Below are 111,756 nucleotides of genomic sequence, written 5' to 3'. Positions count from 1 at the left end.
CATAACGTATTAGAACACCCTCATTAATATAAATCTGCACTACTATCAGAGCTGTTGTTTGAGAGAATGAATCAACACCTGACAACCAATCAGAGTCCAGAACTCGGCAGCGCCATTTTGTGTGTGTGTGTGTGTGTGTACATATATAACAATTAGAATATCATGAAAAAGTAATTTTTTTTCCATAATTTAATTCAAAAAGGTAAACATTCATATATTCTATATTTATTACACAAAGTTACATATTTCAAGCCTTTTTAGATTTAATTTTGATGATTACAGCTTATAGCTCATGAAAATCAGAAATCCAGTATCTCAGATTATCAGAGAGGACTGAGCGCCACCAGTGTTCAGATGTAAAAGTTATATTTTTCGTTATCTGCTTTGTAATTTCCTGTTGTTCTGAAACACCTGGAACTAAAACACTCATTTCTTTTGTTCTTTTTTCCAGATGGCTTCAGAGGGAAGAAAAACCTTGTGCTAGCCAAAGAGTAGTTATCCCATCAGTCGACTGTGAAAAACGCTTTGTGAACAGAGAGAACATTTTCCCAAAGAGCCAGAAAATGAGCATTCTGGCAGAGACAAGAAAAAAAATCCACCTGTCTAACTGCACCTGTGGGTCTGTCAGCAGGACGGAGAAGGGAGACAGAAAAATCTCCTTCACTTTACTATAAATTATGAGCTGAGAAAGAAAGAGAGAGGATAATGTCTCACACTTTACTGATCCATTCTGGTTTGGGTTTTGTTTCTTGTTGGAATTTTTCTGCTGGTTTAATGTTGGATATTTTTAACAATGTTGTAAATACGTGATTAATTTACTCTCCAGCTACATGAGTGTCAAAGTTAGTAGGTAGGAAATAGTTTAACATTTTAATCTTATTATTCATGTTTAACTGGAGCTTTAATTTTGGATTGAGTCCATTTGAGGTTTGGGGTGTAGTGGTATGAGGGTTTTAGGGTTTTGGTGTATTGGTATGAGGGTTTTCCTGTGGATCTCCACAGTAGGATCCAGTTGGTGGTGTCTCCTGTTGGTTGGATGAGGAGGAATATCGGGAACATGTCTTTGAGAGCTTTGGCAAACACACTCACTCCTTCCGGGTTGAAGTGCCATCCATCATACCGGTAGATGGAGGTGTGATGTACTAAGTGTACATTGGGGAGTTTGGCACAGCGTCTTGTGATCTCATCTCTGAGCTGCTGGATTTCCAGCTTTAAGGCGTTTTCTCTGAGAGTGGCTTCCTGCTTGATTAGAGTGATTTGGTCTTTGAGAACATGACTGTCTTCCTCAAGTTTCCTCACTGTTATGGTCTTGGCTTTATTGGTGCTCCTGCGCTGTCTAACATTAGTCTAGTCGTGATTTCATGAACCCGGAAATGTTGAGTACCCTAAAGTTTTATTGCAGAAATATCATCTATAGGCCAAATGGATAGAATTTAGCTTGGTTGCCCAAAGTTGCACTTTGAGCAATTTGCATAAATAGGCGATTAAACTGAGATTATTACAGGTGAATAGGCTAAAAAAAAATAATAATAGATATCACCATCAAACTTTCTCAGTTGATTACTTATGCTAACATGAGAAAAAAATGTATTGCATGTTTTTGTAATTTAATGTTTAAATATGCAAATGAGGCCATAAACCATCAAATATGGGCTCATTTGCATACACACAAAATCATATTCATTGATGAAGCCCGAGTCAAAATAATTTTACTTAGGGTAAAAATGTATATTTGGGGGTATGATTTGGTGAAAAACGTTTAAGGAATCTGATCAGGTGGCAGTGTTTGGACTACTGTGTGGATAGATTAAGGAGTGTTCCATGCAGAACAAGTATCCAGCATGCACAAACACACCCAAACTAACCCAAAAGAACAATAACTATGTACATGAACTGCAAAATAACTATATATAGTATGCATGAACAACCACACCATCCCACTTAATAGCCTTCACCATGTTCATAATTTGTTTGTTCATTCCCTTCAATCTCATCATCTTCATCTGTATGAACTGTGAATGGGTTGCAGCAGCCGACCTCATCCCCTTCACACTTGCAGTAGTCAGTGCAACTGAAACTTGCAGCATGGCAGCTACAGTTTCCTTTACTACAGGCCTTCAATGTGCTGCAGCTACAGCTGGTGACATCAAGCAGCTGTACTGGAGCCACTGCCTGGATGGCAAGAGCAGGCATGATAACCCTTCCACCAACCTCCCATGGCAAGGCAAGGCAAGTTTATTTATATAGCACATTTCATACACAGTGGCAGTTCAATGTGCTTTTCAGTTCAGTTCAGTTGGTCGGGTTCAATGCCCGATCACATCATCAGTTTTTCTTTGGCTAATCAGACACAAGGTATGCCACCACTCTTGCCGGAGCGGTTGGGGGTTAGGTGCCTTGCTCAAGGGCACTTAAGTCAATCCTGCTAGTCTGGGGAATCGAACCAGCAACCTTTTGGTCCCAAAGCTGTTTCTCTAACCATTAGGCCATGACTTCCCCATGCTTTACAGAAGTAAAAGCAAAACAGTAAATAATAGAAAATAAAATTACATAAAATAAATGGGGAAGAAAATTAATAAGAATTAAACAATAGTAGAAATAATAAAATGAGATAAAAGTTCAATAAAAAAAAGCAGAATAAAATAGAATAAAAGTTAAGTAAAATTTAAAACATGGAGAGACTGTAAAAGTAAAGAGTTTAAAACATGTAGAGATGGCAATATTAATAATTTAGCAGAAAGCATCTGAGAACAGCTTGGTCTTTAGATTTGAAGCTGCCAACAGCAGGAGCATTTTTGATGTCCTCTGGCAGTTGGTTCCATAGCTGTACTGCATAGTAGCTAAAAGCTGCTTCACCACACTTTGTTTTAACAACAGGTTTTACCAGTAAATTTTGCTGCTGCGATCTGGTAGATCTGATTGGGTTAGGCCGCTGCAACATATCAGAGAGGTAATTGGGCCCTGTACCATTTAGAGATTTGTACACCAGCAGCAATGCTTTAAAGTCAATTCTGTAGCTTACTGGAAGCCAGTGAAGGGACCTTAGAATTAGAGTAATGTGCTCTGTTCTTTTTGTTCGTGTGAGAACCCTCGCCGCTGCATTTTGAACCAGCTGAAGTCGTTTGATGGTCTTTTTTGGCAGGCCTGTGAAAAGGCCATTGCAGTAATCAACCCTACTAGAGATGAAGGCATGTATTAGTTTTTCCAGATCATTTTTTGACACAAGTCCTCTTAGTTTGGAAATGTTTTTAGGTGATAAAATGCCGATTTAGTGATTGCTTTCATGTGACTGTCAAAGTTTAGCTTACTGTCAATGAAAACACCAAGATTTTTAACCATTTCTTTTGTTTTAATCCCCTTTGTGTCAAGAATAGTGGTAATCCTGAGTCTTTCATCTTTTTTCCCAAATAGAATTACTTCTGTTTTATCTGTGTTCAGCTGAAGAAAATTTTGTGACATCCAGTTGTTGATTTGGTCGATACACTGGTAGAGACATTCAAGGGGGGCATAATCATTAGGTGATAGAGCAAAATAAATTTGGGTATCATCTGCATAGCAGTGATATAAAATTGAATTGTTCTTGATAATTTGCCCAAGTGGGAGCATATAAAGGTTGAATAGTAATGGTCCAAGAATCGACCCCTGGGGGACACCACAGGTCAAGGACATTGACGTTGAGGTACAATTTCCCATGGTAACAAAGAAGCTTCTATCTTTTAAGTATGATTTTAACCAATTGATAACTTTACCAGTCAACCCAACCCAGTGTTCAAGTCGATATAGCAGTATGTTGTGATCAACAGTATCAAAAGCTGCACTGAGGTCCAGTAATACCAGGACCGATGTTTTGCCTGCATCAGTATTAAGACGTATGTCATTTATAACTTTAATCAGCGTTGTTTCAGTGCTATGATTGGCACGAAATCCTGATTGAAAGTTATCAAAACAGCTGTTTGATATCAAGAAGGCAGTTAATTGATTGAAGACAATTTTTTCAAGGATTTTCCCGATGAATGGTAGATTTGATATTGGACTGTAGTTATTCAATACTGAAGCATCCAGATTATTCTTTTTAAGTAGGGGCTTTACAACGGCTTTTTTCAGGGACACAGGAACAATGCCAGTCTCTAGGGATGTATTTATGATTTGAAGCACATCTGTAATTATAAGATGTAGAACAGACTTAAAAAAGTTGGTGGGCAGAATGTCCAATTCAGATGTTGAGGAACTGAGATTTTGTACAGTTTTTTCAAGAGTCTCGTAATTAATCAAACAAAATTCTGACATTGTGTTGAAATTGTCTGTCTGTGTCACTGGTGATTGCAGTTTTTCAATTATTTGCAACTGAGATATATTATGAGGAATATTCTGCCGTATTTTATCAATTTTACCTGTGAAGAAGGATGCAAACTCATTGCATTTATTAACTGAGAGAAGTTCAGGTGCTAATTGTGGTGGGGGATTAGTTAGCTTCTCTACTGTTGAAAATAGCACACGGGCATTGTTCATATTCCTGCTGATGATGTTGGAGAAGAAAGACTGTCTTGCTTTACCAATTTCATAATTATATTTACAAAGCATCTCTTTATGGATTTGATAATGGATGTGAAGTTTAGTTCTGCACCATTTTCTTTCAGTCTTTCTACATTCTCTCTTTAGCAGTTTAACAGCCGGGTACTGCTTCCATGGTGCTTTCTGCTTGTCATTGACTCTTTTGATTTTGAATGGAGCAATATCATCCATAATTTGGGTCATATTTAAATTAAAAATTTCCAGTAAATCATCTACAGAGTCTGACATTTTGGTTGAGATCCAAGAGAGAGCTTGCTCAAGGAGAGCACATGTGTTGTCTTTTATGACTCTCCTACCCATAGTCATTGAGCTGTTCTGAATGTGAGGAGACATAGAAACTTCAGAGAAAACACAAAAATGATCAGATAAGGCCAGGTCAACAACAGTATTAGAAACAGTAAGACCCTTTGTGATGACGAGGTCAAGGGTATGACCACGAGAGTGGGTCGGCCCCTGTACATGTTGTACTAGGTTGAAGTTGTCAATAAGTGCAAGTAGTTCATTGGCATAAGTGTTTTCAGGATTATCTACATGCAAGTTAAAATCCCCAGATATAAGACAGTCAAACTCTAAGCAAATGACTGACAACAGTTCACCAAACTCTTCCAGAAAAACTTTGGCTGAATGTCTCGGAGGCCTGTAAATAGTTAATAATAATATGTTAGGAGAGCATGTAACAAGTGCACATAAGTGTTCAAAGGATGTAAAATCGCCAAGTGAGGACTGTTTACATTGAAAAGAGAATTTGAATATATTTGCGATCCCTCCACCTTTCCCCTGTCGGGTAACATTCATAAAATTAAAATTTGGGGGAGCTGCTTCAATAAGGGTGGTAGCACTATTTGCTTGATCCAGCCAAGTTTCAGTTAGAAGCAAAAAATCAAGATTATGTTTGCAGATAAGATCATTAATTAAAAATGACTTGTTTGAAAGTGATCTAACGTTCAGAAGAGCTAGCTTTACAGAAAGTCTAGAAGTAATATCCGCTTGGGCACTCTGATGTTGTTTTGAAACAGGAAGGAGACTAGACTGGTTTACCCCCTGGGTTAAATATGCTCTATGTTTTCTATTTCTTATCAACACAGGAATAGAGAATGGCATAGGCATACTGGGTCCCAGCTTGTTTTCAAAACTACACCCAATGCAGGGACCCCCAGCACATCATACTAGACTTTCTTTATGTTCCATTTTGTTTGAGATTGAGAGGATTGGAGATGTCATGTATCTTTTTAGATGGTGAAAAAGATTGGTAGCCAGCTGAAAGTCCTGGGCGAACACAGTTCAGTCTGTTGGTTGATTTTTGATAAACTGGGTACACAGCTTGTCGCGACAGATTTGGGCTGGAAAAAGAGAGTGTAGCCATTGGCAGCAGTCTTTGCATACTATTAGGGAAATCCATGCAAGGGGGAGACGGAGATGGTACGATAAAATCAGAAGAGCGAGACTTTGGTGAGGCCTTTGTAAGTGTCTCCATGACTGTCTCTGTGGTGACTGTCTCACTGATTGTCTCTGTGATAGTTGCATGGGGTCGAGAAGTGGACGAAGCAACCTTGACATGGTTATCTTTAGTCAGGTCCTTAATCTGGATGGAATCGCATGATAAAATCGCATGCTCACATTCTCCGTGTGATTGTTGTTGTCCTTGGCAGTCTGCCCCAGATGGTTCTTGGCAGTCTGCTCCAGATGGCTGTGTGTCCTTGGTGAAGACTTGCATAGATGATTGTTTTGGCATTGCAGAGGTATTGTTTATATTTGTAACTAGGTCAGTCTGCGACATCTTATCAACTGTTCTCTTCAATGTTGACTGAGAGAAAATTGCAAGTCTATAATGATCTACTAAAACTTTGGTCCCAATCCAGCTGAGTTCAGTGCTGTTTGGCTTGAATAATTCTCTGCGATTCCAGAAAAGGTTAAAATTGTCTATGAAGTTCATACCAGATGAAAAACAAGTTTTTCCAAGCCAGGTGTTAAGACTGAAGAGTCGACTAAATGCAAAGCTTCCCCTTGCAGGGAGTGGGCCACTGATAAAAGATTGTATTCCGGTCTTATAGAGATGAGAAAAGAGTTTTTTGAAGTCCTCTTGGACAAACAGCTGTTCTCTGAAAACATCATTTGCTCCCACATACACAACAATACGTTTGATAGTTTTATGCTCGGACATGAGTTTCAAAATGCTGTCTTTGGTGTGAGAGATGGATGCATTTGGAAGGCAGCAAATAATCATTCCATGTCCTTTTAAATGTCTTACAGTGGAATCACCAAGAACAAGGGTTGTGGGATCAGGTGGTGTTATGAGCTGCTTTTTGCCTCTTCCCACAGCTCTTCGGTTGTGATGCAATTTCTTTTTACGATGTGTTTGTCCGCCTGAAAATTCCGCTTCCACATCCCTGAGGCATTCAAATTTGTTCTGAAGCCTTATGGGCTGTGGATTTTCCATAGGATTGTAAATCCTATTGTAATTTGTAGACCTAGCTCTATTTCTGATAGCATGGCTGTGGAGCATGGGTCGCATAGTATCAGAACAAGCTGGTGTTGAGGTAATAAGTCTTCTGTTTTTATTTTCATCTGTATTCACATTTTGCCCTGTTAGATTGATGAATTCATCCACTCGATCTGCAATGTCATCAGCTTGTCGGGGTACATTCTCTGCATTCTCAGCCACTGTTTCTGTACTCCTTTCCTGAGATATTGCTCTTAATTCGTCAGTCTTTGGCAGAGCATCAATCTTTGATTCCAGGATAGAAATCCTCTGTCCTAGTTCTGTGCATTTTCTGCAGGATCTCCTGGATTTTTTGCCCCCTGGCATTTTGTTTTAAAAGCTAACTTATCTTATAAAGATGAAAAATAAAATGAAAAAATAGTGGAAATTAAATTAAAATTAAAAGCTTATAAAGATGAAAAATAAAATGAAAAAGTAGTGGAAATTAAATGAGAAAGTAAAGTAAAATAAAGATCAAGCAGGAGCAAAGCAGGAGCAAAGCAAAGAAGCGTCCTACTCGCTTGAGTAGGAGGAGCCATCCAAACTTAGTGATGTCTCTTGCTTCTACAGGTGGCTCTCTCTGACCTGCAGCCTTCCACAACATGACCTGAAGATGAGCACGCAGTATGTGTAGCATCAGGTTGGCATCAGTAGGAGGAAGCTTTTTAAGTTTAGGAGGCTTTTTGCTGCGACTGTAAATCTGGTAACGAGTGCTATTCATCTACTTGGCCTTCTTCTGCCCATACAGTGCGACAAAGAACTCAGTCCCAACATCTTTTAGGGCACTGTGAGTAGCATCAGGTTCACCAAGCACTGTATTGAGACCAGGGATAGAATTCCCTAGGAGTACTTTCAGGGCAGATGTCTTGCCCTTTCCACAGGGATAGGAAGCAGTGTCGCATCCCGATAGTGCATGCATCCCCAGGAGACCTTGACACCTGTCACCCAATTCTCTGACAGTGGCATTTATATCCAGGATGGTGCCATTCCACTTCTCCATCTGCACTGTTGATTTGACATTGGCCTTCCAAGCCCAGTACACCAACAGAACAAATACATCAGTGTCATCACTCAGGATGCGTATTATTGGAGCCCCTGCTTCAGCTGCATGGAGCATGGAGCTAACTAGGGTGATGTCAGCCTCTTCATGCTTCACAATGCAGTCTGTGTCGTTCACAAACAAGATGTTATTAGTGGTGAGGTCAAAAGTGCACAGAAGGCGTGATAGGTGTTATACCAACAAAATATGACCTTGCATCAGGGAAGTTAAAGATACTGCATGAATGACATTCATATTATCCATACAAGCAAATGATAAACAATTGCTTGCACTTTAATGAAACACTTACAGTATCCACTACAGTATATCTGGTAAGGCATTAATTTAGATTTTCCAACATACTGTAGATTCTTTTACACTTATTACTTTATCCAGTCCAGATGGAATTGTCGATGTTAGGGGTATAGTCATTCACCATGGGAGAGAAAAGTGATCAAGTAGAGAGTCAAGTAGCAAGTGAATGTGTCAGTGTCTGGACTAAATATTTTACTGTCAAGTAAAAGCTAATTATGTAATACCATAGAACAATAACTAAGTAAAAGCTAAATGTGTAATACCATAGCAGAAAATCAGGATTGAGAGTCTGGAGAGGTCAGTGAAATGAGACTTTTATTCTCTTTCTCAGCCCAGTCTCGGTTTTTAACATTTAATTAATGTCCTGAATTTGACAAGTCGGAGCTTTATTTTCCACTAGCAAGATCTAGGTGGATGCATGTGTATGGATGCTTATGATGACTGACACAAGCACAGAATGTAGGCTGTGGTAAAAAGTGTAGTTGGTGAACTCTGTTCTTCACAGATGTCTGGGAAAGTGGAGCTGAATTGTCAGAATCCTTTTTCTGGTGACTTTCGGCAGTTCTCTTGGTCTGACTTAGCCTTTATGGCTGTCTACTACTACTACTACTGTCTACTAGATTCCTCAAAAGGTTTTCACCAACTCAGACCCCCCAAGTACACATATTTACCCTTAGAAACCTTTTTTGACCCTGGCTTTATCAAACGAATTTAGTTTTGTTTGTATGCTAATTAGCATATTTTTGTTGATTTATGACCTCATTTGCATATTTAAACATCAAATTACAAAAACATGCAATACATTTTTTTTCTCATCTTAATATGAGTAATCAACAGAGTTTCATGGTGATATCTATTATTTAATTTTTTTTGCCTATTCACCTGTAATAATCTCACATTAATCGCCTATTTATGCTAATTATGCAAATTGCTCAAAGTGCAACTTTGGGCAACCAAGCTAAATTCCATCCAGTAGGCCTATAGATGACATTTATGCAATAAAACTTTAGGGTGCTCAACATTTCTGGGTTTACTATTGGGCCTATGGGGATCACGACTAGACTACATCGTTTACTAGCTGTTCAAACTTGTCATAATGAAGTCAGGATAGAATCTTTGCATTCAGTGAACTGCATCTCCAGCATGGCTCAGCTTTCTAGAGCATGTTGAGGGACCTCTGGGGATGGAACAGTCGCGGAACAACAGCTGTTTTGTCAAATTCTTGTGATTGTGATGACACATTTTTTTTCCCACATTAATTTTAGACTTCAGGTTGTTAAAATTGTTCTCAAACTGTTGTCGGTTTTCAGACTGTCTCATTGTTAAAGATGTTAATGGTTAGCATAGTGTTGTCCAGTTCTTCACTGGAGATGACGAGCCGGCAGCCGTTGGATTTTGAGAGAAAAACAGGGCTTCTTTCCAGGTGTTGGTGTGGAGTCATGAGGTTGGATTTTAATTTTCCACACTGCTCCTCTGTGTAGTCAGCAGAGAGGATTTCCAGGTTCTTCAGTGGAGCGTTCATTTTGTAGTTTTTCTTCGTCTTGGCATTGTTCAGATCTGATGAGTAGACGATCTCCTTTTCAAGTTCTGTTGACACTTAAAACATTTCTTTAATATATAGTCAGACAATATTTTATGAATCGTGTACAGCATATCTGGTGGTTTTTATGTAATAAAATTATTCGTAAATTACTCTTTAGTCGGGGTGATTTTTCCACCTTAACTAGCACTTCTGATTTCTCTTATTATCCTGTACATTTTCTATCCTGCAGTCTGTGTTAATTAATTCCCTTTCTAGGATGTATGTATGTATGCATGTATGTATGTACTGTACAGTGCTGAGCGTAAATGAGTACACCCCCTTTGAAAAGTAACATTTTAAATGATATCTCAATGAACACAAACAATTTCCAAAATATTGACAAGACAAAGTTTAATATAACATCTGTTTAACTTATAACGTGAAAGTAATAATTAATAATATAACTTAGATTACACATTTTTCAATTTTACTCAAATTAGGGTGGTGCAAAAATGAGTACACCCCACAACAACAACAACTACTACATCTAGTACTTTGTATGGCCTCCATGATTTTTAATGACAGCACCAAGTCTTCTAGGCATGGAATGAACAAGTTGGAGACGTTTTGCAACATCAATCTTTTTCCATTCACATCATTGCATTCCGTTTTTATTTACAATTTGTACTTTGTCCCAACTTTTTTGGAATCAGGGTTGTATATAATGTGAGATATATATTATATACACACACATTATATATGGCATGCTGTTCAGGAAATTAATCTTTGAATATATGGAATGAAACTTGGCTGACGTCATGAAGGCACTGCCGCCGTCCTGCAGCAAAAATGAGTCAGTCGGCTCGGGATTTGGTTGCGGCTATTTTAAACAATAAAGACATTGTTAACACACTGGCGAATGCTTGTGGTTTTATTAGCGTTTACTTCTTTTATGTGCAACGAAGCTACGGTGACAGTCATTTCCCTCGTGGATCATTAAAGTCTGTCTAAGTCTAAATCTATGCTTGTGCATTCGCCGATCACGGTGAATGTTAGCATTAGCATATACATTAATTTTGCCATTAACATTAGCCGGAAGCTAACGCATATTTGTATAACGGTATTTTCTGTATATAAAACTAATTTGTAAATTTTGTTTGTCGAGTTTTACAGCGTTTCTCAATATACTCTAATACTCTCCTCTGAGTCAGAGTTTTTCTTGGGACCTGTTGTCTATCTGCCAAGCTGTGAGAGCGGGGGCAGAATACAAAGTTTCATTCCATATATTCAAAGATTAATTTCCTGTACGGCATGCCATAATTATATAATGTGTGTGTGTGTGTGTGTGTATATATATATATATATATATATATATATATATATATATATATATATATATATATATTAATTACACACACACACATCACACATACATAATATATATATATATATATTTAATGTGTGTGTGTAATTAATATATATATATATATATATATATATATATATATACACACACACACACACACACACACACACACACACACACACACACACACTAGTGCATCTCAAAAAATTAGAATACCATGAAAAAGTTCTTTTTCATAATTTAATTAAAAAAGGTAAACTTTCATATATTCTATATTCATTACATGTAAAGTGAAATATTTAAAGCCTTTTTTGTTTTAATTTTGATGATTATGGCTTATAGCTCATGAAAATCAGAAATCCAGTATCTCAAATTATTAGAATATTCCCTAAGATCAATCAAAAAAAGGATTTACAAAACAGAAATGTCCAACTTCTGAAAAGTATATTCATTTATGCACTCAGTACTTGGTTGGGGCTCCTTTACCATGAATTACTGTATCAATGCGGTGTGGCATGGAGGTGATCAGTCTGTGGCACTGCTGAGGTGTTATTGAAGCCCAGGTTGCTTTGATAGTGGCCTTCAGCGTATCTGTATTTTTGGGTCGGGTGTTTCTCATCTTCCTCTTGACAATACCCCATAGATTCTCTATGGGGTTCAGGTCAGGCAAGTTGGCTGGCTAATCAAACACAGTAATATCATGGTCAGCAAACCATTTGGTAATAGTTTTGGCACTGTGGGTAGGTGCTAAGTCCTGCTGGAAAAGGAAATCAGCATCTCCAAAAAGCTCGTCAGCAGATGGAAGCATGAAGTGCTCTAAAATCTCCTGGTAGATGACTGTGTTGACTTTGGACTTGATAAAATACAGTGGACCAACACCAGCAGATGACATGGCACCCCAAATCATCACAGACTGTGGAAACTTCACACTGGGCTTCAAACACCTTGGATTCTGTGCCTCTCCACTCTTCCTCCAGACTCTAGAACCGTGATTTCCAAATTAAATGCAAAATGTACTTTTATCTGAAAAGAGGACTTTGGACCACTGAGCAACAGTCAATTTCTTTCTCTCCTTAGCCCAGATAAGACACTTCTGACATTGTCTCTGGCTCAGGAGTAGCTTGATATTAGGAATGCGAAAGTTGTATCCCCTTTCTTGAAGATGTCTGTTCGTGATGGGTCTTGATACACTGACACCAGCCTCAGTCCACTCCTTGTGAAGCTCTCCCAAGTTCTTGAATCAACTTTTCTTGACAATCCTCTCAAGACTGCGGCCATCCCTGTTGCTTGTGCACCTTTTCCAGCCACCCTTTTCAGCAATGACCTTTTGTGGCTTACCCTCCTTGTGGAGGGCATCAGTGATCATCTTCTGGACAACAGTCGAGTCAGCAGTCTTCCCCATGATTGTGGTTGTGTGTACTGAACTAGACCGAGAGATACACTGTGTTCATACTGTTTTACTCAAACTCGAAATGAAATATTCTAATATTTTGAGATGTTTTTTTTTAAATGTTTTTGTACTGTATGCCATACTGATTAAAATAGAAAAATGCTTGAAACATTTTAGTTTATGTGTAATGAGTCTATAATATATAACATTTTCACTTTCTTAAATAACTGATGGAAAATATTGAACTTTTTCACAATATTATAATTTTTTGAGATGCACTAGTGTGTGTGTGTGTGTGTGTGTGTGTGTATATATATATATATATATATATATATATATAAAATTTATTTTTATACCTTGCCTTGTGTTGTCTTCCTTGTCTGTTGTCAGCTTTTGTTCCTGTTTTCAGTGACTTGTATTGCTTTGCTGCTTCACTCAGTTCTTTTCTTATTGAAAAAAGATCAGATTTGTATCTGAAGTCAACATATAGTAAACAAAAACATGAATTTTCTTTTTTTTTTTTATGAAAATGAAAAGTAGTGCTCAAGATACCAATAATATATTCTCTCTCGCTCCTGAGGGTATCAGAGTTTCAGAACTGGAATAAAATTGTGTGTCTTGAGCAGTGGAAGCTCTCAGGAGTGTGTCCCCCCCCCCCCCCCCCCCCCTTTGTGGGGGGAGGGGGTTAGATGAGAGACAGACAGGAGGAATAAAGGCCATGAGAGAGCAGTGGCGAGCTGAATAAATGAATGTTAATGTAATCGGAGAGTGGCAGGCGTGATGATGAGGCTGATTGTGCATGTGGGGTAAAACTGGTGAGACAGAGTCCATCTGCACCCACAGGATGAAAAATGATAGAATAAATTTACTACATAGGAGAAGCGTACTGAATGGACCTGGAGGGGAAAAACTGTGGGCGTGTCTCAAACCACACACCCTATTCACTATAGAGTGCACATAAACATCTCATCAGTCCACTGTGTCCCAAACCAGACGTCACAGTCATCATACACCATCAAACCGGTAAAGAGCCGTGATGGTCCATATTCCCAAAGAACATCAGTCAGTTCAGGAGAATAACACGATGGAATGTTGAAGGGAAACTCTTCTTCTCCGTAATGGGGAGGAGGAGAAACACCTACCTAATGGATAATGACTAAAATTACACCAACTGCCAAAATACCAGAGCAGCAGGTTCCCTCAGGTGCATGGACTCTTAATCACAGCTCAGGAGGTGGTAGGGTGAGTTTGGTGCTGTGTAGATGATGTTATCTGCTTGCTAAAAATGGCCTCCAACATGGCCAGGCTCCTGAGAAAGCTGGATGAACAGAAAAGTGTTTGTGTAAAGTTTCTGGAAGGAGTCTCCAGTGTCAGTGCTGTGTATCAGTCAGAGGTGAAGCTGGAACTTACAGTTTTCTGACGTCTTCAGGACAGAGGAGTTTACGCTTCTCGACAGTTCCTCAGGAACACGACAAGCTGTGATTGTCTTATTAACTTCAAGAAAGAATAAAGAAAGTCTGGTGAGAGAACGACTGAGATGCTGTAAATGAAGTGACAACAGTAACTTGTTTCATGAACATTGTTTCCTATAAACAGATAAAAAGTAAGATGTCATTCTTTAAGAAATAGAAAAATTGCAATTGTTGGCAAATTGATTGCTTTTATTGTCTGTATTGTGCATTACATATCCATATAAACATTATTTTCTGTACCGCTACAGCGACACCGATGGTCCGATCCAAATTCTGTGTGTGAGAACAAACTTGGCCAATAAACCCGATTCTGAAATCACTGAGGCACAAACAAGAACAACAAGCTTCATCATCTGAATACATTTTATTTTTACTGAAATACGTCTTTCTGGTGAAGTTCATGAAGGATGTTAATTTAAATGATTTTACAGTGCTAATGATCAGAGTATTTTAACAGTTAAATTCAGTAAATTTATCAACAGTACACAGCGATTTACAGTGGAGGGGGAAAGCAGCAAAATCCCCAGCGGTTCATTAACACCTGGCTCAAAGACAAAACATTAAAGTTTCATTAAGTCCCTGGACACTGGTATCGAACAGTGAGCATGAAGTACAATATTTATTATTTTCATTCTAGTTGAGAATAAATTAAAAACTACTAACAATTTAATAATGATGTCAATGTCGTGGACTTTGTGACTCATTAACAGACAAAAACTTTGAGCACGTGGTTCTCAGGTTGACATTTTAACATCAAGTCACATGACTGTTATAATTCCATATGAATTGGAAAAAAGCATCTGGCCTGCGCTATTCGCAAAAGAATACGTCACAGAGAGCAATCTGGAGCGCTGCTGTGACATTGTTTATGGTTTGAGATTCAATATTTAATGTAGACTGATGTTTTATTGACAAGTCCAGGATTTTATTTTTCCTATTTATATACATCTGAACACAAGTATATTTCTCAGTAAAACACTTCTCACATTTTTCATACGAAATTCATGTTCACTTCTCATTCACTTCGCTCACTCGTCAATGTGTTCACCACTTGAAGATAAACTTCACATAACTATGTAATATCCTCATTTTATATATATATATAAAATGAGGATATTACACACAAAATCTTTGAACGTATTTGTAAATGCACATCTGATCTTTGACCCATTTACAGTGTGTGTTGAGCTGAAAATAAATGTATCCAATGCGGTAGGTGTTCAAGGCTACAAGAGTTTAGAATTACATTTATTTGTTTATCTGAAAAGAAATGAACAATTCAGCACAGTGTTTATTTAGGTTCATTTATAAACACACACGTATTTATATCGGCAGTAATCTACCGCTAAGGATTTTTGCACCTGAACCCTGCGTAATGAAAATCTGCTTACTCACAATCCCTTTCAGCAATTCAAAATGGCAGACAATGACACGAGCAGTCGAGCCTCATGGTCTAATGCATTTACATTTTACAATTTTCTTGAATGCATTCTGGAAGTCTTTATTGAAGTAGGCGTAGATGACGGGATTCAGGAGAGAGTTGGAATAGCCGAGCCAGTTGATGACGTCTCCGAGCCAGTTGGGCATCGAACATCGTGACTTGCAGAATGGCAGCACAAGCGCCACAGTGAAGAACGGCAGCCAGCACAGGATGAACGTTCCCATGATGATGCCGAGTGTCTTCACTGCCCTGCGTTCCCGTGCCAGCACCACTTTTCTCTTTGTTTCCATGCTCTTCCCGTTCTTTTTCTCCAACAGCGAGGTGTTAGCAAGTGGCAGGACGTGCCGTTTACAGTTTTCCGCTCTGAGTTCCATGAACTCTGTTTTGGGTTTTGTGGCTCCATTGGCACTGGGGCTCACTGTGATTTCCTCATGGCCAGGAATCCTAGCTGTCGCTCTCCGACGCTTCCCAACGTTTTTCCGGATGCGAAATCTGACAGCTCTAAAAATGCGTCCGTAAAGCACAAGCATGATGACAAGCGGGAGGTAGAAAGCCCCAAATGTGGAGTACACGGTGTACGCTGGGTCCTGGCTGATGGAACAGGCATTGGGGTCAGAGCGGTCCTCTGGTTTCCTCCATCCCAACATTGGAGGGATGGAGATGGAGAATCCGACGATCCACGTGAGGCTGATTAACATGGCGGCGCGTTTCGGGGTCCGTTTGTTCACATAGTCAATGGGGTCAGTGATGGTCCAATAACGATCCAGAGCAATGGCACAAAGGTGAAGGATGGAAGACGTGCAGCATAAAACATCCAGAGCGATGAACAGATCACAGACCTCCTGACCCAAAGTCCACTTGTCCAGAACCTGATAGAGAGCAGCCATGGGCAGAACCAGAACTGACACCATGAGGTCCGTGACTGCTAATGAGCCAATTAAGTAATTAGCCACATTCTGGAGAGATCGTTCCAAAGCAATGGCAGTGATGACACACGTGTTTCCCACAATGGCAAAGAGAATGAGAGCGCCGAGCAGCAGCGAGGTGACGAGCTGTGACCTGAGAGTGGAGCGAAGCTCTCCGACTCCCTCAGTGATGTTCACACTCGTGTTCACGTCCATCCTCTCCATGCTGCACTCACTCATCTGAACTCGTCTCTCTGGGTGTGTGTGGACACATGGCTGTGTGAGCACTCACACGCTGATGCTCTCGCCACTCTGTTCTGTGTGTGTGTGTGTGTGTGTGTGTGTGTGAGAGAGAGAGAAAGAGGTTTATAGGTGGAGAAGAGCATTTTACACCCCACAGTGTCAGAGCTGTACATCACCTCCATGTGGAACAGCTCTGATTGCAGAAATTATCATCAGTCATGTTTTACTCAGAGAGGCTTCACGTTTAACCTTCAAACTAAAATCTGTTCATGAATCTACAACATTTACACACTGTTCCATTGACATCTAAATTTTTACTCAGTGTGTGTAGATGTGCACAGATAATCTGATCATAATCTGAATTCAGCAATTATCCAATAAATCCTCTGGCTTTGAATCAAATAATCCAATTTTCAGACAAAGTAAGTTTATTTTTATGGCATATTACACACACAGTGCTTTATATGACTAAAGCTAAGAAGAGAAGGCGAGAATAAAAGACAAAATATAGATAAATATATAAATTAGATAAATATAAATTAGAAATGATCACCGTTTGGGCATGTTTATTTTTAATTAATTGATTAATTAATAATGTGTGTATGTGCATGAACTAAACTGCAAAGAAAAAAACAGATTAATTAACATAGGTTAATTTAACACATACCAAATGGCAGCACAGCAATGTTTCCTATTATTATTATTATTATTATTATTAGTAGTAGTAGTAGTAGTAGTAGTACCTAGTAGTAGTAGCACGGTGACTACAATTATCAACACCTTAACGATCTTTTGGTCGTTGCAAAAGTAGAAAAGACTTTCAATATGTAAATTGTGCATGAATAATTACTCAAACTTCCACTGGAAAAAAATGAGTTGATTCCCAATTACTTAGCGTATCAGATTACGTGATGCCATTCCACAAGTATTGACACTTTTCTCCACAATTATCGACATCCAGATGATTATTTATAAAAAATAAATGAATAATAATTGGTATGTGGTATTAAGTTAACAAAACATAGTTTTTATTTAAAATTTGTTTTAGATAGACTTGTATTTAGTACAAAATATGTTTTATATAAATATATGGATGTCAGTGTTTACATAAATGAGGAAGTAATTCTAACGTTTGTAAACAAATGAACTGATAATGTTTACCCTGTGTCAGAAAATCTTTTTGTTCCACTTTCTAAGTATTTTCGTAGATCACATTTTGTTAATCATTCGTTGTTGTTTGTATTAATTTCTAGTTTTGTAGTTTACCAATAAATGTCAACAGGAAATTGAGATTGTAACCACATGAACATCCAGGTCAAAGGTCGCACGTCATTCCTCAAACCAAAATATAAACTGTCTACTGATATTGTAATATGTGGTAGATATTTATAACAAACTGCAAAAAAATATATTTTCTGAATGGAATCGAAGAATCTGAATATTTCAAGCATGTAATTTTTTATGTTAGGAATTTAATTCTGCTCTAATTCTATTTATTGCTATCGGATTCCAAATACTCTAAACATTCCATTCTGTTATGAATCAGAAAAAAAATTATAAATCACAGCCCTTTAATTTTTTTAAAAGTACTTCATCTACTTCAACAACGTTACACAAAGATCGATCCATAACAGTTGTAAATGTCACTTAATCCCACAGGGTGTCGATCATGGTGGACACCGGTGAAAGTGATCTCTATTATTGACACCTCACGTGACTTCTCAAACGCGCGTTTAGATACAAAATGGCGACTGTCGAATGAAAGAGTAAGGGTAGTATCTCACTGGGCTGCAACAGCTTGTGACAAATTGCGAACATCGTTTGCGAGAGAGTTTCAAAAGTGTCTTGAAACATTCGCGGGGCTTCTCAATTTCCTCGCATGAGTCACAAAGTGTCTCTCCTTCTTTGCTGAAATTTTGAACATGTTCAAAAAATTTGCGCGACAAAATATCTCTCAAAATTATTATTATTATTATGTAATTTTATTTGTAGGGGACCATGTACAGTTTTTAACATAAATGTTTCCATCATTTAACTCTGGTACATTTAACATAAATGTACCAGAGTTAGCCTTTGGCTAATTTACATCTGCAGTCCCCCTGGCAGGGCACAATTACAAATAAACACAGGACAACATTCAAACATACAAACATAATAGACAATACAATATAGACAATACAAAATACAACAAGACACACATAACTCCACTATACACACAGTCAACACCATTGTGAGTAGATAAAACTACAGAAAGTATATGATGTGTATGAAAGTGTTTTGTCAGTCATCAGTGAGTGCAGTGTTGGGTGGTTTTCAATAGATGTTTTAATCGCAATTTAAAACTGCTAATAGAGCCAGAGCTCTTTATGTTGTCGGGTATGTCATTCCACTGTGTGGTGGCATTCACTGCAAATGCTGACTGACCAAAAGTAGAATAGCGAAAGGGTACTATGCAATTGTGTATGGATGCTATTCTGGTGGATCTTACAGAGTTTACAGGGCGACAATGGACAAATTCAAATAAACAAGTAGGAGCCAGACCATTTAAAATTCTATACACTATGCAGAGGTTTGAAAAGAAAGGAAAATTCTCAAAGCTCAAGAGATTATGTTTGTCTAAAATTTCACAGTGATGGTGCAGAAATGGCTTTTTATCAAACACCTTTAATTCTTGTTTATATAATGATTCAATTTGTTTGGTTGTGGTTTTTCCAGCCTGCCCCCAACAGGTCATACAGTATGAAATATGTGAGAAAATCAATGCATGCATAAATATCTTTGCTGCTTCCATAGAAAGAGAATGTCTAATCTGTCTAAAATTTGCTAGATTGTATTTAATAGTTTTGGTCATGTTTTTTATGTGTTTCTTAAAGTTTAGATTTACATCTAGTGTCACACCAATATATTTGAATTGGGTTACTATGTCAATCTGTTCACCCCGAATAAATATACCTGTGTTAGAAGTGTGAGTGTTGGTCTTAGAGAAAAACACACCTTTTGTCTTGCTGACATTTAGACTAAGACAAGATTGGTCAAGCCAATTAACTACACCCTCCATTGCTTTTGTTAATTTCTCAGCTGCCACCTGAGCGTTTTTTGCATGCGTGTATAATACTGTATCATCAGCATACATCTGTACATCCACGCCATGACAATTCTGAAGTAGGTTGTTGATATATAGACTGAACAGTAGTGGGCCTAACATTGAACCTTGAGGCACACCCATTTTACACTCTAGGTAACTGGAACACACATTTTTTACTTTAACACACTGCATTCTATTGGATAGATATGAGGACATCCATGCCAGAGTATTAGTTCAGAAGTTAAATTTTGCAAGTTTAGAAATGAGTACATCATGATTAACTGTATCAAATGCTTTCCGTAGATCTAAAAATACAGCACCAACAATCCCGCCTTTGGCCAGCTTAGATTTTACTTGTTCTATGAGGTGCAAGACTGCAGTTTCAATGGAATAATTTTTTCTGAAGCCAAACTGCATACTGTGTAAACTTGGGTTGCTTGAGTTAAGAAATGTTGTCAGCTGTTCAATGACAACCTTCTCAGCCACCTTTGATAATACAGGCGGTATGCTTATAGGTCTATAATTACTGGCTTCATACTGATCACCAGATTTATATACAGGAGTCACAATGGCATGTTTCCAATTTGAGGGAAAAAGACTTTGAATAATTGAGAGATTAATTAAATGAGCAATGGGGGGGTTAGACTATCAACATGCTTTTTAATAAGCATTGTGTCTCGATGAAGGGCATCTCTGCACTTTGAATTTCTAAGGGAGCAAATTATTTTGTGAACTTTCCCTTCATCAACTATATCAAGATCAAAAACCTGTCCTAACCTGTTAACGTGGACAGTATTCTTCAGATCCATCTTTTTAAAATGTTTACCTAGCTCCTGTACTGATTCAAAAAAAAATAATTAAAAGAGGCAGTAGTAGTATCATCCTCAACTAGCTTACCCTGAACTTTTAACTGAAGCCCCCCAGAGAAATATTGTTCCTTCCCTATGAGGTGATTTAATATTCTTCCAAATTTCTTTTGCTTCATTCATTACTTGGAGATAAAATTTTGATTTAGCAAATCGCAGTTCTCTAATAACTTTATTTCTCATACCTTTGTAAATCAACATATCTGTATCTCTTCTTGCTTTAATGGCTTTCCTTAATGCAGAGTCTCTACTCTTCATCAACTTCCATAGGGTTTCATTAAACCAGGGTAAATCAACTTTAGTCCTGGGTTTTTTTTTCCGAACTTCTGAGGTATACTAGCTCTTATGGAATTAATAGTTGCTGTAAATAAGTCACAGCCATGCCTCAAGTCTTCAGTAGACAGTAACTCATTCCAATTTACATTATTTACTTCATTATCAAATGCAGCTTATTTGCTTTTTGGTATAAAAGAATAATGTGTGATGTGATGAAGTATTTTGAAATCTCTTTTTTGTTAATTTCCTTGCCACTAAAATTAAATTATGATCAGTCAAACTAGTAATGAAATTATGTTTTTGTTATCCTTCCAGGTTTATTGGAGAAGACCAGATCTAGTTGTGTGCTTGAACTGTGCCCAATCCTTGTTGGACCTTTAATCAACTGATCAAAATGATATTTATCCATAATGGTTTTCAATTTTCTTCTCTTCACCTTATCCTCCCAGTTTATGTTAAAATCACCCATTAGGATGATCTCCTTGTTGTAATTACACTCTTTCAAGATACCAGCGAGCTGGTCATAAAAGGTGTCATTTGCATTTGGGGGTCTGTAAAAACCTATAATCATAAATGACATTTGTTGGGATAGTACCAGTTTTACAGCAACATATTCTAGAGTGACAGCAACTTTGAAAACAATGCATTCACATTTGATATAATTTTTCACGTATAGCAGCACTCCACCGCAAATGCATCGCTGGTGTCGCAAAGCCGCCGTGAACCCTTCTCAAGTCAGTTTCCGTGAGGCTTCCTCTACTTCTCTGCCTGCCGAGGGAAAGCCGGGCTGCGACAGCCTGCGACTAGTTGGAGACACAACAATTGCGGTAAAACATGCAAATATCAATTTAGTGTGATTCCAAGTGAAAATTGTCGCTAAGTCACATATTTTATCGCAATTGTTGTGTCTCCAACTAGTCATGGGCTGTTGCAGCCCAGTGAGATACTGGCTTAAGAAACAAAGTAGGTTTTGACTAGGAGATCATGAAATATCAGTGAATTTGATAAGTAAAAACATGTCTATGATCTTTCCACCATGCTTACCTGTGATGATAACATCTGGGTTTTCTGAAAAATTGCTGATCGTGCTAAAAAAAATTCCATCTCAGGTAATGAGCTGTGTCATCAGACGACAAGATCAAAAGGCGGGGCGGGGGTCTTCTGGTCGATGAATTAACCAATAATAACTGTTGTAACTGAAACTCACCTTTGTAAAACTTTTTTTTTTTATTGGTAAATCTGAAAAGGTGTTGATAATTATGGACTGTCGATAATTGTAGCCGCTGCTCTAGTAGTAATTAATTAATTAACAGGGAGTTTTTCCTCAACACTGTCACCTCTGGCTTACTCAATATAAATTAATATATTTATAATTCAACTTCAGAATTTATGTATTTCTGTAAAGCTGCTTTGTAACAATGTCAGTTATTAAAAGTGTGAAACAAATAAAATTGAACTGAATCAATCGGAGCAGTAAGAGCAGGAGTATTTGCACTAGTATTGACTGTAGTAGTATTGTTAGAAGTTGTCGTATTGGTTGGTGTTAAGACTACTTTGCTGAGTTTTAATCTTAAAGTTAAAATATATTGATAAATGCACATCAACAGTTCACTAAACATTTACATGATTACACTGACATCTGATTATTATCCAATGTCTCATCAGATTATTTAAATGTTCATGTAAATCACACATGAAGATATCTATTAATATCAGATTAAATCAGATTAAAATTTAGGCTTCAGCTTGAGGATCACATGCAAAATACATTCAGTAAAAAATAAACCAGATCAGTTTGATTTGCCAGATGTGTTACACATGTGAGCAACATGTAACTCACGAAACAAACACTAAAATATTTACACATGAACACTGAATGAATGAATGAATGAATAATACAAATAATACATACTAAGAAAGTATAATGTTTGGGCTCTGTGTGAGACGGCTGCCTCTCCAGTAGCTCTGTAGTTTTTAGCTCTTTAAACCTCTTTTTTCCACCTTTTTTTTTTTTACTTTTTTGCTCTTCTTATGAAGACATAGTGTGTTTAACTACTGTATATAACATGGATATATTTAAATTAACACGCAACCAGGAGCCAGTTTTCTTGCTTATTCGAGAGAGGAGCTGCTGGCCTGAAAACAATGGGACAAGCAGAGATATGACACCCCATCCCGGCGGAGCTGAGGAGGAAACCCAGGGGCTGCAAAGCCAGAGCTAAGCTAAAGGCTAGGCTAGCAGACAACCAGTGGCGCTACAAACCATCCATTCCCTCCGTTATCATGGGGAATGTGAACTCGCTGCTGAATAAAGTCGACGAGCTTTCCGCTCTGAACAACCAGCGGATTTACTGGGAGAGCAGCTTATTTATCTTTACGGAGACATGGCTAACACACCTCGTACTGGATGCTAACGTGGACCTGCGGGGATTCACTGCTGTGAGAGCCGACAGAGACACTAACACATGCAGGAAAAGCAAAGGTGGGGAACTCATCATTTATGTTAACAACCACTGGTGTAACCGAGGACATATCTCTGTAAAGACAGTTTTATGTTGCCTGGACTTGGAGCTGTTAGCCATTAGCCTGCGGCCATATTATCTGCCAAGGGAGTTCAGTCACGTGATGACCATCTGTGTTTACATCCCTCCGAAGGCAGACACAGCCACTGCATGTGAGAGGATTCACTCTGTCACAGCAAGGCTGCAGACACAGCACCCTGAGGCATTTATCTTCATTTCTGGGGACTTTAATCACGCTACTTTGGACTCTACTTTGGCTGCTTTTTACCAGGCTGTGGATTGTCCAACAAGGAACAACAGGACAATTGACTTGCTGTATGCTAATGTAAGGGATGCATACAGAGTCACACCCCTCCCCCCACTAGGGAAGTCTGACCAAAACCTGGTTCATCTACAGCCAAAGTACACCCCCCCTGGTTCAAAGGCAGCCTGCAACAACTAGCTCCATCAGGAGGTGGTCCCCTGAAATGGAAGATGCCCTCAGGGACTGCTATGACATCACAGACTGGGATGTGCTGCTGAGACCACACTGTGAGGACATAGAGGGGCTGACACACTGTCTGACAGATTACCTCAACTTCTGTGCAGACGTGGTCTCCCCCGCTAAGACTGTACGGTGTTACCCTAATAACAAGCCATGGGTAACACAGGAAGTCAAAGCTGTCCTCAACAGAAAGAAGGCCTCCTTCAGGAGCAGGGATAGGGAGGCGATGAAAGCAGCACAGCAGGAGGTGAAACTGAAGACCTGCGCTGCTGAACTGGGTGAACAACTCCAACGCATCTTCAACCTTAGCCTGCAGCTGGGGAGAGTGCCCACCCTCTGGAAGACATCATGTATCGTTCCAGTTCTCAAAAAGTATCGGCCCAGCGAGCTGAATAACTTCCGACCAGTGACACTCACTTCACATCTGATGATGTTGAAGCAGCTCTTCCTCAGCCTCCTCAGACCCCAGGTACAACATGTCCAGGACTGTCTGCAGTTTGCGTACCGGGCAGGTGTCAGTGTGGAAGACGCCATCCTCTACCTGCTACACCGAGCCCACTCGCATCTGAATAAGGGAAACGGCACAGTGAGGATCCTCTTCTTGGACTTCTCGAGTGCCTTCAACACCATCCAGCCCCTACTGCTTCAGGACAAACTGAACAGGATACGAGTGGACCCCTGCCTGGCCACCTGGATCTCCAGCTACCTCACTGACAGGCCGCAGTACGTCAGGCTGAAGGACATCACGTCTGACACTGTGATTAGCAGCACCGGAGCACCCCAGGGCACAGTGCTGGCCCCTCTTCTCTTCACCCTGTACACTGCGGACTTCTGCTACAACTCGGAGCTGTGTCACATTCAGAAGTTTGCCAATGACACAGACATTGTTGGGTGTATCAGTGACGACAGAGAGGAGGAGTATAGGAGCCTGGTGAGGGACTTTGCTGTGTGGTGCAACAGGAACCATCTGCAGCTCAACACCTCGAAAACCAAGGAGCTGGTCATTGACTTTGGGAGGTCCAGACCAAGGTCACGACCAGTTCTGATTAAGGGAGTCGAGGTGGAGGCTGTGGATTCTTACAAGTACCTCGGGCTGTGGCTGGACAGCAAGCTGGACTGGACTTGCAACACCAATCACACAGGAAGGGACAGAGCAGGCTATACTTCCTTAGGAGGCTGCGGTCCTTTAACATCTGCAGGAAACTCCTGTGGACGTTCCATCAGTCTGTGGTCGCCAGTGTCCTGTTTTACACTGTGGTGTGCTGGGGGGGCAGCACATCCAAGAAGGACACATCCAGGTTGGACAAACTGATCAGGCGGGCCAGCTCTGTGGTCGGCATGAAGCTGGACTCTCTGGTGACGGTGGCAGAGAAGAGGTTTATGGACAAACTACTGAACATCATGGATGATGCCAGTCACCCTCTGCACACCGTCATCAGCAACCAGAGGAGCCTGTTCAGTGACAGAATGCTCCTTCCCAAGTGCAGGACGAACAGACTCAAAAACTCCTTTGTCCCTCACACCATCAGACTGTACAACTCCTCTCTGGGGGGGAGGAGGGGTAACAGGAGGACAGAGGATGGGAAGGAGCAGTAGCCTAGCCTAGCCTGACAGTGTTTGTGAATGTTATCGGTTACAGCATCAGGATTTTTGTCTTTAGTCCCCACAAGGTCAGTGTGTGAAGAGGACACTGTCTACATGGTGTGTGTGTGTGTGTGTGTGTGTGTGTGTGTGTGTGTGTGTGTGTGTTTTCAGCAGTAGAATTGTGCTGCCATCTGCAGGTGTCACACACAGTAAAAAGCTGAATTCTGCTGCATCACTGTGTAATAATTTATTGTCTCTGTATGATGAACACGTGTTATTATAAGGATTCTCGTCCTACAGCTAAAACTGCTTACTCTGAGCACTTACTGAAGTCTGGCAAAGGGAACACCAGAGCATTACTTTCTACTGTAAATAACATTCTCTGACCCTCTGATACTCTTCTACCTCATCTGTAGGATAATGCTCAATATAATAGTTTCATGACCTTTTTTAATGCTAAAATTGAAAATAGCCACCAGCAATTGACTTCATCTGGTCATACAGCATACAGCTCACCATATCCAGATTTTTATGATCCCCCTCTTTCTTTTCTTTCTAGTTTTACACTCCCAACTGTGGCTGATCTCTCTGGTTTTACTCAAAAATCTAAATCTTCTACCTGCCTGTTAGAGCCCCTTCCTACTCATCTGGTAAAAGCTTGTTTACCCTCCATTTCCTCTGTAATAACTAACATCATTCATTCCTCCCTTATTAGTGCTCCTGTGCCTTCATCTCTCAAAACAGCTGCAATAATTCCAATTCTGAAAAAACTGGTGCTGATCCCAATAATCTAAATTATCGTCCAATCTCAAACCGACCTTTCCTCTCAAAACACAAACAAACCTATGAGAGTGTTTACATTCAGACTGTAAACACATTGTATCATGCAGACTCCACCCGGATGTCTGTAGAAACAAAAGCAGAACTGTGCAGTAAAATGAAACTGAAACTCGGCAGCTTGTGAGGAGAGCAGCGAGTGAAAACACAGTGCTGACTATCAGGTTATAATACGTGAACGCTATAAATTTACACTCTGAGAACTGTTCATATTTTTATTTACATGGTTTACTGTATACAATTAGTCTCATGTAAATATGCCCTTATTAATTAATTAATTCATTTTGCAGCTGTATCCTGTGGCCAAAATCATCTTAATAATTCCCTGGGAACAATATGACAACGACCAGTCAGAGGTAAGAGATTTTATATATATATATATATGAAGTATTCATCCCCCTTGGTGTTTGTCCTGTTTTGTCGCATTACAAGCTGGAATTAAAATGGATTTTTGGGGGGTTAGCACCATTTGATTTACACAACATGCCTACCACTTTAAAAGTCAAAATTGTTGTTTTATTGTGACACAAACAATAATTAAGATGAACAAACAGAAATCTGGAGTGTGCGTAGGTATTCACCCCTCTTTCGTATGAAACCCCTAAATAAGAGCTGCTCCAACCAATTCACTTCATAAGTCATATAATTAGTTGATTAAGATTCAACTGTGTGCAATCAAAGTGTCGCATGATCTGTCACATGATGTCTGTATAAATCAACCTGTTCTGGAAGGATCCTGACTCTGCAACACGACTAAGCAAGCATCATGAAACCAAGGAACCTCCAAACAGGTCAGAGACAAAGTTGTGGAGAAGTATAGATCAGGGTTTGATTATAAAAAAAAATCCCAAACTTTGAATATTCCAGGGAGCACCATTAAATCCATTATAGCAAGATGGAAAGAATATGGCACCACCACAAACCTGATGAGAAGGCCCCACCCACCAAAACTCACAGACCAGGCAAGGAGGGCATTAATCAGAGATGCAACAAAGACACCAAAGATAACACTGAAAGAGCTGCAAAGATCCACAGCGGAGATGGGAGTATCTGTGCATAAGATCACTTGAAGCCGTACACTCCACAGAGTGGGCGGGGCTTTATGGAAGAGTGGCCAGAAAAAAGGCATTGCTTAAGAAACCCCGTTTGGAGTTTGCCCAACAGGATGTGGCAGACTCCCCAAACACATGGAAGAAGATTCTCTGGTCAGATGAGACTAAAATTGATCTTTTTGGCCATCATGGGAAATGCCATGTGTGGCACAAACCCAACACCCTGAGAACACCATTCCTACAGTGAAGCATGGTGGTGGCAGCATCATGCTGTGGGGATGTTTTCCATCTGCAGGGACAGGAAAGCTGGTCAGGACTGAAGGAAAGATGGATGGCACTAAATACAAGGCAATTCTGGAGGAAAACCTGTTTGAGTTGGCCAGAGGTTTGAGACTGGGACGAAGGTTCATGTTCCAGCAGAACAATGACTCTAAACATACTGCTAAAGTTACACTGGAGTGGTTTGAAGGGAAACATTTAAGTGTCTTGGAATGGCCTAATCAAAGCTCAAATCTCAAGCCAATTGAGAATCTGTGGCATAACTTGAAGATTGCTGTACACCAACGCAACCCATCTAACTTGAAGGAGTTGGAGCAGTTTTGCCTTGAGGAATAGGCAAAAATCCCAGTGGCTAGATATGCTAAGCTAATGGAGACATACCCCAAGAGACTTACAGCTGTAAGTACAGCATAAGGTGGCTCTACAAAGTATTAACTTTAGGGGGGTGGGGTGTGTGTGAATACCTATGCACACTCCAGATTTCTGTTTTTTCGTCTTAATTATTGTTTGTGTCACAATAAAACAACAATTTTCACCTTTAAAGTGGTAGGCATGTTGTGTAAATCAAATGCTGCCAACTCCCCCAAAATCCATTTTAATTCCAGCTTGTAATGCAACAAAACAGGACAAACACCAAGGGGGATGAATACTTTAGCAAGACAGAGAGTGTGTGTGTGTGTGTATCTATAAATAAATTTTCAGTATAGAGTTCCTCATATCACAGAAAAAGTATATGTAAAGGATCACGGAGAAAAACTACTCTTCAAGCAGATCCCACAGAAAAGGACAAGTTTTACACTGATCTGCGCAATCTCGTACAGAACTGCCCTGCAGATGACAAGGTTATTATCCTTGGTGACTTTAACGCTAGAGTAGGCCAAAATTCAGAAGCCTGGAAAGGTGTACTCGGCAAACATGGTGTTGGAAACTGCAATGACAATGGGCACCTTCGGCTAGAGATTTGCACAGAGCACCAACTCACCATCACCAACACCATCTTCCAGCAGAAAAACAGTCTGGAGACAACCTGGATGTATCCTCGGTCTAAGCATTGGCACTTCATAGACTACATTTTGATGCACCAGAGTGATGTACAAGACATCCTACACACTCGAGTGATGCCCAGTGAAGAGTGTCATACTGACCATCATCTTGTCTGCTACAAACTCAGGCTGCACTTTAAACCCAAGCCAAAGAGAGGAGGTGCCCCAAGGAAGACATTCCACGTTGGCATCTTCCAGTCAGCCAAAGCGAAAGCTGAATTCCAGGAAAATCTTTAAGCTAAGCTTGAGGATCCTACTTTGTTTACTGATCCCTCCCCAGAAGTGTTTTGGGAACACCTGGAAAAGCACTATTCTACAAACCCCTGAGGAAGTCTTAGAGTTTTCTACAAAGAAGAACAGAGACTGGTTCGACAAAAACAACCAAGAGATCCAAGAATTGCTGGTGAAGAAGAGAGCCGCCCACCAAGCTCACCTTGCTCAACCATCCTGTCCTGTGAAAAAAAGCAACCTTCTGTCTTGCAAGCAGCAACCTCCAGCACAAGATTTGAGTGATCCAGAATGAGGGGTGGATCAACCTCGCAGAGAAAACTCAGCTTTGTGCAGATATGGGTGACTACAGGGGGTTTTACGAAGCCCTGAAGGCAGTCTTCGGCCCTTCATACCAGGTCCAGAGTCCCTTGCGTAATGTAGATGGCCAGGCACTCCTCACAGATGGGACATCGATCCTGAAGTGATGGTCAGAACATTTTCAGGCTCTCTTCAGCGCCAACCACACGGTCGCAGACTTGGCAATTCTTTGCATTCATCAACAACCAGTGGAAGCTGAGGTGGATGAGATTCCAACTTTAGAAGAAACAGTCAAGGCCATAGAACAGATAAAGAGTGGCAAGGCAGCAGGAGTAGACAGCATTCCACCAGAGATCTGGAAGCATGGGGGTCTAGCATTGCACATCAAACTTCATGAGCTCCTTGTCTGTTGCTGAGAGAAAGGAAAACTACCATAGGACCACCATGATGCAGTTATCATCACCCTGTACAAGAACAAAGGGGAAAAATCTGACTGCTCCAACTATTGGAGGGATAACCCTGCTCTCTATTGCAGGAAAAATCCTGGCAAGAGTTATTCTGAATAGACTGGTGCCCACCATTGCGGAAGCACACCTCCCTGAGAGCCAGTGTGGCTACAGAGCCAACTGAGGTATGACTGACATGGTTTTTGTTCTCAGGCAGCTTCAAGAGAAGTGCAGGGAGCAGAACAAGGGTCTGTATGTGATGTTCATCGATCTCACGAAAGCGTTTGACACTGAGCAGGAAAGGTCTGTGGCTGATCATGGAATGCCTAGGATGTCCCCCAAAGTTTCTCAGGATGGTCATCCAACTGCACGAAGATCAGTGTGGCCAGGTCAGACACAGCAATGACCTTTCAGAGCCATTTCCAATTGGCAATGGTGTCAAGCAGGGTTGCGTACTTGCACCGACACTTTTCACCATCTTTTTCAGCATGATGCTCCAGCAGGCTGCAGACGATCTTGAGGACAAAGATGGTGTTTACATCTGTTATTGACCTGAGGGCAGCCTCTTCAACCTGAGATGATTACAGGCCCATACCAAGACACTGGAGCAACTCATCCATGAGCTACTCTTCACTGATGCTGCTGCCCTTGTTGCTCATTCGGAGGCAGCCCTTCAGCATATTACATCCTGCTTCACTCAGGCTGCTCAACTCTTCAGCCTGGAAGTTAGCTTGAAGAAAACAGAAGTTCTCCATCAGCCTGCACCTCGGGAAGAGTACCGCCCTCCACACATCACCATTGGCAAGATAGAGCTGAAGACGGTCCATCGGTTCACCTATCTACAGTGCACCATTTCTTCAGATGCCAAGATCGACAAGATCAATCAATAGCAGACTAGCCAAGGCAAACAGCGCATTTGGCAGACTGTACAAAAGAGTCTGGAATAACAAGCACCTGAAGAAGAGCACAAAAGTCAGTGTGTACAGAGCCATTGTAGTGACGACCCTCACGTACGGCTCTGAGTCGTGTGCCACTTATCGATATCACCTGTGACTCCTAGAGTGCTTCCATCAGCACAGTCTCTGCATTATCCTCAACATCCACTGGAATAACTTTGTCACCAATGTTGAGGTCCTCCAGCAGGCGGAGGTCACCAGCATCGAGGTCATGCTGTTGAAGATGCAACTACTCTGGGCAGGGCACGTCTCCAGGATGGAGGATCACTGCCTGCCTAAGATAGTGCTGTATGGCAAACTCTCCACTGGACACCATGACAGAGGGGCACCAAAAAAGAGAGACAAGAACACTCTCAAGAAATCCTTTGCTGCCTGCCACATTGACCACTACCAGTGGTCTGACCTAGCCACTGACTGTGAGGCCTGGTGACACGTTGTCCACCAGGCTGTCTCCTCCTTTGAGAACTCCCGCTGGGCTAGCCTTGAGGATAAAAGGAGAATAAGTACCGTGTGAAGTAGCCGCTGCGGTCGGACCTGCCTGTCCTGCATCAGACTGATCAGCCACCAGCATGCCTGCAGTAGACGTGAACAACCCCCTTCATAATCTTCATTCATGAAGCCAATGTACAGTGGGGCAAAAAAGTATTTAGTCAGCCACCAATTGTGCAAGTTCTCCCACTTAAAAAGATGAGAGAGGCCTGTAATTTTCATCATATGTACACTTCAACTATGAGAGACAGAATGGGGGGAAAGAATCCAGGAAATCACATTGTAGGATTTTTAATGAATTAATTGGTAAATTCCTCGGTAAAATAAGTATTTGGTCACCTACAAACAAGCAAGATTTCTGGCTCTCACAGACCTGTAACAACTTCTTTAAGAGGCTCCTCTGTCCTCCACTCATTACCTGTATTAATGGCACCTGTTTGAACTCATCAGTATAAAAGACACCTGTCCACAACCTCAAACAGTCACACTCCAAACTCCACTATGGCCAAGACCAAAGAGCTGTCAAAGGACACCAGAAACAAAATTGTAGACCTGCACCAGGCTGGGAAGACTGAATCTGCAATAGGTAAGCAGCTTGGTGTGAAGAAATCAACAGTGGGAGCAATTATTAGAAAATGGAAGACATACAAGACCACTGATGATCTCCCTCGATATGGGGCTCCACGCAAGATCTCACCCCGTGGGGTCAAAATGATCACAAGAATGGTGAGCAAAAATCCCAGAACCACACGGGGGGACCTAGTGAATGACCTGCAGAGAGCTGGGACCAAAGTAACAAAGGCTACCATCAGTAACACACTACGCCGCCAGAGACTCAAATCCTGCAGTGCCAGACGTGTCCCCCTGCTTAAGCCAGTACATGTCCAGGCCCGTCTGAAGTTTGCTAGAGAGCATTTGGATGATCCAGAAGAGGATTGGGAGAATGTCATATGGTCAGATGAAACCAAAATAGAACTTTTTGGTAAAAACTCAACTTGTCGTGTTTGGAGGAGAAAGAATGCTGAGTTGCATCCAAAGAACACCATACCTACTGTGAAGCATGGGGGTGGAAACATCATGCTTCGGGGCTGTTTTTCTGCAAAGGGACCAGGACGACTGATCCGTGTAAAGGAAAGAATGAATGGGGCCATGTATCATGAGATTTTGAGTGAAAACCTCCTTCCATCAGCAAGGGCATTGAAGATGAAACGTGGCTGGGTCTTTCAGCATGACAATGATCCCAAACACACCACCCGGGCAACGAAGGAGTGGCTTTGTAAGAAGCATTTCAAGGTCCTGGAGTGGCCTAGCCAGTCTCCAGATCTCAACCCCATAGAAAATCTTTGGAGGGAGTTGAAAGTCCGTGTTGCCCAGCGACAGCCCCAAAACATCACTGCTCTAGAGGAGATCTGCATGGAGGAATGGGCCAAAATACCAGCAACAGTGTGTGAAAACCTTGTGAAGACTTACAGAAAACATTTGACCTCTGTCATTTCCAGCAAAGGGTATATAACAAAGTATTGAGATGAACTTTTGTTATTGACCAAATACTTATTTTCCACCATAATTTGCAAATAAATTCTTTAAAAATCAGACAATGTGATTTTCTGGATTTTTTTTTTCTCATTTTGTCTCTCATAGTTGAGGTATACCTATGATGAAAATTACAGGCCTCTCTCATCTTTTTAAGTGGTAGAACTTGCACAATTGGTGACTGACTAAATACTTTTTTGCCCCACTGTATGTGATATATATATATACACACATACAGGTAGTCATCGACTTACGACTGATCGACTTTACGACTGTCTGGTTATGACTGGCAAGTGTTTCCCAGCTGAGCATACGACAGTTTCCTCCCCAGCTCCTGGTTTATGAAACAAGCAAATGCTTCCGCCAGCCCGAGCGCTGCAACAGCTGATGATGACGTAGACGACCCACAGCCAAGCACCAGTGATGCCAGCAGTCACTAAATTTTGTATTTTGCTATGTTTTACATTTGTATTTTGGTATGTTTCAAACTAAAATGTTTTCTATTTTTCACACCAGTATTTCGTATTTTTTGTTTTGCACATATTAAACGAATTGTACTGTACGCAGTGTAGTATGCAATGTTTGACTTAAACCAAATAATGAGCCAAGGTAATGAAATAAGAAAAATGTTGATAAAATAAGACTTTAAGATGATTACAATATCATTACACATCATAATATACTTACGTTCATTTAACATAGGCCGACTTATGACCAGATCGGTTTACGACCAGTCAGTCGTAACCAAACGCAGTCGTAAGTCGACGACTACCTGTGTGTATGTATGTATGTGTGTATATATATATATATATATATATATATATATATATATATATATATATATAATTTTCAGTATAGCTTTTCTCATATCACAGAAAAAGTATGTGTAAGGATTATGGAGGAAAACTTATGAAACTGGCTCCAGAGTAGAATACGCATGGAGTCCAAAGTTTATCATGTTTTATGATAATGATTGGTGATCCTGGTATGCAGATGGAAATGAAGTGCACAGCTCCAAAAATGAACACCAGCTGATCTGATATGTGGTGTTGAGAATACAGAACTATTTTCCTCGGACCGCGGACTTCTGCTACAACTCGGAGCTGTGTCACATTCAGAAGTTTGACAATGACACAGCCATCATGGGGTGTATCAGGGATGACAGCGAGGAGGAGTATAGGAGCCTGGTGAGGGACTTTGCCATCTGGTGCAACAGGAACCATCTGCAGCTCAACACCTCGAAGACCAAGGAGCTGGTCATTGACTTTGGGAGGTCCAGACCAAGGTTGCTACCAGTTCTGATTGAGGGAGTCAAGGTGGAGGCTGTGGATTCCTACAAGTACCTCAGGCTGTGGCTGGACAGCAAGCTAGACTGGACTTGTAATACCAACCACTTGTACAGGAAGGGACAGAGCAGGCTATACTTCTTGAGGAGACTGCGGTCCTTTAACATCTGCAGGAAACTCCTGTGGATGTCCTATCAGTCCATGGTCACCAGTGTCCTGTTTTACACCATGGTGTGCTGGGGGGGCAGCACATCCAAGAAGGACACATCCAGGTTTGACAAATTGATCAGCTGGGCTGGCTCTGTGGTCAGCATGAAGCTGGACTCTCTGGTGACAGTGGCAGAGAAGAGGACAATGGACAAACTACTGAACATCATGGACGATGCCAGTCACCCTCTGCACACCGTCGTCAGCGACCAGAGGAGCCTGTTCAGTGACAGAATGCTCCTTCCCAAGTGCAGGACTAACAGACTTAAAAACTCCTTTGTCCCTCACACCATCAGACTGTACAACTCCTCTCTGGGGGGGAGGAGGAGTAACAGGAGGACAGAGGACGGGAAGGAGCAGTAGCCTAGCCTAGCCTGACAAAAAGCAATACTGGACAATGTGCAATATAATGTGCAATACCTCTCCTGCTGGACCTTGTTTTCTTTCTTCTTTTCCCATATCTTATTCTTTTTTATATTTGTATATGTAAATACTTAATTTATCTAGAAGTTTTCTCTATTTTCTATTCTCTGTTTATCCTGTAATGATGCTGCTGGAATTTTAATTTCCCTGAGGGAACCCTCCCAAAGGGATCAATAAAGTTCTATCTAATCTAATCCTCCTGTCTCATTTTGGACTGGTCAGTTTGGACTGTTCTTGGTTTATTCCAGATTCATGCACCCCAGGACATGTTCTTTGGAAACATGGCCACTGATTAAAAAAAAAATCCCTTTCATGTAACTGAGATATTGTACAATCATGATTCTATGATGGGATCAATACCACGTGATGAAGCATCATAAATCCAACACTGACGGTGTGCATCATTCTCTTAGCAGTTGTTTAAATACTCTGGATTCAAAAATACAAAACTTGGAAATTCTTCTCGCACAACCACCACCACACCAAAGCCAAGTCTAAATCTCACTGTTGTTTGTTACAATTTTGTAATTGTAACCTCTGTAGCCTTGACACTGGTCTCAGATGCAATCATCTCCATTGGTTTGGACATGTCCAATGCAGTAATTCTTGGAACAACACATGTAATACCTTGGAAGTTGAAGGAGCGAACAACCATGGCCGACCTCGAAAAAGTTGGAAAGAATCTGTCCATGCTGACTTGAAGCTATGGAATATCGCAGCGGAGGCAACTCAAGACCGTGCTGAATGGAGAGCTCTACTGAAGACTGCTAGTCACACACACGTCTGACATGTCAATTGACTCAAAACGGATAGTGAGTGAGTGAGTTGTAATCTGTGAAGTATAATGGTAACCATAGTTTATTTTGAGGCTCCAGTGTTCATTCCATTTTACTCATAACTGCTGTTGTTTTCCCAAAAAGGCTGTGCTTTAGCCTCATTGCACATGGGTTTAGTGTTTTATGGGGAAAAAAATATAGGTTGCATCCACCCATCCATTAGCTGTAGCCACTTTATCCTGTTCTACAGGGTCGCAGGCAAGATGGAGCCTATCCCAGCTGACTACGGGCGAGAGGCAGGGTACACCCTGGACAAGTCACCAGGTCATCACAGGGCTGACACACAGAGACACACAATCATTCACACTCACATTCACACCTATGGTCAATTTAGAGCCACCAATTATCCTAACCTGCATGTCTTTGGACTGTGGGGGAAACCGGAGCACCCGGAGGAAACCCACACAGACACGGGGAAAACATGCAAACCTCACACAGAAAGGCCCTCTCCAGCCGCTGGGCTCAAACCCAGGACCTTCTTGCTGTGAGGCGACAGTGCTAACCACTACACCACCGTGCCACCCTAGGTTGCATACATCTCATCTCATTATCTCTAGCCGCTTTATCCTGTTCTACAGGGTCGCAGGCGAGCTGGAGCCTATCCCAGCTGACTACGGGCGAAAGGCGGGGTACACCCTGGACAAGTCGCCAGGTCATCACAGGGCTGACACATAGACACAGACAACCATTCACACTCACATTCACACCTACGGTCAATTTAGAGTCACCAGTTAACCTAACCTGCATGTCTTTGGACTGTGGGGGAAACCGGAGCACCTGGAGGAAACCAACACAGACACGGGGAGAACATGCAAACTCCACACAGAAAGGCCCTCTCCATCTGCTGGGCTCAAACCCAGGACCTTCTTCCTGTGAGGCGACAGTGCTAACCACTACACCACCGTGCCGCCCTAGGTTGCATACAATGATTCATAAATCTCATTTAACCCTCAAAGGCAAGAAGTGAGTATTTGTGTACCATGTCTCTCATCACCTACCTGGGCAATCTTAATCCTCTTATCCACTGCCAACTTGGACACCAGACCCCTGGAACTTTTACCAGTACCACAGCTCAAGTCATACATCTCAGTGGACTTTGTTATAGACTTCCAATAGTTGTAATATAATCACAATTTTTCAATCTGCTGATTTCCATCACAAGTATTTGCCAGAATAAGTATAATAAATACACCTGCTATGTAAACCGCAGGGATGAGATGATGCAGAGATTTAGTTTGTCTGTGAGAACTGAATGAGGTTCTACAGCCAGGCTCAAGCCTTGTTTTCTCACATGGACTAATATCTTATTGGATCTTCATTTACCTCCTAGACTGCAGTGTTCTAATCTGACAGAGGAAAGCTGTAAAGTTCTATCCTCAGTTCTCAGCTCAAACTCCTCCAGTTTGAGAGAACTGGACCTGAGTTTCAATAACCTGCAGGATTCAGAGATGAAGCTGCTCTCTGCTGGACTGGAGAATCCACATTGTACACTGGAGAAACTGAGGTCAGGTCATCACTTTATCAGTGCACCATACAGAATCTAACTTCTGATTACAATACAATACGATAGTTTATTTCATACCACACACACAAAAATACAAAAGGAAAGAAAAGAAAGAAACTTTACATGTGTTGGGCATAATGCCACCTTGAAAATAACTACAAAGCTAATCTGGCTAGGTGGCATGGTCATGCAATATATTTATAACAAGCAATTAATTAATTTCTACATTGGGACATCCGAGAAAATAATTTATTAATTACATATGGAAAATAGTTGGGCCACTATCAATTATCAATTAGTTTATTTATTCCTTTTAGCAGTAAAGACTGAATTACAAGGAATGTCAGCAAGACACAAACAATCCTACATACAACAGCCTATAAACCAGAAACACTATAAACCACCAGCCATCTTTAGAAGACATTTAGAAGACATACGGTGCCCTTAGCGCTCTCTCTCTCTCTCTCTCTCTCTCTCTCTCTCTCTCTCTCTAATAATAATAATAATAATTTATTATCTCCAAGGTTGTGTTGGTGCAATCTCTTAGAACAAAGCTGCAGAGTTCTGTCTTTGGTTATCAGTTCAAACTCCTCCAGTCTGAGAGAACTGGACTTGAGTGGCAACAAACTGCAGGATTCAGAAATTAAACTGCTCTGTATTGGACTGGAGAATCCACAATGTAACCTGGAGACACTCAGGTAATGTAATTACTTTTTTAAATTAATTTTATCACTCAGGGAGTTTTTCACTTCCAACTTGCTGGGTTTTTTTTCTTTTCTTACTGGTTCCCTAGGTCAGGGACTGAGTATTATCAGTCTAAGAACTGTGTTGTGGAGGAAATACAGTATAGGGAAAAGAAACAAGATAAGATTTTTTTAAATAACAAACTGCTAATTTAAGTATTCTGTGAAGAGGTAGGTCTTCAGTTGTTGTCTGAAAACAGCCAGTGACTCAGTTGTTCAGACATCTAGAGGAAGTTCATTCCACCATGTAGTTGCCAGAATTGATACAGGTCTTCCTTGTACCCTGAGACATGATGGTACCAGTGCTAGAAGATCAAGTCAAGTCAGTTTATTTGTATAGCACTTTTAACATCAGATATTGTCACAAAACAGCTTTACAGAAAAATAAAGACTTTAAACACATGAGCTAATTTTATCCATAATAAATTAATTTTTCCCTGATGAGCAAACCTGAGGTGACCGTGATGAGCTAAATTTCCCTCAGACGACACGAGAAAGAAACCTTGAGAGGAACCGGACTCAAAAGGGAACCCATCCTCATCTGGGTGATAACAGATAGCATGATTATAAATAACTCACTTCTCCAGCTTTAAAGAGTCTGCCTCAATAAAAATGACAATCAAAGACCTTGACAACTGGTTCTCCAAGCTGGACAAGTCAGGCCTACCAGGAAGATTTAAGGCCTGTATTTACCAGCACACCACCCTGCCCAGGATTCTGTGGCAACTGCTAGTTTTACGAGGTCCCTATGACAACAGTCGAGTCCCTGGAGAGGAGAGTCAACTGCTACCTTCACAAATGGCTTAGTTTTCCCTGCGGTCTAAACAGCATGGCACTGCATTGCAGAAGCAACATCCTGCAAGTTCCAGTGAGCAGCCTTACTGAGGAGCTTATGATGTCATGAACAAGAAAGGTTTTCCAATATAGAGACTCTAAGGTCAGAATGGGCAGGAAGTGGAAAGCAGTCAAGGCACTGGAGTTTGCGGTGTCCAGGCTGAGGCACAAAGCTCTAGTGGGGAATATAGCTATGGACTGGGCTGGATGAGGCTACTTCCCCAGAATTCCAAAAGACAAAGCCTATGGCAAGGAGAAATACCCTCTGATCCAGGGTGAAGTTCAAGCAGGTGTGGAGGATTTAGACAGCAGGAAGCAAGGATTAAGTGAGAATCTACAGTACAGTGCAGAGTTACCTGGGCCAACATCCTGCAGGCAGACTACTAGTGTGTCCACTTCCTAATACAGGCTGTTTATGATAGTTTCCTAAGTCCTGCTAAAGCTAAGGTCACACATCGCTGGTTGGTATGTGAGAACCGTGGCTGGGGCTACCGTGACCATTCTAGTAGATTTTGGAGGTGATCTGTTGCATAAATTTGGACGGATTAAATATGCAAATTAAGTCATGGGAGCCATGATGGTAGCAATGAAAAACGCTGGTAAACCAATGGCAGCAGTGAAGTATAGTAATGTATAAGATAATAAAGTTTTACCTTGTCATCAAAACACAGTTTAGCAGCTCTCACTACTGACAGTGCAAAATGCAAAATAGACACATAAGAACAAAGAACACAAAAAGAAATGCAATAAATAGACATAAACGCAATAAATAGGCATTTTCCTTGGGGGAGGGTGTTTGTCGTCCCTCACTGGTGGAGTTGGGGCAGGGGAGGTGGGGTTGCGCATCCAACAGCTAGAGGGTAAAAACTGTTTTTTAGTCTGTTTGATGCAGCTCTGATGAGTCTGTATCTCCTTCCAGAGGGCAGTAGGGAGAACATGATGTCCAGCGAGGGTGTGGGCCTTTAAAATTTCAGCTGGCCTTCTTTTGTAGTCGGTCAGTGTAAATGTCTTTGAGGGGAGGTAGTGGTGTATCAATTATGCGCTCTGCTGCCCTCACCACCTGCTGCAGGTCCTTCCTGTCCTCCACAGTGCAGCTGGAAAACCACACCATATAACAGTAGGTCAGGAGGCTCTCTATTACAGATCGATAAAAGTTGATCAGCAGGTGGCGAGGGAGGCGAGCTTGCTTTAACTTCCTAAGGAAGTAAAGCCTCTTGTTGGGCTTTCCCCACCCAGTGGGAGATGTTAGTGGTCCAGGTGAGGTCAGCAGAGATGTGGATGCCGAGGAACTTGAAGGTCTCCACCTTCTCACTGTGTATGCAGAGGACAGAGTGTTCGGTGCACCTCGATCTCCTAAAGTCCACTATCATTTCCTTAGTTTTCAAAATGTTTAAGTCCAGGTTATTGTCCGAACACCATTTTGTCAAGTGCTGAACCTCCTTCCTGTAGGCTGTCTCATTGTTGTTAGTTATCATTCCCACTATCGTGGTATTGTTAGCAAATTTGACAATGGTGTTACTGGTGTGGATGGGGGAACAGTCATGGGTGAAGAGGGAGTAGTGGAGGGGGCTAAAGACACCCCTGTGGTGTGCCTGTGTTCAAGATGAGAGTGGGCGATGTGTAAAGTCCAATCCTGACATTCTGTGGTCTGCTACTTAGGAAATCCAATATCCAAGTGCACAGTGAACTGCCTAAGCCCAGGTCACTCAGTTTTTGAACTAGCCTGTGGGGAATAACTGTATTAAAGGCGGAGCTAAAATCCACGAACAGCATTCTCACATAGGTGTTTTTCTGATCCAAGTGTGTGAGAGCTGTGTGGAGAGCTGTGATTATTGCATCCTCTATCCACCTGTTCGCTCTATAAGTGCACTGATGTTGGTCGAGGTCAGCAGGGATGGCCATTTTAATGTGAGAGAGGATGAGTCTCTCGAAACATTTAGTGATGATGGGGGGTTAGGGCAACTGGACGATAGTCATTGGGGCAGTTCACTGTACTTTTCTTTGGTATTGGGATGATGGTAGCTGATTTCAAGCAAGTGGGGACTGTGGACTGTTGTAGTGATAGGTTGAAGATGGTTGTAAATACCTCTGCTAGCTGGTCTGCGCAGTATCTGAGGATCCTGCCAGTGACTCCATCCGGGCCGGCTGCTTTCCTTGCATTAACTCTCTGCAGGGTGGATCTGACCTGGTGTTGATGCAGCTGTATGGGGTCATCCTTCCCTGTTAGTGCTGGGTGGATGTTGGCCTCCCTGTTTCATAGAGCGAAGCAAGAAAAGAAGTGGTTCAGTGTGTCCGGCAGAGTGCGGTCCATGGGGTTTGTGAATATGTTGCTGTCCTTGTAGCTAGTCAGAGTTTTTATCCCCTGCTACATACCTTTTGGAGTTATTGCTGTTAAAGTGTTCCTCTGTGTGCTGCTTGTACCTGCGCTTGGCCTCTCTGATTCCCCTCTTCAGGTTTCTCCATGCTGTTTTGTAGGCCTGCAGATCCCCAGATTTAAATACAGAGTCACATGTTTTGAGCAGGGCCTGCACCTTACTGATGAGCCATGGTTTATGATTGGAGAACACTCTAACAGTTTTTGTCTCAGTCACATTCTCAGCACAGAAGTTAATGTACAAGAGGACAGCTGTTGTGTGTCTCTCCGGGTCTGCCTCCTCAGCAAAAACTCCCTAGTCTGTATCTTCAAAACAGTCCTGCAGGGCTGAGGTGGCGTCCTTTCTCCATACTTTGACTATTTTTGTGGATGGTTTCTGTCTGCAGCTGAATGGTTTGTATGATGGAATCAGAGACAGAAAGAGATTATCTGAGAGTCCCAGGTATGGCAGAGGGCTGGCTTTGAAAGCATCTGATATGTTGCAGTAGACTTGATCTAAAATATTATTTTCTCTTGTTGGGAAGTTTATACTTGTGGAATTTGGGCAGAACTGACCTCAAGCTGGCATGATTAAAGTTTCCTGCCATTATAACAATTTTGTCTGGTTGTGCTGACAGATGCTGGCTAATGGGGTGGTATACTGTAACTTCTCCATAGCTAGCCTAGCATTAGCTTGTGGTGGCACATACACAGCTGTTATGATGGCCGATGTAAACTCCCTCAGCAAGTAGAAAGGTCAACACAGCAGCATTAGATACTCTATGTCCAGCAAGCAGTACGTGTCTTTAAGTGTAATGTTTGTGCACCAGCTGTTGTTTAAATAAATACAAAGTCCTCCTCCTCTACTCTTACTGGAGTGAATAGTTCTGTCCACTCTGAAGATATTGTGGCCCGCTAACTCGATAGCAGTGTCTGGGATGTTTTGGTCAAGCCAAGTCTCCATAATTATCATCACACAGTGGTTCAAACTGTGTGATGTGATCCGCAGTCGTAGCTCATCCACTTTGTTGTTTAGCGACCGGGAATTAGCGAGAAAAAGACTTGGGACCGCCGGTTTGTGAGGGCTAGCTTTTAGCTTCGCCTGTAGCCCCCCACTCTTCCCTCTCTTCTGCTTTCTGTGTTGCCGCTGTCTTCTCCACCTCAGCAGGGGGGTGATGAGCCCCTTGCTCTCAGGAGAGCGACGAATCTCTGGAGGGATAAAATCTCAATTGTCAGCATCAAACTTGCAGTGAATATTGCTCAAAACTGAAAACAGCTCAGCTCTGCTGTGCTGTACACACACAGTTACAAAACCCCACAAGAAAAATACAATAAAAACAAAGTAAAAACAAAGTAGCTGCCAAAACGTGAGGAGCACTGGGCCACTGCGTCTGAACATGCCACCATCTTAAATGCCCTAAATGTATGGCCTTACGGCAATGATGGCAGTGTGTACGGTTTTCATAGCTGCAGTATGGCATAGCCACAGCAAGACAAAATAAGCCATGCCCACTAGAAACACTTTCACTTTCTGCAGAATGTTGTTATGCGAATATTTTGAGCTCGATGGCTGTGATGGAATGCAAGGGTAAGCCCCGATAGCCCATGTAAGCCTCACATATGCTTCAAGGATGCTCATGTATGCTTCAAGGATGCTCATAGATGCCTTCAGGGTTGCGGCAGATGAATTCATCTGGAGCTTGACCCACAGCAATTTTCAACATGACCAAACTTTCCGAGGATGGAAGCCATGCCCTCCTGGTTGTCAAGGTAGCTACCTGACTCTCACATATTCTGACAGAAGGGCCTGGAACACATGCTGGTTGATCCTGGAAGGCCCAAAGTCATCTACTAGTGTCTACCATGAAGTGATTCCGGCTATGTGAGACCAAGGTGTAACCTCCATATTTGAGCAAAGTTTTAGCCTGCCCTCTTTGCTCTAGAAGGGCATCAGTAGAGCACATTCTAAGCAGCTGTCCAAAGGCCTTTGCTGAAGGCCGTTATCACTGGCAGCACAACCAGGTGCCCAAAGCAGTTGCTGAGATAGCAGCCTCAGCCATCAACACTAAACAACACCGGTCGGTAAGCAACATCATGTTTGTCAACATTTGAAAGAAGACTTCCTCACAGTCAAGACCAAAAGCATCAGGTCTCCTTGCATTAGCTGCTGATTGGCAGCTGAGAGTAGATCTTAGCAAGCAGCTGACATTTCCAGATCAAATAACCTCCACAACACTCTGTCCTGATATGGTAAGCTTTTCAGATACTACCACAAAGGTAACCATGGTAGAACTGACAGTGCTCTGGGAAGTGTGCATGGAGGATGCATATGAAATGAAGTGTGCCAAGCACCAGGAGTTGGTGGAGCAATGCAAGAACCCTGGCTGGAACACTCTCTGTATAGACCCTTTTCAGTCACGTGACCTTCGTAAACGCGACCGCCATTTTGGACATGTAGTGGACTTTGGCTCGAATCAGTTTGAATGCGAGGACGGCGACAAACGAAAAACATAAAAGAAAAAGGAGCGAGATGCAGAAAACACCTTCACTATCCAGCGACGTAGGGCATTTACAGGGCGAGCAGAGGGAGAGATATTTGCAAAAATTGAGGTTAGCAGGCTTAGAGAACGACGTTTACCTGCTTCCACCAGGATTGTTCACTGACGTACGGAAGTACATGAAGCCCTCGTCTTTACCTGACTTCGGCCCACATGATCTGTATACCTATGTCGTTAAAAACCCATCGCCATACACATACACGCCAACGTCCGAGGTTCCGGAGCGCGCTCCGGCTTGCTCCAGGAGTGCTCCGGCCAAGGTTCCGGAGCGCGCTCCGGCTTGCTCCAGGAGTGCTCCGGTCGAGGTTACAGAGCGCGCTGCTTAATTTGAGGGCAACCTCAGCCGGAGTGTGCTCTGGAACCTCGGCCGGAGCACTCCGGGAGCAAGCCGGCGCGCGCTGCTTAATTTGAGGGGAACCTCGGCCGGAGCACTCCGGGAGCAAGCCGGCGCACGCTGCTTAATTTGAGAGGAACCTCGGCCGGAGCACTCCGGGAGCAAGCCGGCGTGCACTGCTTAATTTGAGGGAGATCAAGCCGGCGCGCGCTCCGGAACCTCGGACGTTGGCTCCGGCAGCTATTTATACTGGATCCGGTGTAAATAGCTGCCGGATCATAATTACAGTAAACTAGTAAATACAGTAAAGGAAAAACTTGAGACTGAAAGGTTTTAACAGTCATCCAAATGACTGAACGTAAACATTGCTACAGTAACATACCAGCTACTTGTTGACATTAGCTAGTCAACAATAGCTACTACAGAAGAACAAAGAGGTTACAATGGGTTATTTTAGCCTATTTGGTTACACACTCGCCACCACAGAATGTTAACAGCAATGTAATGCCTTTTCTGGCTAATTTTATTCGTCTTACCTCCAACAAAGTGGTCACTACACAAGTGTTGGTCTGCCGAGGGCTGCCAATCTGTTAATGGCCACTATCCATCTTCTCCGTCGGGATCTGATAAAATGATAAACCTTGCCTTGTTTGTTGATGGTTACTACATCCAGGTGCACAACAATATAGTGGCATGATGGAAGTCTTGCTGAAAGTAAAAACTTTCTTTGCTGCCGTTCCTCAATGTTGGCTGTGGTAAACTACTGGTAGTACACGTCCAAAATGGCGGCCGCGTTTGTCGTGATGTCACGTGAAAAGGGTCCATACCAACAGAGGTTGGCTGCCAGGGCTTTGCAGGCCATACACACTGTAAAGTCATGCCCCAGCTAGGCATATTGGGGTTGGAAAAAAAGAGGGTCATAAAATCAATTATTGATTCTGTAGAGAAAGCCACAAGATGGCTCTGGATTAAGATGTCAGGCCAGTGGTCTACTGTTGCAGGGACACAGGTGGGGACTGATCACCTCCAGCCAGGTCACCTGGGCAAGGGAGTCTGATATTGTCAGACCTGAAACACACTCAAATCCCAGGAACATCACTGAGGATGTGTCCCAGCATGCATCCATAGAATGTATTTGAGAAGCAGTTCATGTTGGCCTCTTCTAAGACCCTAGTATTGTTACATCTGCCTTTCCAGCAGATCCTCAGAATATTTTGTTTTGAGAAATGATGGAGAATACAATCCAAGTATACGAGAGGTTAAGAGCCTTGCTCAAGGGCACAAGAGCTCAGGAACTTGAACTGTACCACTAAGCCAGCTACAAGTAGGTAGTATGCAAGTAATAAAAAATGTTACAAAGAGAAAAAGGTGTATGATCAAAACATAATGTTAACAAAATGAAAATTAAAATTAGTGGTGATGAGCAGAATTGAAATTGACTAAACTATTCTAAAAGATCTCTCTTGTTTCCTCTCCAAGGCTCTGTTGTTGTAATTTGACAGAGGAAAGCTGTAAAGTTCTGTCCTCAGTTCTCAGCTCAAACTCCTCCAGTCTGAGAGAACTGGACCTGACAAACAATAACCTGCAGGATTCAGGAGTGAAACTGCTCTCTGCTGGACTGGAGAATCCACACTGTACACTGGAGATACTGAGGTCAGATCATCACTTTATCGCTGTTGCTTGATTTTCAAAACAATGACCATGTTGACTTACATGTCATCAGGTTGTTCAAATCTACACACCTTATCATACATTCCTTCATCTTCAGTAAGTACTTTATCTGAGTCAGTGAGGTGGTGAGTCCAGAGTCTATTCTGGGGACACTTGGTATGAGGTGGGAATACACCATGGATGGGGTGGCAGTACAGCATGGACTAGAACTGGAGAACCTGGAGGAAACCCACATAGACACAGGGAGAACATGTGAAATTCCACATAGACAATAACCTGAGTTCAGTGATTCATTGGCAGGAGTACAAGGGAGCAAAGTTGCTCTTGTTCTCTGGGTGGGAGAGGCAAATGCTGCATCATTCATAGCACCATTAGTTGATATGGGGTTCTGTGAGCTCATGTGAAAGAGGGCAGATAACGCTTCCTTCGGAGGCTTTCTTGCTTGTTATGCTACCCTGTGATACTGCATGAGCAGCAGTTCCAGAAGAAACTTTTGTCTGACTTCATGTAGCTTGGAGGAACACATGTTCCCGATTCATGCTCCCTGATTGGTAGCTGTCATGTGATGGGGAATAAGCAGCTGATCAGGTTGAGGAGAAAAATAGGGGGAAAATAATAATAATAATAATAATAATAAGAAGAAGAAACTTTCATCTATATCACTTGGGATCTTTTACTTAATGCTTTACTACTTTGTTGTTCTTCTCTTGCAGTTGTGTCTACAGTATTTGTGTTTGACAAATCCCACCATTTTGTCTTCAGGCTGTGTTTGTGTGATCTGACAGAGGAAAGCTGTAAAGTTCTGTCCTCAGTTCTCAGCTCAAACTCCTCCAGTCTGAGAGAACTGGAACTGAGTAACAATAAACTGCAGGATTCAGGAGTGAAACTGCTCTCTGCTGGACTGAAGAATCCACACTGTACACTGGAGAAACTGGGGTGAGATCATTACTCATCATATATACACAAACATGTTTTTGGTTATCTTTAGTGTGTGAATATACTGTATGTTATGTGTAGATATGTGAAGTCAAAAAGGAAGTATGTAAATTTTGGCAGCCATGAGGGGTGTGATGTGATGTGGTGCTGGGTGAATGGTGAGGGTTTTTTTTAATTTATTTTGTAGCTGGAATATCAAACCATTTGTTGGATCAGTGTAGATGACCAGCCATTTCACAGACTTTGACTTTATGGCTGGTGGCTTGACTTTGTAAAGAGTTGGCTTAAGTGACTAAATCTCTTCATTCCCTTATTGGTTTGAGGGAGATAGAAAGCTGTTTGAATGCAGTGGACCCCATTAGAAATAAGATAAGGTAATGAGGACAAGAACTGGGGCCTGTTGCATGACTGCGCACTACACAGAATGAAAGTAATATAGCACAATGATAAATATCTGATGGTATGTCCCATTGTGAAGTTCCCCACATATATCCAGCTGGACATATTCCTGTGGGATTGTTGGCCAATCAGGTGGAATTAGAGGAGGTTTGAAAACGCATACAATCTCAGATTCACGCTGAAGATCAGGGATATATAAAAGGCAATGTATTTTATGTGAACAAACAGACAAACACACACGTGTGTTCTGATATGTAATTTTTTTTTCAGATTGTATGGTTGCTGTCTCACAGAGGAAAGTTGTAGAGCTCTGTCATCAGTTCTCATCTCGAACTCCTCCAGTCTGAGGGAACTGAACCTTACAGATAATAAACTACAAGCTTCAGGAGTGAAGCTGCTCTCTGCTGGACTGGAGAATCCACACTGTACACTGGAGAAACTGAGGTCAGACCTTTTTTTTTTAAACACATAATATGGATTGTTTAACAAGAGACTGCAGACCTATGTACTACAGCTAATCATTTAGGCATATCATTTGCTGACTTTATTGACCTGCTGATCAGACGTGGGCCTAAACACAAGCAAGAGTGTGCTCTAGAAGCAGTGTTAAAGAAGAAGAAGAGACTTTTTATTTTATCACATGTACACTAAAGCACAGCGAAATTCCTCCCCTGCAGTGAACAAACACACACAGCAGTGGGCAGCTCTGCTATGGCACCTGAGGAGCAGTTGGGGGTTAGGTGCCTTGCTCAAGGAGGCTTCAGCCATGATACAGATGGAGGGGAAAATGCTGTTTATTCACTCCCCCACATTTTTCCTGCTAGTCCAGGGAATTGAACCGGTGACCTTTTGGACCCAAGGCTGCTTCATTTAACCTTCAGACCCAAGGCCTGAGCTCTACTGGACACAGGTGTGTCGAGCTGTAAAATGTAGTGGAAGTGAAAGCAAGGAATTTTATTTCTTACAATGACTCCAGGCGGCACGGTGGTGTAGTGGTTAGCGCTGTCGCCTCACAGCAAGAGGGTCCGGGTTCGATCCCCCGTGGCCGGCGAGGGCCTTTCTGTGTGGAGTTTGCATGTTCTCCCCGTGTCCGCGTGGGTTTCCTCCGGGTGCTCTGGTTTCCCCCACAGTCCAAAGACATGCAGGTTAGGTTAACTGGTGACTCTAAATTGAGCGTAGGTGTGAATGTGAGTGTGAATGGTTGTCTGTGTCTATGTGTCAGCCCTGTGATGACCTGGCGACTTGTCCAGGGTGTACCCCACCTTTCGCCCGTAGTCAGCTGGGATAGGATCCAGCTTGTCTGTGACCCTGTAGAACAAGATAAAGCAGCTACAGATAATGAGATGAGATGAGACAATGACTCCAGTAAGGCAGATTTACAGCACTCTGAATATGTGTTAGAGAATCAGACATGCTGTCCTGAGCTGTGAAAAATATCCCACACTGAAGAGGACTAGAAAACTAAGAAAGAGCATGTCAGAACATAACCAAATAAACCTTACTTTGTGATTTATAAAAATAAAATATACTGTCAAATGAATAAAACTGAATTATAAAAGTTGTTAAGTTAAAAGCATGCAGTGATGTTCAAGAATATTGGGTCAATTATTGCTAAAGGATATCTATACATTATTGTTTATATAATAAGAACAGAGTGGAAATAAAATTCATGAAAACTGCCATGATATCAACAAAAATGAATTTACACTTGCTTTTTTTGTGTTTTATTTTCTTTGGAAATAAATAATTGATGCAAATAATACGGGATAGTAAGGCCTTTTAAAAAAGAGATTTAAACGTCTTGAAGCAGTGATGGACTATGTATGAATATGTAAACGTTTGACAATGGTTTAGACATAACTTTTCCAAATCACTGGATAAGAGTCTCTGTAATAAATAACTAAATATATATTAAGATCTGGCTTTAGCATAAATACAGAGGTGATTATAGGAAATTGTGCACACTGATTGGTCAAGAAATTCAGACTATTTCTCGATAATCACCTTGAACGACTCAGCAAAATGGCAGCCAATCACTGTGTCACCATAAGTGAGGAAGAATTACAAATGATGAAAGAAAATGTTGTTCCTAAAAGCACTACAGATGCTCCGAAGTTTGGTCTAAAACAATTCAAAGAGAAGGTGGAATTGGGATTTATTTTATCGATTTCAAAACAAAATATTTTGTATGACTCGGCATAGATAAGTGACACAAGTCTGCACCACACCGTTATTACATTTACATGCTGCTTTTTAAGTTTGAATTAAATTATGATTTTTAATACTTTTTAAAAAATAATCACTTGTGTATTTCTACTAAAACAATTATCCACCTCAGGCTCAGTGGATATCGGTGAATAATAACTTTGACTTCGTCTTCACCTCCACTTCATCTCGATTATTATTCACTGATCTTTACCTTCACCTTTGGTGAATAATTGTTAATTGAATAGTGAGTCATCTGATTTTACTGTTATTAAAGTCTCCATTGGAACCTTGTGTTCACTTTAGGACACTATTTGCCTTAACTGTGAAATCTTGTGGCTTTTCAAAAATGGTCAGCTTAAAAAGTGTCATGATCAATAAATTATGTACGAAATGTACTGGCTCTACACATAGGATGAACATGTTTTAGAAGGCGTTAGTGTCATATTTCATCATTTAATTTGTGTGTAATAGGACATTGCGAGATGTGCTTGTATTCTGATATGTATTTCATCATTTCTCTCCCAGGTTGTGCTTGTGTGATCTCTCAGAGGAAAGCTGTAGAACTCTGTCCTCAGTTCTCACATCCTCCAGTCTGAGGGAACTGAACCTGTGGGATAATAAACTGCAGGATTCAGGAGTGAAGCTGCTCTCTGCTGGACTGGAGAATCCACACTGTACACTGGAGATACTGGAGTAAGATCATTATTATTTTACTCTGGATACAAATGAGAGTAGAAGAAAACTCTTAAACAGTTACTCTCTGATCATAAAAGTCATGAACTTGTCTAGCTCCAGTTCAGTAAATCTCCAGAGTCATTTAAAATAAATGTAAAATATTTAAAAGCCTCACACACATTAGTATTAAAGCAGCCATAATCAAGTCCATGTAAGTAATCTAATCAGAAGGTGAGCCCATATAGTCCAATCCCACAGAAGAGCGAGAGCTACTGTAGCACAACCTGCTGGAAAAGTTAATGCTGACTAAAACAGAAAGGTGCCAGCATTAACTTTTTCAGCAGTTTGTGCAACAGTAGCTCTTCTGTGGGATTAGACCATATGGGATAGCCTTCGTGCCCCATGTGAATCAATGAGCTTTTGACACCCGTGACCCTGTCGCCAGTTCACCGCTTTTGAACCACTTTTTTTGGTACTAATCACTGCATACCGGGAACACCCCACAGGATGTGCCATTTTGGAGATGATCAGACCCAGTCATCTCACCATCACAATTTGGCCCTTGTGAAAGTCACTCAGATCCTTACACTCACCCATTTTTCCTGCTTACAACACATCAACTTCAAGAACTGACTGTTCTCTTGTTGTCTAATATATCCCACCCCTTGACAGGTGCCACTGTAATGAGATAATCAACATTATTCACTTCAACTGTCAGTGGTTTTAATTTCATGGCTGACTGATGTATATTATTAGAACATTTAGCATCCTGGCATTCTAATTGTTTGATCCATAAATTATGAGAGTTTTTCTCTTTCTGTCTGCAGACTGACACGGTGCAGTATTACAGAAGAAGGTTGTGTTGCTCTGGCTTCAGCTCTGAGGTCAAACCCCTCATCTCACCTGAGAGAACTTAACCTGGACTACAATAAACCAGGAGAATTAGGAGAGAAGCTGCTTTCTGATCTACTGAAGGATCCACACTGTAAACTGAAGACACTACAGTGAGTAATAATTGGCTGATTATATTTTAGTTTGTATCACATATCACTCAGTACAACTTTGGCAAATGTAAAATGCAGGAATAACAGTGTGAGCCTGACTGGACGAGCTGACCATTAGCTACCCTGAGAAGGGTTAAGGTGTGTTTCAGGATCTCTATCATTTCAGAAGGTACTTACAACAAGCTTGATTAATTCCTCCAGCTCATCATGTTGAGACATCTTTGTAACTAGTGATATACAGTGGTGAATCCAGCCACTGGGGGTGCATAAGCGTACTTTTGGTGCCGGTCTCAAGCCCGGATAAATTGGAGAGGGTTGCGTCAGGAAGAGCATCCAGTGTAAAACTGTGCCAAATCTAACATGCAGATTGAAAAGAGAAATACCATACCGGATCGGTCAGGGCCCGGGTTAACAACGGCCGCCTCCGGTACTGTTAGTCAACAGGGTGCCAGTGGAAAGTATGCTACTGTTGCGCCAAAACAGAGAAGGAAAAAGAGAGGGGGGAGGCGTGTTAGGAGAGAGCGTGAAAGATGGAAGGGAAGGAGCTTAGAATTGAGGGTAGGAACACTGAATGTGGGAACATTGGCAGAGCGAGAGAGTTAGCAGGTATGATGGAAAGAAGGAAGTTGGACATTGTGTGTGCAGGAGACGAGGTGGAAAGGAAGCAAGGCCAAGAACATTGGAGGTGGATGCAAGTTGTTTTATTATGGAGTTGATGGAAAGAGAAATGGTGTTGGTATTGTTTTGAGGGGAGAGTTGGTCAACAGTGTGATTGATGTGAAGAGGGTGTCAGAGTGATAGGCATGAAGTTGGAGATTCAAGGAGTGGTAATCAATGTTGTGTGTGTGTGTATGCCCCACAGGTTGGATGTGAGAATAAAGAGAAAGAGTCTTTCTGGGAAAAGATGGACGAAGTGGTAGAAAGTATACCGAGGGAGGAGTGCGTGCTGATAGGAGCAGATTTCAATGGACATGCTGGTGAGGGAAACAGAGGAGATGAGGATGTGATGGGCATGTGTAAGAGAGAGAAATGTGGAAGGGCAAATGGTGGTTGATTTTTCAAAGAGGATGAATTTGGCAATAGTCAATACATACTTCGAGAAGAAAGAGCAGCACAGGGTGACATTTAAGAGTGGAGGAAGATCTACACAGGTGGACTACATACTCTGCAGAAGGGGTAACCTGAAGGAGATTGGAGACTGCAAAGTGATGGCAGGGGAGAGCGTAGCTAGACAACATCGAGTGGTCGTGTGCAAGATGAGCTTGAAAGTGAAAAAGAGGAAGCATGAAATAGTGGAGCTGAAGATTAAGTGGTGGAAACTAAAAGAGGCTGAACATCAGAAGGAGTTGAGGGAATAAATGAGATGAACATCGAGTGGTAATGGAAGTCTGCCAGAAGATTGGAATACTACTGCTACACTAGTGAGAGGCAGCAAGGAAGGTGCTAGGGTGGTTATCGGGAAGGAGGAAGGAAGACAAGGAGACATGGTGGTGGAACAAAGAAGTGCAGGAAATTATAAAAGAGAAGAGGCTAGCAAAGAAGAATTAGAATGATCAGAGAGATGAGGAAAGCAGGCGGTTATACAGAGAGACGAGACAGAAGGCAAAAAGAGCAGTAGCGAAGGTGAAAGCAGATGCATACCAGGAGTTGTATGAAAGACTGGAGACCAAAGAAGGAGAGAAAGACCTGTACAGATTAGCTAGGCAGAGAAACAGGGAAGCGAGGGATGAAAGCAGTCGGACCAGATGGTATCCTGATTGAGGCTTGGAGATGTTTGGGTGAGACAGATGTGGAGTTCCTAACGAGATTGTTTAATAAGATCCTAGAGAATGAGAAAATGCCAAATGAATGGAGAAAGAGTGTGCTAGTCCCAATATACAAGAATAAGGGAGATGTACAGAGCTGCAGTAATTACAGAGGGATAAAATTGATGAGACACACCATGAAGCTATGGGAAAGGGTATTGGAGGTGAGATTGAGAAGAGAGGTAGCAATCTGAACAGCAGTATGGGTTTATGCCAAGGAAGAGCACGTCGGATGCAATTTTTGTTTTAAGAATGTTAATGGAGAAGTACAGGGAAGGCCAGAGAAAGCTACATCGTGTGTTTGTAGACCTGGAGAAGGCATACGATAGAGTGCCGAGAGATGAGTTATGGTATTGTATGAGAAAGTGTGGAGTGAATGAGAAGTATATTAGAGTGGTGCAAGACGTGTATGAGAACAGTGAAACAGCAGTGAGGTGTGCAATTGGAACGACTGAATGGTTCAAGGTGAAGGTGGGACTCCATCAAGGATCTGCTTTGAGTCCTTTCGTGTTTGCCATAGTGATGGATAGCTTGACAGACGAAGTGAGGCGAGAGTCACCATGGAACATGATGTTTGCGGATGATATTGTGATATGTGGTGAAAGTAGAAAGGAGGTTGAGTTGGGTTTGGAGAGATGGAGGTATGCATTGGAACGAAGAAGAATGAAGGTGAGCAGTAACAAAACAATACATGTGCATCAGTGCGAATGGGGATGAGAGTGTAGTGAAGATGCAAGGAGTAGACGTAAAGAAAGTTGGTGAATTCAAGTACCTGGGGTCAACTGTGCAGGAAAATGGGGGCTGCGATAGTGAGGTGAGAAAGAGAGTGCAGACAGGGTGGAGCAGTTGGAGAAGGATTTTGGGAGTCATTTGTGATCGGAAAGTCCCAGCAAAAGTGAAAGGTAAGATGTATAAGACAGTAGTGAGACCAGCTGTGATGTATGGATTGGAGACCGTACCCTTAACGAAGAGACAGGAGGCAAAGATGGAGGTGGCAGAGTTGAGGATGTTAAGGTTTGCGATGGGAGTGACGAGGTTGGACAGGATAAGGAACAAGCACATCAGAGGGACAGAACATGGGGAGAGCTTGGGAAATAAGCTAAGCCAGATGAGACTGAGATGGTATGGGCACATCCTGAGAAGAGATGCAGAGCATGTTGGAAGGAGAATGTTGAGGATGGAACTGCCAGGCACACGAAAACGAGGAAGGCCAAAGAGGAGATACATGGATATGGTTAGAGAGGACATGAAAGTGGCAGGTGTGGTAGAGAAGGATACGGAAGACAGGGAGCAATGGAGAGGAAAGATCTGCTGTGGCGACCCCTAATCAGGAGCAGCCAAAAGAAGGAGGAGATATACAGTGGTGCTTGAAAGATTGTGAATCCTTTTAGAATTTTCTATATTTCTGCATAAATATGACCTAAAACAACATCAGGTTTTCACACAAGTCCTAAAAGTAGATAAAGAGAACCCAGTTAAACAAATGAGACAAAAATATTATACTTGGTCATTTATTTATTGAGGAAAATGATCCAATATTACGTATCTGTGAGTGGCAAAAGTATGTGAACCTTTGCTTTCAGTATCTGGTGTGACCCCCTTGTGCAGCAATAACTGCAACTAAACATTTCCGGTAACTGTTGATCAGTCCTGCACACCGGCTTGGAGGAATTTTAGCCCGTTCCTCCGTACAGAACAGCTTCAACTCTGGGATGTTGGTGGGTTTCCTCACATGAACTGCTCATTTCAGGTCCTTCCACAACATTTCCATTGGATTAAAGTCAGGACTTTGACTTGGCCATTCCAAAACATTAACTTTATTCTTCTTTAAACATTCTTTGGTAGAATAACTTGTGTGCTTAGGGTCATTGTCTTGCTGCATGACCCACCTTCTCTTGAGATTCAATTCATGGACAGATGTCCTGACATTTTCCTTTAGAATTCGCTGGTATAATTCAGAATTCATTGTTCCATCAATGATGGCAAGCCATCCTGGCCCAGATGCAGCAAAACAGGCCCAAACCATGATACTACCACCACCATGTTTCACAGATGACATAAGGTTCTTATGCTGGAATGCAGTGTTTTCCTTTCTCCAAACATAATGCTTCTCATTTCAACCAAAAAGTTCTATTTTGGTCTCATCCATCCACAAAAAATTTTTCCAACAGTCTTCTGGCTTGTCCACGTGATCTTTAGCAAACTGCAGACAAGCAACAATGTTCTTTTTGGAGAGCAGTGGCTTTCTCCTTCCAACCCTGCCATGCACATCATTATTGTTCAGTTTATCTGCTGATGGTGGACTTATGAACATTAACATTAGCCAATGTGAGAGAGGCCTTCAGTTGCTTAGAAGTTACCCTGGGGTCCTTTGTGACCTCACCGACTATTACACGCCTTGCTCTTGGAGTGATCTTTGTTGGTGGACCACTCCTGGGGAGGGTAACAATGGCCTTGAATTTCCTCCATTTGTACACAATCTGTGACTGTGGATTGGTGGAATCCAAACTCTTTAGAGATGGTTTTGTAACCTTTTCCAGCCTGATGAGCATCAACGCTTTTTCTGAGGTCCTCAGAAATCTCCTTTGTTTGTGCCATGATCCACTTCCACAAACGTGTTGTGAAGATCAGATTTTGATAGATCCCTGTTCTTTAAATAAAACAGGGTGCCCACTCACACGTGATTGTCATCCCATTGATTGAAAACACCTGACTAATTTCACCTTCAAATTAACTGCTAATCCTAGAGGTTCACATACTTTTGCCACTCGCAGATATGTAATATTGGATCATTTTCCTCAATAAATAAATGACCAAGTATAATATTTTTTGTCTCATTTAACTGGGTTCTCTTTATCTACTTTTAGGACTTGTGTGAAAATCTGATGTTTTAGGTCATATTTATGCAGAAATATAGAAAGGGTTCACAAACTTTCAAGCACCACTGTAAAGATCAGACTGGGTGCTGGAGGGTTACAGCAAGCTTCAGAGAACCTGCTGTACCACTACTGTACCCCAGCAGACCCCAGCATGTGCATGCTGGCAAACACACATCCTCTACCCTGGTCATCAACACTGGACCCCCCAAGGTAGTGTTCTAAGACCAATTGTGCACTCTCTTTACACACATCTGAATGACCAAGCACACATCCAACACCATCCTGAAGTTTATTGATGACATCTCAATTATTGGTCTCATGACCAATAATGAGTAATAGCTTGCAGAGAAGAGGTTCAGATATTCACAGAATGGTACCAGGACAACAACCTCACCCTAAAGGTCAGAGAGACCAAGAAGCTGAATGTGGACTTCCAGAAACAGGTAACAGTCCAAGATTCATCAGAGAGGAAGCTGTAGTGAGGGCCAGCAGCTTCAGATTCCTTGAATGCCAACAACACCAATGTTTCCTCAGATGTCTATCCTGGTACAGCACCTGTAAAGTGTTGCAGAGGTGGTGAAAACAGCACTGTCTCCTACCTTTGGGGAAACAACTCTGTGAAACTTAGAGCGGGTGGGTGGAGCACAGAAGTACGGCAGGCCAGAACTGAGTTTCCAAAAACTCTTTGTGACACTTTTCAGCGTTACACTCTCTCAGACGCACGCGCGCATGCACACATCACTCGTCTAGTTGGGGAGAGAGCTCCAGTCCTCCGCGCTCTCCCTCCTTATATAGGGCGCAGTCACTGGGGAAGACACACAAACACAGGTTAATTGACATCAGGTGCAGTGATTCTGCCACTTACCTTCCCTGACTCCGCCTTCCGGTCACAGACCGACGCTTGACCACGCCCCCGCTGCCACAAACTCAAACACACATCCAGGTTCAGGGACAGTTTCTTCCCAAAAACAATAAGACTCTTAAACAGCTGCTGATTGCATTCCCTCATGCACAACAAATATCCTGGCAATGCTGCAGTCACTTAATGACCAATCACTTTACACCCTGTCACTTAAAATACTTTCACTTTTACAACCCCGATTCCAAAAAAGTTGGGACAAAGTACAAATTGTAAATAAAAACGGAATGCAATGATGTGGAAGTTTCAAAATTCCATATTTTATTCAGAATAGAACATAGATGACATATCAAATGTTTAAACTGAGAAAATGTATCATTTAAAGAGAAAAATTAGGTGATTTTAAATTTCATGACAACAACACATCTCAAAAAAGTTGGGACAAGGCCAGGTTTCCCACTGTGAGACATCCCCTTTTCTCTTTACAACAGTCTGTAAACGTCTGGGGACTGAGGAGACAAGTTGCTCAAGTTTAGGGATAGGAATGTTAACCCATTCTTGTCTAATGTAGGATTCTAGTTGCTCAACTGTCTTAGGTCTTTTTTGTCGTATCTTCCGTTTTATGATGCGCCAAATGTTTTCTATGGGTGAAAGATCTGGACTGCAGGCTGGCCAGTTCAGTACCCGGACCCTTCTTCTATGCAGCCATGATGCTGTAATTGATGCAGTATGTGGTTTGGCATTGTCATGTTGGAAAATGCAAGGTCTTCCCTGAAAGAGACGTCGTCTGGATGGGAGCATATGTTGCTCTAGAACCTGGATATACCTTTCAGCATTGATGGTGTCTTTCCAGATGTATAAGCTGCCCATGCCACACACACTAATGCAACCCCATACCATCAGAGATGCAGGCTTCTGAACTGAGAGCTGATAACAACTCGGGTCATCCTTCTCCTCTTTAGTCCGAATGACACGGCATCCCTGATTTCCATAAAGAACTTCAAATTTTGATTCGTCTGACCACAGAACGGTTTTCCACTTTGCCACAGTCCATTTTAAATGAGTCTTGGCCCAGAGAAGACGTCTGCGCTTCTGGATCATGTTTAGATACGGCTTCTTCTTTGAACTATAGAGTTTTAGCTGGCAACGGCGGATGGCACGGTGAACTGTGTTCACAGATAATGTTCTCTGGAAATATTCCTGAGCCCATTTTGTGATTTCCAATACAGAAGCACGCCTGTATGTGATGCAGTGCCGTCTAAGGGCCCGAAGATCACAGGCACCCAGTATGGCTTTCCGGCCTTGACCCTTACGCACAGAGATTCTTCCAGATTCTCTGAATCTTTTGATGATATTATGCACTGTAGATGATGATATGTTCAAACTCTTTGCAATTTTACACTGTCGAACTCCTTTCTGATATTGCTCCACTATTTGTCGGCGCAGAATTAGGGGGATTGGTGATCCTCTTCCCATCTTTACTTCTGAGAGCCGCTGCCACTTCAAGATGCTCTTTTTATACCCAGTCATGTTAATGACCTATTGCCAGTTGACCTAATGAGTTGCAATTTGGTCCTCCAGCTGTTCCTTTTTTGTACCTTTAACTTTTCCAGCCTCTTATTGCCCCTGTCCCAACTTTTTTGAGATGTGTTGCTGTCATGAAATTTCAAATGAGCCAATATTTGGCATGAAATTTCAAAATGTCTCACTTTCGACATTTGATATGTTGTCTATGTTCTATTGTGAATACAATATCAGTTTTTGAGATTTGTAAATTATTGCATTCCGTTTTTATTTACAATTTGTACTTTGTCCCAACTTTTTTGGAATCGGGGTTGTACACCCTGTCACATTTTGGTATTTGTGATCTTCACAAATGAAATGTATAATTATTATAAATATACGTATATTTGTAGTTTTTTCCAGCATTTTAGAGCTTTTTGGTCACTGTGCCGTTTGTAGCTTATACAAATTACTGAATTCTGCAAACACTCACCACTTTAACCAGTGAATCAGCTGGAACCAGCCAACACTAAGACAATCTCGAACTCTGTGACTCTGCAAGTACAACCCCGATTCCAAAAAAGTTGGGACACAGTACAAATTGTAAATAAAAACGGAATGCAATAATTTACAAATCTCAAACTGATATTGTATTCACAATAGAACATAGACAACATATCAAATGTCGAAAGTGAGACATTTTGAAATTTCATGCCAAAAACTGGCTCATTTGAAATTTCATGACAGCAACACATCTCAAAAAAGTTGGGACAGGGGCAATAAGAGGCTGGAAAAGTTAAAGGTACAAAAATGGAACAGCTGGAGGACCAAATTGCAACTCATTAGGTCAATTGGCAATAGGTCATTAACATGACTGGGTATAAAAAGAGCATCTTGGAGTGTCAGCGGCTCTCAGAAGTAAAGATGGGAAGAGGATCACCAATCCCCCTAATTCTGCACCGACAAATAGTGGAGCAATATCAGAAAGGAGTTCGACAGTGTAAAATTGCAAAGAGTTTGAACATATCATCATCTACAGTGCATAATATCATCAAAAGATTCAGAGAATCTGGAAGAATCTCTGTGCGTAAAGGTCAAGACCGGAAAACCATACTGGGTGCCCGTGATCTTCGGGCCCTTAGACGGCACTGCATCACATACAGGCATGCTTCTGTATTGGAAATCACAAAATGGGCTCAGGAATATTTCCAGAGAACATTATCTGTGAACACAATTCACCGTGCCATCCGCTGTTGCCAGCTAAAACTCTATAGTTCAAAGAAGAAGCCGTATCTAAACATGATCCAGAAGCGCAGACGTCTTCTCTGGGCCAAGACTCATTTCAAATGGACTGTGGCAAAGTGGAAAACTGTTCTGTGGTCAGACGAATCAAAATTTGAAGTTCTTTATGGAAATCAGGGACGCCGTGTCATTCGAACTAAAGAGGAGAAGGACGACCCGAGTTGTTATCAGCGCTCAGTTCAGAAGCCTGCATCTCTGATGGTATGGGGTTGCATTAGTGCGTGTGGCATGGGCAGCTTACACATCTGGAAAGACACCATCAATGCTGAAAGGTATATCCAGGTTCTAGAGCAACATATGCTCCCATCCAGACGACGTCTCTTTCAGGGAAGACCTTGCATTTTCCAACATGACAATGCCAAACCACATACTGCATCAATTACAGCATCATGGCTGCATAGAAGAAGGGTCCGGGTACTGAACTGGCCAGCCTGCAGTCCAGATATTTCACCCATAGAAAACATTTGGCGCATCATAAAACGGAAGATACGACAAAAAAGACCTAAGACAGTTGAGCAACTAGAATCCTACATTAGACAAGAATGGGTTAACATTCCTATCCCTAAACTTGAGCAACTTGTCTCCTCAGTCCCCAGACGTTTACAGACTGTTGTAAAGAGAAAAGGGGATGTCTCACAGTGGGAAACATGGCCTTGTCCCAACTTTTTTGAGATGTGTTGTTGTCATGAAATTTAAAATCACCTAATTTTTCTCTTTAAATGATACATTTTCTCAGTTTAAACATTTGATATCATCTATGTTCTATTCTGAATAAAATATGGAATTTTGAAACTTCCACATCATTGCATTCCGTTTTTATTTACAATTTGTACTTTGTCCCAACTTTTTTGTAATCGGGGTTGTAACATATTCTGTGACTCACCTCTCACCATGCAACTGTACAATTTATGTAGATAATGTGTATTTGATTTTGTGTGAGGATGTGGGAGAAAATTAAAGTAAGCGTTTCAGTGCATACTGTACTCTATCGGGGAAATAGGGGTATGTACACTGTGTGTGTGTGTGTGTGTGTGTGAGTGTGTGTGTGTGTGTGTGTGATGGTATTTACACTGATGATTGTGTCTGATCATTCTGTCCTCTTCTCTGTTTTACAGCATGAAATAAACTAATACGTCTTCCTGAAGATGAACTGAATGAGATTAAACTCTGTTGCATTCCTTTCTCTGGATTAAAGTTTAATGATGTAATATTCCTCTCTGTAGAATACATTCAGCTTTGTGTGTGTGTGTGTGTGTGTGTGTGTGTGTGTGTGTGTGTGTGTGTGTGTGAGATTACAGTGTATGTTTTTATATGAGACTATAAAATACGGGAATAGAATTGAAGTCATCTGTGGTCTCACACATTTACAGATGCATGTGCATGCTCTCTCTCTCTCTCTCACACACAAATACTCAGACTTTTTCTTTATTCCACAAACTGTTGATGAACATATTGAGCTGGATATAGATGCATATAAACATATGCAAATTTGCACAGAATGACAGGCTTTTAGACAGTAAATTTAAGTCCTTGCTGTTTTCTGAATAATCTAAATATTGTCACATTAAATTGAAGCAGTAGTAAATAGTGTACTGTCTAGATTAGCTGTAGAATAATAAAACCCAGGTATGTTGTGAACTTGGTGAGGATGAAGGCGCGCACGCACACACACAAAAAAATATATATTTACTGTGTGTGTGTGTGTGTGTGTGTGTACAGTGCAGTCAGAAGTTTACTCATCGTCGACATGAATGTCATGTCAATATTGACAATGAATTCTTTGAAATGTTCTTATTCTGAAGAAGAATGATTGTACAATATACACGAATAATAATAATAATGATAATGATGAATTTGCTTCACAACTTTCAATTTATTTTGGGTTTTCTGATTGATCCACGGGGCGGAGCTCATCGTGTGCGTTCCAATAGTCTGTCCTCTGTCCTTTCCTAACCACTTTTCTGTGACCTCGATGGAAAACATCATGAGGTGAAGGAAAGGTGTAAAGGAGAATTAATCCATCAGGACACAGGAAAAGCCCACCTGAGAGAATCTGACTTTTTTTTTTAAATACTTTTAGTTATCTGAATACCAAGATACTTAACTGTATTTTTTATTGGGATATTGTGTATAAAGCTTTCATCACAATCATGTATAGCCAAAATTTCACATTTAGAAATATTTAATCTTAGACCAGAAGCCTCAGAGAATTGCTCAACTAGAGACAAAGCATACACCAACTGTGACTTATCATACAAAAATAAAGTTATCATCCGCCAGCTGAGCAATCTTAATCACCCTTTCAAAAATAGTTATGCCCTTTAGTTCAAGGTCATGAACAATAAATAAAGATAGCAGTTCAGTAACCAGCAAAAAAAGAAAGGGGGATATCGGGCATCCCTGTCTGACCCCTCGCTTTATATCGAACCTTGTAGATGTATTGCAGTTAATGATAACAGAACTGTTTATATCCTTGTAAAGCATCCCAATTATACTAATAAATAAGTCACCAAAACCAAATAATTTAAGAGTTTGCAGTAGAAAAGAATGTTCAATGGTGTCAAAGGCTTTATAAAAGTCTAGAAAGAGGATGAGAGCTTGAGATTGAAATGAATCAATATAATCAAGAAGATCAAGCACCAGTCTGATATTGTTTGTAATATGTCGGTTTTTAATGAAGCCAGACTGTGTGTCTGAAATTATACCATCAAGACCGGTTTTTAATCTGTTGGCATAAACCAAAGCCAATATCTTGTAATCAATGGTCAGAAGTGAAATCGGGTGCCAATTATCAATTGAAACTGTGTTCTTGCCTGGTTTAGGAATAAGGGAAATGATCCCTTGTTTCATAGTTGTAAACATTTCCTTTTGCCTTATACATTCATTGTACATGCCGAGCAAAGGAACTTTTATATACTCCCAAAAATGAACATAAAATTTGACTGAAAGGCCATCTATGCCAGGGGCCTTGCCTTTTTTCATAGAGTGTAGAGCTTTGCTTACATCATCAAAAGTAATTTTAGAATCACAGATTGATTTGTAATCATCATCAATAATTGGGACCTATTTACTTACTTTATCCATAAACATACAACAACTACTGACATCAATTCTGGAAGAATAAAGCTCTCTATAGAACATAGTGACAAATTTGGAAATTACCACAGGGTTGTTACATTTGATGCCATCAATGTTAAGGGAGGTCAAAGCCTTCCTTTGACCATTTAGTGCAAAAAAATAGCTGGAGTTCTTTTCACCTTCCTCTAACCACGTTGCCCTTGATCTTATGAAGGCACCTTTAGCCAAATCTGAGTATAATTCATCGAGTTTTAAACACATTTCTTGTATTTCTACTTTTTCCTCTTCAGTAGTATTCTTTTTTGTTGTTAACTCATTGACTCTCTCAACTAACTTGGTCTCATACTGGTGTCTATTGGCCTTCAGTTTCTTACATCTTTCAATAGTAATACACCTCGTCTTATATTTAAAGAATTCCCACTTTGTTGTGCATTCTTTATTAGAGTCAGAAAACAGTTCTAAGATTCTTAATACTGTTATTAAAGTCCTCATCCTTTAATAAAGCATTGTTTATCTTCCAATAACCAAGTAGTGAAGAAACCTTCTGCTGGTCTCCCAGTTTAAGGAATATCTGTTTGTGGTCAGACAAAGGTGCAAATGAGTGCGAAACATCTCGAATTAAATGAAGAGTGGAAATTAAAAACAAATCAATCCTAGATCTAAGGGTTAAACTTTTGTTAGACCAAGTGAAGTCTATTAGATCTGGATTGAAAAACCGCCAGGTGTCGATCAAAGAAAGCTCAGAGCATAAAGACAACACTAAGTCATTGGCGAGTGCAGCTTGGCTCACTCTGGGGGAAATCTGTCTAAGCTAGCTTCAACACATTCGCTAAAGTCGCCTCCCAAAATAACATAAGAGTCCCTATACTTGTCAGACAGAGATCCGACATTGTCTGATATTTCAGCAAACAAGGCTTTACCCGAGAGAACCTGACTGCACTCACACCCGGCGACGCCCTGATGCGCCGGCGCATGTTAATGACGCAATGCTGCTGTGTGAAACTACAATTTTCGGAAGATGGACTACAAAAAGCACACGTTCGCCCCCCGTGTTCTGAATGTGTTTTTCCTGCAGACTTCATCCACGTGGACAACGCGGTGGAAAATATTACTTCATTCCCGAAGATGGAACTGAAATAATAATTAAAAAAAGGAAGACATGCCCCAGTCACAGAACTGAAACTAAATCACACTCACCTCACTGACCACTCACATTCATCAACACGAATCACCATCACTGCATGATTAATTTTGTAATATTTTATTGTTTGTTTTATTATTTATTGATTAATAAAAAACTGTGTGAAGGGTGCACTGGTGGTGTGTCGCTTAAAATGTTGCTGCCGCAAGGAATTATGGGTCTGAATTATGGTCTCCTTTCGTTTTGTAAAGGATGGTGCAGTGAAGCCTGCTGGAGAGAGAGAGAGAGAGAGAGAGAGAGCACGGAAGCAGCTTTCATTAGAGTTTACAGAATTCTACGAGCTCTGATCGCTGACACTGAGGTACTTCCGGGTCATTTCACTGTGAGGCCCCTTCCTAAGTAAAACTGACGATTGGAACACAGCCTTTGTCTCGCGCCGGATCTTCTGCACAGAGGAAGCCTGAGGTAATTTCTCGTTTTTATGATTTAATATCTCATCTCATCTCATTATCTGTAGCCGCTTTATCCTGTTCTACAGGGTCGCGGGTGAGCTGGATCCTATCCCAGCTGACTACGGGCGAAAGGCGGGGTTCACCCTGGACAAGTCGCCAGGTCATCACAGGGCTGACACATAGACACAGACAACCATTCACACTCACATTCACACCTACGCTCAATTTAGAGTCACTAGTTAACCTAACCTGCATGTCTTTGGACTGTGGGGGAAACCGGAGCACCCGGAGGAAACCCACGCGGACACGGGGAGAACATGCAAACTCCGCACAGAAAGGCCCTCGCCGGCCACGGGGCTCGAACCCAGGACCTTCTTGCTGTGAGGCGACAGTGCTAACCACTACACCACCGTGCCACCCGGGTTTAAAATGCAATACAAACTAAAATAATTTAACACAATCTGTTCGGTTAGTGTCAGGTGTGTGTGTGTGTGTGTCTCCTGATCTCAGTCACACGTTAGAAGTCGATTCGATTTTGAAACCCAATGCTGGACATTTAATGTTTGCAAACTTAAACCTTCCACCTACTGGATGAGTAATCCCTTTTTAATTTCTAAAACATTTTTACAGATAATGTCGGTTTAGGTTTCCCTGCATGGAGAGAGTTTTTAGAATCGCATTAAAGTAATGATTTTGAGCAGAAAGTTGTGGAACACCAGCGCAGTGTTTTGTCTGTGTTTAATTGTCCAGCTCTTAATGAGTTTAATCAGACACACTGATGCAGTGAAGAGTTTAGTGTGCAGATCTGATCTGTCCATCACCGTGCTCCTCTGGGTTTGGGTGAGAACATTACAGCATTAACTGAAGCATGTTGATGGCATTTTCTGTAACTGTGATCAAGTCTCCGAGCAAGCAGGAGCTCAGCATCACTGGAACATCAGGACTGACCTGTGGGAGAAGATACCTTCTGGATCAGAGAAAATCACTTCCACACAGTTCAACTCCAACAAGGTTCATTTCCAATCGCCGTCAGGGAACAAACTCCGACCAGCTGAAGTTGTAAATGCCATTATATAGAATACATGTTCTCATAACATTCAGGAGCTTGATCACAAGGAGACAAAGGGCTTCATTCCCATCAGGAAAACAAGCATTAGATTAACATGGATTACCATGAAAGTTATACTAAATTGTCAGACAGGAAACAACCCATTCTTGGCCACTAAATGACGTCATCTTAATACAGAGAGAGAGATGTTTACACACGTTCTCTCAGTTCAACTCGACATGAAAGCATCACTACAAATCCAAGCTACATGACAGCTCTTTCCTTTAATGTCTTCCAAACTTGACAAACATAGAAATTATGGTCTCTATAAGTAGAAACCCCTCCACACGGCCACACCCACTTGAGATAAGAGGGACAACTTGGTCATAATCAGAGAGAGACACAGACCGACAGGTTGTTGGGTATTCCTATTTGTTGCCCAAATGAGGATGGGTTCGGGCGGCACAGTGGTGTAGCAGTTAACGCTGTCGCCTCACAGCAAGAAGGTCCGGGTTCGAGCCCCGTGGCCGGCGAGGGCCTTTCTGTGCGGAGTTTGCATGTTCTCCCTGTGTCCGCGTGGGTTTCCTCCGGGTGCTCCGGTTTCCCCCACAGTCCAAAGACATGCAGGTTAGGTTAACTGGTGACTCTAAATTGAGCGTAGGTGTGAATGTGAGTGTGAATGGTTGTCTGTGTCTATGTGTCAGCCCTGTGATGACCTGGCGACTTGTCCAGGGTGAACCCCACCTTTCGCCCGTAGTCAGCTGGGATAGGATCCAGCTCACCCGCGACCCTGTAGAACAGGATAAAGCGGCTACAGATGATGAGGATGGGTTCCCTTTTGAGTCTGGTTCCTCTCGAGGTTTCTTCCTCATGTTGTCTGAGGGAGTTTTTCCCTTGCCACCGTCGCCGCAGGCGTGCTCATTGGAGATAAAATTAGCTCATGTTTTAAGTCGTTCAAATTCTGTAAAGCTGCTTTGCGACAATGTTTATTGTTAAAAGCGCGATACAAATAAACTTGCCCTTCTTTTTTTTGCTATTCGTCACATGCACACTTCAAGCACAATGAAATTCATCCTCTGCATTTAACCCATCTGAAGCAGTGAATACACACACACACCCAGAGCAGTGGGCAGCCACACCAGGGGAGCAGTCAGGGGTTCGGTACCTCGCTCAAGGGCACCTCAGCCCAAGGCCGCCTCACGTCAACCTAACCCGCATGTCTTTTGGATTGTGGGGGAAACCCACACAGACACGGGAAGAACATGCAAACTCCACACAGAAAGGCCCTCGCCGGCCGCTGGGTTCGAACCCGGAACCTTCTGGCTGTGAGGCGACAGCGCTAACCACTACACCACCGTGACTTGACTTGTCACCTGATGTTAAACACAGTGAACACTGAGCTGAGTGAAAGCAGGGAATCCAGTCATTCTGTATGAAGTCAGTGGAAAGAGCCGGAGTTAGTTTTAGTCTACTGTGTGATTTTTGGATCGCACTGGTTTCTGCTTGTCTTGCGTGGTTTGGAATCTTCTCTGCTCGAGCTGCTCAGTAAATTACACATGCTGTCTATCAGTAAGATCACAAACTTTAGAAAAACAGACTTATTCTGTTTACGATTGCCTTTTTTGACCTACAAACAAGGAAAAGGAACACAAAAAGCAAAAAATAGCCTTTTAATTTCTGTTACTGTTACTGATGTGAAAATAGAATGATCAAATGTACACAGTCTGTTAAAGTCCTTTTCATAATAATTTAAATAGCGTTGAAAAAAGTGTGATTAAAAAGCTGAATGTGCTGACAGGACTTGAGCACACCATGTTGTCATGGTAACGATGACCGGAACAGGTTTCAGACTGTCTACAGTGAAAGCTCTCCGTTCAGTCGTTCCAGCACCACATGGCTCTTTTCAGTGGTGCACTGCATTCTGGTCATTATTATTTATCTTTCGCTCCCAGATCATTCTCCTCCTTCAGACGGATCTGTAAAATCTCTCAGCAGATGAACTTCAGTGCTCGGTCATGGTCCTGAGCGGTGGCCCTCAGAAAGTCTCTGGAAACCGCAGGAAATTGATGAAATAAAGTGGTTAAATTGAACCTTTTTGATGATTTGACCTTTATCGTGATAATTATTGATATCAACTGATAGGAAATTTTTTCATCATGATGATTGTGGCTGCATCGGCCGGCCCGACTTTATCATATGAAAATATGGCCAGCTGACATTAATCAAGATGAAAATAGTTTGGAAACATTTCACTGACCAACTAACACACGATCAGTTTTAACTTTTCAACAATAAAATGAATTAATGTTGATGTTTAAAATTTTATGAACAGCATTTATTTATTTATTTATTTCTAGCTGTTGTAATGAGTTCAGCAGAAGATGGTCAGCACTCCTCCAGGAAGTCCCAGGTTCCTGATCCCTCACAGGTAAAACTTATGATGATTTGTGTTAGGGTTAGGGTTAGGGTTAGGGTTAGGGTTAACAGTATTTTCAGATTGTGAAGGTTTCATTAAAAGGCCATTGTTTTTCTTTTGTGTAATTAATTGATTATTGGATATGGAATATGACATTAATTGTTACTGTGAGGTGGAGTATCGTCCTGCTCTCTTCTTTCTCTCTCACATTGGTTTGAAACAAGTTCATTATATCCAGACTCGAGTTATCAAACACACACACATGGACACCCACATGGACACAGACACAAACTAAGGCTAGCTCGATACAAAAATTTTGGGTTCAGTATGGTAGCTAGCATGGTAGAACAGTCAAGTCAAGTTTGTTTGTATTGTGCTTTTAACAATAGACATTGTCCCAAAGCAGCTTTATAGAATCTGAATGACCCAAGACATGAGCCAATTTTATTTTATTTAGAACAGTAACAGAATTAGTTCAGTACCGGTGCAATAAATAAATTAAATATACACTTTGGTGCCCCCTAGTGCTCGGGCTTGGACACAGACTCGAGACAACGGTGGGGTGGAAAACACGCGTGCTCTTTTATTTATAAAGGTTGCGGGTGGGGGGGACTGAGGAATCTTCCTGTTCCAGCGTGAGAACGTCCCTAGCACTACGTTCAGACTGCAACCTGAAACGACCCATATCCGATTTGTTGTGAAATCTGATTTTTTTGTTAGGCCGTTCACATTACCAATTATATGAGACTTGTATGCGATCTCCAATATGAACGGAAAACGACCCAAAAGTGTCCCGCATGCGCAAATTGACACGTAATAAGCACATCTACGTAATACGTAAACAACAAAAAAAGCGCACTCTTCAAGTTTGCAAGTAAAGCATGGAGATGAGGCGAGACCTGGCGATGTGGTTTTTGTGGTGGCGGCGGAACTCACACAATAATCTGATTAATGTGGGCAGCAGGCTGAGACCGAAGGTGTCAAATTACTGGAAATTTCCAGAACAATCTTATAATCTTGTAATACAGGATGGTTTAACATCCAGGTCCCTACCAAATCCACCATTAGCTTCAGTGCTTAATTTGTAAAGTGGGAGGTCCCAGAGCGCAGAGGATGAGTGGCTCCGGTGCGAAAAAAAAGAAGGGGGGGCGCTTCTGGGCATGTATTGTAATAACACTGCAAATTAAGTTCATCTGCGAAAAACCCCGCTCACACTCTGCACTTGAGATAGGGACAGTGTTGATCGCGGCCAAGGGGCCCTTCAGTTCATCTGGGATGAATTCTCCATTACTTTCCCTGAATGCCCTGAATTCCCTGATGACATGTCGTGGGTCATTGATGCAAAACTGTTGGCAGAGCGCTTCCACTTCTTTTTCCCCGAACAGCGCGTCTTCCTCCCGCGGCCATGGAAGTGTGCACCCTCCTTTTCCGTAATATACAAACAGATATTTTGTGGATGCCGTTTCATGAGAGAAATCACCAATAAGACAGATATCAAAATCAGACATTAACACTAAATAAACTTGCATTTATTTATTTAATTATTTGTTGTTGTTTTTTTATTTTGTTACATAGTCAAGAGAGGTGGCGGATCACCGGATCCAGTGTAAATAGCTGCCGGAGCCAACGTCCGAGGTTCCGGAGTGCGCTCCGGCTTGCTCCCCCTCAAATTAAGCCCTGATTAGCTTGATCAATTCTATAAAAGTCTATTTAAATTCTGAAAACTGTACAAATGTTGTTGTTTTCCACCAAAGAGGTGGGATTAGCCAACGCAGAATAGTGACGTTTGTCTCTTGTTGATGACGTGTAGGTCGTATGAATGCGACCTGTCCAGTCAGACTGCAGTCGCATGTGAAAATGACGGATATGCATCAGAATTAGGACCACATATCCAAGCGGCCTGGGTCGCATGTGAAAAAATCGGATCTGTGTCGTTCAGATTGTCAATAACAAATCGGATACAGGTCGCATATGGGCAAAAAAATCGGATATGGGTCGTTTCAGGGTGCAGTCTGAACGTAGTCTTAGAGACTATTGAGGGGCGGCCACTCGGGGGAGTTGCCAGGGAGGAGAACCACTTCCTTCGGTGAATCGGGGACCGTTGTCAGAGCTGCAAAAGAACAATTCAGTGAACATCATCAAGATCATCTTCCCAGATGCATCTGTTCTGTTTTTTTTTTGTTTGCTTGTTTTTTAAATTAAGGAGCTTAAAGTACTCTTTGGCTGTGTCCGAAATCACTCACTCATTCAATACTCCCTATTCACTATCTAGGGAGTTCTATATAGAGGACTATATAGTGAGCTCATTGGTAAAATGAAAAAAAAAAACCCCAAAACTCCCACTTTGGGACACTACTCCACCGCGCCATTATTTACATCATTGCTGTCGCACAATTAAAACGTGCCGGATCAGTTGGCTGGTGGGTTTTCACCAAAAATACATGCCTGTATTTTTGTGATAAATCCATATTATACTGAGCGTATTTCCCACATTAATAAATACAAAGTACTTTGTGTCTGCTGCATCTTTCACTTCTTTTTAAATCAAGGCTGAATACTTTCTTCTTTGCCACTGCCTTTTATTAAATCACATTTAAGACTTTTGACTCATTCCTCTGTCTGCACTGTAACTTTTTATTCTTGTATTTTATCTGTCTTATTTTATCTTATTTTCTATTCTCTCACAATTTTTAATTGTACTTGAATGTCAGTTTATAATGGGTTTCTTCCTCCGTCCATTCATCCTCAACACACTTTTTTTCTTTCAGCACAACTGCAGTGCGGGTGGCACGGTGGTGTAGTGGTTAGCGCTGTCGCCTCACAACAAGAAGGTCCGGGTTCGAGCCCCGTGGCCGGCGAGGGCCTTTCTGTGTGGAGTTTGCATGTTCTCCCCGTGTCCGCGTGGGTTTCCTCCGGGTGCTCCGGTTTCCCCCACAGTCCAAAGACATGCAGGTTAGGTTAACTGGTGACTCTAAATTGACCGTAGGTGTGAATGTGAGTGTGAATGGTTGTCTGTGTCTATGTGTCAGCCCTGTGATGACCTGGCGACTTGTCCAGGGTGAACCCCGCCTTTCGCCCGTAGTCAGCTGGGATAGGCTCCAGCTCGCCTGCGACCCTGTAGAACAGGATAAAGCAGCTACAGATAATGAGATGGGAGAGACAACTGCAATGCATGATGGGATACATTACTTGGTTAGTGACCATCAGTTGTACACCACTTTTAATGGTGCATTGTGGGATACTATGATTCCACCATATAGGCTGTAATAATTCTCACTATAAGATTCAGACAGCACTACAAAATGGTGACCTCACTATAGTGAGTGATTTCGGACGCAAGGTTTTTCTCTTTTGAGAAAGTGGTTTATTTGATCCTGAGAGAATTTCAGTAAACTACAACCCCGATTCCAAAAAAGTTGGGACAAAGTACAAATTGTAAATAAAAACGGAATGTAATAATTTACAAATCTCAAAAACTGATATTGTATTCACAATAGAACATAGACAACATATCAAATGTCGAAAGTGAGACATTTTGAAATTTCATGCTAAATATTGGCTCATTTGAAATTTCATGACAGCAACACATCTCAAAAAAGTTGGGACAGGGGCAATAAGAGGCTGGAAAAGTTAAAGGTACAAAAAAGGAACAGCTGGAGGACCAAATTGCAACTCATTAGGTCAATTGGCAATAGGCCATTAACATGACCTGGGTATAAAAAGAGCATCTTGGAGTGGCAGCGGCTCTCAGAAGTAAAGATGGGAAGAGGATCACCAATCCCCCTAATTCTGCGCCGACAAATAGTGGAGCAATATCAGAAAGGAGTTCGACAGTGTAAAATTGCAAAGAGTTTGAACATATCATCATCTACAGTGCATAATATCATCAAAAGATTCAGAGAATCTGGAAGAATCTCTGTGTGTAAGGGTCAAGGCCGGAAAACCATACTGGGTGCCCGTGATCTTCGGGCCCTTAGATGGCACTGCATCACATACAGGCGTGCTTCTGTATTGGAAATCACAAAATGGGCTCAGGAATATTTCCAGAGAACATTATCTGTGAACACAATTCACCGTGCCATCCGCCGCTGCCAGCTAAAACTCTATAGTTCAAAGAAGAAACCGTATCTAAACACGATCCAGAAGCGCAGACGTCTTCTCTGGGCCAAGGCTCATTTAAAATGGACTGTGGCAAAGTGGAAAACCGTTCTGTGGTCAGACGAATCAAAATTTGAAGTTCTTTATGGAAATCAGGGACGCCGTGTCATTCGGACTAAAGAGGAGAAGGACGACCCGAGTTGTTATCAGTGCTCAGTTCAGAAGCCTGCATCTCTGATGGTATGGGGTTGCATTAGTGCGTGTGGCATGGGCAGCTTACACATCTGGAAAGACACCATCAATGCTGAAAGGTATATCCAGGTTCTAGAGCAACATATGCTCCCATCCAGACGACGTCTCTTTCAGGGAAGACCTTGCATTTTCCAACATGACAATGCCAAACCACATACTGCATCAATTACAGCATCATGGCTGCATAGAAGAAGGGTCCGGGTACGGAACTGGCCAGCCTGCAGTCCAGATCTTTCACCCATAGAAAACATTTGGCGCATCATAAAACAGAAGATACGACAAAAAAGACCTAAGACAGTTGAGCAACTAGAATCCTACATTAGACAAGAATGGGTTAACATTCCTATTCCTAAACTTGAGCAGCTTGTCTCCTCAGTCCCCAGACGTTTACAGACTGTTGTAAAGAGAAAAGGGGATGTCTCACAGTGGGAAACATGGCCTTGTCCCAACTTTTTGAGATGTGGTGTTGTCATGAAATTTAAAATCACCTAATTTTTCTCTTTAAATGATACATTTTCTCAGTTTAAACATTTGATATGTCATCTATGTTCTATTCTGAATAAAATATGGAATTTTGAAACTTCCACATCATTGCATTCCGTTTTTATTTACAATTTGTACTTTGTCCCAACTTTTTTGGAATCGGGGTTGTAGTACTGAAGAAAGAAATTGGTCTGAACTTTTTCCTCTTATCTGTTATGAGACAACACTTCACAGTAGAACTTATTCTGTGCAAGATTTTTCCAAAGAATTCTCAAACAATTAACACACTTTTTATGAAGAGATTTATAAACAGTGATGTTTCTGGCTGAATAAGTGTTCCTGTGGTTTGGTCTTTAGCTGTGTGAGGATGTGAAAACAGAGACTTCAGATGGAGAAATATCTGAAGCGTCAGAAGACTGCGTGAAGAAAGAGGAGACACTGGAGCTGAATATCTACAACCATGGAAACAATCTTGACAACCCACCTGAAGTTCTCTCTGTTAAAGTGGAAGATCCTGACAATAAAGACTACCTCTGTAAGACATCAGGCCACTCTGGAGCTCAGTAACATTCACACTCATTATTTTACCCTGCACACTATGAAGTGCACGACAAGAACAAGGAGGGGTCATTTAGGGTGTGGTCTCTCTCAGATTATTTAGTCACCAAATTCCTGACTAAATGAATTTGAAACAGGTTTTTTTTTTAATTGGTAAAGTATGGACTTGTCCAGGGTGTACCCCACCTTTCGCCCGTAGCCAGCTGGGATAGGCTCCAGCTTGCCTGCGACCCTGTAGAAGGATAAAGCGGCTAGAGATAATGAGATGAGATGAATAATGGTAAAGTATGAACTTTGTTTCGAGGGTGTACTATGGTACCAAACAGTGACAGAAACTTATTTTTAAAGTTCCTTTAAAGACATCCCATTCCCTGTCCAAATACTTATGGACCTGACTGTTCTCAGATATACACACACATTACATACACGTTTGGACATCATTTCTTCCCATTGTATTTTCTCTACTCTCAGTCTGTGAAGTTTGCAAATCCTTTTTCTTCAACAAGTGTGAGGTTCATGGACCGCCCCTCTTCATTCCTGATACTCCTGTTCCCATGGGAGTCCCTGACCGAGCCAGACAAACTCTTCCTCCTGGGTTAGAGATTCAGAAGTCCAGTATTCCTGACGCAGGCCTGGGAGTGTTTAATAAGGGGGAGACTGTTCCAGTAGGTGCACATTTCGGACCCTACCAGGGAGAACTGGTAGACAGAGAGCAAGCCATGAACAGTGGATACTCCTGGGTGGTGAGTTTGCTATAAATTTATTATTAAGTTTGCATATTTGTAAGCAACAAAATGTTATCACTGGATGAAGGCAACTCCAGTTAATATCAATTTCTTCTTGCCAATTAAAGTGGAGTGAAGCTCCATACTTAGAATAATGTAAAGCATCGAGCTGATCTTTAATGGCTTTTGCAACTGTACAATGTACGTCTACCACCACAGGGAACCTGATTGTAGGCGCAAGGCAATGCATCTCAAACACTTGACCATCGGACAACGAAATTCATATCTTTATTTCCATAAGATAGGTGGGTTTTTATCCAGCTCTTATTTTTAATTTGCTTTTTAAAAAATAACGTGAGATTATTTACCAACACTGTCGCAGCCCTTGGCATTAAGAGCAACAGCAGAGAGTCTCTGACGGGTGCAGATGTGTTTTATTCCTCTTGAACACGAGTATAGCATCAAACACTGTACACCGAGCACCGTGACAACTAAAGAACAGAACAAACATAGTCAGTGTAACGTGGTTATAAAAATACAGTTTTGCAGAGTAATGTTTACAGACTGTGCTCTGAACGTTACACTCCGCCCAACCAAGCGTGCAAACCTCGACAAGTTTGCCAAACGTGCGCCATTAGTCTCTGCGCTTAAAGTCTCGTACTAAACCACAGTTCAACCAGTGCACGGAACACAAACAACACACTCAGTAAACAGCACACACACTTTACACTGTGCTGAATGCCATATCAGGATGATGCACAGCAAAGCTTTATAACACACTGCGCTAAACCTGTGACGGAGACACACGGGGAATATAAACACAGCAGCGAGCGTCTGGAGCATCACAAATACAGCTCTCTGGGCTGATGGCTCCGCCCACAACATGAATAATGAGTAACGGCTCTGACACTTGCGTACACATTTTACACTCTTCGGGAGCGCCACTTTCAGGCAGTGCATGCGCATATATATAGATTAGATTAGATAAAACTTTATTGATCCCTTTGGGCGGGTTCTCTCAGGGAAATTAAGATTCCAGCAGCATCATTACAGATAAACAGAGAAAAGAAATAGAGAAAACTTCTAGATAAAATAAAATAAGTATTTACATATACAAATATAAAAGAATAAGATATGGGGAAGAGGGGAGGGGGGAGAAGTGGGGTTAGGGTAAGTGTGTGTGTGTGTGTGGGGGGGGGGGGGGGGCAGGAAAGATATTGCACTTTATATTGTACGTTGTCTGGTATTGCTTATTGTTAGGCAACATGCGCACTGCCTGAAAGTGGAGCTCCTGAAGAGTGTAAAATGTGTGTAATAATATATAATTGTGTGTGCAGGAGGGGTGTAAATCACTAGTTTCATTATGATACAATCCTGCATCTGTTCTTTTAGCCAGTATGGTGGAAATTCACCTGTTTAATAGAAGATTTACCTGTCACTCCAGAATATTTCTTTGATCAGAGAAATATCACAAGCCTGGGGAGTTACTCGTACAAACACCAGAAATAACCTCAGAGTGCTTCAAAAGGACTTCTGTCTTTCCATGAATATATAAACATTAGTACATTAATAACGTGTAATGAGTTAAAGAAAGTGTGAGATACATGATTGGTTATAAATTAACATGGATTAACATAGCTTTAACCATAGCTTTAACCTTCATTGTCGTCTCATCAGCGTTCCATAACAGTCTGTTTCTCACATGCAGCTGAAAAAACTGGTACCAAATTAACCTTGACTCTGCCACATTCGCAATAACGCGGTAGTTTCGTCTCACACGCACACAGAGAACTTATTCGTTTGCTCTTCCAGCTTGTTTATTTTTTTAAAATGTCAAAGATAAACCGACAAACATGGGGCACCAGAGCAACTTTTTTAGAATAAAAATTAAAATCTCCACCCAAAATAACTTCCATATTTATAAATATAACTAAAAGATTTTCAATGCTTATGCCATTTCTGTCCCTAGAAAGTTATATGTATAAATGCACATAAAAATGTACTTTAAAATACATTTCCTTATTATGCAGAATGTCCTGCACATTGATCTGATTTCAAATTTAAGAGATATAATTGTAAGGATTAATAAAAACTACCTAAAACACTGAAAAATAGCATGTGTTACCTGTCCCCGCACTCTGACTTTATACTTAACTATGAAATATTATGATTAAAATCCTTCAGAAACAGCATTTCTTTTGCACTGTTGTGTGATTCCATATCCTATCCATGGTTTAAATATATTTTTTTCATAAGAAATTCACAATATCTTAGTTAAAATACACATTTTAGTCGTGTCCCTGGGTTTTCACTCAGTCCTGTTACCCAAACATATTACCCCATCTGACAAATTTGGAACATTCCATAAATCACATGCTCAACAGGAAGTTACATCAGTTGTGTCTTCTGAAGGCCATGGGAAGACCAAAAGTTAGTTCTCTCATTTACTTTTCTGTATATTTGATGATTTTTTAACTTTGACTGATAAGGTCAATGTCAACATACTGTCCTGTTACTTAAATTATTTCTTAGATGATATTTGTTTATTTTAAAAATACAGATTTTTGGTAAATCACTAGAATGTGCTAAGTGTGGTCATGCTATTAGCGATGACGCCATGTGTCATGTATCATGCAATTCCATGTATTAGCTAATCCTAGGCTAAAAACTCAGTCCTGTTACTTTCAGTCCTGTTATTCATATAAAGAGGAACAGGACTGAGTAACAGTACTGAGTAAAGTGCCTAGTTTAATTGATTTATTGGTGTTATTATTAATTAATATTATTCTAATCACATTATTTTTATGTTTCACATTTGAAATTACTTTAATTTGTTGAAATATAAGATCAGTTTCACAATATATATACAATACTTACAGGGACCCAACCCACCACTAAGTGCTGCAGAAAAACAGCGGCTCTATCGAGCACGTCGTGATGCTGACCCAGAGAGGAGGGAAAGATACTTGCAGAAAGAACAAGAAAAGTACAGGGGGGATCTAAGATCAGGCAGGAAGAAAAGGATTGATGACTTAAGTGAGAGAGAAAAGCGTAGAAGACGCAGAAAATGGAGGGAGACATACCATAGAATTAAGGAGAGGAAAGAAGCCCTACAGCACCTCGTCACCCCTCCACACAGCCCCCAGCTATCACCAGTGCAAGCTGTAGATCTCCAACCAAGCATTTCCAGGTCTAGTTCATGAAATTGATCATATCATGAAAGTGTAATAGAACATGTACAAAGGAGGCAATTACAATTATATTACATTGTAAGAAACACAGGTGTTTCTTACAATGTAATAACAAGGTGTTGTGCAGCAACCAAATTTTGAATTTTCTTATAAAGTAGCTAATTATAATAGACATGATTGCATTACAGTATGAACTTTAAAAATGTAGTTAACAGGTCTACACAGAGATTAATGTAACAGTACATTGTAAGAAGTGCAATGTGTCATTTCTTGTGATACACGTGTTTTAGGCAAAACAAACGGCAGAGAAGAGGCCACAAACAGCTAAGTTAGCTTCAGAAACAAATTCAAGAACTACAGGGTCTACTGAGAAAACAAACCCAAAAAACATAAGTATAAGAAACAAGTCCAGCGTATGAAAAAGAGTAATGCATCTCCACACACAAAAGTGAGAAGACAGATGAGACAACTTCCACGTGCGGCCATTCAGAAGACTCTTTTGTTTCATGAGGTTCTGGTGGAGGACGTCCGAAATAAATACAACAAAGCACGGGGGGAGAGGGAGAGGCAAATAATTGCAAGAATAATAACAGGAAAAGTTCTGAAAAAATACAGACTGCAACGCTTGGCTCAAAATTCTTTGGGATTTTCAAAGAAAAGATGGAAGAATGACAAGAATGGGAAAATTAACTACACCTACCAATGGAAGAGGAACAACAGAGTTTCAGATAGTTTAATAAGCAGAGTGAAATCTTTCTACTCAAGGGATGATGTGAGTCGCATTACAACTGGGAAGAGACAGACAGTCACTTGGAAGAAAAAGAAAATGCAAAAACGATTTCTTTTGGATACCATGAAAAATTTACACACTAAATTTTTAGCTGAAGAACAAAGCTCCATCTCTTACTCACTCTTCTGTTTGCTCCAACCTTTTTGGATTGTTCATCCAACTCTGAGTGATCGAGACACATACATGTGCAAGATGCATGAGAATCTGGGTTTTATTGTACAGAAGCTCCACCAACTGAAAGTGATCAGCACCACTAATCTGGATGACCTTGTGAAAGCCATCGCATGCAATACAGAAAACATAACGTGCATGTATGGAGAATGCTCTGAGTGCAAGGACCTCTCTTGCCCAGTCTCTACCCAAAACAATGCAGAGTGTCAGGTGACTTATCTCCAGTGGGCAATAGTGGATAAGGAACACAAGAATGACCCCAGTGGCAAAACATCTAAACTCACAATCAAAAAAGAGTTTCAGGCCACACAACAAGAACTGCTGGAACAGCTGAACCTGCTGCTGCATCGGTTTAAGAGACACACTTACAACATCAACAATCAGTTTACCCACTACAGGGCACTGAGAAAAGGCTTGAAAGAAGATGAATGTTTAATTCATGTTGACTTTTCTGAAAATTACCTCTGCAAGTACAGCACAGAAATACAGGCTGTCCACTTTGGTGCATCACATCAGCAGGCAACACTGCACACGGGTGTGCTTTACGTACATGCATCCTCTCATCCGATGTCCTTCTGTACAGTGTCCCCCTCAAGACAAAAGGGCCCACTAGCAATTTGGCAGTACTTATCACCAGTACTTGATTATTTGCAGAGTGCACATCCAGAGGTTTCCACGATCCATTTTTATAGTGATGGCCCCTGCACTCAGTATAGACAGCGAGGGAATTTTTTCATGTTTTGTACTGAGCTGTTCAGACGAGGATTCACTGCAGGGACATGGAACTTCTTCGAGGCAAGCCATGGGAAAGGAGCCCCGGATGGTGTGGAAGGAGCCCTAAAGAGGAGGGCAGACAGTCTGGTCAGCAAAGGGACAGACATTCCTGATGCCACAGAGCTGTTTGCTGTGTTGACAAACACAGAAACAACAATCAAGTTGTTTTTTGTCAGCGAGGAAGCAGTTGAGAAAGCAGTTCAGGAGATGCCCAGTGATCTGCCACCAGTTCCATCCACGATGAGGATACATCAGGCAGTGACCGTAGCCCGAGGAGAACTGGCATACAGGGATGTCAGCTGCTTGTGCACCACCAAGCAAAATCTGACCTGTCAGTGCTTCAGTGCAAAGCATTTCACGTTCTGTCATCAACAGACGACTCCCACAACCACAGAAGTTCAGTGGCAAAGTCCTGAAGTCATTGGCAAATGGTGTGTGGCGAAGTACGAGGATGACCTCTACCCTGGCGTCATCACAAATACATGTGAAACACATGTTGAGGTTCGCTGCATGCACAAACTGGGGGTCAACAGATTTTTCTGGCCAGCACAGGAAGATGTACTTTGGTACCTCTTTGAGGACATTTTGTGTCTCATCCCACCCCCAAAGCCAGTCACAGGTTGCTATATGGCAATTGAAAACGAAGTCTGGGTCAAATTAGATAGAGCCTCTTAAATGACCAGAATGGGTTGTCTTCTCACACACACACACACACACACACACACACACACCAAACATACACACTCATTCCTGTTACCAAGTGTTCATTCCTGTTACCAAGTTTTCATTCCTGTTATTTAATTGTTTTTTCTAAAAAAAATAAAGTTAATTAACTTTTTTCCAATTATGTGTGGTCCATCATTAATTCAGTTGTTTAATAAATTATATCATAGGAAATTTGATAAACTTGAGGTTTGGGTCTCTTTGAAAAGGTAAAAATTACTTTGCATCTTTTAGAAAAATGCAACTTGAGTGTATACACAGTGATTTTTTTTTTGTCACAAATAGTAATTATTTTAACATATAACCAGCCATTTCTTTAAAATGAACACTTTTTTGAGGGAAAGACAAAGGAATTAGTTGATGTGCTTTTAAACATGCTTTTTAGATGTCACTTGAGTTTTGGTAACAGGACTGAAAAAATGCAGCCATCTTTGACTTCCAAACCTTGTAAAAAAAAAATAAATAACGTAGCCTGAGGTTGACCAATACACATTTTGAATAGTTAAATATGTGTGTTATTATAATCAGTGTTGAAAAGATATAACAAATTAAGTTTAATTTGAGAGTGGTACAACAAGCAAACGGCACCCATTCGGTGGAATGTCCCTTAAACTGTCAAATCTTATTTTCCTGTATATTATTTTTTAACTGTATGCATTACCAACTAGTAAAATCTGAGCACTGTGAGAGACAACCATACAGTAAGGATATAATGCCCATTTGTATCAGTTTCTGTGAAGATCACTTTCCTGTTGAACTTGTGCTTCAGTATCAGAGTTCCTGCTGAACCCTGGGTTCCATGGGACATCCATATTTCCTCCCCCCACTGTAACTTCCAGAAGTTATAATCATTGACTACAGAATGCATTTCCTGAATGAAGCAAAAGTCTGAAACGAGGTTTTCTGTATAAAGAAACAAAGCCTTTCTTTTCCTGTCTCTCAAATCTCAAGCATTAACTGAAATTAATTTTAAGGCTGAAATAATTTAACCAAAAGGAAGTATGTTGACCTGAGAAACGGTATGCAAGCTTGGAACAGAACTCGTTCTTCTACCTCAAATTTATAGCTATGAGGGCATCAGAGTCACTGGCATTACAGTATTTCCTTGATGTCTACAAACGCTTGAAGGAACGGTTTTCTTCTCCTGTCGAGCTTGTTGAATTTTTGGCCACAATCAGTTACACCTTTTCTTTGTTTTTTTTTTGTTTGTTTGTTTTTTTGAGTAAGATCTTCCTTGAAACAGAGCTGACTTTGCTTCAAGTAATCAGACATTTTTGCCCTTTTCCATATCATATCATGAAAATGCCTCTGAAGGAAGTCGTGGGGCTGTGTTCTGGCTGGATTTTTCCTGCCAAGCCTGTGGACCGAATCAATCACCTCAGGAAACTTCTCTTTGTAACTGGGGACTAGATATGTTCTGGCAGATCTCAACCACCTTTATCCTCGCCTCTTTGTGTTCTGCCTCTTGTAAACCATGCAGGTGTAAGTTCAGTCTTTTTTATTTTTGTGTCTTGTATCTTATTGGGTGCTGTTTACCATCCTCCCAAAAATGGAGCTGCAGAAAATTTAGTTTTATTGGAGCAGATTCATAATAATGTTGACTCATTTCTGTCTCGACATCCTGATGGGTTACCTGTGGTATGTGGGGATTTCAACCCTACTAGCACAGGTATTACAGAACAGCAAACTAAGAATGCAACTGGCCTAACACAATTGATCAAGATCTTAACTAGAGATACAGGGACTCTAGAATGGTGTTTGTCTAACAGGCCTAAATTGTTTGCTCCATTTCTTCAGTTGCCAAAACTTGGTACGAGCGATCATTTTACTGTATTGATCAAGCCGAAGACTATTGTTCCCAATCTAGTCTCTTCTGTCAATACTATCGTTAAAAGGGACCTTCGGCCCAGTAGGGTCCATGATTTTGGCCGCTGGATTACACAGTATGACTGGTCTGGTGTACTGAGCCATACACATGTCCAGGAAAAATATGACTTGTTTATTTCCACCTTGACAGAGGCAGTTAACTACTACCTGCCCTTACAGCGTACCAAGTGCTGCACATCAGATAAACCCTGGATCACTCACAAGTTAAAAGCTCTTATTATTAAACGTCAAAGAGCTCTCGCAGTTTATGGGAAAAACTCACAGCACTATAAAGAACTGCGGAATAAGGTGCAAAGGGTGTGTGTAGAATGTAAACAAAAGTTCTATGAGGGCAAGGTGGCCGCTCTTAAAGAAAGTAACATCAGCCGTTGGTGGCGTGAGGTAAAGGGTCTTACTGGACAGAGAACTAAAACAGACTGGGTGACCCAGCTACTCGATGAGGATACTCCAACACCAACTGCTCTAGGGGAGAAATTCAGCTCTTTTTTTTTTTTTTTTTTTTTTAGCTGATCTTACATCACACTTCACCCCCCTTGACATTATACCCGCTGCTCTTGACCCTAACCTGGATGTCCCAAGGGAGTTTCTTGTTGATGTCGTGTCTTGCTATAAAGCCTTGCGTCAAGTTAAGAACAATAAGTCGCCTGGGCCCTCAGTGGTGCCCAACAAGATCTGGAAAGAGTTTGCTTGTGAACTTGCCCCTATAGTTAGATATTTATAATGCTTCACTTAAGCAAGGGTTCATCCCTGCCCAGATCAAGGAATCTATAGTTACACCTTTGCCCAAATGTTCTCCACCTAAATGTATTAAAAACGATTTAAGGCCAATTACCTTGACTTCCCAAATAGCAAAAATACTGGAGGGTTTTACTTTAGAGTCACTTTTTAGACAGGTCTCCAATAAAATTGATCTAAAGCAGTTTGCACTACCAGGTAGATCAACCACGCATGCGCTTGTATATTTGCTACATTGTATTCTCGAGGCTCTGGACAGTGATCATTGCTATGCGCGTATACTGTTTACTGATTTTAGTAAAGGATTTGATCTGGTGGATCATTCTGTTTTAGTATCTGAGCTTCGCAATTTGGGAGTACATGAGATCTTAATTAGATGGATTGAGGCCTTTCTGACTGAAAGGTCTCAGCAGGTCAAAATTGGTAACACTCTATCGAGTTGTGTTGTCCCAAGGGGAGGTATTCCTCAGGGGACAAAGCTGGCTCCCCTGTTGTTTGCAGTCCTAGTTAACAATCTGGTTAGTGACTGGAAAACAAGGGTAAAATATGTAGATGACCTTTCCATATTTGAAATTATTCCTAGATGTTCGACCAGCTTGCTGCCCTTGGTTGCAAGGGATATCTGTACATATGCTTGTAGTCATGGAATGAGGTTGAACCCTACCAAATGTAAAGAACTGTGTATAGACTTTTTACAGTATAAGCCCTCTTATTTACCTCCCTTGCAAATGTCAGGTCAAGTTATTGAGCAAGTATCTTCTTATAAGTTGCTTGGTGTATACATTTCAGACAATTTGTCATGGTCTACCCACTGTGATTTTATTGTAAAGAGAGCTCGGAAACGCCTATATGCTTTGCGCATGTTGAAGAAATCTGGTGTTTCATCATCTGACCTTATTCAAGTTTATTGTAGCCTGGTTAGGCCCATCCTAGAATATGCATCTCCTGTGTGGGCTGGGCTACCAGCTTGTCAAGGTCAGCTGGTGGAGGGCATTCAGAGGGCTGCACTTAAAATTATATTTCCCGAGCGATCATATGAGTCGGCACTCGCGGGTTGTGGTTTGTCTATGTTGGCAGCGCGCCGTGATGGGGCTTGCAGGAAATTTATTGCTAACATCAGGGAGTCTGGTTTCCTAGCACACATGCTACCACAGGCTGTGAGGGTCGCTCATGGCTATGGTTTGAGGTCTGGCCTGTTCCGCGCTGACTATCGTGTAACAAGGACCGACCGACTTAGCAACTTTGTGACCTATAAGTTCAGTAGGGATTAAATATGTTTTTTGTGTGTGTTATTGTATTGTATTAGTATTTGTATTTGGCCTCCCTTGTAATTTAGTGTTATCACTACCAAAGGGCTAAATAAACTGAATTGAACTGAATTGAATTGAATTTTTATTTTTTATTTATTTTTTGTAGCATGACAACACCAAAACTTTTTATTTTTGCAGCAGTCAGATTTTTTTCTTCAGCCTTATTATCTACAGTGTGCTTCATTGTGACTTTTAGTTCTTGTATGTCAGCAGAAAGAAAGTTGATGGAACATTTTAGCTCTGCAATAGATTTTCTAATTGTGGTGCCTTGCTCTATCATAGCTAATTTTAATGCTGATCAGAATGCCCAAGATCATGAACCTTAACCTTAACAATAGCTAACTGCTGGGGAAGGTGCAAGTCTGCGACAAATCCGAGACCAATGTGGAATAAGAGATGGGCTTACCATAAGCAGAGTGGACGCCACAAGCGTGACAAAACTTCCCATAATTGTGCGCAACACCAAAGGCATACCTGGAGTCAGTGTATATAGTCACAACTTGTTCTGCAAAGAGAGAGCATGTGTGTGTGAAAGCAACCAACTCAGCTGTTTGTGCAGACTTAAAAGGTAACAAGTGCACATCCCAGACAGTGTTGGTAAGAGAGCAGACAGGGTAACCACGATGAAAAGTTGAGTCATCAGGTTTTGAACAGGAGCCATCAACATACACGTACACCTTGTTCAAAAGAAGATGGAGAAAGATCTGAATGAACACTAGAAGTCTTGTGGATAAGAGCCAAGCAATCATGGTCTTCAAATGGGGTTGAATTAGCATGATCAGAGGAAAGAAGGCACTGTAATAGAATTTCAGGAGAGTTGGGAGATGAGGTGGGTTTAATGGTGAGATTTTGTATAGTGCATAGAATGGCCTCATCACCTGAGCACCTCTGTGCTGTCATGTGCTGTGCCTGAACGTTGAGATGTGTGTAAGGTGAAAGGATGGGACAAAACGATCTTCTCAGCATCTGTGACCATGAGGGTGGCAGCAGTGACTGCACGAAGACAGGCTTGAACAACCAGATCAAAGGTTTTGGAGAGGTAAGCGACATGCTCCTGGGCCAAGACCCCCACTGAAGTGGAGCTGCATTCAGAGACGTAGAGGTGGAATAGGAGCATGTATTGTGGCAGGTCCAAGGTGGGTGCTGAGTAAAGGGCTATTTTTAAATGTCTGAAGGAGCGCATCATTTCAAGAGTCCATGACAGTTTATCAGGGTGGTCTTTGCTACACTGCCCTCTTAAAACCTTGTCATGTAGATCACAGTCAGGGATCCATTGTCTGCAGTAGTTCATAAGTCCCAGAAAGCTGAGCATGCCTTTCTGTGTTTCAGGTGGAGGAATGTCGCGTATGACAGCGTGACGTTCATCAGAGAGTCGTCTTTCTCCTGCAGACAGGATGAAGCCCAAGCAGGTGACAGATGATTGACACCATGACAGCTTTGAAAGCAAGGCCTTTAAGCCACAGAAGGCCAGATGTTTTAAAAAGAGCAGTGAAACTCCTTTATAGGTCGTTTTCACGATCAGTAGAGAGGAGAAGGTCATCTGTGTATTGAAGCAAAACAAAATACACAATCTGTGTATTGAAGAAGTGGTTGGAATGATGACCCCTTGAGACAACAGTTATAAGATCACTTTGGAGATCCCCCTCTTCCTTTTCTGTGGACAGAGTATATTGTTTGCAGAAAACAGGTTCATTAGTCTTAAGCTGAGCACAATAAGGAGTACATTGAACTAATCCAACCTCATTACTGTGAGTCGCCCAAAGACATGTCGGTACTTTGTCAAGATGTGTAGGAATTGAAAGGACTATAGTTGGGGGAGTGGGGAGTGGAGTGAATTTGTGTGTCAGTGTACATGTGGCCCTGCTGAAAAGAGATGGATAAGTCTAATTTAAATATCAGACTTCTACCTAGCAGATTAAATGGAGAGGATTGAATTACAACAAAATGATGTGTAGGCATTTCATCCTCTACGGTGCATAATATTAAAGGCTTCAAAGGATCTGGATGAATTTTGGTGTGTAAAGGGCACAAGCCTAATCGGAACCCCTGTGATCTCCGATCCCTTAAACGGCACTGCATCAAGAACCATCGTTCATCTACAGCTGATAGAACCACATGGGCTTGGGATTACTTTGGCAAACCGTTATCAAGCTACAGTACAGAGTTACATCCGCAAATACCAGTTAAAACTTTACTGTGCAAAAAGGAAGCCTTATGTTAACTGTGTCCAGAAGCACCATCGACTTCTCTGGGCTCGGAGATGTCTGGAACGGACCATCACACAGTGGAAATGTGTATTGTGGTCAGATGAATCAGTATTCCAGGTCTTTTTTGGAAGAAATGGACGTCGTGTGCTCCAGACCAAGGAGGAAAAGGACCATCCAGACTGTTAGCAGGAACAAGTCCAAAAGCCAGGGTGTGTCATGGTATGGGGTTGAGTCTGTGCCCTTGGCAAAGGTAACTTACATTTCTGTGATGGGATGGAGCATTAATGCAGAAAAGTCCACTGAGATTTTGAAGTAACATCTGCTGCCTTCAAGATGACATTTTCCAGGGAGATTTTAACAAGACAATGCAAAACCACATTCTGCACACATGACAAAGGCGTGGCTGTGGAAGAAGAGGGTGCCTGTCCCCAAGAGAGAATGCATGGAGAATTTTGAAAAGAAGAATGCAGTAATGACAACCCTGTACTGTTGACCAGCTCTGTAGCCTTTTCAGTATATTTTACACCATCTTTTAAGTTGCAGAAGATCTCTAAGCTTTGAAGACATTCCATTATTGTCCCTGTAGCCAAGAGTAATACCCCTAAAACATTAAATAATTTCAGGCCTGTAGCTTTAACATTTTTCAAATATGAAGTCATTTGAGAAGCTTATCAAGAATGAGGTTTTAATGCAGGTTGAGGAATGTCTAGATCTGTTAGTTTGTGTGCAGTTCAGATATAGGTGTGGAGGATGCTGTCCTCACACTGTTGCACTTTCTGTATCAGCATTTGGAGGGCTCCAAGTCTCATGCCAGACTCTTATTTATTGCTTTTTCTTTTGGAATGGGTGAAGTGCCCTTGAGCAAGGCACCTAACCCCAACCCCCTGGGCTGCTCTGGGTATGTTGAACTTCGCTCTGGATAAGAGCATCTGCTAAATGCATGTAACGTAATGCAATGCATTTAATGCCATCCTGCCATTTCTGCTTGCAGAGAGGCTTATTTACCGTTTTAAACTTGATCCTAATGTGATAGGTTGTATAATGAGTTGCAAGAATCAAAATTGAAACAAGTATTAGTTTCGAAAAAACAATATAATTGAGGTAAAACATCAAATACTCTTCTGCTGTATTGTTTTGAGTGCAGTGCAGATCAAATATTATTTACAAATCATTGTTTTCAGTTTTAATTTTAACATACCATCCCAACTTTTTCTAATTTGGAGGTGTATCATGTCGCTTGGCTACGTTTAGCGATTGATTATCTTGGCTGGTCCGAGATGCAGACACTGGACGTGCAACATGCAGGGTTCAGTGGTGCTTGAAAGTTTGTGAACCCTTTAGAATTTTCTATATTTCTGCATAAATATGACCTAAAGCATCATCAGATTTTCACACAAGTCCTAAAAGTAGATAAAGAGAACCCAGTTAAACAAATGAGACAAAAATATTATACTTGGTCATTTATTTATTGAGGAAAATGATCCAATATTACATATCTGTGAGTGGCAAAAGTATGTGAACCTCTAGGATTAGCAGTTAATTTGAAGGTGAAATTAGAGTCAGGTGTTTTCAATCAATGGGATGACAATCAGGTGTGAGTGGGCACCCTGTTTTATTTAAAGAACAGGGATCTATCAAAGTCTGATCTTCAGAACACATGTTTGTGGAAGTGGATCATGGCACAAACAAACGAGGTTTCTAAGGGCCTCAGAAAAAGCGTTGTTGATGCTCATCAGGCTGGAAAAGGTTACAAAACCATCTCTAAAGAGTTTGGACTCCACCAATCCACAGTCAGACAGATTGTGTACAAATGGAGGAAATTCAAGACCATTGTTACCCTCCCCAGGAGTGGTCGACCAACAAAGATCACTCCAAGAGCAAGGCGTGTAATAGTCGGCGAGGTTACAAAGGACCCCAGGGTAACTTCTAAGCAACTGAAGGCCTCTCTCCCATTGGTTAATGTTAATGTTCATGAGTCCACCATCAGGAGAACACTGAACAACAATGGTGTGCATGGCAGGGTTGCAAGGAGAAAGCCACTGCTCTCCAAAAAGAACATTGCTGCTCGTCTGCAGTTTGCTAAAGATCATGTGGACGAGCCAGAAGGCTATTGGAAAAATGTTTTGTGGACAGATGAGACCAAAATAGAACTTTCTGGTTTCAATGAGAAGCGTTATGTTTGGAGAAAGGGAAACACTGCATTCCAATATAAGAACCTTATCCCATCTGTGAAACATGGTGGTGGTAGTATCATGGTTTGGGCCTGTTTTGCTGCATCTGGGCCAGGACGACTTGCCATCATTGATGGAACAATGAATTCTTAATTATACCGGCGAATTCTAAAGGAAAATGTCAGGACATCTGTCCATGAACTGAATTTCAAGAGAAGGTGGGTCATGCAGCAAGACAACGACCCTAAGCACACAAGTCGTTCTACCAAAGAATGGTTAAAGAAGAATAAAGTTAATGTTTTGGAATAGCCAAGTCAAAGTCCTGACCTTAATCCAATCAGAATATTGTGGAAGGACCTGAAGCGAGCAGTTCATGTGAGGAAACCCACCAACATCCCAGAGTTGAAGCTGTTCTGTACGGAAGAACGGGCTAAAATTCCTCCAAGCCGGTGTGCAGGACTGATCAACAGTTACCGCAAACGTTTAGTTGCAGTTATTGCTGCACAAGGGGGTCACACCAGATACTGAAAGCAAAGGTTCACATACTTTTGCCACTCACAGATATGCAATATTGGATCATTATCCTCAATAAATAAATGACCAAGTATAATATTTTTGTCTCATTTGTTTAACTGGGTTCTCTTTATCTACTTTTAGGACTTGTGTGAAAATCTGCTGATGCTTTAGGTCATATTTATGCAGAAATATAGAAAATTCTAAAGGATTCACAAACTTTCAAGTGCCACTGTATGCAGAAAATCATTTGACATGTCCACCATGGGAGAAGCAGCACTGACTGGCTATGCAAACGGTAGAAAGACACCAGAGTGGCATAACCAGCCATGCGACATCACCCACCGTTGCTATTTTCTTTTCGCCGACAGTACGTCACTACTGTTACACCTACTGCTCTTCCTGAAACCATGGTTAATCTTGTTGCAAGTAAAATTTTAGTGCCACAAAGTGTGTGTGTGTGTGTGTGTGTGTGTGTGTGTGAGTGAGTGAGTGAGAGAGAGCTATGAGTGGAGGGCTAACAGTATCTTTCTACTTCAATAAATTTTGCTTTGCTCTCATTCAGGTTGGGGGGCGAAATTCATCATGTATTGACAAAATAATGATTCAAGACAACGACTATGCAGGGGAGTGAAGAACGTGTGACCATAACAGCGAGACTTTGAGCTCATTACCACTATGACACTAGCCATCTAACATGAAGCTAAATAGCTAATGAGCTACTTAGCTAGTTACCCAACATGAACAATCACTAGCTTGCTAAATAACAGAAAAGTTCCATGCAGATTTCACTGGCTCCAGCTAATTTTCATATACCCTACAATAACTAAAATTGATTCATAATTTTTTTTATGAAGTTAATATTTATTACCTGTGGATATTTTTTTAATTTAAAATCAGTCTACTGCAGACGGAGTGCAGCTGTACCTGCAGAAAACCGCGTTAAATAAATGTTCATTTGCATTTTGCAGTTCTGTCTCTCATTTGTTATTATTAAATTGTTTATCGTATGCAGAAAACGGCATATTGACATTTTACATATCCAACAGGTTTAGTTCTTCTCTCCACCCATCGACTGTATAAATTAGTTATACAGTCAGTGTCTCCAGCAGATTTTCACCGAGTTGTCAGGTCACTGCTGGATATGATGTCACACTGACCAGACTAATAGGAGCGAATTCGCTGCAAGCAAAACTGAGGTGGCGAATTCTCAACTTCATGCAAATGAGAATCACATGAGAAAATAAAATCAGTGCAGTGTGTGATATGTTTGGTATCATCGCATAACCTGTTCTCAATATAACCATGTTCTCGATAGCGTTGTATTTTGGTATTGCTTCCGGTTGTTTGACGTCACAGATTAACCTTGCGCTGGCCAGAGGTACTTCATTTCTCCAATCATAAAAACATCGCTTCTTGTGAAAAATGTTCTGTGTGAAGGTGAGTTGTTTTTTTTTCTTTTCTTTTTTTAACTGAACTAAGGTTTAGATGAAGACATTTCACTTTTCCATCATTTCTTTTTTGCCTAAACATGAAAACGTTCATTATGTCTGTTCAAAGTGAGTCATCAGTGCAGTGCATGTTGTGTGTGTGAAAGTACGATCATGTAACTAAAAACAGAAATGTAAACATTGAGAAAGTTGTATTGTTTGAGGGCAGAGTGGATTGTTGGAAACTTGTGAAATTATAGGAAAAACTAAATTTTGATGATTTTCATCATCAGTTGTGAATTCCTCCTAAAGAATAGAAACTGAAATTTTCATTCAGTTTTCATTAGAGTGTACCAAAGTTCTGATTTAACACCAAATATTACTAGAAAGATTTAAAAAATTCATCCTTTTATTATTGAAGTGAAAAAATATTTTAAAGAAATACTTTATTAAGTGAGAAAATAGGGCGGCACGGTGGTGTAGTGGTTAGCGCTGTCGCCTCACAGCAAGAAGGTCCGGGTTCGAGCCCCGTGGCCGGCGAGGGCCTTTCTGTGTGGAGTTTGCATGTTCTCCCCGTGTCCGCGTGGGTTTCCTCCGGGTGCTCCGGTTTCCCCCACAGTCCAAAGACATGCAGGTTAGGTTAACTGGTGACTCTAAATTGAGCGTAGGTGTGAGTGTGAATGGTTGTCTGTGTCCATGTGTCAGCCCTGTGATGACCTGGCGACTTGTCCAGGGTGTACCCCGCCTTTCGCCCGTAGTCAGCTGGGATAGGCTCCAGCTCGCCTGCGACCCTGTAGAACAGGATAAAGCGGCTACAGATAATGAGATGAGAGAGAAGTGAGAAAATGGTCTCCAGTTATTCATATTTCTTCAAAGAAAATGCATACTTTTTCTTGGATTGGGTATTGATTCTAATCATTGTTTTCTCCCTTTACAGTTTTCCATGAAGAAGAAGAAGAGGCAAAAACTGTGGTGTTACTCCCCCACCCAGTTGATTAGGGCTTACCAGTCATGTGTGGATGACCAGATGCCAGTCTACAAAGCTTCCAAACTGTACAATGTGCCTCTTACGACACTAAGAGTTCGTGTTGACCAGAGAATATCCATCGATGCTACTAAGTCAGGTCCACCACCGGTTCTGAATATGCTGGAAGAAACAAAGTTGGTTGAGCATCTGAAGAGAATCGCACGCATAGGATATGGGTATACTCAATCTGTGAGAACTTAATTGGCAACAGGTTATGCTGTTCATGTTGGGAAGCAGTCAAGGGATGACAAGTCTTTCAGCATGAACTGGTTCTATGGTTTTCTTGGTCAATGGCCTGAGCTGTGAGTTATGAAACCCTCAAGCTTATCTGAACAGCATGCCAGACATGCTTCCGAAGAATCTCTCACCAACTACTATGAGCAGTTGAAAGATATTATGTTGGCAAAGAATCTATTAGACAAGCCAAAACATATCTACAATATTGACGAGAAACGCATCAATGTTGAACATACATTTCAGAGAATGGTAGTTGGACGAGGATGCCAGCCACAAGTTACCATGGGGGAGAGGTCAAAAACTGTCCCAATTCCCCTTTTCTTTGTTTTCCCTGGCCAGAGAATGCTGCCAGAGTTGTTGGATGGTAAAAGTTCAGGGGCCGAAGGAACTGTGTCAGCTTCTGGTTTGTCGAATAGTGACATTTTCAGAACCTATTTGAAGGAGCATTTCTTCAAGTATATACACAAGGTCGTGATCCAGAAGGCCCAGTTCTAGTACTGTATGATGGTCATTTAAGCCATGTGTCTCTTGAACTCATTGAATGGGCCAGAGGTAAGAACATTTGTTCTTTTCATTTTACCTCCTCACACTTCACATGTCACACAGCCAGTGGACGTAGGTTGTTCCGAGCCATTCCAAGTGAAGTACAGCCAAGAGTGCCAAGCATTCTCGCGTACCAGTGGGAGGGTGGTGACAAGGTCTGATGTTTGTAAGCTGGCATGCAGGGCATATACTGCAGCACTGTCTCCAGCAAATATCCAAGCAGCTTTTGCTAAAACTGGAGTTTTCCCCCTAAAGTCTAGCAGTGTCATGGTCACAGAGCTCAGCGATAAGATTGCACCATCAGAGCTCTCCTGTGCTGATTTGTGAATTAGTGGAAATCACACAAGGGAACCGGAGAAAAGGGATGCAGATATTGAGACAGAAATGTGTGGGGGTTTTATTTATTTATTCATTTATTGTTGGGGAGGGAAACAAGGGGCTGTCCATAGAACGAAGAAGGCTAAGAGAAGGAATATCAGTCAGGTGGTAGGAGGAAACAGTTAGGAAGATAAATATTTGCAGGAAACAGAGTGGAGTAGGAGTGCCAGGTACAAGGGGAAAAGCTGAAGATGTGGCCACATCAATGAATAAAAGTGCTTCACATTCGAACCCACAACCAGGTCCATCTGGAATTGAGCGAGATCAACTGATATCACAGTCTGTTTCAGATGACTCTGATACTGAAAATGAAATGGCTGAAGAGGACAAATGTTGCGTCTGCAAGAAGTTCAATGTGCAGTCCAAAACCTGAACTGAAATCTGTATCACTAAATGGGCACAGTGTGATGAATGCCAACACTGGGTGCACTTGAAGTTCTGTTTACCTGTGCAAGTTGTAAGAACCAACACCCCATTCAAATGTCCTTGCTGCTCTGATGCTTCTCAAATATAGTTCACAGTTTCCTGTTCAAGTTTACAGTTTTCAATTTTTCTTTTGAATTGAATTGAATTTGGAAACTGAATACCAGCAAAAGTGATTGAAGCTGGAAAATGAAATGATTTCAGAAAAAAAAACTTTCACCAAAATTTTTATTGATAAATTTCATTACATTGAAAAGGCATCTACAGTGCCTTGCAAAAGTATTCATACCCCTTGAACTTTTTCACATTTTTCCACCTTATAACCACAAACTTAAAAGTTTTTTTTATTGAGATTTTATGTGATAGACCAACACAGAGTAGCACATAATTGTGAAGTGAAACGAAAATGATAAATGGTCTTCAAAATTTTAAACAAATAAAAATCTGAAAAATGTGGTGTGCATTAGTATTCAGCCCCCTGTACTCTGATACCTCTAAATACAATCCAGTGCAATCAATTGCCTTCAGAAGTCATCTAATTAGTTAATAGAGTCCTACTGTGTGTAATTTACTCTCAGCATAAATACACTTGTTCTGTGAAGGCCTCAGTGGTTTGTTAGAGAACACTGAAGAACAAACAGCATCATGAAGACCAAAGAACTCACCAGACAGGTCAGGGATAAAGTTCTGGAGAAGTTTAAAGCAGAGTTAGGTTATAAAAAAAATATCCCAAGCTCTGAACATCTCAAGAAGCCCTGTTCAATCCATCATTCAAAAATGGAAAAAGTATGGCACAACTGCAAACCTACCAAGACATGGCCGTCCACCTAAACTGACAGAGCGAGCAAGGAGAGCACTGGTCAGAGAAGCAGCCAAGAGGCCCATGATCACTCTGGAGGAGCTGCAGAAATCCACAGCTCAGGTGGGAGAATCTGTGCACAGGACAACTACAAGTCGTACACTCCACAAATCTGGCCTTTTTGGAAGAGTGGCAAGAAGAAAGCCATTGTTGAAAGACAGGCATAAGAAGCCATGTAGGGGACACAGCAAACATGTGGAAGAAGGTGCTTTGGTCAGATGAGACCAAAGTTGAACTTTTTGGCCTAAATGCAAAGCGCTATGTGTGGCGGAAAACTAACACTGCTCATCACCCTGCACACACCATCCCCACTGTGAAACATGGTAGTGGCAGCATCATGCTATGGGGATGCTTTTCTTCAGCAGGGACAGGGAAGCTGGTCAGAGTTGATGGGAAGATGGATGGAGCTAAATACAGGGCAATCCTGGAAGAAAACCTGTTGGAGGCTGTCAAAGACTTGAGACTTGGAAGGAGATTCACCTTCCAGCAAGACAATGACCCTAAACATACAGCCAGAGCTACAAGGGAATGGTTTAGATCAAAGAATATTCATTTGTTAGAATGGCCCAGTCAAAGTCCAGACCTAAATCCCATTGAGCATCTGTGGCAAGAGTTGAAAATTGCTGTTCACAGACGCTCTCCATCCAACCTGGCTGAGCTTGAGCTATTTTGCAAAGAAGAATGGGCAAAAATTTCAGTGTCTAGATGTGCAAAGCTGGTAGAGACATACCACAAAAGACTTGCAGCTGTAATTGCAGCAAAAGGTGGCTCTACAAAGTATTGACGCAGGGGGGCTGAATACTAATGCACACCACATTTTTCAGATTTTTATTTGTTTAAAATTTTGAAGACCATTTATCATTTTTGTTTCACTTCACAATTCTGTGCTACTCTGTGTTGGTCTATCACATAAAATCTCAATAAAAAACTTTTAAGTTCGTGGTTGTTAGGTGGAAAAATGTGAAAAAGTTCAAGGGGTATGAATACTTTTGCAAGGCACGGTACACTTCATATAACCCACCAAAATGGCCATGCTTGGATGTTAGATCTCATCTCATTATCTCTAGCTGCTTTATCCTTCTACAGGGTCGCAGGCAAGCTGGATCCTATCCCAGCTGACTACGGGCGAAAGGCGGGGTACACCCTGGACAAGTCGCCAGGTCATCACAGGGCTGACACATAGACACAGACAACCATTCACACTCACATTCACACCTACGGTCAATTTTAGAGTCACCAGTTAACCTAACCTGCATGTCTTTGGACTGTGGGGGAAACCGGAGCACCCGGAGGAAACCCACGCGGACACGGGGAGAACATGCAAACTCCACACAGAAAGGCCCTCGCCGGCCACGGGGCTCGAACCCGGACCTTCTTGCTGTGAGGCGACAGCGCTAACCACTACACCACCGTGCCGCCTGGATGTTAGATAATTATTGTAATTTCAATAGCTTATTAATCACATGAAAATATTTTTTTCTCCTTTTTCAGCAAAAAAAAATCATAAAATGTCAACTACATTCAGTATTAAAAAACAAAAAAAACCTATTTTTTTTGTCCCTATGTTGATCTCTAGTAGTAACACGGAACAGAACACACACTAATATGTGGGAAATCCCATTTCTCAGAAAATCCCCTCTGCTATGACATTGTATTTGTAACAATCGAGAACTCGATATGGCATTTTCTTAGCTACCGGAAAGATGGCGTGTGTATAGATGGCAATATCACTTTCAAATATAGCCAGAATTTGCAGAAATTTGGTCAGTTCACCCATCTAAACATTTTATTATATTGTGTCTGAATATAAGCGCAAAAATCAGCAGTCTTTTATTATTAGTTTGGCAGGACGCCTCACGCTATCGAGAACTGGTTACACCAGGATACATGATGTTCTCTAGAGTGGCGGGAGTAACAATAAACGTCGGACCAAGATGGCAGATGCTAAAGGCTACAAGTAGCATGAAAATGTGTTGTGTTTCATGTCAATTTAAGTGGTGCTCCTAAAATTTTCAGGAAGAAATGTATTATATATTAATTAGCAGAAACAATTGAAGCTGGGACATTTAAATTACTGTTGATTCCTCATTTCTGGATGGATTTTGAAAATTCAAAAAGTATTTTAATCAGTCAACTTCCCTCTATCACTGCATTAAAATATTTAACTTTCTATGACTGAAATTTTGGTGTGGTATAGCTACTTCAGTAGAGATTTCAAGTATCTGTACTTGAGTGTTTTTCTGGCGAGCCTTTTTCCGGGTAAGGTATCCGTGTCCTTGTTTTTATTCTTCCTCATGAGGGTCTTCTGAATAGCTCTTTGTCTGGTCCCTCACCTAGAACCAGTTTCCCTTGGGAGCCCCTACTAGGGGCTATTGTCTCTAACAACAGAAGAGAGAGCTGAGCCAAAAGGCAAAGCTATCAATTGACCAGTCAGTCTACATTCCTACTCTCACTGATGGTCATGAGCTCTGGATAATGACCGAAAGAAGAAGATTGTGGATCCAAGCAGCAGAAATGAGCTTCTTCTGCGGTATGTCTGGGCTCAGCCTTAGAGATTGGGCAAGGAGTCCGAACATTCAGGAGGGGCTCAAAGTACAGCTGCTTCTCCTTCACATGGAAAGGAGCCAGCTGAGGTGGTTTGGGCATCTGTCTAGGATGCCTCCTGGGTGCCTCCCAGCGGAGGTATTTCAGACATGTCCAACTGGGAGGAGACCCCAGAGCACACCCAGGACATGCTGGAGGGATGATATTTCTCAGCTGTCCTGGGAACACCTTAGTATCTCCCTTGGAGGAAGTGACTGGGGAGAGTGAGGTTTGGGTGTCAGTCCTGAGACTGCTGTCTCTGTGACCCTGCGGTAGAAGGTGGGTGGATGGATGGACGGACGGACATGCCTTTTTACTTTTACTCCCTACATTTTAACACAACTATGTGTAGTTTCTATTCTTTCCATTTTCAAATCAGGCTGGTAACTTCAGTTTTAATGCCTTGATGGGAATTATCAATTCTTTTTATTTTGCATCATTGTGCACCTTCTCAACACGAAGGCCAATCCCAACCTCAGTGGATGGGAAAATCACATGCAGAAAAGACGATCCCTTTGTGGATCCATCTGTACCCATCATACATGACACTTGTAACAAGACAAAAACAAGAAGACAGACAAGAGAAGGAGACTCGACCATAGACAGAAGGCGTCATATATTCTCTAATTCGGTTTAAATAACATCAGTTAATTCAGTTAGTTTTGAACAGAAAAAGACAGTTGACACTTGAGTCCATTCCAGGGCCTGTACTTTTTCATTTTTACTTGACTTTTGGGCAGTGGTGGCTCAACAGTTAAGGCTCTGGGTTGCTGATCGGGAGGTCATGAGTTCAAGCCTCAGCACAGGCAAGTTGCCACTGTTAGACCTCTGAGTAAGACTCTTAAACCCTCTTGGCTCCAGGAGCACTGTGTCATCTACAGGGGCGCCGCTAGAAATCTTGGGCCCTATGAAAGATTACAATTTAGGGCCCCCCCGTAAAATTTTCAAGAGCAAGCAACTGAATTTGAAGTCTGTTTTTGGCTGGCACTTCTACTTTACTATCCACGCGATCAGCTGCCGAGCAAGTTTAGGTGATACAATTATTTGGTATATGAACATTTTAAATGCAGAACTGTCAGAATTAGACTGAATAGACTGTTGCCGGTTTAACAGCATCAATTCTTGCACTCCAGCGAGTGTCAGACAAGCTGTAGAGAGAGCAGCCGGTAGTTTCTTTGTATATGGCCCATCGTTCTGGACTGGCACTTACAAATTTGTAAAGACAATTGATGAAGCCAAAAAAAGCTGACACTTCCTCACTTGATCCTGCAGCGTGTACCCCAGCGAGATTTAACACATGAACATTTTGATTGAATGAACGCCATACTAAGTTACCTAAGAATAGTTGCTCATAAAAAAAGAAATGTCTTTTCAGTTTAATGTAAGTCTTAATAGCCTAATGCTGCTTACTGTAGCCTAGCAATTAAAATAGTTTTTAACCCTAAACTCTTTATTCATGGATTGTATTGCTCACCTCCTTCTCCTAGGATTTGGGTTGAGAGCTAGGGTCCTATTCCTGAGGCTGAATCTGTGGATGTTGAGGGCACCTCATTAGTTTTGAAACCAGTTATTAGCCCCAGTATCATGTAGGCGAGCCTAATATTTTAACTCATGTATTAGCCCAGTAGGCTAGTTTACTGCACAAGTTTAGCTAGTTCTGCACAGAACTTCTACATTACATTCATCTGCTCTTCCATGGCAATAAACATGAAGTATTTAAATAAAATGACACTGCACTGCTTATTGAAAAGTGTTGTCTTGATATTCCAACTCGGTTAAAATGAAATCTGCTAGCCTATCATTAGCTAGCATGCTGTAATGGCGTCGAATGTCAGTGAATAATAGACGAGCTTTCTCTAGGAAAAACTGAGTCACCAATTGTCGACTAGTGTTGCCACCTGTCCCGGTTTTTCCTGATTGTCCCGGATTTTCATGGTCTGTCCCGGAAAATAAAAATCCGGGACACTGAATGTCCCGGTTTTTTGTACATAATGGGCAAAATGTGTATTTCAACTTGCGAGCCAGCTGAGAACCAGTTTGCTTTTCCGAGCTAGCCATGCTAAGCGGAGCCACGTCATTACGTCGCTGAATACGTCATTACGTCGCTGTATACGTCACTTACGTCGCTGTATACGTCGGTTACGGCGCTACGTTTGGCGCGAATATCAAAGCAAAAACACTGAAGAAGCAGCAGCAACAACAATAATGATGATGGCTGACTTCGCGTTTGTACAGCTGCTGCTTCTCGTCGCTTAAAAATGGCGATCTTTCGCGGCCTTGTTATTGTTGTTGGTCTTAACAACTCCCCCCCGCTGACGCAAGTGGTTCTTTCCTCTAGCCCAGCAGAGAGTTGGTGCTAGCCTGGAACCAGTTTTTCTGGCCCCAGAGCCAGTTCTTTGTCAGTGGAAACAGAAAACCCTGTTCCAAACTAAGCACTGGCCCCGAACCAGCCCTGGAACTGCTTTGGTGGAAAAGGGGCAATGGAGGATGCTTGGACTGATAAAAGAAACAGACTCTCTGTTGCAATGGTGAAGGCTGAGCTTCAAGTCAGGCTAAACTTTCAGTTGTCCTGTACGGAGTTCAAGACATTCATTGAAAATCAGCCAGGACTCATAGCAGCAGCAAAGAAAAACACCAAATATAAATGGAAGATTAGGTAAGGTTTTGGTGAATTAAATGAAATCCAAATAGTCTTATCTGCCTACTCCTGTATGTACTGTATGTGCCCAGTTATATGTCCTCCTATGTATTTGTTTAGCCAAGAGCAGCAGAGGCACAGACAAGCACAAGCAAAGTACACACCACACTCTAAGCAATCAGGTAAACTGTTTGACACTACATCTTACACTGTTACATTCAGGTATTCTTAGATACAATGAAAAATTAGATTATTTTTATTCCACATAAGCAAACAAACAACTTAATTATGTATTCCCCTTTTACCTGTGCCCACTACTGCCCCCAGGTGTCCACAACCAAAAACTGTTGGAAATAAACCAAAATAATGAAGACCTGCTATATTATGTAAAGCAATTAACTAAACAAATAACTAGCAAAAGCATCATTTTTACTAATTAGAGCAATACAATTTCAGCGTAGAAGGGCGATTTTTGTCTTGGGTTAGATGTGTGAAGGGCGCCGTTGCTTGCAAGCAAAAAGGTCGATTGGATGGTCGAAATGTCCAGGATTTTTGTCAGACACAGGTGGCAACCCTATTGTCGACCCTTTTTCTCCCTTTCAGCTTTCTGCTGCTTCTCCTTCCGTTTTTGATATCCAGACTTCATAATTTATCTCACCACCATCACACCTGCTCCTGCTTAGCACCTTCTAGAATGTTCACCTCTGCTGTGCGCGGAGAGAAACTGCCAGCTGCTGTGAGCTGCGCTAATAGCGGCGCTGTGCACACACGGAGCTACACAGTTCACTGTCCCCGCCCACAATCAGACTGTACCATTACTAAAAAGGGTGGAGGGGTGAAATGACAATATCATAAATAATTCAAGGAAAATGTGATAGCAAATCATAACCATGTATAATTTGCATATTTTAACAGATAAAATGAAATATTTTATTTCAAAAACTTAAACAAGGCAATACTATGAAAATAATATTAATATCCCTCACAGGCCCCCCTGTCAGTGCCCGGCCCTTAGAATCGTCCTAACTTTCCCCCCCAGCGGCGCCCCTGGTCATCTACCCCCTTGTTGTATGTTGCTCTTGATAAGAGTGTCTGCTAAATGCCTGTGCAGAAATTGAATCGGTAGGCTACTTCTACATTTAAAAAAAAAAAATTTAAACACACAAGTATCTGTACGGCGGCACGGTGGTGTAGTGGTTAGCGCTGTCGCCTCACAGCAAGAAGGTCCGGGTTCGAGCCCCGTGGCTGGCGAGGGCCTTTCTGTGCGGAGTTTGCATGTTCTCCCCGTGTCCGCGTGGGTTTCCTCCGGGTGCTCCGGTTTCCCCCACAGTCCAAAGACATGCAGGTTAGGTTAACTGGTGACTCTAAATTGAGCGTAGGTGTGAATGTGAGTGTGAATGGTTGTCTGTGTCTATGTGTCAGCCCTGTGATGACCTGGCGACTTGTCCAGGGTGAACCCCACCTTTCGCCCGTAGTCAGCTGGGATAGGCTCCAGCTTGCCTGCGACCCTGTAGAACAGGATAAAGCGGCTACAGATAATGAGATGAGATGAAGTATCTGTACTCTTCTATGATTTTCAAGTTCAGCCTCAATACAGGTGTGCTTGGCTATGCAATGTTGCTATGCTATCAGGTGAAAATGAATTTAACCATTGATTTGGTGGACGATTCTCAACGTGTGCACTGCCGTTTTATCAAGTTGAAGGTCAGCTGCATTCTGGGTGCACGCCTCCATCTCTTGTTATTGTGCTATCAAGTGAAAATTAATTCTTTCATGGATTGGTGGACTGAGACAGAAAAGTTATGGTCAAGTTTGCCCAGATGAAAATTTGTTGTGCATCTTTTCAAGCAATGAATTTGTCAAGCCAAATCATTTTATTTGTATCGCGCTTTTAACAATGGACCTTGTTGTAAAGCAGGTGTACAGAAAAATTAAAACATTTTAACATAAGTTAGTTTGTTTGTAAATGTACCATCACTAGCACACTGCCGTGTCACCACCATAATCATTTTCAAAGACCACATTTCACCAGAAAATGAAATGACAAATCATGCACACCATTCAAATCTATGGTCATTATAAAAAAAATTCTGCTAACTTTTATTTGGAGTGGTTTTGTGAATATGAGGCTTTTAAAATCTTGAATGATCATAGCTCCCACCTATGACATTTGGTCATTTCTATTTTCATACCAGTAACAAATTATTAGGCCAATTTTGTTTCTCTTAGCAGAAATTATTACAAATTGTGTTACAAATCTTTTCCTTCTTTGTAAGTTAAAAAATGAATTCATCAATGAAATAAAAAGAAGAGTGAAATTTTCTGAAACCTCTGGTTGTCATTGATGAATAATGTGCGCGACTTACTGAGCAGCACAAGCGACTCAGATTCCAGTGCAGTTCACACACAATAGAACATTTCTGTGCCGGTAGGTGATGCAGTCCCTTTCTGCCGGTTGCCACCACAAGTATATTTTTCTACAGGTCTGTAGATATGTACAGTGCATAACACACTCAGTTATGGTTGGGGCTACAAGTTAGAACTGTTTTAACTGAATATGTAACCTATCCTAGAATTTAACATCCATCGTACCTCTTCAGTCTGCTCCTTGAAATTAATGTCACTGGCCACTTAAAGCAGACATGCAGAGCCTTTATTTTTAAATAAATTTCTGAGTGGATAGTATCTCCATCCTTGACTCTTTTATGCTACATAAATGGGAATAAAAAAAATATATTTTTTGAGAGTTAAAATCAACTGCAAAGTTGTGATTGGAGCTGCCCTTCTGAGCCAGCCAGCCCTGAGTGCATGACGTCACAGCAGGAACCGGTTTTAAGGCCGAGGCCTTTTACAGCTATAGACCAAAGTCATATAAATAAAAATTTATGATGAAAGTAAGAAATACTGTTACCGACTTGCTCAACTAAGACTGATTTGACTTCACTGATTGTGGGTTGACTCTTATTAAAACAGGATGGGTGTTATAACTTATGCAACATACACGTACATGCATGCATTTTCACTGATAAAACATAAAAGGCTCATTAAATAATCAGATGAACTGAGACAATCACATTCTGAAGCAAATTAAATTAATCTTATACCGGTAACTTAAAGGGTTACCTAACCCTTTTTTTGTAGTTTTCTTTTCCTTTAATTGTTGGTACTGCACCCTCTTTTTCAATCCGGGCTTATAGCCAACGCTCCTCAACAGATCAGAGGTCTCGTACGAGTCTTCAGTAAAATGTGCAGAGCAGAGGAGAGACCACTTCGTAGGCGCCCAGTGTGCCCGTGAATTTCTCGCAAAACGCGTCCAAATCTTTGCAGTTTGAACATTTCTTGAGCCATGAATGCAACGTAAATCCACCTTCTGTCATGTTGCTGTACCCGCCAGCAACACATCTACATGGCATGGTGATAAATTAGTTCAAAATGGAGGATCGGAGTTGCAGTCAGCTCTGTGTTTTAGTATAGTGGAAATGGCGATGAGACCGATAGACTTCCTGCTGTGACGTTACGGATGTCAAGGTCATTCACTCAGACTGCTACCTATATAAATCACTTTAATTGTAAAAATTACTATATTAGATTTATTGTTAACACTTAAAACTATTCCTGTGCCATTCTTGAGGTCTCAAGGCATTTATAGATGAAAGTGAGGCCATGGCTCTGCGTATATGCTTTAAGGATGATGCTGATGTCCAAACATATGGTGTGTGGGTTTTATTTATTTTTTTTTTTTTAAACATCCAGAAGCTGATGCATCTAATTCCTGCTTCCTTTTTTCTCAGAAATTTCAGCCTCTCCTTTACTTTTTTGACATTTTCTTGTCCATCGCTTTGGTTTCAATGCTGTGTGCGGCTTTTGCATTAGTCCAGAACAGGGTTTCCGAAAGTGTGGGCCGCGACCCCCTGGTGGGTTGTGAAGGTACTGCAGATGGGCCGCAAGAATTCATTTACAATAAATAACTTCAATATTGAAAATTAAAACTTTTTATCTATGTTTACTATAAAATAAGTTACCATAAATATTTGATTATTTTTCTAAATGTACAGTGGCATGCAAAAGTTTGGGCACCCTTACTTAAAATGTCTGTTACTGTGAATTACTGTGTTAAGTGAGCAGATGAACTGATCACCAAAAGGCATAAAGGTGAAGACAACACATTTCAGCGTTTTCTGCAAGATTTGTGTATTATTTTTGTTTTGTACAATTGGAGAGTGAAAAAAGAAAAGGAACACCATGCGAAAGTTTGGGCACCCCAATACATTTGAGTTCTCTGGTAACTTTTGCCAAGGTTCCAGACCTTAATTAGCTTATTGGGCTGTGGCTTGTTCAAATTCTTCGTTAGGAAAGGTCAGATGATGCAGATTTCAAAGCTGTATAAATTCTCTGACTCCTCAAACTTGTCCCTAAAATCAACAGCCATGGGCTCCTCTAAGCAACTCCCTCACATTCTGAATAATAAAATAATTGATGCTCACAAAGCAGGAGAAGGCTACAAGAACGTAGCAAAGTGTTTTCAGGTAGCTGTTTCCTCAGATCGTAATGTTATTAAGAAATGGCAGTTACCAGAAACAGTGGCGATCAAGGTGAGGTCTGGAAGATGAAGAAAGCTTTCTGAAAGAACTGCTCGTTGGATTGCTAGAAAGGCAAATAAAACCCCCTGTTTGACTGCAAAAGACCTTCAGAGAGATTTAGCAGACCCTGGAGTGGTGGTGCACTGTTCTACTATGCAGCGACACCTGAACAAATATGACTTTCATGGAAGAGTCATCAGAAGAAAACCTTTCCTGCGTCCTAGCCACAAAATTCAGCGTCTGAAATTTGCAAATGAACATCTAAATAAGCCTGATGCATTTTGGAAACAAGTCCTGTGGACTGATGAAATCAAAATAGAACTTTTTGGCCACAATGTGCAAAGGTATGTTTGGAGAAAAAAGGGTGCCAAATTCCAGGAAAAGAACATCTCTCCAACTCTGAAGCATGGGTGTGGACCGATCATGCTTTGGGGTCGTGTTGCAGCCAGTGGCACAGGGCACATTTCACTGGTCGAGGGAAGCATGAATTCGAATAAATACCAGCAAATTCTGGAAGCAAACATCACACCATCTGTAAAAAAGCTGAAGTCAAAAAGAGGACGGGTCCTACAATAAGACGATGATCCAAAACACACCTCAAAATCTACAATGGAATACCTCAAGAGGCACAAGCTGAAGGTTTTGCCCTGGCCCTCACAGTCCCCTGACCTAAACATCATTGAAAATCTGTGGATAGATCTCAAAAGAGCAGTGCATGCAAGACAGCCCAAGAAACTTGTAGAACTGGAGGCCTTTTGCAAGGACGAATGTGTGAAAATCCCCCAGGTAAGAACTGAAAGATTATTAGCTGGCTACAAAAAGTGTTGATAAGCTGTGATACTTGCCAAAGGGGGTGTTACTAGGTACTAACCATGCAGGGTGCCCAAACTTTTGCTTTGGGCCCTTTTCCTTTTTTGTCATTTTGAAAATGTAAAAGATGAAAATAAAAAATTGTTTTTGTTTAAAATATAAAGGGAATGAGTCATCTTTAACTTTATGCCTTTTGGAGATCATTTCATGTTCAACTTGCTTAACTGTTAACAGTAACAGCAATTTTGACCAGGGGTGCCCAAACTCTTGCATACCACTGTAAATATTTAATCAGAACTAATAAAGCAAAGCCATGGGACTTAAATTATGTGTTATTCTTCATTTATCTGACCTGTTTTTGACCTGGAATGTATCTCTGGGTGTGCTGGAGAAGATTTTAAGATTTCAAATTGTGCTACAACATTCTAAAGTTTGGGAATGGTTGGTCCAGAATGCAAACATGCATGAAATAACTTGGTTGTGATTGGCCAGTAATCCAGTCCCTGAACACACGCGCAGCATATTGTCATGCACGCTCCAAACGACAGGCACACAGAGAGGGCCGGCCAAGAGCCAGATGGGGACAGTAAAAATTGTGGGTTTTTTTTTTAAGATGCAAAAATTTTTTACAAATGAAGTGAATTTTCATTAATACAGAATTTCTTGTGTCCAGCTTGAGAAATGAAGCTCACTGGCCAGAACCTGGATCATTCATATATCCAGGACCAGCGCTATATTGAACTAAACCAGCATTAGCTCATAAACACTTACAGTAAATAAATATTACTTATGTTAAATATTTTTGCTTTTGTACAACACCATTTAATGATAGAACTGACATTAAAGTTGTGCATTTCTGTAGCTGTTTGTTTAGAGGCAAAAACACAAGGGACAGATATTTATCAGAGAAGTCTGATTCAACAGCACAGCTTTGCCATGTCAAAGATATAAAGCCTTTGTGTAAAAACATAATTTCTGATGAAGTGCCTCACCTGCATTTTCATATTGTTACTAAATTCACCTCAGAACTTGAAGGCCGTTCTGTGAAACTAAAGATACCGTGAAGAACCTTTAGTTGATGCTTATTGTCATACTGACATGAGCCATCATTCTGGTAGAGCTAAAAAAAGTCAAAGGCATATATTGATTTAATAAATAAAATGAATACAAATAAAATGTATAATTTTTCCACAGATATGGAGGAGCAGGCGCTGTGAAGAATACATGGATGCCAAAAGAGAAATGCATGCGAATTGGATGAGGTGAGGAATACACCACTTGTTGGGTCTTAGTGTAGTGATTGCTTTTACAACTCCTAATTTGTTGGAAGAACTTTATCTTCCTCCTTTTACTAATCTCCCCTCCATGCTTTCTCTTGGTCTGTAATTCTGATATGATTTTCTGCCACTTTGCATCATTCTTTTAGGTATGTGAATTGTGCTCGTAATGATCATGAACAGAATCTCATAGCATTTCAGTATCGAGGAGGAATTCTGTACCGTTGCTGTCGGCCCATTAACCCAGGACAGGAGCTCTTGCTGTGGTATGAAGAGGAGTATGCCAGAGAACTCAGTCCTGCGTTTGACTACCTCTGGAACAAAAAGTGCTCCACGAATGGTAAAGTCTGTCCTGACATACTAGACCTGACTGATGAGGGATTTTTTGCTCTAATAACAATATAGATCTGTGATTTACTTTAATCAGGTTTTTATTGAGTAATACACAAGCAGTTCTACATAATACAGTTTCTCTCTTCTTAACTCCCCCAGAGTACATGGTTACACATAAAGAATCTGTTTGTATGGTCAGAGATAATTAATCCCTGCAGTGCCCTCCCTGCCTTCTCGTAGCAACCCCGTACACACTCCCACCCTGGATCTCTCCCCACCAAAACAGAACAATGGAAGATAGAAGTCAGGCACACCGCACTCTCTCTTTAAAGCCATGGTCACACTACAGCTCGTGATGCTTTGTGATGAGTTATCTATGAAAATGAGCCATTTTAGGGGATTAGTCCACTTACAGAGCCACTTGTTCTCTGTGGTTGGTTTCTTGAATTTCAGATTAGTACGTCTTCATTCATGTAGAATCTCGAATGTTTTACTTAATCTCAAACACTGTTACATTGGGATAGTGTTGTTACAATTTATAATCTCGTTGCATTTCATGTTCAGTTTCTGATATATTTTTGTCCTTTCACTTCTCCAGAAGGAAACAACGCTCTGCTGCAAGTCTTTTCCTGTTCCACATGTCCTCTTTCCTATGCATCTCAAATTTACCTAGACAAACACATCCAGAGATGCCACTACGAAGAAAATGTGAGACTGTGGGAATCAGGAGAGATTAAATATGAGCTTCAGATCCCCTCCAAAGGCTCCAGTAGTCAGCCAACATCATCTGATCCTCTCAGTTCTGACACTTCTCACAATGATGAACAGAAGGAAATTCACCACTGCTCAGACTGTGGAAAGAGTTTTGTTTATCAGGATGCACTCAGAACACATCAGTGCAATCACACAGGAGAAAAACCACATCACTGTTCTCAGTGTGGAAAGAGTTTTACACGACAGAGTGCTCTCCAGCGACACCAGCGCATTCACACAGGAGAGAAGCCGTATCACTGCATACAGTGTGGAAAGAATTTTAATCGACACAGTCATCTCCAAGTCCACCAGCGCATTCACACAGGAGAGAAGCCACATCACTGCTCACAGTGTGGAAAGAGGTTTACTCGACAGAGTGCTCTCCAACAACACCAGCGCCTTCACACAGGAGAGAAGCCGTATCACTGCATACAGTGTGGAAAAAGGTTTACTCGACAGAGTGCTCTCCAGCAACACCAGCGCATTCACACAGGGGAGAAGCCGTATCACTGCTTACAGTGTGGAAAGAGTTTTAATCGATACAGTCATCTCCAAATACACCAGCGCGTTCACACAGGAGAGAAGCCGTACCACTGCTCACAGTGTGAGAGGAATTTTACTCGGCAGAATGCTCTCCAAGTCCACCAGCGCATTCACACAGGAGAGAAGCCACATCACTGCACACAGTGTGGAAAGAGGTTTACTCGACAGAGTGCGCTCCAAAAACACCAGCGAATTCACACAGGAGAGAAGCCGTATCACTGCTCACTGTGTGGAAAGAGTTTTACTCAACAGTGTGTTCTCCAGCGACACCAGCGCATTCACACAGGAGAGAAACCGTATCACTGCTCACTGTGTGGAAAAAGTTTTAATCGACAGTGTGTTCTCCAGCAACACCAGCGCATTCACACAGGAGAGAAGCCGTATCACTGCTCACAGTGTGGAAAGAGCTTTACTCAACAGAGTACTCTCCAAACGCACCAGCGCAATCACACAGGAGAGAAGCCATATCACTGCATACAGTGTGGAAAGACATTTACTTATTCAGTTACATTTAAGACTCACAAGTGCACAAACTCAGACATTGCATGATTTCAAATTTAATGGTTATGACAGTTTTATCTGAAAATGATCTGCATTTTGAACTGTATTTTTCATTTTATTTATCTTGATTTTATGTGCAAGGCAAAAAATATGCAATCCGATAGTTGCATTCAAAATAAGAGTATTTGTTTTCTTTTGACCTTAAGTTATGACAATTATCACCACACAAGTTGTACATACAGTCAAACCTCGGGTCACAAACGTCCCTGTTCATGAACAAATCGGGCTACGAGCACCATTTCCGAACAAATTTTGCTTCGATTCTCGAACGATGCTTCGATGCACGAATGCACAAACTGGCAGGCTTCCGCACCACATGAGGCACGCGGCAGCATCAGTTGTACTCAAGGTGGCGCGCTGTGAACATTGTTCATCATTGCGTTGTGTTGATACGATTTCTTTTTTGCTTTTTGCATTAAATTAACCCTCATTATGGCTCCCAAGAAAGTGAAAAGTGTTAGTGATAGTGCTGTTAAGAAGCCGAAACGTATTACTGTTGAAACGAAGAAGGAAATAATAGTTAAACATGAACATGGTGTTCGTGTTTCTGATCTCACCAAGCAACTATCAACCACAAAGGTAAAGTGTACTGTGCAATTATGTTTTATTTTAGTATTACTGTATTTTTCTATAATTAAGGTTATCTTTAATTCCTTTCTGTATTTCTTCCACACATAAACCCATAAAAAGTTACAAAAAAATGTTTCTGGGGCCGGTGAACGAGTTAATTGGATTTACATTAATTTCAATGGGAAAAATTAAATCGGTTCGCGAACGGAGTCAAAGAACGAATTAAGTTCGTAACCCGAGATACCACTGTAATAGTGTTGTTAATCAGCGTAGTATTGCAGCATTAGACTAAAACGGAGCCATTGAGATCATGAAATTTTAACTGTAAATAGAGTAGAAACAGTACCAACATTTCAGTTCATCAAAAATATTTTTGTCTATGGTTTTCTTTGTCTACCCATGTGCCAACTGTGAGTCTCAGATATTGGTAGAAAGGCTTTTTGAGTTTGTTGATGCATGCTACAGGTCATCTGAATAAAAGTTCATTATAATAACCTAAATGTTATAATTGCATTCATTCTTGGAAGAGGTCCCATCCAGTGAGGTAGGCATCTGTGGTGAACATTTCGGTACGATGGGGAACTGCTCCTAAGTGGGGCACAAGGTTGGTTTTCAGTCTCATTGAAACTACCTATTGATAGTGTGATTTGCTTTAGTGAGCACTAACACCAGATAGTTTAACTTGTTTACCTTATGCCTGAGCTTAGAAATATGAGATTTTACATGTGTAGAATGCCCTGCTCACTAGTGGAGATACAGGATCCTGATATCTCTGGCCATCAGACTCTCAAAAATGGCTTTGGGGCTATAGAGAGCCTAAAAGGCAGATTATTTGAACTGATTTGCATGCCCCAGCAAGGGTGCGCCTCAAGAAGTACCAGCGTTCTGGGGTAGTAATGAATGTGGAAGAATGCATCGTGCAGATCCACTAAATGCACGACCTGAACATTGACAGCTTCAGCATGTGTAAAACAAGGATTTGAAAGAACCAATTTAATCCTCTCAGATCTAGAATAGGATGGAAGCTGCCTTCTATTTTCTGAACAAGAACACCTGATGAAACTATCAGGAAATACAATGCAGGGATCCACGAGGATCAAGCAGTTCAGGCCAGTCCTGTCACCACCTACTCGCCAAGGCTTGCACCACAGGGCCTCGGCACATAGCTGACAACCTGCCACATAACTGTGGCAGATGTGAGAAACTGAAACAGTTGATCCTGATGTTACTCAAGAAGTCACTACTAGGAAAAAAAAAGGATTACAAATGCTATAAGTGTTATCAATATGGGAAAATGGGCCACTTTATGAAATAGTGCAGATCAGTAAATAAAAACTGAGAAAAGACCTGAAGAGAGCTCAAATTCTCCAGACACCCTGGATATGAATGCCTTGATGCAGGCTGTGAAACAATTGTTTCAGCTGACTGGTATATTCCAGAATTTATCACCAAGAAACACAGGGGATTTTTAAAGGCCCCTTCCACCACAAACTCAACATTGATCAGACAGCCTATGTGTGTGTGCACGTGTGAATGGACAAAAAAACTTGACATTTTATTGGACACAGGAGCAGACCTTGTATGTATTCCAACTAGGTTGGTAAATTAATTTGGAATCTCATTTACAGCAAGAAGAAAATAAGCTGCTGGAGCAGGAGGAGAAAACGTCCTTTTACAAGAGAGTCTTCCAGTGAGTTTGTCATTTAGGCCAAAGTCTATTGACACTCCAGTTTGGGTGGGCAGTGTTACAGACCCACTTCTAGGCCTGGACATTTTGTTACAGCTTGAAGGAAGCCTCAACTTCACAAATGGCAAAGCTATCTGGAAACTGAGAAAACTAGAAAAATCTCAGTTAGAAAATCATCCAATTTGGTCTAAGAATAAGGACGACTGCAGAAACCTTCAAGTGGACCCAGTGACACTGATGGGCCAAGTCCCTCCTTACACCAAACAATATCCACTCAGTAAAACAGCAATGGATGGAACCCTTCCAATCATTCAGCGATTGTAAAACCGAGGCATTCTGGTGAAGACTCGATGTGTCTAATAGTCCCATGTTCCCAGTGAAGAAAGCCTCAGGTGAATGGAGGCTCACAGTGGACTACTGCATTGTCAGTCAACACATTGACAAACAAAACCCACTGTTGGCAGACATTTCAACCCTGTTCAATGTTCTCAAGCCAGAACATCAGTGGTTTACTGTGATTGACATGGCAAATGGTTTCTGGTCAGTGCCACTGGCTAAAGAGATTGGGCCATGACTAACATTTCACAGGGAATGGAACACAGTACACCTGGACCAGCTTACCTCAAGGTCTTCACAACAGCCCTACATGGCACTCTGCCATCATCTCAGAGAAGCTCCAGAAACATCATCTGTCATCATCAATTACGTAGATGACCTATTGATTGCATCTGAAACAAGAACAATATGAAAAGGCTGTACTGATGATCCTGAACTTCATGGCAAAAAAGGGACACAAGGCAAGCTTGTCAAAAGCTCAGTGTTGTCAACAAGAGGTGATCTATCTGGGACAGAAAATTTCACAAGGAAAATTAGAGATGACTGTTGACCAAACAAAAGCAAACCATGAAGTCAACCCACCAACTACAGTTCATGAGTTACAATCATCCCTGGGACCCTGCAATTTTAAGAGTGGAGGTTGATTCATACACAATCATAGCTCAACTACTGATATGTTGAAAGGAAGAAAGAATGCCAAAGAAAAATTGCAGTTGAACAGTGAGCAGATGGAAACATTCAAGAACCTCAATCTTTGTGTCAAGCACCAGCTCGTGGAATCCCCAGCACCAATCAACCCTTCATCCTGTGTGTTCATGAACACAATGGGTACATGACAGCAGTCCTGACCCAAGGACATGGAGGAACGAGCATACCAGTCTTGTATTACTCAGTGAGACTGAATGAAGTGCCACAGGCATGGGGGCTGTGTTTCAGAGCATCTTAAGAAATTAGCCAAAAAGACCCTAAAGTGTGTAAACCTTATCAGAAAGCTTGCTGGAACCAATTGAGGAGCAGACTTTAATGTTCTTCGTATATCTGCACTTGTCCTTGTATACTCCTCTGTAAAGTATGCCTCCCTGTTTGGAGCCACAGCTAGATGCTATTATTAACAATGCCCTGTGTATTATCTATGGATCCCTGGTCTTGACTCCAACAAATATGCTCCCAGTCCTTCCAGGCACTGCTCCTGTAAACATCAGACATGAGCATCTTATGTTAAAGCTTGCTGCCAAGGCTAACCAGCCAGACAGCCTGGTCCTGTCTACCCTGTGATGTTCTTTCTCAGAGAATCAATCGCAATCACTTTGATGTTGTTGCAAAAGAAATTAACAGGACTTCCCCACTATCACCATCTTGGGGAGAGGACAGATGGAGGAAAGAATGGCAAATGTGCAACACCAGCCTACATAGCTTTATCCAAGAACCATCAAGCAAACCTGCTAGATGCCAGCTTCTACATCAATCATGGGTCTGGCTGAACTGGCTACGTACTGGCTTTGGCAAAACCTGTTCCTTCCTCTTCAAAATTCAAATTTATATATCCATGGGAAACTGCAAACCATTAAACATCTGATTGACAACTGCCTGGTGTACAAGCCTCCTCATGGCCACAAAGGTTTGATAGACCTTGACACAGCCACCCTTCAGTGTTGGCACTTACCAACTTACCCGTGTAAGGAATCACATGAACGATGATGACAACAGGAGCTAAGCCTAATGCTTAAATTTCCCTTTATATTACTGGTTTGTAAAGAGATCCATATGTTGGAAATATCCCAGTGTTTTAAGGTGTCTAAAATCTAGTTCTGCATCTGATAGACTCGAGCATAGATCTGTAATAATGATACAAGACTGATGTGTGATTTATCAAAGGTCAAGGTTATTGCCCCATCAAAATAAACACTGCTTGGTGCTGTCAGATGCTAAACATTTGCTGTTAACATTTGCTGGGGCAGCATGGTGGTGTAGTGGTTAGCACTGTCGCCTCACAACAAGAAGGTTCTGGGTTTGAGCCCAGCAGCTGACAGGGGCCTTTCTGGGTTTAGTTTGCATGTTCTCTCTGTGTCTGTGTGGGTTTCCTCCACTTTCCTCCACAGTTCAAGGAAATGGGGTTAGGTTAACATGGGGCAGCCATGGCCTGAAGTTGGGCTGAAGTGCCCTTGAGCAAGGCCTAACCCCCAACTGCTCTCCAGGCACTGTAGCATAACTGCCTATTGCTCTGGGTATGTGTGTATGTGCCCATTGATCATGTGTGTGCATGTGCGTGTTCACTGCTTCAGGTGGGTTAAATGCAAAGGAGGAATTTCACAGTGTGCTTAAGTCTGTGGTTGAGTGTCTGTGACAAATAAAGGCTTCTTGGCTGGCTTCATATAAACTGTCAACAGATACATGGTCCACTTACAAGTTTTGATAGCAATAT

The 111,756-nt window shown here is 41.5% G+C and overlaps 3 protein-coding genes across 11 annotated transcripts; 2 read left to right on the top strand and 1 right to left on the bottom strand.

Moving 5' to 3' along the window:
* Positions 1 to 15,601: 15,601 nt before the first annotated feature.
* On the bottom strand, positions 15,602 to 16,726 carry htr1aa (5-hydroxytryptamine (serotonin) receptor 1A a). The gene has a single exon (XM_060930627.1). The coding sequence runs from the start codon at positions 16,724 to 16,726 to the stop codon at positions 15,602 to 15,604; it is 1,125 nt and encodes a 374-aa protein (XP_060786610.1).
* A 9,774-nt stretch (positions 16,727 to 26,500) lies between these two features.
* On the top strand, positions 26,501 to 60,759 carry LOC132892704 (ribonuclease inhibitor-like). 3 transcript variants are annotated; one of them, XR_009655476.1, is made up of 11 exons: positions 26,501 to 26,562; positions 26,689 to 26,754; positions 36,807 to 36,980; positions 37,505 to 37,678; positions 45,282 to 45,455; positions 46,236 to 46,409; positions 47,079 to 47,252; positions 49,542 to 49,709; positions 50,519 to 50,695; positions 51,558 to 51,672; positions 60,159 to 60,759. XR_009655476.1 is itself a non-coding variant. In XM_060931025.1 (10 exons), the coding sequence occupies exons 2-10, from the start codon at positions 26,735 to 26,737 to the stop codon at positions 60,166 to 60,168; spliced, it is 1,245 nt and encodes a 414-aa protein (XP_060787008.1). In that variant the 5' UTR covers positions 26,501 to 26,562; positions 26,689 to 26,734; the 3' UTR covers positions 60,169 to 60,759. The 3 variants fall into 3 exon arrangements, 2 of the variants coding, with proteins under 2 accessions (XP_060787008.1, XP_060787007.1); XM_060931025.1 differs by lacking the exon at positions 51,558 to 51,672; XM_060931024.1 differs by lacking the exon at positions 60,159 to 60,759 and having other exon boundaries at positions 51,558 to 51,756.
* Positions 60,760 to 63,321: 2,562 nt separating this feature from the next.
* On the top strand, positions 63,322 to 107,805 carry LOC132892703 (zinc finger protein 501-like). 7 transcript variants are annotated; one of them, XM_060931016.1, is made up of 8 exons: positions 63,322 to 63,374; positions 63,514 to 63,727; positions 67,120 to 67,190; positions 72,369 to 72,546; positions 73,041 to 73,312; positions 104,469 to 104,536; positions 104,701 to 104,891; positions 105,483 to 107,805. In XM_060931016.1, exons 3-8 carry the CDS (start codon positions 67,128 to 67,130, stop codon positions 106,727 to 106,729), a joined length of 2,019 nt encoding a protein of 672 aa, XP_060786999.1. In that variant the 5' UTR covers positions 63,322 to 63,374; positions 63,514 to 63,727; positions 67,120 to 67,127; the 3' UTR covers positions 106,730 to 107,805. The 7 variants fall into 7 exon arrangements, with proteins under 7 accessions (XP_060786999.1, XP_060787001.1, XP_060787002.1 ...); XM_060931018.1 differs by lacking the exons at positions 63,322 to 63,374; positions 63,514 to 63,727; positions 67,120 to 67,190 and adding an exon at positions 70,227 to 70,370; XM_060931019.1 differs by lacking the exons at positions 63,322 to 63,374; positions 63,514 to 63,727; positions 67,120 to 67,190 and having other exon boundaries at positions 72,377 to 72,546; positions 73,076 to 73,312.
* Positions 107,806 to 111,756: the final 3,951 nt, after the last annotated feature.

This window comes from Neoarius graeffei, chromosome 10 (genome assembly GCF_027579695.1).
Source record: "Neoarius graeffei isolate fNeoGra1 chromosome 10, fNeoGra1.pri, whole genome shotgun sequence".
Classification (NCBI taxonomy): domain Eukaryota; kingdom Metazoa; phylum Chordata; class Actinopteri; order Siluriformes; family Ariidae; genus Neoarius; species Neoarius graeffei.
The sequence above is the reverse complement of the archived record's forward strand: the minus strand, read 5'-3'. Positions and strand labels throughout refer to the sequence as shown.

What these genes read in the sequence shown, in the direction of transcription:
- LOC132892704 (XM_060931024.1), top strand. Translation starts at nt 26,735, where the DNA reads ATGACAACGACCAGTCAGAG. An exon ending in TGTACACTGGAGAAACTGAG is followed by an intron (nt 36,981 to 37,504) that starts GTCAGGTCATCA and finishes ATTATCTCCAAG; the next exon opens with GTTGTGTTGGTGCAATCTCT. An exon ending in TGTAAACTGAAGACACTACA is followed by an intron (nt 50,696 to 51,557) that starts GTGAGTAATAAT and finishes TATGCCCCACAG; the next exon opens with GTTGGATGTGAGAATAAAGA.
- LOC132892703 (XM_060931016.1), top strand. Translation starts at nt 67,128, where the DNA reads ATGAGTTCAGCAGAAGATGGTCAGCACTCCTCCAGGAAGTCCCAGGTT. An exon ending in ACAGTGGATACTCCTGGGTG is followed by an intron (nt 73,313 to 104,468) that starts GTGAGTTTGCTA and finishes ATTTTTCCACAG; the next exon opens with ATATGGAGGAGCAGGCGCTG. An exon ending in CAAAAAGTGCTCCACGAATG is followed by an intron (nt 104,892 to 105,482) that starts GTAAAGTCTGTC and finishes TCACTTCTCCAG; the next exon opens with AAGGAAACAACGCTCTGCTG.
- htr1aa (XM_060930627.1), bottom strand. Translation starts at nt 16,726, where the DNA reads ATGGAGAGGATGGACGTGAACACGAGTGTGAACATCACTGAGGGAGTC.